The 136,677-nt window shown below is 41.8% G+C and overlaps 2 protein-coding genes across 11 annotated transcripts in view; one reads left to right on the top strand and one right to left on the bottom strand.

The window, feature by feature from the left end:
- The first annotated feature begins 24,349 nt into the window (after positions 1 to 24,349).
- Positions 24,350 to 107,672, top strand: TRIM71 (tripartite motif containing 71). The gene is given in 6 exon segments (XM_032784137.2): positions 24,350 to 25,559; positions 25,561 to 25,593; positions 25,595 to 25,823; positions 87,153 to 87,320; positions 102,638 to 102,772; positions 105,582 to 107,672. Coding segments are annotated over 6 exon segments (2,610 nt in total). The 5' UTR covers positions 24,350 to 24,966; the 3' UTR covers positions 107,034 to 107,672.
- A 14,060-nt stretch (positions 107,673 to 121,732) lies between these two features.
- Positions 121,733 to 136,677, bottom strand: part of CNOT10 (CCR4-NOT transcription complex subunit 10) — a 77,370-nt gene continuing 62,425 nt past the window's right edge. For 4 of the 10 annotated variants that reach the window (XM_032784145.2, XM_032784139.2, XM_032784141.2 and 1 more), the window contains 6 exons: positions 135,079 to 135,192; positions 132,815 to 132,945; positions 132,036 to 132,071; positions 131,804 to 131,931; positions 128,927 to 129,002; positions 124,798 to 125,819 (listed from right to left, as the gene is read on the bottom strand). In XM_032784145.2, coding sequence (XP_032640036.1) covers positions 125,632 to 125,819; positions 128,927 to 129,002; positions 131,804 to 131,931; positions 132,036 to 132,071; positions 132,815 to 132,945; positions 135,079 to 135,192 — 673 coding nt within the window. In that variant the 3' untranslated portion in view covers positions 124,798 to 125,631. Of the gene's footprint in view, positions 123,669 to 124,797; positions 125,820 to 128,266; positions 128,826 to 128,926; positions 129,003 to 131,803; positions 131,932 to 132,035; positions 132,072 to 132,814; positions 132,946 to 135,078; positions 135,193 to 136,677 lie in introns of those variants that run through there. The other 6 variants (XM_032784140.2, XM_075062485.1, XM_032784143.2 and 3 more) reach the window with 6 other exon arrangements.

Here is a 136,677-nt window from a genome sequence, read left to right as displayed (position 1 = left end):
GATAGTAGAATATTAGAAAGAAGATTGGAGTTAGCAGAAAAGCTGTTTCAATCCATAGCCGGGAGAAACAAAAGACCCCGAGTTCCTTTCCCTCCCAGACTTTAAAAAAAATCCAGTTCTCTGATTGGTCCTCTGGTCAGGTGCTTGATTCCCCCCTGTCCACCCCTTACAGGTAAAAGAAAATTAACCCTTACCTATCTACTTATGACAGCTTCAAGGTGGGGCAAGCTGGGAGGCCTCCGTGTGCTGCTGCCCCCAGGCACCATCCCCCTGCAGTGTCCCATTGGCCGTAGGGGCACTCAGGGTGGGGTCAGCACACGGAGGCACAGCCCCACCCGGCGGCCACAGGGAGGGGCCGGTAGCCACTGGCGCAAGCAGGAAGATGCTGCTCAGCTCCACTGTGCTGCCGGGGCCCCTGAGAGGGAGGCACCCAGGGGCAGCAGGTGGGGCCAAGTGAGAGACCTGGCCCGAAAACTGCTGGAGCCCCATAAGCTGGGAGTTTGAGACCCCTGCTTTAACTTATCAAGATAAAATTTGGCTACAGTTGCACCCATCCTTTTCTTGGAATTTAAATTAATCTTTCCCATTAGAAGTTAATGATTATTTCCACACTCAGCACTTCTATACTCTCCATCATCCAACAGTGATGGTCTATGCCTTTTACATATAATAATTTGACTAATATGGGTTTTGGTTTGACCATCTGATGAATTCCATATAAACCTTGTGTGTATCTTTGTGCGGAAACCAAGTACCACCAATAATCAAACTGTGCATCTCACTGCAAGTTCTTAACCTTTCCCCATTATTGTTTGCTGTCCCAATATCATTGGGTCAAACAGTATTCATTTGCTTATCATGTTCGCTACCAAGCTTTGCATTCATGTGATTTTGGTAATGGGAACTATCGTGAACAGGAACCTCATCTACAATGCTACCAATTGTTGATAAAATCTATCCTTCTCTTCCACTTCTGCTGGTAAGTAACAGCAGATCACAGTTAGCCATAGTGCATTGTAGACAGTAGTAAACATGGTTATAACAATCTTCTCAGACACTGGTTTCCAGCTGTTTATTTTCATCTTGTCTTCTGCTATAGCAACCCCATACGTATGCTTTGCCTGTCCATTTGAAAGTCTGGAATAAAGGAAAGTATAATTTCCAACAGTGAACTTTCTTGTAGCCAGCGAATGTGTCTCCTATATGGCAGCAAAAGAAACTTGTAACTTCTTTAACTCTTCCACTAATAACCCAGTCTGACAGACCTGGGTGGAAACCATATTAGTCAGTCTGGCTTACTGTACTGTATGCACAACAAGTAAATTTCAGATGTAATAGCTTGTTAAGCCAATTCTCCCTACGTAGCTCATGGGCATGCCATGTTGGCCTGGAAGAAACAGGTGTTAGTGGTTCCACTCTAATCCAGGGCCACCCAGAGGAGGGGGCAATTTGCCCCAGGCTCCGGGCCCCACAGGGGCCCCGCAAGCCACTTCGGGTTTTCGGCAGCACTTCGGCGGTGGGCCCTTCACTCACTCTGAGTCTTCAGCGGCGGGTCCTTCAGTGCAGCGGAAGACTCGGAGCAAGAGAAGGACCTGACACTGAAGTGCTGCTGAAGCCTTGGAGAGTCGCCTGGTGAGTACAAGAACCGCAGCAGCGGGGCGGAGGGGGAAGCCGCGATCGGCAGCACTTATGCTGCTCTACTGCCACCGCTTCATTCTTCTGTGGAAATTCAGCGGCGGGTCCTTCCCTCTGAGAGGGCCCCACACTTACAGTCTACTTGCTTACAAAATCAGACATAAAAATACAAAAGTGTCACAACACACTACTACTGAAAAATTGCATACTTTTATTTTATAATTATTTGATAAAAATGAAAATCAATAGGAATACATGTAAGTACAATATTTTTCAGTATAGAGAGCAGTGTAAACAAGTCATTATCTGTATGAAATTATACTTGGTACTGACTTCACTAATGCTTTTTATGTAGCTTGTTATAAAACTAGGCAAATATCTAAATGAGTTGATGTAGCTTCTGGAAGACCTCTGCATACCCCCAGGGGCACTTGTACCCTTGCTTGAGAACCACTGATCTACCATTGCCATGCTTTGGTGCCTTCATAAATCATCATTTCCCATTCCCCATCTCAAAAAGCTGTGTGAACTGTGAAATGTGTTGGCCTGTCCACAACAAGAAAGTTGCCCAAGTGTGTTTGAAATAGTATATTCCGAAAAAATCTGGGCAGCAATCCCATACTGCTTAAGATGTTGTTGTCAGGAGCAGAGAACTTTGGATGTTTTTCTGAGACACACGCTTTCCCATGGGTGAACAATATTCTGGGATTTTTGTTTTAGAAGTCCCAGACTGTATCACCCTCACTAGGCACACTTTCCATCAATATCCACAATAGCCTTAAAAGGAAAATGTGAACATCTAAAATGCATAGAATGTTTCCACTTCATAAGCAAAATGTTATTCCTGTGTTAGAGAGACGCTTTCATAGTTATGTATTAAGCTATACCAAAGTGAGATACAAACGTAACTCCAAGAATTAAGATTCAGTCTAATGGGGATTCCAAAAAACACTCAGGAAGGAGGAAGATGGGAGGGAGACTGGCTCCAGATTATCATCACAACTAACTATTAGAAAATATTGCCTGCATACCAGATGCATAGAACCTCAAAACCTCCAGAAGCATCAACATAATCTTCAGCCACTTTGACCGTCCATGTTGTTGTAGTGGGGAAGGCACCCTTCTTTACCTGTTTGAAGCATGCCCACATTTGGGGTTTTTTAGATCAGTGCTTCTCAAGGCGGTGGTCCGGGGACTGGCAAGTTTCCTCATAAGAGCATCGAATAGGATAATAATATGGCACCGGTCCCTGGCACACTGGAAAAAAAAAAACTGCTGGTCCCTCACATCAGATAGCTTGAGAAGCACTGTTTTAGATCACATCAATTAAAAAAAATTAATATCCTTCCAGATCCAAAGCTATGGATTTCTTGCCCTATATGGAATATGTGTGCACAAACAGGAAAAGGCAAGAGGAAGTTCATACACATCAGATCACCACCCACAACGAATAACATGTATGCTGTTATGTCCTTTGTGTCTACTGAAGGAATATCTGTGAGCAGTTGGCAGTTTCCTCAGATTTAGTTGTTTGAGAAATGTATTTAACTCTCTAAATTGACCATAGACTGTACTTGTCAAATTTTATGGTTTGAGTGGTGTTGTGTTCTGTTCTTTATAGTTCTTACAATGTGCTTGTCACTGTGGCATCTGAGTACCTTTAATAGTTAGTCAAGTTCCTTATTACACATTTGTCACTTGTAGTTTGGTCTTTCATCCTCTACCCTAGGGAAGAAGTGTACAGTGGAGTGCAGGATCATAGGCATGCGCAGCACATTTCATTAGGGTGTGCACCTAGGGATTTTTTTTTTTTAAAAGGCGAACATTATTGAATACTCAATCATAAAGGACATTATTTTTTTTTAAATTAACAACTAAACTTTAGTTAAAAAAATGAGACACAAAATACCAAATTTTTGCTGTAGTGATAACCAAGCATATACAAAGATACAGTCAATTTTCATGATCTTTATCTTTAACCAGATGAGCAAAACAGATTAAGGTTTCTTCATCTTTCTGTTCTAGAGAACGAGACGTCACTCACCAGGTGTTATGGACTTAAATTCCCCAATCACATCATTGTAATTGATTGACGAAGCCAATTTTTGTTCAATGTACAAAATTATGAGTGAGTTGAGACACTGTTGGGACATTGTACTTCTCAGTTTGTTTTTTACATGTGCTAGTTTCGAAAAGGCTCTTTCACATGAATAGCTTGTAACAGGTAAGACTGCAAAGCATTGAATAGATTTGTAAAAGGCCTGGGACGTGGAAGACCGATCCAATTCCTTTAGCCAATCAAGCCACTCTCTGGTGGTGTTCGTAGTGCTGCCTTTAGGAGCAGATCCATCATAACCCTGAAGCAATCCGACTTCAGCTTCCAACTCATCCAAGGACACTTTAAAGTTGTTGTCAATGATTCTCATATCGTCCTTGCCAATGTTTAAGCTGAGCAGTTTTCCCATTGCAGTCACAATTTTACAAGTCTCCTGCTGGTAATCATTGAGTCTAGGAGTGAGTAAAATGAAGTTATTCTCTCTTGCTCCTCTTTTGTATCAAAGTGATGCTGGGACTCATATGTGTCATCAATACGAGTGGACGTTTTTCTCTTCTTAACTGGGGGAATCGATATATACATATATATATTCTCTACACACATTTTCACACTGTCATTGAAAATAGACTGAAAATATTCTGGGCCACTTCTCATCGCAGCCAAAGAGTTATGCAAGCTTTTCACCCCTGTTATTGCAGTAAGTTGAGATCTGGAGCATGAAGAGCCTTACTCACATTTACCACCATCTGGAGAATAGGGTGCATCATGTGAAGGGAAAATATGAACTTGAATAAATTTAGTTCATGGATAAGGCCCCTGGCTTTTATTTTAGCGTCAGCAAGGCGAGTTGTTTCGATAATCTCTTGTAAAGCTTGTAAAATGATGGAGTAGTTTTGTTTTATAGCAGCCTCTGCTTCTGCTCTGCATGCCCATCTTGTATTTTATAGTGACTTCAAAGTCTTAAACTGGGATCCTACTTCCTGTGAAATCTTCTCCATTACTGCATGTCACACAGGACTCCCTTCCATGAAAGCATAAAGAGTCTGAATAACACCAAAAAAATCAAAGACAGTTCTGTTTTGTTTACTTGAAGTGCATGCATCTACTAGGACGAGATTCGAACAATGTGCATAGCAGTGTATACAGAGTATTTCACTGTTTCTTTCTTTCCATTTCATTTGAACTCTCACGGTACATCCAGACATAGTAGATGTGCCATCAAAACAGACAGACATCACTGATGACCAGTACATTTTAAGAATGCCAGGGACGTCATTTAACTGGGTCAAAAATAGACTGAGCACCAACTAAAGTGGCTCGGGGTGGAAGCAACATGCTCCTTATCTGAATGCCCTGGCCCCATGCCGTGCCACTCACCACGTCCCCGCACAGCCCCTGGTGTAGGGGGGACACAGGGCTCTGTGCGCTGCCCTTGCCATGCCTCCAGGTACCTCACCCGAAGCTCCCATTGGCCATGGTTCCCCGTTCCTGGCCAATGGGAGCTGTGGGGGGCGGTGCCTGGAGCAACACACAGAGCTCTCTGCCCCTCCCCGCCGCCCCAGGGCCCCAGGGACGTGGTGCCGGCCGCTTCTGAGAGTGGTGCGGAGCCTGCGGCACCATGGAGGGTAAGGTAAGATTTGTAATGGTCCTTGGTGCCTGTGGGAGTTCATGCCACAGTCTTGGACGTGCCCCTGAGAAAGTTCTGCCTCCCGCACAGATGAGCTTTATTCATATTGTAGAGAGTTCCATTGTGTCAGAGGAGCATAGCTGTCAACCATGGTCTTCATCCTGGAGACTTGGGTGGTCTTTTAAGATATCTTGGGACCAGGTTGTGGAAAGTTTTGAAGATCAGGAAACTTGATTCAGTATTCTATGGGAAGCCAGTGTAGAGAAAGGAAGACAGACTTCATGCACTCTCAGTAGCCTGTGTTGCTGAGTAGACATGCTGCAGTTCTGCACCAGTTGGAGCTTCCTAAAGGCTGATGGCTTCACGTCGATGTATATTGCATTGCTGTAGTCCCACTGAAAACTGACAAAAGTGTGAATAACTGAAGCAAGGGCATTGTCCGCTGAGTCTCCTAGGCAACAGAAGAGGATAGAGAGCACTAATCATGGATGCTGCTATGTGGGAGCAGCAAGGAATCCAAGAGTACTCCTAGATCAGACTGAATTGACCAATTGTGGATGTGTACCTTCCACCAGCGGAGGCTGCACCCTGGCTGCAAACTCTTCAAAATGCTTTCCTCTGACCACCAGCCACTTGTTGCGCACCCATGACCTGATCTCATCCAAGCACAGGGCCATCTTGTTGGTAGTGGTGTGGTCGTACCTGGTGAAGGATAGGTAGAGTTGAGTCATTTGCATATTACTAGCGCTTGAGTTCATGTTGTCTGACCAGTTCACTTAGTGGTCATATGTAGATGATGAAAAGGACCAGAGAGAGAATTGATCCTTGTGGGACTCTGCAAGTGAGGATTCTAATGGTAAAGGCCCAGTTTCCCATCACTGGCCATTGGTATCTACCTCTATTTTAGCTCAATACCATGGACCCCTGCTACCTCTCATGTGTAAGACAGCAGTAACTCAGTGTTGGTTAATTCTCATTGGTCTGTGTACCCTTTTTGGCCTGTGTGGTTAGCCAACATTTGGGGCCTTGCCAAGTTGTTTCTATTAGGAGCACAAATTGATAATACAAGCCAGGTATTTTTTGGTGCAATCCTATCTGATTACAAAGAATGTATACCATGTCATATTTCCCTGAATACAGTAGGCACTAGAAAAGAGAGGGTTTGGGTTTTTTTTAGAAATCCAACTGTGCCTTTCCAATGAGTACTGTTCCGAAAGATGTTCTGTCTTTTGGCTTGCTCCTACTGCCATATTCATCCCTGCTTCTCTTGCCATTTGCTGGCTCTCTCTCACTTTCTGGTTGCTTCTGGCCTCTCTAACACAGCTGCAACAAATCAGTACCCCACCCCCTGTATTTGCAATCAGTCTCCTGGGAAACCCCTTGGCCCACATGGCTCAGCTTCTGCTCAGGCCTTTCCACGCGGGCAATGCCTTGGATGGCAACTTCTATTTCAGTTGTCACTACTCAAAAGGGCATTTAATTCTCTTTCCATTTAGCCTGAATGAAGGGTGCTTAATATACCGACTGAATTTAACCAGGTCTGTGATTGATCCATGGAATAAAGACTCACTTAATGGCACCTATTAGGATCTTCCAGCATAGCAGTCTGGTTAGTTTGGATTGGTCAACAGGTAACATGGCATTGTTTCTTTTTTTCCTGATGTACAAGTTCATCCCTATCCCTGCCACCCCATGGTGGGGGGACAGTAAGGACAACCACAGCTTCACATACATGGACCCGTGAGAGCCACAGTTGCGGTATGTGCAGGTAAAATGGACATGTACGTTCTTTCCCCTTGTTAAGTTCTGTTCCACTAATTAAGTTTTTAATGTATTTGTTTTTAACTTGCACAACTTCTTCTTTGCCCTGGTTATAAAATTCTATAGTTTGGAAAATAAATTAATCTTTATTAGTTCCCACCGTATGCTGTAGAGTACCTAGTGGTACTGAAACCACCCACTTACTTGTTATTGTACAGTGTGACACAAGTCATCGGATCAGTGAGTGTAATAATCACAAATGTACAGCAAGCACCACAAAATTAATAGATGCACTGACAATGTTATATTCACAGATATATACCAAGCAGCACACAATTCCTAACAGGCCCCAAAACATCAGAGCCAGCTAGGTCACTGTGGTTCACTGTCTTCCAAGGCCTCTCTAATAGCCCTTGTGTCTGGCTGTTCAAACTTAGCAGACAGCTGCTCCACCTCCATCCTCCACCACCCAAGCAGCAATTTTTCCTCATTTGCTTCACAGTTATCATGCAGGATAGAGCAGACAGCTATAACTATTGGGATGCTTTTTCACTGAGATCCAATATTTTGAGTAAACAACGCTGGCATCCCTTCAGTCTACCAAAAGCACATTCAACTGTCATTCTGCACCTGCTGAGTGGGTTGTCAAATCCTTCCTTGGTCCCGTTGAAATGGCTCATGTGTGGCTTCTTGGGCCCAGGGAGGAAGAGGTATGGTGGGTTTCCAGGATCACTGTTGGCATTTCAACATCGCCAATGATAATCTGCCAGTCAGGAAAGAAAAAGCCCCTGCCTGTAGCTTTCTGAACAGTCCTGTGTTGTTTAAAGATGTGAGTGTCATGCACCTTCCCTCACCAGCCAACAGAGTTGACAGTGAAGCATCCTTAGTGATCCACCAATGCTTGCGTAACCCTAGGAAAAATAGCCCTTTCTGTTGAACTCTGGGGTAAGGTAGTCTGGTGCCAAAACAGGGCTGTGTGTGTGACAGGATCCCAGGGGTGCAACCTGAACTGTGGGACTGCTGAGCCCTCTGACTCACCAGCCTGGGATCCCTCTCACACTGTGATGCTGTATCAAGCTGCAAATCTCTGGCAGGTGTAGCTCATATGCAGATATCCACAAGAAGGGACACACACAACTGAGTTACATGAATGATCTCCCAGCCAATCAAGAACTAACAATAGGGAAGCTTCAGCCACTTCCTCCAAACTCCTCAACCTTATACCCATGCACTATACCATCTTGCCCTGGTCAGAAGCTTGGCCAGTGTAAGTTTATTATCCAGTCTGCCCCTCCCTCAATATGGAAAGGACATGCACTAACCTTGTAAACTGAGCTGAGATTTCCCAAGCACTTCAAGCAAGATATACTGTTTTAGGTAAAGCATTAAACAGATTTATTAACTACAAAAGGATAGGTTATAAAGGTTATAAGTGATACGCATAAAAGATCAGAGAAAGTTACCAAAGAAAGCAAAATCTTAAACCTTCTTACACTAAGCAGTATTTAGATTAGCAATTTTCTCACTCCACTGGATGTTACAGTTCTTAATGCACAGGCTTTTCCTTAAACTTGGACAACTCTCCTCAGATGACTTTTGTCATCTCGGTATTCCTGTTGCTTCCAGTGTAGGTGAGGGAGGAGAAAGGCAAAAGCATGCAGCAAATGTTCCCTGTTTTATATCCTTAGTCCATGTGCCTAGAAAACACCAACATGGTGTTGGGGGTGCTATCTTGAAGTGGATTCCATTATATACAGGGTTTACAGTTTAGTTCAATGGCTCTCAGTATCCCTGCTATACAAATTGGTCCAGCACCACTGCTTTGCTGAGTCACTCTGTTGAGCAATCTCTCTGGTGTGGTCTTGTGCAACTGAGTCATAGAGTTGAGCAGTCCACATTGTGTGGTGCTTGGGAAGCTATCATTGAATTGTAAATCTCTTGATTACAATTCCCCTGCTGATTAATGATCGTTGAACACCTCCTAGAAGGGGTCCTTTGTATGTCATTAGCAAATTTACAGCATATTTCAGTAACAACCATACAACAAAATCTCATAACTTTATACACACTAATGATATGCATATTTGGACAGAATAATGGGTTTCAGCAGATCACGACCATTCATGTACTATCTTATATGGCGTGCTTTGTATGAAATATCACAACAATATGTGAATAATGAATATGAGGGTTACTGGGTGCCATTCTGAGGTATAGCATGTCACAGTGTACCATCTATTGCACCACTGCAGTTCAGGAACCCCATTGCTGCAAATCCATCCATATGTCCTGCAAGAGTCACAATCCTGCATAGCAGGAGACTACTGATAGCCCTGCACACTTGTATGACAATGGCCCTGACAGTGGATTTTCCAACTCCAAAATGATTTCCCACTGACCAGTAGCGATCTGGCATTGCAAGTTTCCACAGTGTCATCGCCATTCACTTCTCCACTGTGTTATCCCAAAAAGAGTTTTAGGGCACTGATACACTAACCTACCTATTGCCTCTTTAATCTGTTCTTTCCAAAGTACAAGTTTTCAGGGTTGCTAAGGAAACACTGAAGGACACAGATATAACCTTTCGATAAAGTAATTGACACAGGCATTATTCTTCTCACAATAATGTATCTTTTTATTAAAATAACTAATAATCGCTAATACGGTATATCCTAATAATCCTAAATAAAGTACAAAATCCCTGAGACAAATCCCTTTTTGCAAGTTAAAGAGCATGTAAACTACAATAGCATGCAGTTTAAATGATTCTAAGTGAAGCAATTTGTTGCAAGGGGCCAGTTTGCAACAAATTGCTGATAGCAGATCTTAAATTGCTTTCAAGTTTACATAGATATGGTGCAATTAATAACAGAACTGTATTCATTCTTATCAACACACACACACAATCCTATATATTCTCCTAAACTATACTTATATTGAACTATAATTAGAATAATATTAAGGTGCGATGCATGACCAGAAAGGGTTAAACATCCTTCAGGATAAATGATCTAAATTCAACCCTTAAAGACATTTTGGTAGATAATGTTTGTGTTTTTGTGTATTTACATATATAGTGTTAAAGGTTAACAATGTAATCAAACAGTCCCTGTCTATGCTGTATTCTGTTAATTCAGAGATCAAAAGAATATATTAACATTTAGATGAACTGTAAACAGAGGATATCGCTTTATTCATCTTTGAAATGTATAGCAAATCACCTCAGAATGATGGAAAACGGGCAATTGCCTTATGTTAATCTGTGTAGATAATTACCAGTGATGCTTAGGAATTGGATCTACTTCAATTGTCTATTGTTTGCTGAAGGACTCCGAGCTGACACAAGAAGGCCTGAAACTATATAAAGATGTTTGGGTCCCAATCCTTTTTATCTCAGATCTGCTTGAAGCTTCAGGCAGGGGAAGCCTAAGCCATAAGGACTGAGATTCCAGTCCTGACTGGACCACCCCCTGAATATAAACATTGGACGATAACCTAAGAACTATTTCTGAAAGAACTCTTTGCAACTTCAAAGCTCACCATCTCTGCTATGAATCTGAATCTCAAGATTGTACTCATGTCTGTATGTACACTGATCTTTTAACCAAGACACTCTCTTTTCTTTGAAAATAAATTTTAGTTTAGTTAATAAGAATTGGCTATAAGCCTGTATTTGGATAAGATCTGAAATATTCATTAACCTGGGGGGTAATGTGTCTGATCCTTTGAGATTGGTATAACTTTTTTATATGATGAAAAAGATTTTCAGTAATCCTCTTCATATTTGACTTGGGTGTCTGGGTGGAGGCCTGAGGCTGGATTACTTTAAAAGAACTATGTTGTTGGCTTCTGGTAACCAGTGAAGTATTACAGAGGCTGTTTTGTGCTGGCTTGGTAGATCTAAGTACTGGAATATCTACCAGCTTTTTGGAGATTGCCTGCCTGTGGTCTTATTGGAAACCCAGAGGGTGCGCAGTGCCTGCCTGTGGTGGGGCAGCTGCCCCACTCCTGGAGAACAGGGGAAAAGCAGTCAAGCAAGGCTGATTGGAGAAGCAGCCACAGCTGGGACCACACCCAATCAGGGTCCAGCTGGCCCTGATAAGAGGGCTGGGGGCCAGGATCTGAGGATCCTCTCTCTAGCTGTGGAGAGAGAAGGACCTGGCTGCTTGGGAGCTCAGGGTACAGGGACTAGAGCAGTGCTAGGGAGCACCACCCTGGTAATTCCCCAGGTTGCAAGCCTTGGGAAAGGCCAAACCAGGTACTGGGGTTGCAGAAGTGCAGCCCAGGATTAGGCAGAAGCAGCTGGTCTGACCCCCTTGCCAATCATGAGTGGCCTTTACAGACTGCAGTTTGCCCCAGTGAGTGGGGGTTAGAGGATGACTGGTGGTAGCTACTGATGCAAGGTGGGGGAGAGGGTTCCCCTGGGAGGGGAGACCCAGAGCCAGGTGGGGTACTTCTGGGGCAGAACCCTGAGGTATAGGGCACTGGGGTCTGGGAGAGACATGAGGCCAGCGGTAGGTGAGACACTGGCCTGCAGAGGGCGCTCTGCAGGCTGGAAAAGAGCTAATTCCCAGACAGACAGCAGGAGGCTCCGCACCGGGTGAGTCTCAACCTTGCTACACTGCCCAATTCTTTGCAGTTCACTCTAACTGAGTGGGCTCCCCTGGAACCCAATCACATAAGCTTCCTCTATAAATCCATTGCTGCTTTCTTCTAAAAATCACATCACTGCTGCTGTTCAGCTCCTAGTCCATCAGCTCTGCCCTGCTCCTGCTTTCTTTTCTCTCTTTGCTGCAGCTTTTCTTGCTGTCTCTCCGGCTCTTCCTGCATGCCTATCTCCTTTTCGGATGCAGCCTCTGCACTCCAAAACTGTTGCTGACAATGGGCCTTTTAGGCTCTTTCTTTATCTAGCTTCCTATTCTTAGAAATAGTTACTAACTTGCACATGCACAGTCTTGACCATTATCTCAGAATTCTGATTGACAGCTCTGACCTTTACAACAAGCTGTGACTGGTATGAGTGGGTTCTGACCAGCTAGCTGCTTCTCTGACTGACCTGTCACCCCTTACTGCACATGCTCAATACTTGCCATGATTGCATATGCTCACTGTTGGCCTTTACCTCAGAGCTGTGATTCTGCCAAGCCACACCTATACCCACTTGGCTCTGTGCCAGGGCACTTTTTTATTAATTTTTTTTAAAGAAATCCTATGTTCTCACTGAGCATTCTCAGGGTCAGCAGTGTCCATCTCACAGTGGAGTGATTTTTGTTTATTCAGAATAGGGATCAAAAATACAAAGTAAAGACTGGAGCATTTTCTCTGGTAATAAGTGCCGCTCTCGTTCTGGTGTTCATCCACTGCAGGGCTGGGGACAGTTCAGTACGCACATCCAGAAATGTGGCCTTGCTCATCCAAAAGTTCTGCAGCCCCAGCCTGCGTTATGATAGGATCCCACCAGTCAGTGCCCTTTTCTCAGGCCCAGAAGTGATGCTACACCATCTGTAGCTGCCCTTTGAATACTACCAACAACCTTGAATTGGGTCTGGCTATGTCCCACAGCCATCTGTCCTCCATGAAACTGTCATTTTCTCCACTGATTCGGTGGTTCTTGCAGCTCTGCAGATACCAGATGATTGTGTGTCCTGTGCTTACAACGCTCATGACAATCAATAGTGCAGAGCTGTGCAGGCTCCATACTTCTGACAGAGATGGAAGACAGAAAGGAGGGCCATGGAGGTTCATAGGGAATTTTAGGAAAGGTGTGAGAATTATGGGATATACAGGACATTATGGAACGGAGAAAGTTGCATGCTGGGAAGTTGATCCCTTGTTCCCTGTGAGTCTTGTTTCTGCCCCTACCCCCATCCATTGCCACAACTTATAATAAGACAGTGCACTGCACGGTGGCAAATTGCATGCTAGGTTACCTACTCATGGCGCACCACACACTGTACATCAACACAAGGTCTCCTGGTGAGTACACGCAGTGCCAATGCAAGGAGCCAAAGCATGTTCACAAGTAATATACCAACTGTGGTGCCTTTATGCCAACATATGTTGTGGGAACAAAAGTTTGTAATGTAGAGCTGGCCTTGATCTAGTTACCAAGCACAGCTCCTCATGGCCTATGTCTCAGATGGAAGCTGCATTTTGCATTCCTTACACCCCTCAGATTGCACGAGTGATGATGCCATTGTCATCACCAAACTGTGATGTGCGAGTTGCAAAATTAACCTAGAGAACCAGGAATTCAAAGGAACTGCTCTTTTCCCTCAGTCTGCTGCGGGATACTGTATCTAAACACTTTCACCTGACTCAGTTCTTCTTAAAGCCCGTCAGGAACCATAGTAACAAACTGCATCATCTATTGACTAAGGGCTAAATTATCCCTTAGGAAAGGAAAAGCCATAAATGGCCTAGAAGGGATTTAGGATGGAAAGACAGGGAAAACAGTACAACAGCATGGCTAGCAATTATCTGACATTCTGAGGTGTCGGCTAGATTTTGGTTCTATTGAAATCAATGCCAAACTCCCATTGATTCCATTAGGGTCAGACTTTGGCCGTTAGTAAAGGCAATGCAAACAAAAACTGCTTCGACTAAGTTATTAAAAAAGCAGCCTGTCTAGTGAAGAAGAGCGGAGCCAGAGGGAAAGGATGGAATATGAGATTATTTCCAATGGCTCACACAGAAGTATTTACGTAAGACTTCATTTAAATTAATGTTGGCAGAAATTACTTCAACAGGGTTTAATGCGCAACCGATTATCTGCCACATACTTCAGTGAGGTAATATCTTTTATTGGACCAACTTCTCTCTCTCTCACCAACAGAAGTTGGTCCAATAAAAGATATTACCTCACCCACCTTGTCTCCCTAATATCCTGGGACTTACATGGCTGGAGCACTGTAAGATACTTCTGCAATCCTTAATGCCTTGAAATGCTACTATTCCTTCAAGTGGTGCTGAGGTGGAATTTGGATATATAGCTTTGTCATCACAGTTGCAAGTGTGGGGGACCCCTACCTCCAAACAGTCGATTTATTGGGCTTCAGTAATTTCTACTACTGCTCTTGGGCTTTTTGCAATATATCTTAGGGGTTTTTGATAAATTTCACTCTTCAAACAATGGGGTCAAGACCACAGATTTTTCTTCCACCAACTTTAGTCCCCTAGTGAGACTTTTCCATCCAATAGAATCTGGGCCTATATAATATAACCTAGCATAATGTACAACTTGTGGGAATTACTGTATAACCATTTATTTTAATGCAAAAGAAGTTGCCTGCATATTCCTGTTAAATTATTGTCACGCTTCTTGCAGAGGGCTCTACAAGGCCAGAGCTGCTACTTTCCTGATGATAAAAATAATCACTGCAAATTAATCTTTAATGATTTTTCAGCTCACTAAATAGAGCAAAAAAAAAAATTTACCTTGAATATATCCAGTTCTACAATATACTCTCTTATTTTGCTATACAGGAAAAGAATGTGGGTGCCTACGGCACAACTTCCCAGTGAATTCCCCATGTGTCTTCTCTCTGGTTAATGGCAGAGATTGGCATCTAATCTATATATAGTGTAGCATAGCACAATAAAAACAATACCTGCATTCAGCACATATAGTTGATGTCAGCAGTTGATATTTCATGGCATCATGGGAATTGAGAAGAGAAAGAAATGGAGAAGAAAGAGAGAAGAGGCCCCTTGCCCCCTCACTTCACATAACTTCCTTTGCTGCCAGATGGGAAAGCATGGGAATCCTTCCCCTGAATCTTGAGATCGCCATTCTCAGATCCTGGCATAGTCACATCTGTTTCCCTGATTTCCTACTTTTCTGCTTTCCTTCACCTGCACTATACCCACTGTCTCTGTAAAGCTTCCTGAGATGCAGCTTCTGCCATTTGATTTTCCTTTGTGATTCAAAGCTCTCTCCTTCCTCATGATTACTACTGATTTGCAATACCACCCAAAAGATGCTAGGCACTTTTAAAACACAGAGGAAGACAGTCTCTCTCCTGTAAAGCCCTCACAAGCTACTTAGCTGTTTTTATTTCAAAAACAACCCCCCCCCCCCCACACACACCCCATCCTTAAAGTTACTGGATAATAGAAGGGTCTGTCAGATTTTACATAACCCCAGCTCTCTCTTTTAAATAAAATAGATACAAATAATCTATAGCAGGCTAGCAGATAAATTTATTTTTCCTTTGAAAGGAAAGGCTATGTTCTTCTTTGTAAATGATGTAATCAATCAGTTATAGTTTCCCAAGACTGAAACTTGCAGCTGTGACCAGACAGCTGATGTCCTGGATCAGTAGCTGTAAAGTTTGCTTGAATGGGGAAGCACTGTCTTTCTTTAATGTTCTTGCACCTGAAATCTATACCTACAGCCCCTTACATTTTCAGAAAGTTTCCCTTTGTTTTTTCAAATAGCCTAGTTATATCTCCCATGCCAGGCCCAATCAAGGTGTTTCAGAATAGGATTATGGAATGATTTTATACCACTATTCCTGTTTGCATTTCTGTACACAGAAATTAAAAACACAAGAAACAGATGTTTAATATCTTCCCTAAGAACAAGTGTATACATATGTGCTTAAAACCTGGGCCAAATCATTCACTTCAAGGGAGCTACACCAATTTACACCCATTGAGGATCTGGCCCTTATGTTTTGGAAATCATACATGCCATCCTCTAGGGCATGCAAAAAGAGTTTTGTACTGTACATGAGTAATATGATTCCTTTTGAAATCTCTGTCATAAAGGGAAACCATGCTGCCCACTCAGGAAAAGTAGTATTGAGGGGACACTGCCTGAGCAGGATTGCCTTGCAACATGGCTCCTTTGGAACCAAACTGTCAGGGAACTGAATCAGGGGCCAGGAGGACTGACAGCCAGGGCCTCTACACAGATCACCCTTTATCTCCAGAAAACCTCTGGAGATCCCTGGGACTCAAGGGTGGAACCCCTTGCATCTTGCATGGGTGTAAATACCTCAACCCGTTCCCTCCCCAAACAGGAATCTGGAGGAAACTCTATAAGACCAACCTTGCAAAAACTTCTTGCAGTCCCCTTTTTCTACAGGAGTCTGATATTATAAGATTACACCGGAAGATTTCTGAGAAACTTCAGCTAACGCAATATGTGGCTCTCTGTTTATTAAGCAGTATTTCACTTAATGAGCACATTACATTTACGTGCACTAGACTGCACTGGCTTCCAGTTAGTTTCCAGTTGAAGATTAAGGTGTTTTTGACCTATAAATCTTTAAATGCTTTTGGACATGATTATCTCAGAGACTATACCTCTAAGAGTATATCTTTGCTGCAGAGTTAATTTAGCTCACTCTACATTCAAGTTACTCCCCTCAAGTTGGCCTACCTCAAACGTAAGCAGCCAGACTGTGAAATAATTAGGTGTGGAAGGATAATTGAAATTTAGAACTTATTAAAATTTGATTTAAGGACATTTACTTTGTATATTTTGATATGTGATGCTGACAACTTGTGTTTTAATGGCTATAAAGCTTTCCCTCTTTGAATCAACATCTATCATTAAATAATTATTGTCTAACTCTCCCCTCATGATTTTCTGCAACTGTGAAAATTTAAATAGATAAAATAAAAATTACTTATAATCCAATTTTGTGCAACTGAAAATCTAAATTGATAAAAATTGAAACAAATACTTGAAAATAAATATAGATATCTGTCAAAATTATTTTTAAAAAATCAAATTCTGTCAAGCCTAGAAATAACACTCAGGTTGCTACATCCACACTCACCTCCGTGTGGCACTAAGACTTCTGGAGGCACATCCCATGATTATTAGCACAGCAGTAACCTGATCTGCACTGAATTCTTTCACAGTGCATTATGGGGGAATTAGTTTGGGCACAGGGGGGTGGGAGGGAACAGTGGGAAGGCTTTGGAGGAGTAGCAGCACTTCATAGAACTAGTCTGGATTCACACTGTGGTGTGTTGTATGTTGGCAGCTGATAAATTGTATTAACTCACTGCTTTAGCCCATAGCCCCTGATTGGACAGCCAACTTGAGTTTAAAGCACCACCACACTCAAGTTAAGGATTTGTGTGCATGAATAGGAGATGAGTTAGTGGCACATTTGAGTTATAACTTGAGTTAACTGTGCAATGAAAGCAATCCCTAAGTGGGATACCATAGCAGTTGCAATCTCCTGGAGTACTTCAGTTGTTAGCCACCTCTGCTCCCCTCCCCCTACCCCATGCACTTTAAACAGCAGGGGACTGGCAGCAATACATTTTCAATTATAAGCCCTCAGTGCTGGAACCTGCTCTCACCTGCTGCCTGCCAAAAGCCTGGATTTCTTGACTTTCATGGTATGTTACAAGGCCTATCTGTTCTCCCAGCCTTTTCTTGAAGTGAACTGAAATGTGGGTTGATTGACATAGAGGGAGAGATCTTATTTGGGGTGACTGTGATGTTTGTTGAGTGAGGGGGGAGTGACATGAAGGGGGCAAAGTTTATTTGGGGATGGGCTTGGAAGCTTTTAAATATTAATCTAGTGGCATTTTTGTATCCATTTTATAAATTGTGAATGGCATCTAGTCAGTGGGACTGTGCACAGTTGGTATCTGAAAACCAGGCCACTTATTTAGGAATCTAGATCTTAATTTAGCCATACTTACCTTTAGGCACCCAAATTTGAAAAGTGTGGTGGATTAAGGGATTTTCCCAAGGCAAATCACTGGTAGTCCAGGATTAGAATTTAAGGAGTTCCCCAGCTCCTAGCTTTGAGCATAATTTGGAGAGGTAATGGCTATAGTGCAGTCACCTGGGATTAAAGCCAGTGCAGGTGTTCAATTTAACAGGATGCTCAGTTTGATCACAGGTACATAGTAAGTATTAGAAAGGTTGTATAAGAGGAAATTGAGACAACAGAAATGCACTCAGTGTTAGAGATATTTGGGAACAGAGGGGATAGAAGTCCTTGTGAAATTAAATCACAATACATTCTCAGCACTGGATGGCACTCATTTGACAGTTCTGAGGGACTTTCTGAAGCATTAAAAAAAAATTGTATTTTCTCTCTCTCTCCCAGATTGTGTGTATCTCTCCCCACCACACACACAGTAGTAGCAGAGCTGGAGGGTGACCAATGTTGTTTTCATGTTTGAAAAAGGTGCTCTAGCTGACTCAGAAATTACAGCCCAGTGAGTCCTTTAGAAAACACACACAAATGCAGGCTGTTCACTTGCAGGAGACAGGAAACTGAGATTCTTCTCATTAAATTCCCTACTTGTTCTTAAGGGGAGCAAAGTTTTACTCTCCATGGAAGTGAGGAGAGGGAAGATTAATCACTAAAGCCAGTTGATTTTAAGGGACAAAAACATCAGCCACCTGGATGAAGGCCCTGTGTCTCTGGACTGGCCCCTCTCTGCCTAGTCAGTATGACTTGTACAGGGGCCATTCTGAAACAGGCTCCCTGATGGCCCCTGAAGGGTGCAGAGGGGGAAGGCGGATGTGCTAACTTACCCTCCACAAAAGTTCCATAGACTCAGTGTGGGGGGAAGGCTCTGGCTCTCCAGCCATTGCTCTTTCCCACAAACTGATCCTAAAGCCCACTAAATCCACCATAAAGTCTTGGGGACTTGGATAAATCATGATGAGTAGACAGTTCCTGCAGATTCAGGAGAATTATGTTATGTAGGCAGGACTTGCCATTTATGTGTCCCTTAAGTCAGGATCCACTGAAGCTTATAAAGGTAACTGGAACGTCACTTAGGGAAGTATCGCAGAGAAATATAGAGAAAGTTGGGGTTATTACTGTACTTGCTCATGGATGGATATGTAGCTGAGCAAGAATCAGTGTACAGATGGGGAAATCTTGTACTTTCTTAGTATATTTGGAATCTGGAGTCACTTTATCAGTTATGAGGATCAAGCCAGAAAGAGCTCAAACCAGAATTGGTTTGGCTGGATTTAGATGGTGCAGCTAGGACTATCAGTTGTTCAAATGGTATGCAAGCCAAGCAGAGACTAGATACTTTTCATGATATTATACACTGTATCCGCCACAACCATACGCCTGCTATTTTGGATCTCAAAAATATTATCCCTGTTTAGAGTTAATTTTGAAATATGGTGTAAAATTTTATTATTTAAATCCCAAAAGATGATGCCAACTTTGAGTTCTTGCTGAGGCCTTTGGAAACAGATATTTTGGATTTAACCACTAAATATATTTGGTTGTTATAGCATTGAAGGAAATGATAAAAAGCTATGAGTTGTCTGTCACTTATTTGTAATACAGTGAGTCAGGGGCTTTCTTAAGGGGATCAAGACAGGCAGGTTTGTGGGCATATTATGTTTCATGATGGACTTATTCTCCAGGACAGGATCTCCTAGAAGCTAGAAACTATTATACTAGAACTCAAAGCAGTGAAAGGCAAGCCTGCCTTTTATGTCTACAATCTTATCTCCAGGGATAGATAATATGAAGGGGTAAACATTGCTGGGTCTTTGGAGATAGAGAAGCAAAAAAACAAAAACAAAACCAATCAAAACCAAAAAAATCAGTATGCTTGTAGATGTATAGAGATCAGATTCTCCAGGCTACAGCAATTACCATTCACATGGTTTCAGTGCTTTGACTCTATATACTGTCTTGTTGCTAAAATAAGAATTGGTCCAGTATGGCAGTGTACAAATTAACAATCAGCTGGACTGCTTTACATAGGTGTTGAAGGAGGAGGAAAAGGAGACCTCCCTATATCAGTGGTTGCCTCTAAAATTACAGTTAAATGCCACCAAATCCATAACAAATTACAGTGCACATTCATGTTTACAAAAGCTTTTAACCAGCAGGTAATCTGCCTTTCAGGATGTATTAGAATACAATAATAATTGTCCTGTAACATTGCAGTGTTAGAACACAGGCTTTCCATGACGACATTAATCAAAACAAGCCTCCGCATATATTGGCAAAAGCATACTCCAAGATGTTATGCAGATTCTAGTGAATAGCTCAAGTGCAGTTGCTTCCAGCCCCATCATGCTATTCTCCACCGGTTTGAAGAGGGAACGGAAGGAAACATTCATAGACACAGTTATGATGAGCACGGGGAGACAGCACGAATGGAGGACTAGACAAGTGCTATTGTCCATTCAGTTGGAAATCTATATCTGACATTAACTCTAATATTGTTTGGGTATTAGAATTTGTACTTTAATTCAAAATAAATTATTACATAGTTTCAATTCTAACTCATGGTCTCAAACGAGCATTGGTAATAATGTTTTAATTTATATTTAAGTCAGGACAAAATATAATTTAAGACCAAGTGTGAGTCAAACACATTAAAAAGAAAAAAAAGAGGGGCGGGACACTGGCACAATAGTCTAAAAGAGAATTAGCAGAATGCAGAGAAACATGTTTAGACAAACACAGAAGCATCAATATTTCATTTTAGCTTACAGAACAGAATGAGACCGTGGCCTGAAAATTAGGACAATTTTCATAAGCAAATTTTAATTACCTGCTCATGAAAAAATTAATAGAAAAATGTTTCCAATCCTGTTTTCTACCTGTGAAAGTGGAGGTTCTTAAGCAGCAGCCATCACCTTTAGACTATTACATCCCCTTTTGCAAGATGAAGGTTTTAGTGAACAGTAGATGATTTAACACATTAGGGGGAGGAAATGTTTTTTAACGTAACAAAATGTTGCTGATTCAAAATGTAGGGGCAAGCATGTTCAGCAGAAAAATCCATTAAGCTATTAACTGTGCAGTTAAAGATAGATGAGGTGTATATGAATGATCAGTTAGCTAATACTGGAGTGTGGATCTCACCACTTTTTAGAACTAAATGCAAAACTAAGTTTAACTTTACTTCAATATTTTTTTTTGTACTCAAAATAAAAACCCACCCTTAATCAAAACAAGCAACTTGCTCTGATCTTTGAAGGGTGAGGGGGAGATACAATTTCAATTTCAAAAAAATTGTAGATGTTCAGTTCTGAAGGTGATGATTGTAGCATAAGAAACACTGTAGATAGCTAATTGTTTACAGCAGTTTAACAGCTCTGTTGCTGAAACAGGAAGAAACTGTGCTGTAAGGCTTAGAAGGTTTAGCACGAATGCAGTGGACCTTGTAAGTGTTGAGGAGTTTACAGAATGTATGTGTAACACTGGGACCCTATTAGAGGGAGCATGGAGGGGGCAAAATTCTTTGTTCAAGTTTCTTAGCTGAAAAAGCTAAATAGTGTCAACGTGCAAAGCATGGGTCTAAGCTGAACACGGAAATAGTCCACCTTGGAAATTCTGTCTGATTAGATGACTATTTCTGAATGAAGACGCTGACAAGATCCACTGAGGAAGCTGGTGGAAGCTCTTATTTGAGCAACCAAGTGACCATGTTAGCAAGTGTTAGCTGTTTGGTGAGCCAGTGCACCTTGCAGTATGAATCAGTCAACTAGCTCTACATTAAACAGAACAAGCTCCCCAGTAGTAGAGTCCTCTGGTGGTCCAGTAGACCTAAGCTTGTTCAAATTTTGGGGGAGACAACTGACTTTCAGATATCTGAAGTCTGGTTGACCAGAATTCTGTTAACAGAGGTTTGACTGTAGCACAATGATTTTGTAATTTCTCCTGGTCAAGCCTGTAGTGTGTTTAACCTGTACACAATTGATAGCTCAACATTTTTCCTTTTATTCCTTTGGGTGAAACAAAACAAACAACAACAACAAAATGGATGTCTTCTGCAGAATTAACTCAACCACATTGGACATTTGTATATGTAGTATAAATGTATATAGTATCAGGAAGTGTGCTAGGTCCTTTATAAATATGACAAATCCCTGCTCTGAAGATATTACAATCTAGGGCCATGATCCTGTACTGCAGTGTAAACATTCGTGCCTAAACATAGATTAATGCATATGAGCAGTCCCACTGACTTTACAGCCCATTCCCATAGTCTGATCTGTATGTGTGGACTTTTATGTTCTCAGGGAGTCCCACTCTTGTCAATGCAACTGTGCAAGAGAAAGGGTCCTCATTTTGCAAATCTCTTTGCAGCATCCAAGACCATACAGAGTAAAGCCCCTGTTCTCCAAATACTTAAACATGTGCTTACTTCTTGGCACAAAAGGAAAGCATGTACATAAATATTTGCAGGACAGAGCTAAAAGAGGAGGGGGAATGATCTACAATCTGTTTACCCTGTTTTTCTTTTTCCTATTTTGCTCATTTATTTTATTAGCTTTTGCCTTTTAGCTGTTTGTTTCATACCCTGTTTATGTCATGATTTGACAGTTTCAGCACTTTCCTAATATTTTCATTTATATATTTGTACCCTTTTTGGCTTTGTAGCTCATTTCTAACTCTAATCCTTCCTCTCTTTCATTTTGTTAAATCTCGTCAGTATTTTGTTTCCCTTATTATTTGTAAAACATCGTGTATCTTTTCATGTATGGGGCACTAAGCACACCATATATATAGAGGACAAGCAATCTAGCTGAGTTAAGTGAAGCAGCAGCTTTAACTCTTGGAATTTCCTGCCTTTTGAGAGCTTGGTTAAAAAACTAAACCTTTATTTAATTTTTTTGGGGTGCAATCTTCATATTATATTAAGGCTAGTTTTGTGTATTTACTTATCTTCTTAAAGAGCTCTTAAATACTAATCCTAGAATCCTTTCACCCACCCCTTACATTTTGATACAGGATTCCTTGTTTTAATTTTAAACTGGACCACAGGTATGGGGTTTAGTCAATAAATAGTTGTCCAGGACATAACAAAAGGGGTTATTTAAACTGAGTGATTTAAGGCTTTGAACTATATTTTAATTAGATGTTTTCAAAATATAATCAAAGTTGTATAATTGTCCTCTCCATAGCTTTTAATATCAAGTCGCTCCTTCTTTACAATTGAGAATCACATGATTACACGTATAAAAGACAAAAAGTAAAATCATCACAATACATATTAACATATCTCGCAGTTATAGGACTAATTAATATAAAGACGGACAGACAAAGCATTAGAAGACTTAAAATACTATAAGCAGCCCTCGTAGTCTTAAAAAGCTGAATTACTAGAAGATTCAGGAATCCACGGCTGCTAGGGAAAGAGGCAGTACAGAAAAGCCAGCACTAGTAAGAGGGTTAATGTTTCCTGTTTGCCTTTAAACCCCCCTCCCCCTAGCCACCCCCTCAGAGCTCAGGCGGAAGTGAGTTCGCTCCTTTGGAGATTAAAAGGATTCCGAACTCTGATCAGTTTCAATAACAGGCGTCCAGAGAGAGGGAAAAGGAGAAGGCGCGTACCCAGAGCCCGAGCTGCCCAGAGCCCCTGCAAAAGCCATGCTCTCAAACTCAACCTGAGAAGAAAGCAACCACCCCAAGCCCCACCGCGACAAAGAGGGGAAGGGGAGAAGCCACCCATTTCCCCCCCTCCTCCCCCGTGCGATGGCTCTGCTGGAATCCAACATTATCTGTATCATTTGGGATTCTGCTGCTGCTGAGTGAGTAATTGGTATTGCTGCCGCTGTTGCTAATTCAAACCCGGTGCTAATTGCTAGTGGATTTGGTTGTGCAAATTGCGGGGGAAGCGTTTGTTTTTTTTTTACTTTTTTTTTCTTAATAAAACACTACACGAAGAGGCGAGATGACAAAGGAAATGTGATCCCAGTCGTTGCAGAGGCTCAGGCGAGCGAGCACCGGAGAGGACGAGGGGGGTGAGCGTGGGACTCTCAGATAGCATTGCACAGCGGCTCCAATTTGTGCAAGCGAATATAATACACCCTCCATGAATAATTCAGGGCGGCCGGCGGGGACCTGCCGCTGCTACTGTACCCGGCGGCTACGGCTGCTGCTACAGCGTGTGCGAGCCACCCCGAGCCTGCCCGGGCTGCGAGTCTAGAGGGGAGACCGCGTGCTGGAGCGAGCCGGTCTGGGGCTGACCCGGAGCGGGAGCGGGAGCGGGAGCGGAGCCAGCCCAGGAGGGCGTGCGGGCAGCAGCTCAGAGCGATCTAGGGCTGGGGAGAACGTGCCCGCCAGGACCGGGGAGCACCGAAGCGACCCCCTGCTCGCTGCAGTGCTGGGTGTCTCTTTTTATTGCATCCCGCCAGCCTGAGTGTCTCCCGGGGGGGTCCGGCACCAACACCGCCCTCCATCCCCATCCCCCAGTCATGCGGCGGTGGAGCAGGCGTCGGCGGGGGAGGACTGGAGCCGGAGGAGTCTGCTTGGCCACTGTGTTTCAGTGTCTCTGCTTTTCCTAGAGCTGGACTGAGCCGCCAAAGGGGGAAAACAACAAATTTTTTTTTTCTCCCCACCCCCACGAGAAGCGCTAATTTGGAAGCCCTTTGCCTCGCCGCCCAGCAGCCCCTCGGGGTCGAGGGGGGCTTGCCGCGCAGACCCCCCGGTGCTATTCTCCTGCTGCTGAGGAAATCGGAGCCGAACCTCCCGCAGCGCTAGGTCCAGTTCACACTGGATTGGGGGGGGGGGAAGGTTACAGGAGTGGCGCCCATGCACTTGAAGAGGAGTATAGTCACCAACCACGTTGTAGAAGTGCCGACCCCAGGGGGGACCAAGCAGACTCTGTGTCAGCCAGTGACTAGTTTGGAGGAATCGATACAATTTGTCCAATGCTGACCGGGATCGGAAGCTAAGTACGGGTAGGGAAAGCAGACTCCATTGGCCAGCAGCGAACGGGACAACCGCACCCAGCGCTCCCCACCTCTCCTCGGGGGCGAGGCGCTCCGAGGATCTGGCTGCCTGCAGCCACCGACTAATAATCGATGCCAAGCGGTTTGCAACCCGGCTTCTCCATGAGTCCCTGCTGCTGAGGCGCTTGCACCCCGCGGCTCGTGCCCCCCTCCCCCCGGCAGCCAGGCCGCTTGCAAATGGCTTCGTTTGCTGAGGCGGACTTCCAGCTATGCCCGCTGTGCAAGGAGATGTGCGGCTCGCCGGCTCCCATCTCCTCCAACTCCTCCACCTCCTCCTCCTCCTCGCAGACCTCCAACTCCTCCTCGGCCGGGGGTTCGTCCTGCGCCCCGTCCCGCCGCCTGCACGTCCTGCCCTGCCTGCACGCCTTCTGCCGCCAGTGCCTGGAGGCGCAGCGCCAGCACCCGGGCGCGGGGGACGCACTCAAGCTGCGCTGCCCCATCTGCGACCAGAAGGTGGTGATCTCGGAGCCCTCGGGCATGGACGCGCTGCCCTCCTCCAACTTCCTCCTCAGCAACCTGCTGGACGTGGTGGTGGTGGCGGCCGCCGCCGCCGAGGAGCAAAAGAACAACGGCCGGGGAGGCGGCAGCGGCAGCAACAACCGGCACCACCAGCCCCGCCCGCCGCAGCAGCAGCAGCACCGCGCGGCCGGCAGCGGCTCGTCCCCGCCGCCAGCCTCTGCTGCCTCCTCGTCCCCTCCCTCCCTACGCGGGGCGGCCTGCGGCTCGCTGCTCCCTCCGGCGCCGCACAGACCGCAGGGCGACCGCTGCAGCCTGCGACGAGGGCAACGCGCAACGTTTGCGCTGCGGACTGCCAGGAGCACCTGGTGCGACAACGCGTGCGGCGCACCAGCGCGTCCCGCCTCACCAAGGACCACTTCACGAGCGCTCGGAGGGGCGCCCGCCAGCGCCGCCGCGCCGCCCCCGGGCCGGCCGCCCAGCTCGCCCTCGGCCAGTCCTACCCCGCCGCGCCCTACAGCATCCTCGCCTCCGTCTTCCCGGACCGGACCAGCTACTGCCAGCACCACGACGACGAGGTGAGCCCCGCCCGCGCCCCCTTGCCGGTCCCCCACCCCCGCCACCTCTGGGCGGCTCCGGCGCCTGTGGCAGCGCTGGGCTGGAGCCCGCGGGATTTCACTCTCTCGGGGCTGCCCCTTCCCGCTGTCCCCCTCCCACGTCCCTGCACTCGTGGAGCTGTCCGCGCTCACCCGACTGAGCCGCCTTAGAAACCTTCCCCCGGGGAACGCCGGGCTCAAGTGTGCGCCGGCCGCCTGCGCCGAGCTGCCTGCTCACCCTTCTGCCTCGGGCCCCTTCCCCCAGCTCTCCCCGTTGGGTGCCATGGAGTCCCACCATGAGCCCTTCTGAGGCTCCAGGTTCCCGCCGGCTGCTACTTTGCCTGGACTCTCTTCGCCGCGGCCAGCGGGTCCCCTTGATTCCTTTCCCTTCGGCTGGCTAGCCCTGTTAACCCGTGGAAACCTAGTCGGGACTGTTCAAGGGGGTTGAGGGGGAGCTGATTAGAGGGGCTTCATTTTCCCATCAGAAACATAAGTGTCGCAACAAAGCGTCTCTCGTGTAACGCTGGCTACGGTAAACTGGGAGAGGATATTTGCGTTCAGAACAAGCACTTCCGAATGGGCCTGAAAGCCAGCTGAGCCTTAAGTTCTTCCTCAGAAACGTGTTTACTGGTGGGCAGGGGGAATGTGCTGATTTGCTTTAGACTGTCCTGCATGGGAGGCTTCCCATCTCAATTGCACCCTCCTGCCTTAATGAAAGACCGAGGAAGAGAGGAATTCTAAACCTTCTTCCACTTCCATTTGGTTTCACTTGGAGATGGGCTCATTGTTTCTAGTCCCCATGAGTGTGGTTTCACTTTTTTTGTTCAATTTGTTTAAGAGCACTATCTATGAACTTTTATCGTTTCATTGGCTCCGAATTGCTAGAAGACCCACCAATGTTTTTAACAGTTCACTTGGTATTGTAAATATAAATATTTCAGAGGAAGAAGTATTGACTTTAGGGATCTAACATCTATTTTTGCTAACCTAAAAGTAGATGAAAGTTGTCATTGGGTCCCATTGTTTGTTTCAAAAGATGGTGGTGCATTTTTTAAATTTTTGGTTTTGTGGTGGGGAAATTAGTACACATAGGCAAGGAGTGTGATTGTGAATCTGCCTTCTGGTCAGACCTGTGAGATGGGGAATGTGTATAGCGTTTTTTTTTTTTTGTTTTTTTTTTTAAATATGTAGTGTTGTAGCCCTGTGGGTCCCAAGATATTAGAGACACAAGGTGAGTGAGAGAGTTTTATTGGGCCAACTTCTGTTGGTCTCTCTCACCCACCTTGTCTCATTTACTTATTTGTGGAGGAAGGGGTTGGTTGGGGATGGAGAGTGTGGAGAATGTATCCTTTCCACAGCACAAACTGTTTTTATAGGCTTAAATGGTTTGGGTAATGGATTTCCCCTAAAACTTGAAAGTGCATATAGTGAAATTAGAAACAGAGTCTTAGAGTCTCTGAATCTCATGTTTATAGCTGATCAAAATTTTAGAATACATGGTAAACTGGCTTGAAGGGATGGGGAATCATACATTTGGTTTTCCAAAAGTTTAAAAACCAAATAGCATCTAGAACTGCATTTTTAAAGATCTGGACAGATTTGTTGGAATGTAGAGAATATTTAGATAGTAAAATTTACTGTATTTAACTCCAGGAGTAAGATTCCTTACTGTCAAGACTTAACACCTTCAGAATGGATACTTAACAGTAAAGACGACAGACTTGTCTACAAGATGTTGATGTTGCATTAGCAAGACTATGAATACTCCACTGCAGAAGCAGAAAACCATTAAAAGGTATTGGGAGAAGAGAATGTGATGCAGCAGGAAAAACAAGCTTTCAAAGGAAGTAATCAGTTTTGGCAAATATATTCATACTTCTCTACATACTCCTGATTAAGATTATAGCCATATCTTTATAATAGGAGATAGTTTGATATTACCAAACTCTTGCTTAATCTAGTCTAATCTTTTTTTAAATAATCTCCTTGTATTATAATTAATTTTGGTGGTTATATTTTCTTTCTTAAAGGTGTTGAAGGCAAACATTTTCAACATACAACTGAAATATCTATGCCTGTTCTAAAAGAGTAGCAATGTGTCAGCTTGGATTGACTTAATTTAAAAATGGAAAATGGCACTCCTCTCTTTTCCTTCCCTCTTTGGAGCTTAGCATGATGCCTCAGTGGAATTTTCCATTAACTTCATTGTTCAGGATGATTTACTCCCTTCTAGTTATTTTTTTGTTGATTCTGTACTACTTTTGGAGATAAGATCCCTGCCTGAAGACTGAATGAGTGCAGAAAAATTCCACGGACGCTGCTGAATAAATATCTTTTCAGTTGGTTAAAAAACTGGATGCGTTAGGAAGTGTTAGTTCTATTTAGTAGAGACAGCTAGGCTACTAGAGTTTATGCCAAATCAATTCTAACTGATTTATTCTCTAGATCCAGTTCTTTGCTCCTCTGACAACCTTATTTTAAAAAAGAACAGAGCATTTAAATTTAATAGAATGAGTGTTTTAAAAAGGCATGTTTTGGAGAAGGGGGAGGGCCAATGAGAGGAAATGCAAAAATCTCCTCATTAGCACTTGGACCTCCTGTAGTGCTTGCAAAATTCCTCTCTGCCTACTAGTGGATGTCCTAAATAACTATCAGTGTAAAATCCAGAAGGAGTAGCTGATGATTGCTCTTTGAAACAATACTTGTTCAGTGTTAAGGGCCAGATAATTTCCTTCCTTTTAAAAATTGGCCCATAGTGCTGTAGTTTAGACCAGACTTATTGGAAGTGTGATAATAACTGTAGTGAAATTCATTCACTCTTTTAAGTGTTCTTAAAGTTCTTTGTCACAATTTCCTACCAAAGAACAACCACATGCAGTAAGACTATGAAAAGAGTGGTTTTACAGCTTCCAAAGTGATTGCTCCATACTCTCCAGGAACAAGCTAAGGGCAGTTCAGGAGCTCGAGCTCCCACTTGGTTAAATTCCAAGGGAGGAGTAAGCCATCTTGCATTTGTCTTATTTTTATTTTAGATGTATATCTTTTCTACATAAAAACATTTTCTGGGGTACTTTTAGAAGCTTATTACATGAGCAATGGAACTCCTCCTCCTGTGATGGTCATCCTCTTCTATAAAACTTCACTCTGACTTTTTGGTAAAATTTCAAATATTTCATTTACTTTACAGCTTCGAATGTAGGAATATGGATTTATGAAATTAGTAATATTTTTGTAGCATTTCATTATTGAACAACTAATTGATTAGCTAGATGGTGTGGTGGTGGTATATTAACTAGCGTACATGTGGTGTCTGAGAGATGAATAATTTAGAATTTTGAAAATACTAAGGCCATCCTATGGAAGAAACCTCGTAATCATTCTACAGAAACATAACTGACCAAGAACTAAAAATATATGGTAGCAGAACTATACTGCATGGTGAAGAGTGGCCGAGAAATGGTGAGAATTGTCATGTTAACAAAATACATTGTTAAATGAGGGTTTTTCTTTTGGTAGCCTCTAATGGCAAAACAGCCTTCGGAGGCCACTATTTAAACAATCCACTTGAAAGAAAATATTCAGATAGCTAATGACGTAACTAACAAAAGTCAGGAAACTCCAAAGGAAGACTAGAGTGGCAGCCTCATCTTGGAATCTTCTTGGTCTAACAGTGGTTTTAAAACATATAATACACATGCATTAGAGTTAGGATAGAGGTGAGTATTATGGATAGTTACATGTTCAGTTTCAGAATTGAAGTACCCAGGTTCCTTTTGACTGGAAGTTAAAGTTACAAGATCAACATAGTCATTCAGCCTTTTACTGTAGATAGCTGAAGTTTCTTGTGGTCTGTTTGGGAGGGTCTCCTTAGATAAGCTGGGTTTTGTTCTGCTCTGTGCTGTTGATGCACAGAAGACTACACGGCTGTGTTGTGTACTATGACTATTCTATACAGTTATTGATAGGGCCCTACCAAACATATGGCCATGGAAAATGCTTCATGGACTCTGAAATCTGGTCTTGTGTGTTTTTTACCTTATACTATACATATTTCACGGGGGAGATCAGTGTTTCTCAAATTGGGGGACCTTACCCAAAAGGGCATTGCAGGGGGATTACAAGGCTTTTTTTGGGGGGGAGGGGGAGAGGAGATTGTGCTATTGCCACCTGTACTTCTGTGCTGCCTTCAGAGCTGGGCAGCTAGAGGGTGGTAGCTGCTGACTGAGGTCCCAGCACTGCAGGCAGCAGCACAGAAGTAAGGGTGGCAATATCATACCATGTCATTCTCATTTCTGGGCTGCTGCGCTCTGCTCTGAAGGCAGCGTCGCCGCTAGCAGCAGCACACAAGTAAGGGTAGCAGTACCGCAAACTCCCCCCCCCCCCCCACGCTTGTGACCACCACACCATTCCCTTTTGCATCAGGACCCCTACAATTACAACACTGAAATTTCAGATTTAAATAGCTGAAATTATTAAATTTACTATTTTAAAAATCCTGTAATCGTGAAATTGCCCAAAATGGACTGTGATTTTGGTAGGGCTCTAGTTATTGACAATTCAATGAGACTTTATGGCAACACTGAAAATTGCTTAGAGCCCCATTTTCTTTAATGTTTTAATGTGATGTACTTAAGAAAAATGAAGCAAACTGGGCTTTAATCTCATTTACATAGACTGTTTATGTTCAGGACTAAGGGTGTGTCTAACATGAAGTTAAGCCAAATCAAATTAACTACAGGTGTGAATTTAAAGTGCATCAAATCCCTGTGTGGATGCCCTCATTGAAAGTAAAATGGCCTTTGTTTAGCTTAATTCACAGGTGAACTAAAACCACTTTCTTTCAGAACTAAGTGTTCACGTAGGGGCTTAATGTGCTTTGCTTTGAAAAATGCCTTGAGATTTGTGGCTGAAAGGTGCTATGTAAAAACCCAATATTAAGCAAAATTTATTGTCTGGGTTTGTTGACTATCAAATTTTGAAGAATTTCTTAGCTATAGTAGTTTTGGGCGTTATAATTTTAAGCGCTGCACAGAGATGCATCCTTATTAAACATGGCTCTACTTCAAGAAGTAACTTTAACAATGCATTGTGGGGTTCAGTGTTTGGGTCCCAATGATAACAGTATCAAGTGAGCTCAGCTGATATTCTTTAGTTGGCCTGCTATTTAGGAGACCTTTTAAATTTTTTTCCCCCACATAATTGACAGTTGTTAAAGTTCTTCACCTCAGATCAGAATCTTGGCTATACTTCAGCTCTCCATTGTCTCCTAGGGTTTGCAAAGGGCTAACTAAGGGTATGGCTACACTTGAAATTTGGCAGCGCTTTGAAGTGTGAGTGTGGTCGGAGAGCTTTCCCAGCGCTGCACGTAAACCACATCCTCTATGGGTGTAGCGTGCAGCGCTGGGAGCACTGCACTGATTACACTGAGGCTTTACAGCACTGCATCTTGCAGCGCTCAGGGGGTGTTTTTTCACACCCCTGAGCGCGAAAGTTGCAGCGCTGTAAAGTGCCAGTGTAGCCATACCTTGATTGTCACTTAAACCATTCTCATGAAGCACAAAATTGAAGTGGTAACCACACCTCACCCTTAAAGGGTATTTACACCAGGGTTGTTTTTGTTTCATGCACAAAATTTTTAATCACTACTACCATGAGTTCAATGGTGTTGCTGGTAAGGATAGGCGGGTTAGTGTAGAGACAATACCATCAATTGCCAGGAGCCATCTACATTAATGTCCTCATTATTACTGGCTTTGTTGCTCTCACTGGCCCAGCTCCATCTGAAAATGGGTCTGGGGGAGAGAGGGGGAAGCCCAGTTTGGTCAAGGTCTTTGCAATGTTGGCTCTTTGATGATCACGGGTGCCTTAAATAGTGTAAAAAACAAACAAAAAATAGCAATATGATTATTAAAAGAAAAATGGATTTTTTTGAGTATCAGAAGATCCTATTTTAAATTTGCAATGGAACCCCAACACCTTACTTTCTGTAGTCTTATCATGTTTTTCCATATTTTAAGACTTTTTTTCCCCCAATGTTTCACGTGGGAAGTTATTCCAAATTAACTAAAGATGTGACCTTTAAGCACATTTAAACCCTTGTGTGAACAATTACTTTCAGAAGAAAGTATGTTTGTGGGGTTTTTTTGTTTGTTTTTTTGTTCACTTCATCTCAGTTCACAAAGGCCACCTTCATTTTGAATCAGGGCATCCACACAAGTGTGGTGGTGGTTTTTTTTTTAAATTCACCCCTGGAGTTCATTTGGCTTGTCTTCCTGTGTAGACATGCCCTTAGTCCTGAACAGAAATATTTTACGTAACACGATTGTAATCCACTAGGGGCAAATTTTTGTTTGTTGCTCAGTATGTACTTTAATATAGAAGAATACTAAACCAGGACACTGTAGCCTATTCTCTCTCCTCCCAGTGCACATGTTTAGAGCAGTGCTACCCTCTTCATTTTACAAGTCTAGAAGTAAATATCTTTGGCTGCCCACTTTTGTAACATACTGCAGAATAGTGCTCTGATATTACCGTGAAAGAATCCTCTGTTTCTGAGGATTAGATGGATATGTATTGGACTGCTGTGTTGCTTGCTGATTCTTCCAGAAGTTTCTCTGCTCTCAAACTTTTTTCATATCTAACATACAGTGACTTCAAATGAATCTTATGTTTTAAACATCAGAGTGGTAGCTGTGTTAGTCTGTATCCACAAAAACAACGAGGAGTCCGGTGGCATCTTAAAGACTAACAGATTTATTTGGGCATAAGCTTTTTGTGGGTAAAAATCCCACTTGTTCAGATGCATGCTCCTTATTGTTTTTGTTTGAAATGTAATTTTTCCTCTTTTATGCTTCGTCACACTGAGATTCTTACTTTTTACTAGTAAAATGTGGTTTTTTGGGTTTTGTTTTTAACATGACCAGTTTGCTTTCCTTGTTATGGTAGCAAGCACCATACAGTCTTTGTCCAAACATTCCTACAGTAATTCTCAGCATTTTTGGCTAAACAAACTGGAAATCTTATTATTCTGGTGTCAGTAAATTCTGATATCACTACTTTATTTGCCTAATTAAGCATGACTTCAGACAGTTTCCACTGAAACAAACCTTGAAGAAACTGTCCCTGAAACTGTTTAGATAAGTGATTTTTTTTATATGTGGGTGGCTGTGTGTTTTGTGTGGGTTTTTTTGTTTGTTTGTTTGTGTGGTTTTTTTAAAACTGAGTCTGTCTCTTTTAGAAGCTGGCAACACTGGCTAGAAATTGTATGCAGACTAAACTACAAATTACTGAGTATGTAATAGATTACACAAACACAGTGAAGATATGCATATTGTGTGCATGTACAAGTTGCTCATTGGTGTATTGAAATTTTTGCTGCTCTGGCAATGCTTAAATTCTGTACATCTCGAGATCAAAAATCATGCGTCAGCCCCCCTCTTCTCCCCCACTGCCAATCATGCTTTATTTTGTTAAAGAAAATTGAGTTTTTTAGTCTCTTGAATTTTTTAAAAATTCTGTTGGGTGTATGCAAGAGAGTTAGTGTTGCTCTTTTCTCAAGTGTATTGGAAAGGTGGGTTGTGTGTAGTTTGTTTTTGTTTTCTGGGGCCCTGCTGCAGGAGCTCTCATCCCCACATCTGCCCATTCCCTGACGATTCATCATGTCCACCATTCTCTCTCAGTTCAGCCCCCAGCCTCATCGCTCCTCCTCTTAAGGTTCTTTGGATGCAGAAGAGGAGGAGGAGAGGCACTGTTCTGAGGCACTGTCCTGTCCATGTTTCTCGAAGTAGGGGAAGAGGAAGTGGAGCTGTGCTGAGCTGCTGGTTTGTTCTCCCAAGAGTGAGCAATGGGGAGAGACTGCCCGCTTCCAGTGGCTGAATTTTGTGGGGAGATCATCTCCTGCACCCTCTGAAATTCTGTTGCTTGCAAGAGTTGGCAACGCTACATATTTACCACACTCATCAAAACCGATGGCTTGCAGTACAAATCCTACGCTAGATGAACAATGCATGGTGACATCAAGACTGATGCGTACATGTGTAAGATGTAAGGGACCATCTACTATCTGGGCCTCAGTATGGCATGAGTATGCACGCTGTTTTTAATACAATGTTAATTATTTAGAATCTTTGTTTTTAAAAAAATCTCAATGTATTAATGTTTTTTTAAATATTCTACTTTTTACAGATTTGATCAGTTATGCAATGACAAATAAAATGTTTAAAATAAAATTAATGTAATCATAACTGCAAGTAGCTAGGTGTAATTTTATTATTCTTGTTGCCCTGGGCCCTCTCACAGCTTCCTTTCTCCTGCTGCCATGACCCTCTGCTCCCTACATAGGGATGAAGGCAGGGCAGTGGCAAGGACAGGTCTGGTCCTCCACGAGGTCTCTTGCCCCACAGCTGTGCACCCCTGTTTTCAAACTAACTCTGAAAATCACAGGAGCAAAGGAGCTCCTGCTGGAGGCTCCAAAACTGTGTGACTCATAATTAATTTGCAACAGTTGGCAACATTAATATCAACACTGAACTCCTGTCTGATTCAGTACTGTTTAACGTTAAAACGTGTGAGTTCAGATGCCTTTCTTACAATTTTTTCTTGTCTTCAAAAGAGAAATGAAGAGATGTCAGAACTGTGGATTTTGTGGGGGTTAGGTTTCTTTTGCTGTAGCAGTTAATCTTATATTGCATTACAGCAGGGGTAGGCAACCTATGACACATGTGCCGAATCCGGCACGCAAGCTGATTTTCAGTGGCACTCACACTGCCCGGGTCCTGGCCACCAGTCTGGGGGGTTCTGCATTTTAATTTAATTGAAGTTTCTTAAAAATTTTAAAAAACTTATTTTACATACAACAATAGTTTAGTTATATATTATAGACTTATAGAAAGAGATCTTCTAAAAATGTTAAAATGTATTACTGGCACGCGAAACCTTAAATTAGAGTGAATAAATGAAGACTCGGCATACCACTTCTGAAAGGTTGCCAACCCCTGCATTACTGTTTACCTTTTTAAAGGTTGTTTTCATACATTACTAGAAAACTCAAATGTAGCTGCATCTGCTACATGAACAGCTTAACATCTTTTAAAATTGTGCCAGCTGGTTGTGTGGCATAACTTGGGCTCCCCCTAGGACATACTACAACCAGATAGCTTATGTTAAACTATGCCTACACTAGGTGCTAAGTTGTTTCAAATTTAACTTGAGTTAAATAAATTTTAAAAACACTTTTTTTTTTTTTTGTAGTCTACATAATGTCAAGAGTGTGTGATCTTCAAATGGCTTGCTATGTTGCTGTTATGTAGGCTTGGCAGTAATCAATTTTTTTTATTTTTGATGGATAATAGAGACTTATTCTTAAGCAATTAAAAAAATCTCAAATTCACAGTTGCAGGAAACTATGGAGGGGCAGACAATTTAATGACAGACATTGAGATTCAAAAAGTTAAAGCTTCATACATCCATTATAGTGCAAATTGTCAACATCGCATGACAAAATTTACAAAGTAAATATCCTAAACTCAACAAATCATACCTGTTCTGCTATTATTCATTGGTCCATTTCGAACCAGCCTAATTCAAAAGTCTACATCCCTGGATTTTGACTAAGTTCTGAAGTAGACAAAAAAAAATGCTGCATTTCTGTTTGTGTGTGTGTGTGTGTACAGTGAAATTGATGAGTACCAATTAAAAATATATAATTCTTCCAAGCCTACTGTTAGTGCTTTTCTACCAGATCCATTGCTTATCTCTTTTCAAAAACAATGCGCACATATGCTGATGAACTGTTGCAGGTTGGTTGGTTGGTTTGTTTTTTCCACCCCTGCTCTTGAATATGCAGAGAAACTGTGTCTTGGGATTTTTGCCTAGGGTGGCAGGCTGATGCAGGTAGACTTTTTTTTTTCTTTTTTTTCTTTTTTTCTTTTTACCCCTTCTATTTAGTTTAGTTTTCTACTATCTAACGCTATTTGAGTTAATATAGCTACAAAGATTAACATTTCCCCCCAGAAAGTAGCGTTAAAAATATATATTTAACACCCCATCACCAAAGCAATCTTTAGAATATGCTGCACTAGAGAACCACTTATTTGTCTCTGAAACATAAATTATGACTACGTAGTAGGTTGTATTATCATGCCAAGGGACCTGGTAACATTGTTTTCTTACAGTATGTTTCATTTAGTAGTATAGATAGATTATGAGTAGCCATTGGACTAGTCAATATTGGTCTCTGTCATGGGACAAGCTTAATATTAATCTTTTGTGATCTTGATCCATGTCATGTCAGGTAACCTAGCACTTCTGTGTTGCAATTTTTACATGATACTGGAAGTAAACTATATGCTTACAAATAATAGAGCAAATGAAGCCACGTGAATCTCTCACTGTGGAAGGGAACTTGTTAGAGCTAATCTAAATCGAATTTTAATATGCCCATTGCTAGGGCCCTACCAAATTCACAGCCATGAAAAACGTGTCACGGACCGTGAAATCTGTATAGTATAAAGCACACACAAAGACTAGATTTCACAGGGGAGACCACAGTTTTTTCAAATTGGTGGTCCTGACACACAAGGGAGTTGCAGGGGCGTCACAAAATTATTTTAGAGGGATTGCGGTATTGCCACCCTTCCTTCTGCACTGCCGTCAAAGCTGGGGGGAGGCGGGGTGGAGAGTGTTGGCTGAGTGACCAGCTATGAAGGCAGTGCCATGCCAACAGCAACTCAGAGCTGGGCTCCCGGCCAGCAGCTGCTGCTCTCCGGCTCCCCAGCTCTGAAGGCAGCGCTGCTTCCAGCAGCAGTGCAGAAGTAAGGGTAGCATTACCACAACTCTATTCTTGCCCCCTCCCCCCCAAATAACCTTGTGAACCCCACCACAACTCCTTTTTGGTCAGGATCTCTACAACTACAGCACCATGAAATTTCAGATTTAGATATCTGAAATAATGAAATTTATGAATTTTAAAATCCTATGACCATGAAATTGACAAACAGAGCCATGAATTTGGTGGGGCCCCTAGTCATCACATGGATGTTGCCTCTGATAGTAAAGAATCAGTCTGAAAACAGCAGTAACTACAGGAAACAATGCAAAATAATTACTGAAACCATGGGAGCCTTGAAACTGCTAAAGTTGGCACCAATCTAATTTTAAATAGGAATGATTACAAGTGTCCTAATACTTGACTATTTTTGCTTTCCTTTGTAGTAAGTGTGACCTTCAGTGGCTTTGCCACATGGGCAAAAAGGTGGTGGCTATTGACAAACCTTCAATAAGAAGCAGCAGAACGTATCTATTTCATTAGAAATTCAGGTCGTCTATCCTGATGTCCGTCTTAGATGCTCCTATGCGCACTTGTATGAATTGTCCATATTTAGTTTGTGGTGGGTTTTCTTTCTCCTGACTTTAAAGCTACTGGTTTTCTTTTTAGGGACTGTACAGAGATTCTTAAGGTATTTCTACACTGCAGTTGGACACCTGCGGCAGGCCCTTGCCAGCTGACTCAGGCTCATGGAAGTTGGGCTGTGGGGCTCTTTAATTGCAGTGTAGACATCTGGATTCAGGCTGGAGCCCAGGTTCTCAGACAGGGGTTGGCAGCCTTTCAGAAGTGGTGTGCCTAGTCTTCATTTATTCACTCTAATTTAAGGTTTCGCGCGCTGATCGTACATTTTAATATTTTTTAGAAGGTGTCTCTCTACAAGTCTATATATTATATAACTAAACTAATGTTTTATTGTAAAATAAACAAGGTTTTCAAAATGTTTAGGAAGCTTAATTTAATTTTAAATTGTTGATCTTACGTCACTGGCGCGCTCAGTCCGCTGCTGGTCTGGGGTTCTGTTCACCTAGGCTGACAGTGGGCTGAATGAGGCCTGTGGCCGGGACCCCAGCTGGGAAGGGTCTGGCAGCTAGAACCCCAGACCCGCAGCAGGCTGTGCGGGGCTAGCAGCTGGAACCCCAGACTGGCAGTGGGCTGAGCGGCTCAGCCTACTGCCACTCAGGGGTTCCATCGTCCAGCACCTGCCAGCCAGGATCCCACCTGCCAGACCCGCTCAGCCCGGTGCCGATCTGGGATTCCAGTCCTGCCCACATACAGTGGGTACCTACCTTCTCCCTGGTTCTGGCCCATTCTCTTCCTCTGTCTGCACTGAGCTGAGAGTGGGAGTGGACTGAGCACAGGGCTGGGGGTGAAGGGTCTGACCAAGAGCTAGAATGAAGGAGGGGGCTCAGGGTTGGGGCAGGAGGTTTGGGTGTGGGGGCACTTACTTGGGCAGCTCCCATTTGGTGTGAGGGGTGCAGGTGGGAATGTGAGTGGGGGTGCAGGGGCTCCCGTTTGGTGCTCAAGGTGGGGATGGGGATGTGTGAGGTGCATGGGATGTGGGGGGTGCAAGAGTCAGGGCAGAGGGCTAGGGGCATGTGAGGAGGGTGCAGGTGTCAGGGTAGGGAGGCTAGGTATGTGTGGGGGTGCCAGTCAGGGCTGGGGTCGTGTGTGTGTGAGAAGGAGTCAACAGAGGGCTGGGTGGTACAGGGCTCAGGGCAGGGGCCTGGGTGACTGCCCACCCCCCAGAACCCCCAACCTCCCCACTCCTTGTCCCGACTACCCCCTCCTAGGATCCTACCCTCTACCTGTCCATTGACTGCCCCAACCCTTATCCGCACTTCAGCACCCAGATAGGCATGGGAGTCCAGGGGGTCTATCTAACCACTCCCCATTCCCTGACAGGACCCATACAACCCCTCTCCACATCCCTACCTCCTGACAGTCCCCCCAGAACTCCCAACTCATCCACACCCCCCCCCCAGCTCGCGGGTGTCTCCTACCCACCCCCTAAACCAGAGACCCTCCCCAGCACCACACACAGCCCTAAACTGCTCCCCCAGGACCCTCTTTGCCCTGACCCTGTCCGAGCTTGCACCCGAACCACATTCCCACCTGCACCCCTCACACCAAATGGGAGCTGCCCAAGTAAGTGCCCCCACCCCTTACCCACCCCCCCGCCGGGCCTGGCTCCGGCCCTCTTACCATGAGGCTCCCCGCTTATCCAGAGCCCTGCTGCCGCTGCCCTCGCATGTGTAGCCCTGCCCCGCCCCGCCCCGCCCCACCCCTCAGAGTGCTGTGCGTGTGGCAGCAGGGCTCCGGATGAGCGGGGAGCATCTTTCGCTCCCCACAGAGCCAAACGCTGCCCTGCGGGAGCACCTAGCCCCAGAGCGCTGTGTGTGCATGGCAGGACTGTAGGGGAAGGCGGGGGAGGGGGTGCTGGGACCACGGATCCTGCAGCTTGCCGCATCGGCAGAATTCTTAATGGCACACGGAGTTCCATCAGGCAGCCACGTGCCATTAAAAATTGGCTCATGTGCCATCTTTGGCATGTGTGCCATTGGTTGCTGACCCCTGTTCTAGGACCTTGCAAAGTGGGAGGGCTGCTGAGCTTGGGCTGCAGTCTGAGACCAGAAGCCTACACTGCAAACAGACAGCCCTGCAGTCTTGAGTCATCTGGCATGGGCCAGCCACAGGTTTGTGTTTTTTTTTGTTTGTTTGTTTTTTTGTTTTTTTTTATTGCAGTGTAGACATAACCTCAGTAGAGAGAGGTGCTGATGATTGGCTGCAGGCAAGCTCATTTGCTTGGCGAAGGCTTCACTCAGGTCTCTTAGGTGTTGTCATTATCTGTTACAATGAGTAATATTTCATCGTCAAACTGTATCCATTACAGGGCTTACTTTAGGAGTGATGAAGTTGGTCTTCTCTCTCCATGCATGCCAAACAGCAGGGTGTAGTGACTTTGAGTCAGATTTTTCAAAGATATTTAGGTGACTATAAAGATATGGATACGTGCCTAGTGGGACTTTGGTGTTAGGCACTTCTTAAATCTGAGTTACACTTGTAGGTGCTTCTGAAAATCCCATCTTCCTCTTCAGGCACCTAAAATGCCTTTGAAAATCTGGCCATTTGTCCCTAAAATGGTAAGTAGTCTGAAATGAAATAGACTGCTTGAGAGAAAGTTCAGTCAGCAGAATGTAAAAAAGATGAGTGAAAAATTCTTGAGAATCTTTAGATGAGGCTTAACCAGGAAAAACTATTAATCTCACTGGAGAAGGAATTCATCTACCTTCCTTCCTGGTGGGCAGAGGTGACTTGAGATCCTTTGGAGGTTGAACTCCTAGTTCCCTGTTTTAGCAACCATTGGCAACAATCAGCCACCCACTGCTGCCCCTCACAGATTATCTATCAGTCTGAAAAAAGTTAAAGAATATTGGCTGTATATCTGATAAAATGCTTAGCAGTCAGATAATTACTGGTGCTGACATTTTATATTGCATCATTTGACTTCAGAGTTAAAATGAATGGGAGTAGACCAGGACTAAAACAATATTCCAAGAGGTAATTTGTAGATGTGAGCAGATGGGATAGCAGCAGTCACAGTCTGAAAGTTTATGTTCTTGGGCTTGAAAGCTTAATTTTGTAAATGAGAGCTTCCGATGAGACATTCTGCTTACTATTCTGTGGCAGGATAATTACAATGAATGTAGGCCCATTGCCCATCTTGGTATGGGCCTTATGGCATTGGCTGCATATTAGTGAGTTCAACATGTGCAACCTAAATAATGCTTTGTGGTTGGCCACTTAAATTTATAGCAACATGCTGTACACGAAGGACTTTTTTCTTACACTTATCCGTTCTTTCGTCATTGTGTCATGTCCATGATGGCCAGTGATGTGAGATGTGTCAGAGATTGTTCACAATATATACTGGTATTCTGACTTTATGGTTCCTTGAAAAAGCCACACTGAGAGTTGTAGATCTTTTTGGTGTAAGAAAGGGGGAAGTGTGTGTGTGTGTGTGTGTGTGTGTGTGTGTATATATATATATATAATAAGCTTAATGTTGCATCAAAATGAAAAATGTATTACACTTTGAAAACTAGGCCTAAACAATTAGACTAATGAATATTCTAGTTTTCTTATCACAATTCTGTTCATTAATCATGCATGTGGCAGGGTAATTGCATACTGCATTGTGTTAAATGGAGCCTTCTGTTTGTTATAGTCTGTTTGATTTGGAGGTCATTCAGGGTGTCAAAACTGCTGCTTTCTAGCTTTATTTCATTACAAATGTGATTCCAGCTGTTTCTTCAAGCCCATACTTATACAGAGCAACACAGCTAGAACCAAGACCTAAGATAATAGTAAACAATAAATTTCTTGAGAACCTACGTTTAATTCTGGCGTCTCCAAATCAAATATAGTTACTCACGAAAAGCTTCATTTTGTAAAAACTAGTGTCCATGCTTAAAATCTATAGTGTAACCCTTTGATTGGGTCTTTTCCAAACTGAAAAGTCCTAGAAAAGAGGAGAGTAGGTGGGATAAGATAAAGGTATTTAAAATCACGAGTGGTGTAGAGAAAGTGAATAAAGAAGTTATTTACTTGTTTCCATAATATAAGAACTAGGGGTCACCAAATGAAATTAATGGGCAGCAGGTTTAAAACAAATAAAAGGAAGTTCTTTGCACAATCAACCTGTGGAACTCCTTGCCTGAGGAGGTTGTGAAGGCTAGGACTATAACATGGTTTAAAAGAGAACTAGATAAATTCATGGAGATTAAGTCCATTAATGGCTGTTAGCCAGAAAGGGTAAGGAATGGTGTCCCTAGCCTCTGTTTGTCAGAGGGTGGAGATGGATGGCAGGAGAGAGATCACTTGATCATTACCTGTTAGGTTCACTCCCTATGGGACACCTGGCATTGGTCACTGTCGGTAGATAGGATATTGGGCTGGATGGACCTTTGGTCTGACCCAGTATGGCCATTCTTATGTTCTTCTTGTCTGGCCTGATTTTCCTAGCCAGTTCTCTACTGTTACATTTACCCCATGGGGAGCAAAGGGAGCAACTGCAGAACTAAGGCTGAGGGAATCCCAGCTGGAAGACTAGGTGAGGAAAAAAGATAAAGTGCAGGATTCAGACAGGAAGCTGAAATTAACTGACACATGTCTCTGAGCAAGAAAACATTTTGGTTGCTTTGATTGCTATATAAAATAAAAGGTAACGGTACCAAACTATAGTTTCCTTCCTCTCGTTCACCTCTTCTCCCCATCCCCCAAATTGAAACCTAGTCCTGAAGGCCAGGAGAAGGGAGTAAATGACTCCACTATTCTGAAATAATTTTTGGACAAAGGAACCATAGCTTCCATTTTTCTGTCATCCTTTTCTTTTCTTTTTTTTTAGTGGGGAGGCATATTACTTTATGGGATCAGAAATCAGCAGAAAGTCTACTTGATCTTCACTGAGTATTTTGTTACTTCTGTGTCTTCCTTGCTTGAGCAAATGACTGGAAAGATTTGCTTAGTATATTAGAAGCTTCAGTCATGGACCAGGTCTTCATTGCACTAGGCTGTGTCTACACAAACCGTGCATGTTCCCTCTCTGCCTTTAACCCCAGCTATCTTTCCTTCCCAGCTATCCCCCCTCCCCGCAGCCCAAACACAAGACGTCAGCTCAGACAGAGGCCTCCAGGAGGCTCTGGAAGTCCTACTATGACCCATATTATGGGGTTAGGGATCAATGGTACCCTGCTGGGACCTGTATCTGTTCTCTTATATACCTACCCCCTGGCCATATGTGGGCCCATGGAATCTATACATTTGGGATCCAGACTGTGAGAATCCTGGGCACTGTCGTCCAAAGGTCACCTCCAAGGGAGGAGTCTCAGCCCTGTGTTGCTTAACAACAACAGTTGGTATTGTCAGATTCACTGACAGCATCTTCATTTTCATGTGAGGTGGTGGCATCAGTCTCTCCTCTCCCCCAGATGATTATAGACATGCCAGGAGCTCTTGAGGAAGATTATAGAAACCTTCCAGATCCCATTGGAAAATGTTCAGGCTCCTTCCACCCGTAAACTTCTAGACATTCTCCCAGGGCCGCCCAGAGGATTCAGGGGGCCTAGGGTAAAGCGGGGGAGCTGTGGTGCTTGTACTCGCCCAACGGCTGTCTGGGTCTAGGTCTTTGGCAGCACTGAAGGGCCCCCTGCTGCCAAAGACCCAGACTGCCGCTGGTCCAGGGCTCGCGGGACCCCCGTGGGGCCCAGGGGAAATTGCCCCACTTGCGCTCCCTCCTCCCCCTGGGCAGCCCTGCATTCTCCGCTCTATGGCTTCTTCTGAAGTGGTGCTCACAGTCAATGAGTCCATATGGGAGCTTGCTAAAGCTGTTTAGCACACACCAGTCACCTGTGCCCTGTTGCTAAAGAGGGCTGAGAAGAAGTACTTTGTGCCCTCTAAAGGGACTGAATTCTTGTTCTCTCACTCTGTCCTGAGTACGTTGTGGTCCAGGCTGTAATGGAGCGACAGCGGCTGTACCAGTCCAGTCCCGCTCCCTTGGTCTATGTGACAGCTGAAGATCTCCCCTTTGAGGGTAACAGCCTGTTTCGTGAAAAGACTGTGTTGCTTCACTCTCTCAAGGTGATCTCTCGTGCCATGCCCTGCTCCTTGGGAACATACACCCTGGCACCTTGCAGGAAAAATTCTAAGTTGCCACCTCATAGCTACTGACCAGCCCCCAAGGACGTGCCAGACATCTCACACTGTCACAATCCCCTCTTCAGATCCCAGCCCCGCCTATCAGAAGGCATTTTGACAGGGCATTTGAGCCATCAACCAGTCCTTGCACAACCAGTCTCCTATGTCCCCTTTGGTGTCTCCCTGATCTGTTTTCTTCTAATGTGGCAGCATATAACTTCATGCAGAGCAGTCTTGTACATTTATTTTAATCAGCTACACAATCAAATTCCTGTCTCCCCTTTCTCTAAAACTCTCTTGCCTGTCTTTCTTCAGGGACCTCACTCATGAGACGATTCCCAAACAGGATGTGGGCTCCTTAATCCAGCTGTGAGCAATAGAGCCTGTATCGTCTCAACACAGGCAGAAGGGCCCTTAATTCAAATACTTCCTAATCCCGAAAAGGAAGGGGATCAGGAGATCTAACCTGGACCTAAGCAGCTGGATATCTTAATCCATCATTCAAGATTCAGGATGATTACCCTGGCTCCTATAATCCCTTTCCTGAATGAACACAGTTGGTATGCAATCCTTGGTATGGAGGATACTCGCCCAGTGCACAGGAGATTCTTCTGCTTTATGGTGGACCTGGAACCCTTCAGCCTATGGACTGCCCCAAGAGTCTTTCCAAAGGGTCCAGCTGTGGTCGTGAAGCACTAGCTCTGACAATGCAAACCAATATTTCCTTGCCCAGATGACTGGCTCTTCAGGGGATGGTTGTATCAGAAGTCTCCTCCTTACTTGACCTGTTTCACTCCTTGAGACTCCAGATAAATCCAGAAACGTCCACTTTAACCCCTACAAGAGTTTTTTATAGACTTTATTTGGCATGAATCTGTTCTCAATTGAGCTAGGGCATACCAGCCTCAACCGATTCCTCTCCATGAGTGACCTCATTACTCAGCTTGAAATCAGTCTTCAATGAGAGTTTGGTCCTACTGAGCCATGTGGCCTGGTGCACTGACCCCCTTTGCAAGGCACTGCCTCCCGTGCCTCTAGGCATGGGAAAGGTCTAGGCCCCAAGCAGAGACCCCTCTGGATAAGTGGGTCTTGCAACATCTGTCATCACTAACCTGCAGGGAAATAAAGAACAATGTCTGCATAGGGGTTCCTTTTGTTACTGTTCCACCCATAAAGACTGTTATGACAGATGCTTCCTTATTGGGTTGGGGAGTGCACCTGGACAACCATACACCTCAGGGTTCCTGGCTGCACAGGAGTCTGCACAGCCAGATTTCTGCCCTTCATCAGGTCCTTTCATGTCCAGGTACTGTCAGACATTGTGACCACTGTTTTGTTATAAACAGGTTGGGTAGGGATGCAAAACCATGTTCTGAAGTGTCCCTAGCCTCTGTTTGCTGAAAGCTGGGAATGGGTAATAGGGGATGGATCATTTGATGATTACCTGTTCTGTTCATTCCCTCTGAAGTACCTGGCATTGGCTACTGTCGGAAGACAGGATATTGGGCTAGATGGACCTTTTGGTCTGACCCCCAGTGTGGCTGTTCTTATTATATAAACAAATAAGGGGCAGAACCCCTCTCTGTAGAGAAACAATGAAGTTCTGTAATTCTGTGTCCAGCATCAGAGCTCCTTTTCTGCAGTGAATGCTGTGACAGACAACCTCTGCAGATACTTTCATGAAGATCGCAAGTGGGAGCTCTGTTCTTTTTGTGGTCCAATAGAATTTTTGGGCAGTGGGCATTCCCATTATGGGACCTCTTTGCAACCCAGGGAAACAGGAAATGCCTGGTCTATTGCTCTTGGAACACCTGGAGCACAATTCCAGAGGGGATGCCTTCCTAGTGCAGTGGCTGGACTTGTTGACGTACATCTTCCCTCCCACTCCCCTGCTACCTCGCGTCCTTCAGAAGATCAAGCAGGACATGGTGCTATCAGGATTACTGCTGCCACAGTGGCAGAAGCTGTTCTGGTTCTTCACTATCCTGCAGATATCTTCTTACCCGTGCACACACCTACAGCCCTTCCTGAGTCTACTGTCCCAGAACAGAGGCAGAACAAACCACCCCAACCTGGTTGCCCATCCAAAAAACTAGGCCTACCAGATGGAGGGACAAGGCCTTGCCTTGCCTTGCTCGAAGGAGGTTCAATCCATCTTCTCAATAGGGGGAAATCCTCTACAAGGAAGTGCTATGTTGCCAGGTAGAAGAGGTTCTCCCTGTGGCCTCAGCAGCATCACGTCCCTCCTATTCTGGACTATCTTCTCTCCTTGAAGTCACAGGGCCTATCCATCAGTTCACTGCAGGTACATTTATCAGCAATTAATATTAATTCCTTCTATCTGCCAGTGGGAAAACTGCTCGGTTTTCACCCATTCCGCAGTGGTGGTTGTAGTCTTAAAAGGCATCATCAGAACATTCCTGCTAGCATTGAAACCTACACCTGTCTGAACCTGAACCTGGTGCGTGACCCCTCCATTTAAGCCCTTAGCCTCCTGGTCTGTCTTACACTTATCATTGTTTTGTTTTAAGGTAGCCTTCCTAACCCCTATCACCTTGGCCAGCTGAGTTTGGGGCCCTTGTGACAGACCTGCCTTACGTTTTCTTTCACAGAGCTCCCTGAGATTATACCCCAAGGCTTAAAAAGACTCCTTTTGATGTTTTTTCACTAGAACCAAACAGATGACGTCCTAGTATTTGACCCAAAACCTCAAAGTAGTAAAGACAGGAGCCTCCATTCCTTGGATATGTGCAGAGCTCTGGCCTTCTATCTGACCGAGACAAAGACCTTTCAAAGATCTGAGGCTATTTATCTCTCTCTGAGAGAATGAAAGAGGAAGCAGTCTCTTCCCAAAGACTTCCTTAAATTCATTGCAGAGGAGGTTGCAGTTGGAAATTCACTTTGGAAGTCATTCTTCCCCACTGCCTCTCATGCCGCTGGTTGGGACCATAAGGATGCAAAGAGTGCAGGCACGGACCAACAACTGACGCCGCTGTTGAAGAGTTTCCAGTCTCAAGTGTGTGCACACCCACAGTGAGTACCCAGCGGGATCATACATCTCAAAAGAACTCCAGTTAGTATGATGTAAGTAACCTTCTCTTTTTGGAAACTGACTTAGCAATTTTCCAGTTAATTGTGTAGCAGGCTGTGCTGTGGGTGTTAATGATCTAATAGCAGCGCCTATGCTAGTTCTCGTTGAAGGATGTAGAAGAAATGTCCATGGTTACTTCTAAGGTATGAGTCCAAAAACCAATTTTTAAAGTTTTTTTTAATTTAAATTATTACATATAAGTCCTTTAAGCAAAAAATGGATTCATGGCCCTGCGGGGGTGGGTGTAGGGAAAGAAGAATACTACTTGTTTGTTTTTGTTTTTAAACAAATTGAGAACTAGGAAAAGCAAGTGATCAATATCTAATGCTCTTAGCACTTGCTTGACAGTGCTGCCTGCTGCCATGTGGCTAGACAACAGGAAGGCTGGTTTTTGCCTACAAAAGTACTGCACAGCTTTCAGTTGTGTGCTCTCTCATGTTCCCGGGGACTGGGGATGGGAGAGAGAAGGGAGTTGTAAGTTCTTGCTGAACATGAGCAGTGTAGTTCTGAGTTACTATAGCAAGCTTTTGTGGTTCTCTTTCCTTTTTCTGAGCAAGTAAGGTAGAACTTTTTGAATGGAAGCTTGCCCATTTTAAACACTCTTTTAAAGCTCCCTCCCAGTCCAAGAAACTGCTTTTCAGAGTAAGCTGTCCTGCCTGTCATGTTCTTTTTCGCACATGGTGTTCTAGAGGGACCCCATTCCTTGAGGTCTGGGGTTCTTCTTTGTTAAAGATCCCTCTTGCCATGAATTAATGCTTCCCTGAAATGTTTCTAATTGTGGTGTGGCAGGGCTTGTGACCTTGAAACCTATGGCTGAACATGTGAATTGAAGCTGCATCTTCCAATATATGGTAGCCACAAAAAATGTAATGGTAAGGCAGCCTTGGGCTTTCCCTAGACTAGCTGTTAAAGCTTGGGTTTTTAATACCTGTTTATACTACTGCCCTTTCCTTCCGTTTGCCATCCCAACCCTCAGCCACAAGGAAGAGAATTAAGGGAAGATTAACTTGAGAGAAATGTTTTTCATAAAGTTAATTGAGAATTTTTCTTATCTGAATGTCAGTCTGACGGACATCATGTGACATTCATATTTACTAGACACTCTAAGGAACAGCAAATTGCTGTCTTTATATTAATATCTGTACTCGTGTGTTACTGTTGTTGTATATACTTCTTTAGAAACCAGGAAGTTGAAGTTATGAAAAATACTCATGTTCATATTGTGGTAATGCTGTTGTACTGATGCATCATCTAAAAGTGCTGCAATCTTTTCTAGCTGTAGCATAATCTAGGTTTAGAAGGGACAAAAGAGAGTTGAAAACTGTCTCATCTCATGATGCATCCAGCTACATTAGATTAGATAGTGGTATTAATTCTTGTCTCATCTACTATAAAACATGCAGAATTCAGTAACACTGTGGCAGGGCTAGTGAAGAATTTAGCTCCTTGCTGTTTACAGGCTAGCAACTATGACCCCTTTAGTTTTTTTAATCTACTGTGGCTCCTAAATGTACTTCTGTGACTACATTTCATGCCATGAAATGGGACCTTTCAGAGTCTTGATACCAAATCTTGTTCGATCTTGGGTAAAATTTTCAAATGAGCCTAAGCCCTGTTACCCAGAATAAGATTAAGTTAAATGTTAACGGGGTGGGACAGGAAGTGCATTGCCTGTTTTTGGTGCATCTGGTAGACTGAGTGATGGAAAAAGTTCCATGTGTACTCTGAGAGGATCAAAGATATAGGCTGCGATAAACTTCTACAGTGGCTAGATTAGAGAACCAAGCGGGGCTGTGTGGTCAACTGACCATGATCCTGGTACCATGAAGTAATAAGGGATGTCTGGAATGAGCTAGCTTGTTCTCTGACCACTAACAAAGGAGTATTGGCAGCAACTGGCTACAGTCCTGGCCACCCCAAAACCCATTGTCAAAAGACCCTGCACGTTGAGTGATTGAAGGCTGATAATTGCCTGTTTCATTTTTCCGCACTTCAAATGTTCCCCTCACATAATTCAGGATGGGGGCTTTGGGTCAAATTGGATGCCTTTACTGAAAGGATTGAATCCATCACAGGGAATCTGGGACACTGAAGTATCAGAATTGAGCCATGTGATTTTTAACCTGTCTTAACTTTATGCTGTTAACAAACGCTGCTTCCACTATCACATGTGTGGGGAAGTATGACCACTGTCATTCAGTAAGGGTTGGTGGTTGGGCCGGAAAAATACTATTAACACTGACAGTGATGATCTGATCCTGTCAGGAACATCTGGGTAGGTTGACTCCATCTCCATTCCTATCCCTAGTGCCATCCATGCCTCAGACTATGCACTTCAACAGCTATAGCTTCAGATACCTGAACTGAGGGTTTCCTTCCACCTGTTGCTATATGGATTCCTCAGCCTACTGTTCCCATCTCCCTCCTGAGACCTTGGGTTTAGGTTTCCCACTATCCACAAACTGTGTGGTCTGAGCAACTGATAAATCCCCTTAAAAGGACAAGTTGCTTAGAGACCTTTATTTTTGGAGTTTTTCTCCATATCATAGGGAATTTGTTGTAATTTATCTTGCACATCTGTTCACTGGTTCCCATTCCCATTCCCAGGAAGGTGATTTTAGGGATTTGCTGATAGTTTTGTCCATTGACTGAATTCAGATTTGTCTGGCTACGTGGAGCAAGGAGCAAACTATCTCCTCCTTGGGCCAGATATATTTTCTCCTCTTCTCCAAGCGGAGGGATGGTTCATCAGCTGGTCACCACTGTTGCAAAGTGGTGTGTATCCAGACAGTGGTGTGAGCAATATGTTCAGCAAGACAACTAATGTTCCTCTTTTAAATGTACCTGTGGTTTTTAGGTGATGTAGCTATTTAAGCTCCATGGAATACTTTGGGTGCAGGAGATAGGCATCCCATAGCACCTTTTCCCACACGCAGTGAATTACACTTTATAATCCTGACCTCTGGGGACTAACCATATATTGTAGTCTCTAAGGTGCCCCAAGTACTGCTCATTGCTTTTGCTAATACAGACTAACGTGGCTACCACTCTGAAAGTTGATTAAAAAAAATTTATTCCTGATTAATCTCAGTTTTAATAGTACTGTTAAACAATAAGTTACCAATTAAATTTATTGTAAATATTTTGGATGTTTTTCTATTTTAAAATATATTGATTTCAGTTAACACAATAGAAAGTGTATGCTGCTCACTTTATATTTTATTACAAATATTTTCACGGCTTAAAAGATAAACAAAATATGTAGTACTTTTCAGTTCAGCTCATGCCAGTACTGTAGTGCATCTCTTTATCGTGAAAGTGCAATTTACAAATGTAGGTTTTTGGTTTTTTGTTTGGTTACATAACTGCATTCAAAAACAAAACCATCTAAACTTTTAGAGCCTACCAGTCCACTCAGTCCTACTTCTTGTTGAGCGACTCGCTAAGACAAACAAGTTGTTTATGCTTACGGGAGATAATGCTGCCTGCTTCTGATTTACAATGTCACCTGAAAGTGAGAACAGGCATTCACATCACCCTTTTGTAGCTGGCTTTGCAAGGTTTTACATCTTTTATTTTTGAGTGTAGTTATGAAAAAAAGTCTACATTTGTAAGTTGCACTTTATTATGAAGGAGATTACACTACAGTACTTGTATGAGGTGAATTGAAAAATACTATTTCTTTTTTACAGTGAAAATATTTGTTAAAAATACTATAAAGTGAGCAGTGTAAACTTTGTATACTGTGGTGTAATTGAAATCAGTATATTTAAAAATATGGAAAATATCCAAAAATACCTCTACCTCGATATAACGCAACCCGATAAAAGACTAATTCGGATATAACGCGGTAAAGCAGCACTCCGGGGCGGGGGGGAGGAGGGGTTGCATGCTCTAATGGATCAAATCAACTTGGATATAACGCAGTTTCACCTATAACGCGGTAAGACTTTTTTGGCTTCCGAGGACAGCATTATATCGAGGTAGAGGCATATTTTTAAATAAATGGGTTTTCTGTTAGTTTTAATAGCACTGTTAAACCATATGATTTAATCATGATTTGTTTTTTTTAATGGTTTGACAGTCCTAATTTTACAGTAGGAAGAACAGGATAGAGTGGGATGGTTCAGGATGTCCACACAGCAAATGGAGTTGTGTGTATAGCCACTTAGAGGAACTAAACACTGTGCTACGAGAGGCCTCTAGCAACGACAGCACACAATTAGAATCCACCAGTTATTAGCTTTGGAGCTGCAGACAGCTAGGGGAGAGTGGTGTAAGATTCTCCATGCCTGTGAATCAAAAATCCTTAGCATGGATACCAGCAGTAGAATTCTAGGCCCTGTTCCTATCTCTTTCACTGATCCACTGCTTTGGGGAGGGGGAAAGGCTTTTTACCATAGAGTGAGTAACACACACGAGCTGTCCTGAGATGATAAACCCAGAAAAGGCACTTTAGTTTTACTCTTGAGGTCAACCCCAGGCTGGTGTATAGCACTGACTTTTTGCCTATTTTTATTTCATTAGTAAAACCCCGAAGTGCTTTGTCTTCACTGTGGTTTTTACCTTGGGATAGCTTATGCGCCTCAGTTACACTGAGGTAAACAAAATAAAAATATGCCCCCTCCTTTTTTTTTTTTTTTTTAAATTGCAGTGAAGGCAAGATGTTGTGTGAACCTGGGAAAGTTGCTTAACATCCCTGTATCTTTGCTTAGCATCCTTACACCTCTCTTCTTACAGATGGAGATTCGGCAGGGGGAATAGAGCAGTGGAGATGATACTGTTTTAAAACAAACACATAAAAACTTCTGCTATACTTTTCCCTCAGTTTTGACAGATTTCTGACCAGCTCAAACACTTATCCACCTTTTTGAAGCACTTTTAATCTCAACATGCTGTGAGAGTGCAAAGTATTTAAAACAGAGACGTAAGCAAGTAGCCATATTCGTGATCTTAACAATCCCAATTTTCTTCAACCAACAGTGCACAAGTATTCAAGTGTTACATGTTTTCTTCCACAAAACCAAGAGAAAATAGTAGTGTTCTTTTAAGAATCTGTTTTTTAAAAAATGAGTGGTGTATTGGAGTTCTGTATTTGTCTTTCTTTAACAATATCACTTCTTCCTAATGTCTGCATTAATATTAAACTAATGTTGCTGAGGCTTTCACATAATACACGCATTATAAACTTCACTTTCAAAACGGGGTTTGGTGGGGGATGAAGGATTTTAAGGCTGATGTTTAAATCCCAAGCAAATCACTCAAAAAAAAATAAAATAAAAAATAAAATAAAATCCATATTCTCCTAAAAGATGTTTCCATAATGGAACATTTGTTCAGTAGCTGTGTACATGGATTATCTTCTCAAATGCTCTGAAGTATCTATCTGTGGTGGATTTAAAAATGCAAAATGTTCTTAAATCTGTTTAAAGCAACTGAAAGCAGCTTTAAAACTATTTTGAAGGGGGGGGGGGGGAACTAACTTCTTGACAAATAGAAGGACAGGAGTTTAACTCTTCAAACATGTCTGACCTCCCACCCCAAAGCCATTTTGACATACATTCCCTACTGAATTTGAAAGAGAGCTCCTTTTTAGTAGCCAAATGGCTTCCTCCTCTCTCCCCTCCCCCAGTCCCTGCTCAGTGTATTTGCAATGCTCAGCTTTCCGTTATTGCTGCCTGGTTGCATCTCTTACGTTGATGCTTAAATGGTCCTAAGGAAAACTTAACTGTATGGAATGTGGCTGAAAGAATTGTCGCAAATGCTTCATGTAGTCCAAAACATAGTTCTCTTGCCTCTCCTACTCTTCACCTTTTCCTCCCCCCTTTCAAATTGTGAGAAGTCCTAAACCTAGTAGTCATGCATAGAGCTGGTTGGGAAACATTTTCCCATTTGTTACTGCAAAAAATTCAAAACCTTTTTGTTGTTCAGAAAAACCTCAATGCAAAGGTTTTATTGGGAAGCCAAAAATTTTATAAACTGAAAAGCTTTTCTTTTTGACAAAAATGCAGTTGAACTTTTCTACAGAAACTTCTGTTTTGATGAAAAAGCAGTTCATTGCGGGAGGGGAAAAAAGCTTCAAACAAAATTTGTTCAGGTCTTTGTTACATATGGCTTTTCTCTACTGCTGGTGGTGGTGATTTTTATTTAGGATATGGCTACATTAGAAATTTCAAAGCACTGCCCCGGCAGCGCTGCGAAGTGTGAGTGTAGTCAGAGCCGCAGCGCTGGGAGAGAGCTTTCCCAGCGCTGCTTGTAAACCACATCCCTTATGGGTGTAGCGTGCAGCGCTGGGAGCTGCCGCCCTGATTACACTGACACTTTACAGCGCTGCATCTTGCAATGCTCAGGGGGGTGTTTTTTCACACCCCTGAGCGCAAAAGTTGCAGTGCTGTAAAGTGCCAGTGTAGCCAAGCCCTTAGTTGCACTTGCATTTATGAAAGCAAGCTAGGTCTTTTTAATGCCACCATTCAGGGGGCTGAGATTAAAATTTGTTTTTCCATAAATTTGGTATGTTCTGATTGGGTGAGGAGACGTTTGCCTGGCAGCCATCTACTACAGAGAGGGAAAGAGTGTGACAGGATATTGGGGAATGAGTCTCAGGCCCTGATACTTCTGCAGATTGATTTCCTGTTTAAAGTATGGGGATGAGAGGTTATTGGGATTCCATTTCTGACTGCTGCAGACTTGCTGTGTGACCTTGGAGAATTAAGTTACTCAGTTAACCTGCCTGAGTTTGCACCGTCTGTAAAATTACAGGAGTGAGGACTGGTTTGCTGTTTTAGAAGAGTTTTTGGCACTCCCTAGAAATGCAAAGCGTGGTGTCCTATGACCTGGCACTTGTGGCTGCTTGCTCATGCTCTCCTTACCTTTTAATGAGCAGCCACTGTTGTGAGCCCAAAGTACTTCGCATATCTCATGAAGTGTGTGAGCGACAGTGGACTTTGGCCTGTTGTGAACCCCAGTCACAAGACAGGGCAGCAGAGCTACTAGCACTTGCCAGTTAAACCAGAGTACTGTTCCTCCAACAAATGTTAAGACTGATAGGTGAGCTACAGGGAACAAATTGGAGAATATCAAAAGGTAATGAGAGAAGATCGTTTACTTTGTACAAGGAAATCACGTGTTGTCCTGCCACCTCACTTTTTAAGTCACCTTTGTCCGGCTTGTCGCGGTCCCTCCACAGTTGATGCCCCATCATTCTGTTTTGTTGCGAACACGTTCTTTCCATTTCTGGCCAAAGAGTTTTTTGTCATTTTAAAGTGGTCACTTGGAAAGTACAGCTTAGATCTTTCACAATGCATCTTTGAACCTGTAAAGTTAACACTATAACCTATTCAAAGCAAGATAAGACCTCCATAACTATTACAAATACACTGACACAGTTGGAAGTTAATTTTTTTTTTTTTTTTTTTTTTTTTTTTTTTTTTTTTTGAAAAGCTTGATGGAATGAACATGAATTATTGAGTATGTGGGGCCCGTGGGTTAAGCCTCCGTTGTGGTGACTCAGCTGTCTGGAAATTTCAGTGCTGTGTCTCTAGTCTAAGGACTTGCTAGCTTGGATCATTTAAAAAAAAACCATGGTATTTAAAAGTCAGATGTTGATTCTCCTCAATAGCAGTGCTGCTTATTCTTGGCTGAAATCTGCTTCCTTTACGATGGGGAGGGAGGCAGAGCAAAATGAGTTTTATGTACTTGAGCATGTGTGTTGGAGTCAAGGGTTTCTAATGTCCCCTGTATTTGGCATGCCAGGTCACAATGCCATACCAGTCCTGTGCATCAGTACACTGAGACACAGGAAGGGGTAGGGAATTCTGGTTATCTGGTCAGTTTACAGATGCTTTAGCTTTCATTAACCCCCTGCTGCTGGAAACTCTTCTTGATACTGCAGAGATGGAGAACTAGCTCCAAGAAGTGTCACAAGAATAAAAAAAAATATATCTGAATACACCATAGATACTGGGACTTGGTATGCAAGAGATCTGTGTTGCATTTACTAAGGCTGTCTACACTATAGCCTATGTTGGCAAACCATATGTCACTTAGGGGTGTGAGTATTCCACTTCCAAGTGACGTAAGTTACACCAATGTAAGAGTTCCCATGCACAGCACTATGTCAGCGAGAGCTTCTCCTGCCAATATAGCTTATGCCACTTGCAGAGAGTTTGTGGTGTGTGGTTTTTTTAAATGCTGACGGGAGCTTCCGTTGGCACAGAGCATCTTCACCAGACACACTACAGTGGCACAACTGCGCCGCTGCATCATTGTAGATATAGAAATACCCTTAAACTGCCTATATTCCTTTACACAGTTTCTATCTTGAATTGGTCACTTGTGTATGTGACTTGAGTTAGGCCTGAACAGCTCTTTCACAGCGAAGACTTAAAAAGGAGGTGTTTGTTTTTGTTTGTCACTAGCAAAACCAATGCTCTTCCCTGCCTTAAGTTTTAAAGGTAACAATGAAAACTAGAGGGAATAATTTTTGTTATAAAATTACTGATTATTAATTCTTAAACGTTTTATCAAGTAACTTGGAGTTAAATTGATTTATAATGAATTAAACATCAGTGCCTTGACTACTTTTTTTTTTTTTTTTAGGTATGCTGAGCCCCCATAGAAGTCCCAAATTAGAATGTTATACTAGTATAACTATGCCCACCTTAGGTGTTTTTTGTTTTTTGTTTTGTTTTAACTGCTTTAGTAATGCTGACATCAGAGTTTTTCCATTTTAACCTAACTGTAAACAAGCCATAAGTTTCCCTTCAGAACCATAAAAGCTGTTGACCCTTCCAAACGTAAATAGGATGCAGTGTTGTCGTCTTCAACCAGGAAATCTGCAGACTGTTCCAGAGGTGTGAACTTCCCCAACTCCAATATTAATTCTGAAGCACCCCCATACCCATCTGCTAAAGCCTCCAGCTTTGCCTTGCCCTCTGACAACTGCTCCAGTGAGCTTGTATTGGGAATGCAAAAATCTGGAATGCTGAAAATGTTGGGGCACCATAAAATGAATGCACATCACAATAAATAACTGGAGGATTACTCTACTGTTAATTAAACAGGAAAATGAATAAGGTTAAAACTTGGGTGCTCTGAAGGTGCCACAGTCTTCTCTCTAACATTGCACAACCCCCCACCTCCCAAATACAAAAATCAAGACTTTCCTGTGAATTTTAGGTCCAGCTTTCCAAGGTCGTCGTCATGTTTTAGGTAGCTAAAAGCAGTGTTGACTCCTGTTACTTGGAGTGGTATGATACAATATTCAGGCTGGGGAAGGAGTGGAACAAAAAAAGATGTAAGCATTCCTAGGGCTTGTGAAAACAGAATTTTCTGAAATTCTCACCTTCGCTCTAAGCACAATTAAACCCTACCAGCATGCACTTTTGTGTGGGACCATTAAATGGACCAAGCCTATAAGTTTCCAGTGACACCTACGAAGACCAGACTTGTCATTTTCTGAGGTTTAAGGTGTGTGGTTTTTTAAAGCGCACACCTTTTTGGCAAGTCATCTTTTAAATATTGTCTGCGTTGAATGTTCTTTAAATTGTTTGTTAGACACCACATATATTTATGTAAATAGGGAAGAGTTTCTATTTTCCTAGTTTGCAGTCACTTGTTACTCTTCAATATGTAGAAACAACAGTTGCTTGGAACTGAAAGTCCAGATGAGTTATTTTAGCTACTTCCTTCTCTCCTGATATTTCTGCCTGATTTCAAAGCTTTAAAAAAAAAATAAAAAAAAATGCAGCAGTTAATGTACTTTAAGATCAATAATGATACAGTGCTGACAAAGTTATTGCAAACATACCTTAACTCTTCTAACTTGCTGGTTGCATTTGACACCAAGTTAAATTTTGCCTTTTGAAAATACCTATCTTCTGATGATAGCTGGATTCAAATAAAACAAGTGTCTTTTATTCACTACTTCCAATCATGTAACTGTTGGGGATGAGAAGAATATTAGTGTACAGTGTAACCAAGGCTTCTGTTCATTATAAGGGTCTTTTGACCTACGTATTAGTGAGGGCATTGTTTGGTAAGCTAGTCCAGGACCCATCCCGCCAGGCTTCTGCACACGAGTAATCATTTCCTCTTGACCTTCTGCTCTTTTATAGCAAGCTGCATTGATCAGAATCCTTCACTCTCAAGCTTGCTGCCTTTTTTTTTTTTTTTAAGCAGAATGCCAAGAAATCATCTAATAAAAGTTTCCTGCTATTAACATTCTTAGTAACGTTCCTTTAGCTACTCCGTTCTCTCCCCCTTCCGTGTCTGTATCAGCTTTTGCTCAAGAAGCATTTGGGAGCTGTTGTCTCACTGGATGGCTCCTTTTAAATAAGTTCAGTTTGAAGGAATCCTGTATGCTCAAAGTAGCAGCATTTTAAGGCCTTGTATACACTGGGGTTTTTATTCACCTGTGTAGTTGTATAGGGACTGTCTTCATATTGCATCTTACACATACTGCCAACACTAATAGTAATAACTGTGTATACCAAAAATTACTCCATTGTCTGGAGTTCTTTCCTTCTGTATAGGTGCAAAGAGCTACCAGGATCGAAGGATGGATAGTGCCTTCAACTGCAAAAGATTTGCAAGTTGTTCTCGCTAGTAACCTCCTTGCTATTTCTTTATCATGGTATAAGGCCCAAGGAAGCTAGGGGCAATAACCAAGTCTATTTGTCACCAGCACACCTCTAGTTTTATCTGTCTCTCTAGTGGCTGACAGCTCTGCTGCTGAGCTCTTCTGAGGGCAATTCCAAGCCTTGCATCAGATTCCAGAACATTTTTGGCTCAATAATTTGTCTAAATCCCAGCTGTGTTGTAGGTCTGCATTTGCCTTTGGGGGAGATTTGTTTTTTCAGCTCTGTTCCCTGTCTGAGACATTTGCCCCCTGCAGGATTTAGGGGAGGTGAGGCAAAAGGAGGGTCTGTGTCTCCTGTTTCATTCCTCTCTTTGGGGAGCTTAGCTGGCACTGGGCAGGGGTAGTCCCAACCCCTTCCTCTATCAGACCATGCCCGATTAGGTTGGCTTGGGTCCCTTGCCCCAGGCCGATAAAGAGCCAGACAAAATTGGGAATAGGCTGGCTTCAGGAGCTAGCAGCTTCCCTTTCCCCATCTCCATGAGAGGAACTAGGACAAAGGGCATGCCAAATGGAAGATGGTGCCTATCTCCATAAAGCCAGCATCAGCAGCCATGTTCGGGGCTAGGGAGCTAGACACTGATGCTAGAGTGTGTGGCTAAGGGGCTTCAGTCTCAGCTCACTCCCACTTCTGTAACAAGCCTCCTGGGGACCTTCTGATCCCAGGCTAGGGCCTCCAGGGGGGAGCATACCATCTCGCCCATGTAGATCCCAAGAAGTACAGAGAGGTGGAGCTTCTGTGGAGTCCATCCTTGAGGCCCAGAAGGGACCCCCGTGGGTGTGAGGGACACAAGTGCAGCCTTAATAGGGAAATTGTTAGTTGCTTGAAATATACACGGAGGAATCTGTGCCCCATTTCACACTCTCACTCCCCAAAGCAGAATTATCAGAACAAACTCCCAAAAGGGAAAGAAAGAAAATAGCATTGTTTCACCTACAGATTGGAACAAGGCAGATCAGTTTAAAAAAGACAAAGCCATGAACTTGCTGATAGTTCTGGGCATGGGCATAGCTGCATACTTCCCGGGGGAGCAAAGCTAGCTATCTGAATCAATTAAGACCTAACTGATTGGGGGGTCAGATAATAAATACCTATTTAAAAACAACTCCCATCAGAGGATAGACACTTTCAGGCAGAGTGCTCAGTACTGTGGAGAACAGCTTGGGAGATCTGCATTTGCCTTAGACAAGCTAGGTAGCTATAGATCCCTTCCCATACGCCCTGGGAAAATGTAATAGCAGGATGGGAATTTCCTCCCACATGTAAGACTGTGAAAACATTGGGCTTTTGTTCCCAGCTTCTGCTGTGGGTCACCGTGCCTGAATATTTAGGGTATTGTTCCAGCTTCTGCTGCAGGTTGCCATTCATTGACACCACCTCCCCTCAATAGCTAGCGAGTGAGGGAGGAAAGGAGCAATACTCAGTGGTGGAAGAACAAGTAAGCAGTAAGGCACCATTTATTTGTTGCCCGTCAGCTTGCATTTTAGAAGGCCGTAGGTTTCCCTATGCTATTAATTGGCATTAGAGCAACCCCCCCTTTCCATCGCCAAAAATGAACTGTCCTCTGACACCCTAAGTGTCTTAATGATGCTTGTGAAAGCATGCAGCCATGGGTGGACAGCACTGAAAGTATGGTCTCTCACAACCTAAATAGCACATGGCCTATAGGCTTCTCCTGGGAACAGATAGTGGGATACAAATCTTTTATGTGCATGCACAGCGGGGCCTGTGAGATAAATGCTCAGGCAAATCCATTCCCAGATCTTAATGATTCAGTGAGCAGCTTTGTGGACTGAGGCTATTCACAGTTACCTGGAAAATCAACTTGAAATCCTGGCTCCTACCAGATAGAAAGGAGTAACGGTTATATGGCACATTAAAGCAGACATGAAGTACAACAGGAGAAGATACCAGTCTGCAACTGGTAGCCACAACAAGGGTGATGTCACTACTGCCTCAGGACTGGTTGGGAGTCCTATCTGAAGTTAGACCCCTGATTGGTGCCAGACTGTCATTTTGTGAGATCTGGACAAAATGAGGCGACTGCACATCACCTGGCTGGTGGTGCGAGATAAGAGTACTCTGTGTGGAACTGCGTAAGAGTCAGAGACAGATTTGTCCTATTCCTAACTCAACCAACTCATGGGAATGCTGGGTCATGAAACTATCCATCTCCTTCAGCTTGGAGCAATACAACCTCATTCCAGATCCTGTTTGTAGCCTCAGACAGTCTAACAAAAAGAACAGGGATCTGTCTAAAACATCTGAATAAATGCCTGTAGTGGAGGATATTCCATTCCCATTTTACCATTCTACAGACAGTTCTTCCATTTTGAACATGGGGGGCTGCTTTTTGTTTTTCCAGTTGTAATTGTCACTTGATCCGACAGGTTATCTCAGAGTCTCTTCCAAGATTATGGTAGAATTAATATTGACTCTAAGAAATTCACTTCTCTCTTCCTGGACCGTTTTTCTAATAAGGGTTTTGAAAACCCTTAAGGAAAGGCACAGTTGTATTGTTCCTGGAGTACCTTGGATCCATAATAAACAGACGAATGGCACTAAGGTAGTCAGTCATAGGCCTGGGCTGAGGGTGAATGCTGTCAGGATACAAGGTTTCATCTCAGAAGACTGTTAATGGATAATGAAAATGGCCTCAGGAAAAATAAGTGTCAGGCCTGGTCTACACTACGCGTTTAAATCGATTTAAAGAGCGTTAAATCGATTTAACTCTGTACCCGTCCACACTACAATGCCCTTTATATCGATATAAAGGGCTCTTTAAATCGATTTCTGTACTCCACCCCGACGAGAGGAGTAGCGCTAAATTCGATATTAACATTATCGGTTAACGGTTAGTGTGGACGGAAAATCACGTTATTGGCCTCCGCGGCGATATCCCACAGTGCACCACTGAACTTGCTCAGCGACAGCATTCTGAAACTCGATGCGCGGGCAGGTAAACAGGAAAAGCCGCTGAACTTTTTGAATTACATTTCCTGTTTGCCCAGCCGTGGAGCTTCTGATCAGCCACGCGGGTGGCGATGCCAGTCTCAAATTCCAAAAAGAGCTCCACATGAACCTTACGGGGGATACTGGATCTGATCGCTTTAGGGAGACAATCTGTTGTATCAGAGCTCCGTTACAGAAGACGAAATGCCAAAGCGTTGAAAAAAAATCTCCAGGCTACACAGCGCTGCATGACAAGTGTAACGGGAAAGCCAAGAATTCAATATGGACGCTCATGAGAGGGAGGGAGGGAGGGGTACTGAGGACTCCACTATCCCACAGTCCACAGACAGTCTCTGAAAGTATTTGATTCTTTAGCTTGACGCTCCCAATGTCTTGTAGGTTCAAGCACAGTGTCTGACGTGGTTCAGGGAATTAGCTCCTCAGTTTCTCTCCCCCCCCCCCCCCCCCTCCCCCCCCCCCCACCATGGTGAAAGAAAAGAGAAATTAAATCATTTCTTGGATTTCTTTCAGTGTCACCCGATGCTGCAGGCAGTGAAGAGGCCAGTATCCGCTTCCTCTCCCCTCCCTGTGGTATACGTACAATATGACTGATATCCGATCGTCGCCATCAGCCCATGAGTACTCCTGGCGGCCTTTAGGTGAGGCTGGGCCAGGGGGCGCCTGGGTAAAAATGGGAATGACTCCCAGTTATTTTCCCAGTAGTGGTACAGAACGGCGGTAACCGTCCTTCCTCATAGCAACTGGGGGCTTTGAGCTTCAATTCAACCCCCTCCCTTTCCTGTGTAAAGAAAAGATTCTTACTGCCTGGACTGTCATCAGCAGCAGCATGCTGGGTCCTCCCCCCGCACCGTTATTTGTCCTGTCTGGGACTGTCATAGCCCCGCGAGGCTGCCTCCCCCTATTTTATGTCACTAATCAATGTTTTCTTATTCCTGCATTCTTTATTACTTCATACACAAAAATTGGGCAGGACACTGCCACGGTAGCCCAGGAGGTTGGGGAGAGGGAAGCAACGGGTGGGGTTCGTTGCAGTGGCAACCCCCTGTGATACTGACCACGGAGCAGCTTGTGCCTCTCCTGATACCATGGTCCTCTAATTACCACTTGCCCCTTTATTCTAGGCAGGACTTACTCTATTTTTCGAAACCATTAAGGGAGGGATTGGCTTGGGGAGTCAATCCCAATTTTGCTTTTGGTGCGCCCCCGCCGATTTCAGCCAGGGCACTCATGATAGCAGCGGACAGTAAACAGACCGAGGGGAGAGATTAACCGTGCATTTCATTGCAGTTTACTCCGAGCAGTAACGAGTACAGAACGACTGGTAACATCTCTGCTATCATGACAAAAGCAAGTGAATCTGCTGTGTAGCGCTGGAGTATTCCACCTCCCTCATCCCGCACGGCATCCAGTACACATAAGGTGCCGGAAAAAAAAAAAGCTGAACGGGAACTCCCAAGGTTGCCGAGTGCTATGGCATCTGCCAGGGCAATCCAAGGGAAAAAACGCGCGAAAGGATTGTCAGCTGAGTTTTCCCGGAGGAAGAATGACTGACGACATTTAACCCAGAACCACCCGCGACAATAATGATTCAACCCAGAATTTACCAAGGGCGGGGGAGACTGTGGAGAACTAGGATAGCTACGGAAGAGCCACCCCAAATGCATACGCTTCAAGAAATCGATGGTTAGCCTCGATGACCATGACCACAACGCGAATTACTGTGCCTAGTGTGGCCGCATGAAATCGAATTTATAATATCAGTTTTATAAAACCGATTTTAGCTAATTCGATATTATCCCGTAGTGTAGATGTGGCCTCAGAGAAACAAAAATCTAGTTCCTACTGGAGCCTGTTGGGAATGCTGATCTTGTACACAGACATACTTCACTGAATCAGATGGCTCATAAGCTACCTACCCAGTAATTTATGTTGTCCCTACCTATAGGGCCAACAGCATGAAATGTGATTGGAAACAAAGTCCCATTGTATATTCTCTGCTCTCTCAACTGTGTGCACACAGTCATACTCTGAAGAAATTCACTCATTGGTGAACCAGGCAGTGATTCTTCTGTCAGATGCCATCTAGGAATATTGGAGGTGGGTTATTCAATTCCCACTCGTATTAGGGAATAGGTACCAGAAAGAGAGAACACAGTGTCCATGGGCTGGAACACAGTGATTCGTTAAGGTCTCATAGCACTGTTCCTATCATGGATATAATAGACTTGTTTTGGTTGTAACAGTTGTCTTTGAGGTTTTTAATAAATAAAATAAGAGAGAACATGATCAGCCTGATTCCAGAATGAAAATCAACTTCTCCTGCCCTTGGGGGAGCAGAGTTTCCTATCTTGCTGAACTGCCCATACCCGGGATGATAAATACTCAGATTTACATGGTAGATGTTAGATTAAGCAGAGTAGAACCTGCACCCAGAAATATCTTCCATCGTAAGTCAGTTTGGGCTGATGATTGATTTAGCTGCGTCTGGAAACAGCAATAAAGTGTGGCCTCTTCTTGTGCCAGGATATGGAACATGAGGTGGTGAATGTCCCTCTAAAGCTGGGCCATGTCTCTGCTGTATGCCGTCCCACCTTTTCCACTGCACCCCAGGACCATTCAAAAGATAAGAAAGCGATGACTTCTGGCCTGAAGACGCTGTGGCTTTCAGGTCTGATTAACCTAGCATTGGATCTTCTTATGTTCTCTGTCTCTGAGGAAGTCTTCTATTGCAAAACCAATCCTCCATCCAGGACTGAACCGATCTGAAAGGATAGTTGGATGAAGTGATTATCCTCAGAGAGATGTCAAATAGAACTTATTCTACCATAGTGAACCGTTGCCTTGTGCTCTTCTGGAAGGGCCTCAGTGCGGCTGTCTGAGTGCCCAAGAGAAAAGCTCAAGTCGCTGTAGAATAAGGTTTATGTCCAAGCAAATGAAGCTTGTATACACCAACGTAAATGTTTCCTTAGAGAAACAATCCTTATTCCATCTCCACAAGGCCATAGAACACCACCTCATTAGGTGCCCTTATGTTACTTATTCATTAAAGTAGACCTCCCTACTCTCTCCAATCAGATGAATTTTTAGAAGTTGGGAATTTCTTAGATGAGACACAGCATTTTACTTTTAATTCAGATAAGTAGCCCTTACACTGTCCTCACTTTGATTCCCAAAGAAAATTCAATAAATATCAATTCTTCTGTTAAGCATCAAAAGTCCAGTGTTTGGGAGCGTGGATAATTTAATTCCAGGGCAGAGAAATCATGTCTCCTGTATTGAGATGTATTAGGTGGCTTCTGGGTCAATACATAAATTCACCAAGATTCTCTAGATTGTACTCTTGGGCGGGGTGAGGTGGGGTGGAATTCTGCATCACTGTGCAAGCATAGAATTAATGCCCCCAGCGATTTTACTATTTCCCTGCAGACTAATTGATTCACATGCCCCTGCCAGGCAGTGGCCTTGAGCAGATGTGTCTGGTCTGGGCTTCGGGAACAGCCAGGGGGAGCTATAAACCATTGCTTTGGGGAGCAGGGCTGTGTGTGCATGCAAGACTCTGTCCCTCTTGCCCATTATCATGGTGTGCCTGGGGATGGATAGGGCTGGTGTTTCCTACAATGCTGGCTCCAGCTGCTAGTGCGAGGGGGTGGAGTGGGGAGGAATGGGACTTCCTCTTTCGTTGCACAGGCTGCTCACGGAGACTGTTCAGATCCACCCCAGGGAACCTCCCCGCAGCTGTAGGAAGGCTCTACATCCTACCCAACACCGTTCCCTGTCCCTCTCACTCCCAAGTGGTACAGGGAAGGGTCAGTGTACATGGAGCTTCCCCACCACCACCCCGCATCTGCCCAACTTTGTGTATCCCAATCCCACCAAGCCCCACCCCTGCGTCTGGACCCCCTGCCAGGCCCCCCTCTGAGTCTCCCATACTTGAACTCCCACCCTGCTGACCCCAGACCCCTCTACCAAGCCCCACACACCTGCATCCCCACCCCATTGAGCTCCAATCAGCTGAACCCAGAGCCCCATCCCCCTGCATCTGGATCTGCACCCAGACCACCATCTGCTGAGCTGTGACCACCTTCACCTGGACTCCTCTCAGAGGCCTATTTGCCCTGTACCCAGAATCCCCAATGAGCCCTTGTGCATCCAAATCCCCCCGAACCTGGACCCCCACCCATCCAGATTGCCTCACACAGAACCCTCTCACCCCAGACGTGGATCCCCTCCCCACTGAGCCCCTCCACACTTGGATCCTACTGGTCTGACCCTGCCTGCCTACACCTGGATTTGGGGTAAGGACTGGGCATGCAAGCAAGACTCCTGGAGGGGCAGGGCCCTGGAGTGTTCCTGGGGCTGACCCGGTCCTTGCGCTGTGCCTTACTGCTGAGTCTCTGTCCTGGGAGGATGGGGGAGATAGGACTTCAGGGTGACCTGCAGTCCCCATTGCTATGCTAGAGCCTCCACTCCCATTGCCTTTTTAATTTATTGTCTGTAACAATTTCAGTTCTAGTCCAGTGACTGTACAGTGGCATGCTAAGTACTACTAAGGGTACGTCTATACTACGTGTTCAGTGTATCGGGGATCGATTTATCATGTCTCATCTGGACGCGATAAATCGATCCGCTAACTAATGCCCGTACTCCACCTTGGCAGGAGGAGTAAGCGTAGTCGACAGGGGCGCCGTGGCAGTTGACTCGCCGCCGTGAGGACGGCCAGGTAAGTCAAACTAAGATACTTCGCCTTCAGCTATGCAAATAGCATAGCTGAAGTTGCATATCTTAGTTCGACACACACACACACACCCCCTCCAGTGTAGACCAGCCCTTTGTCATACCGTTCACTAAGGCCCCAATCTGACAAAGCGGTAGTTTCAATGTGGATACTCAGGTGCTGAACTTTATGCACATATTTAAGTGCTGTTCCTGATCATAGCCTAACTTCATTCCTACGGATATGCTTCCCTTTAGAGTAGGTGACCATATTTTGAAAACCAAATCCAGGGAGACACAGGGTGGGAGCACAGCAAAGTTGCCAACACTGAACGTGTAAGTTGTGGAGCATAGTGAGGAGAAAATTTTTTAGCAGTTACTATTTTAACAATTGCACATATACACTATAAATACAAAACAAATATGCATATAATCACCCACAGATGTGACATCACACTAAAGATATGCTTTCAGACACTGGTTACAAATAATACGCACTATTCAGGAAAAAAAATACTTCATCCCATCTGCCACATGCTGTGATCTTTGTAGTTATGTCATTGCATTCATGTGGGTTCCCTGTCACAAACTCATTTAACAGATTTTCTTCATCAAACAGTGCATCCTCATTAATTGTCACATTCGGGCATTTCTTCTGCAGTAACTCGTCTACTGTTCAAATCTCTGATCTTAAAGGACATTTATTTAAAAGCAGACGCTTCAAATCGCCAGTATGCTTTCCCCATGCACACATGTATTCTATGGATGTATCGAAGAAAGATTTTGATGCATTAAGATAGCACTGATGTGTCACGACCCCCACTCCTTTTAGGTCTCTCAAGTAGTTTTCTGACTAAAACAGGCACAAAGTATTCATACCTTGCAACCAACTTCTTTTTGAGATTAAGATATCGGCTAACCCTACAGCATAGCAATCATCTCCTTCAGCCGATTTGATTGTGTCATGAAAAAGTGTCATGTTTGCATGGATAAAAAGCAGGCCAGAGTTTGGTACATGGTTCTTCAAATATTTTGTGAAGAACTGCTTGGCACTTTTCCTCTGACAAGAAAAATGACTTCAATGACTCAAAGTTGAAGGATTCTCTCTAAAGCAGGTAACATCATCAGCAATCTGGCATTAAGGTATCCTAGTATATTCCAATATTCTTGTCCCATGTACTCTCAGAAACTTTTCTGTCTTTCCAAACAGTGAAGAAATATGAAAATATCCAAAAATCATAATTAGAATCCTCTCAATGTCCACTAGGATTGTATCCTTTGCATTTTGGGCATAGTTGTGCATGACGTGAGCAGGGAATCCAAGGACAATTACTTCCCTTTTTAAACTTGTCTTAGAAGAGAAAATTTGCACACCAATGTCTGCATAGGCCGCCAAAGTTTGTGTTCATATTATCTGCTGAGAACGCCACAAACTTATTTTCGGTTCCTTATTGATAACATATAATTTATTGTTCTGATGTGTCTCCTTCAAGTTTGGTAAAATCCACAGTTTAATTTGCACACATACACTGCCATCATAAGCCTTGAAATAGTGAAGCAAGACAGAAAGCAACTTTACATGTCTGTGAATTGATGCATCAGCAGTATCTTTCCAGTCATCAATTTGTTCATCATTTGTCCATGGAGCAAAAACATTTACAACAGTTTCTTTACACTTTGTCCACATAGTCCACAGAATTTTGGGTTGCTGAATTTTATTTAAATTGGAAGTAAAGTCCATTGATCTGTGAACTGTGATTTTTGTCTAATGGTATGATATATATAAATTTCTTCTTGCAGAGCAAGGTCATACTCTGTCGGGTCAACCTTGCAAAAAAAATCAGTAACAGAACTTGAATTACCATGTGCTGTACAAGCAACTTTATGCTTCATGGTACCTTCATGTTCTTTTGTAGATATCCTCCCTACACTCAAAAGGGAATATACTAACTGGCGTATTGAACATAATACAGATGTTTCTTTTCTGGTTCGTTGTAAATATGGAAAATCTTTTTGAAGCTGGTTGTTAAAGCAATATTTACACTTCTTTGGCAATACCATGTTCACTTTGCACTCAAAGACTGCTTCAGTGCCTCCGGTGCAGCCCTTAGCTCTTGTCAAGCAGCAGTATTATAAAACTTGACTGCAGTGAAACTGCCCACTACCTAGAACCAGGTGGGTGGTAGTGGAACTGACAGCCATCCAGCACAAAAATAAAAAGTGGAACCAACTACAACAACTCCACAACCCACAGAGCACCACATCTGGGAGAAACCGTGACACAGGGACCCACCACATGGATGCCACATGACAGCCCAACATCATCATTTTATCAAGACTACCTCTAACCAGAGGTGAATTATCTGTACTCCCCAGATTTCTGCCCCACCACAGAATCTGATACCATATGAACATTTGGAGAACTAAAAGAATTTTCACCAACTCTGCCTCAAAGAATTCTTTCACAGCAATGAGGACATCACCTACAATTACCGCATCCCTGCGACAGTCATTATTAACACTTGGAGTTGCAGTTAGCAAGAGATGTTAAGAGTAACAAGAAGGGTTTCTTCAGGTATGTTAGCAACAAGAAGAAAGTCAAAGTGTGGGTCTCTTACTGAATGAGGCAACCTAGTGACAGAGGATGTGGAAAAAACTAATGTACTCAATGCTTTTTTGGCCTCTTGTCTTCACGAACAAGGTCAGCTCCCAGACTTCTGCACTGGGCCTCACAGCATGGGGAGAGGTGACCAGCCCTCTGTAGAGAAAGTAGTAGTTTGGGACTGTTTAGAAAAGCTGGATGAGCACAAGTCCATGGGGCTGGATGCGCTGCATCTGAGGGTGCTAAAGAAGTTAGTGGATGTGATTGCAGAGCCATTAGCCGTTATCTTTGAAAACTCCTGGCGATCGGAGGAGGTCACGGATGACTGGAAAAAGGCTAATGTAGTGCCCATCTTTTAAAAAGGGAAGAAGGAGGATCCGGTGAACTACAGGTCAGTCAGCCTCACCTCAGTCCCTGGAAAAATCATGGAGCTGGTTCTCAAGGAATCAATTTTGATGCACTTAAAGGAGAGGAAAGTGATTAAGAACAGTCAGCATGGATTCACCAAGGGCAAGTCATGCCTGACTAACCTAATTGCCTTCTATGATGAGATAACTGGCTCTGTGGATGAGGGGAAAGCAGTGGATATGTTTGTTATTCCTTGACTTTAGCAAAGTATTTAGCACAGTATTCTTGCCGGCAAGTTAAAGACGTATGGGCTGGATGAATGGACTACAAAGTGGATAGAAAGCAGGCTAGATCATCAGGCTCAACAGACTGTGATCCAATGGCTCCATGTCTAGTTGGCAGCGAGTATCAAGCAGAGTGCCCCAAGGGTCAGTCCTGGGCCAGTTTTGTTCAGTATCTTCATTAATGATCTGGAGGATAGTGTGGACTGCACCCTCAGCAAGTTTGCAGATGACACTAACCTGGTGGGAGTGGTAGATATGCCAGAAGGTAGGGATAGGATACAGAGAGGCCTAGACAAATTAGAAGATTGGGCCAAAAGAAATCTGATGAGGTTCAACAAGGACAAGTGCAGAGTCCTGCCCTTAGGACGGAAGAATCTCATGCACTGCTTCAGATTTGGGACCAAGTGGCTAGGCAAGCAGTTCTGCAGAAAAGGACCTAGGGGTTACGGTAAATGGGAAGCTGGACATGAGTCAACAGTGTGCCCTTGTTGCCAAGAAGGCTATTGGCATTTTGGGCTGCTAGCAGATTGAGGGATGTGATCATTTCCCCCTCTATTTGACATTGGTGAGGCCTCATCTGGAGTACTGTGTCCAGTTTTGGGCCCCACACTACAAGAAGGATGTGGAAAAATTCGAAAGGGTCCAGTGGAGGGCAACAAAAATGATTAGGGGGCTGGAGCACATGACTTATGAGGAGAGGCTGAGGGAACTGGGCTTGTTTAGTCTGCGGAAGAGAAGAATGAGGGGGGATTTGATAGCTACTTTCAACTGCCTGAAAGGGGGTTCCAAAGAGGGTGTATCTAGACTGTTCTCAGTGGTAGCAGATGACAGAACAAGGAGAAATGGTCTCAAGTTGCAATGGGGGAGATTTAGGTTGGATATTAAGAGAAACTTTTTCACTAGGAGGGTGGTGAAGCGCTGGAATGAGTTACCTAGGGAAGTGGTGGAATCTCTTTCCTTAGAGGTTTTTAAGGTCAGGCTTGATGAAATCTGGCTGGGATGATTTAGTTGGTGTTGGTCCTGCTTTGAGCAGGGGGTTGGACTAGATGACCTCCTGAGGTCCCTTCCAACCCTGATATTCTATGACAGTCAAAAGAAAAAAGACTCATCTGACTGGACGCTCCGCAGTGGACAAAGCCCCACACTTGATCATTCCTTTGCCTAAGGATTTCACAGATATTTGTCCTGATCAAACATTACGTCCACCACAGTTTCTCCTCCACCGAGAAGACCGCTGTACAGTCTCTGAAACCCAATCATCAGATAGTGATCAAACTAGCAGACAAAGGAGAGCCAATGTAGTTCTCAACCTTGATGACTACTACATCAATGAGGCCAACCAACAACTCTGACTCCACCTACTATGAAGAACTCGAAGACCCCATAGCATAGCTCACACAGAAATGTAAGGATATCAAATCTTCCCCAGACAACTCCAAGAGAAACTCTACTACCTCATCCCCAATGAACTCACCTCAGGGACCTTCTGCAGGCTTCCCAAGATGCATGAACAAGGGAATCTAGGTAGACCCATCAAATCTGGCCAGGGCACTCTTACTTAAGGAATATCAGCATTCATAGAAACCATCCTCAAACCACTGACCACACAAAGGGCCAGTTTCCTTCAGGACACAGTGGATTTCTTCCTGAAACTCCAACATTAACAACCTGCCTCTGAGCACCATCGTTGTCACCTCCCTATAAGACGACATCCCTCGTGATGATGGCATCACTGCCTGCCTGAAATATCTACAAGACAATGGACACCCTCAGATATCCATCCCAGACATGCTGCCCAACTCATCCATTTCATCCTTGCTATAACAGTTTTACATTCCTCAACAAATGCTTTGTCAGTACCATGGAAACAGCCATAGGTACTGGGATTGGGTCCCCAATGTGCCAACTCTTCATTAGCTACCTCGAGGAAGAATTTCTGGACAATTGCACTATGAAACCAGTGATATACTGAGATACATCAATAATATTTCCGTTCTCGAACAGGTGATGTAAACTCCCTCATAGGTTTCCACCACACTTTCAATCACCACCACCCATCCAGGAAACACTCTCTAGTATACTCCCACACCAGCATCAATTTCCTGGTCACTGCAGTCAACCTCAGCAAGAAAACCCTGCAGACAGTGATGTGCAGGAAATGCATGGATCACCTCCCTTACCTCCACAGATGCAGTAACCATGCCAGATGCCCCAAGAAATCTGTTATCTACAGCTGAATACACAGATACTACAGAATATTCTCTGAGGAGAAAGTCTGGGATATGCATTATAACACACTTAAAACAGCCTTCAGTACACAAGGACACTACACCAGAGAAGTAGACTGCATCATGGAATGAGCCTCCCAAATACACTTAAAGAACCTGCTTCAATACAGGAGTTAAAAAAAAAATAAATCCTCACTGCCCACACTAGAACCCGTACAGGGCCTCATTTAAACAATTACAACCCGTACTCAATAGGTCTTGAAAGAAATCTTTCCGAGACTCCTCTTCTGGCCTTCAAACAACTCCCCAGCTCATCATCCGAAGCAGTCTCTTTGTAGACCAGAACCTACCAACTCAAAGCATCATCAGACCCTGACAAAACAGATGCAAAACCTGCAGACATATCTCCACTGCTACAATGATCAATGCTCTTCACAACACACCTTTCAAGATCCACGGGTCCCCCCTCTCTCGCATGCGCGCATATATATAATATGCATGCCTATTACAACATGTGGTATACCTCATCCAGTGCACTAAAAGCCCCAATAACAACTATGTGTGTGAAACTAGACAATCGTTATGCTCTCAAATGGACGTTCACCTAAAAAATAAGACAAAAACACCATATAACCTCTGGGGAACACTTTTCACAAAATGATCACTCCATATCAGATCTCTCAAGATATGCCTTAGACAGCCACAGTTGGCTGATAGCTCAAGTCTCCTGCAAAGGGGCTGTTTAATTGGACTGCAGTCAGAGCCCAAATGTCTCTGTTGCCCAAGCCCTGTGAGCCTGAGTTACCTGACACAGGCCAGGCATGGATTTTTACTTGCAGTGTTGACATACCTTCAGTCTTTATCCTGAAGAAAATCTGCACAACACCTTCAAAAGAGCCTGAGAGCTTAGTCATAACTTTGTTAGAAACTAAAAATCATGATTTTAATAAAGGCACTGGATTTGGGGCTTATTACAGCAGCCTGAAACCCACTAACCCTCCTTTTTTGTCCTATAACTTTGTCCTATGTTAAGGAGACATTTCACCTTGAATGGTCTCTTAAATACGTTAACTACTTATGCTAAATAATCTATTCCAGCTTGTATTTAGCTGTGGCACTCTGAGGACTTGTCTACACTTAAAATGCCGCAGCAGTGCTGCTGTAGTGCATCAGCGTAGACACTACCTACACCGACCGACAGGAGTGCCATTGGTGTAGGTAATCCACTTCACCAAGAGGCAGTAGCTAGATCAACAGAAGAATTCTTCCAGCCACCTAGTGCTGGTCTACACCAGGGGTGTGGATTTTTCACACTGCTAAGAGACACAGCTACTTTGAAATAAATTTCTAGCATAGACTAGGCTTGAATACCTTTTCCAGACCTGAAGAAGTCTCGGTGTAGCTCAAAAGCATTTCTCTTCCACCAACAGAAGTTGGTCCAATAAAAGATATTTCCTCCTCCACCCTGTCTGTAATATCCTGGGACTGACACAACTACAACACCTGAACAACTATGTCAGTGTGTCTCTGCTGATGGTTGACAGAACTGTGAACAGCAGCAAAGACAACCATTGTTGCTGTTCCCAGGAGAGGGGACCCAAAACAATAGAAACTAGGAGAAGGGTAGAATAATACACTACCCTTCCTTTTCTTGACTTCAGTGTGTCCCAAGTACATCTCTGCCTCGATATAACGCTACCCGATATAACACGAATTTGGATATAATGCAGTAAAACAGTGCTGTGGGGGTTGGGGGGCTGAGCACTCCGGTGGATCAAAGCTAGTTAAATATAATACGGTTTCACCTCTAATGTGGTAAGATTTTTTGGCTCCCAAGGACAGCGTTATATTGAGGTAGAGGTGTATATGAAAAACTGCCTGTACAGAGGGACTAGATGCAATGTGCTGGTTTTCCACTTAATTTTTTGCACTTACATTAGAATTAGGTGATACTTGAAACAATAGTAGGTTTAAAAAAAAAAAAAAAAAACAGAAGAGACTGTTAACTGTCATTTTATACTCTTTTTGACAGATTAAGAAAAATCCCCACCACAAAAAATTGACTGCACATAAAATCTAAAAAAGCATAGTTACTAAATTTACATTCTGTCCCGTGTTTCAACTATGCTGGAAAAAAGACAATCCCACCAGAGTGGTGACTTATTTTTACATGTAACTTACCCCATGAATATAAAGATAGTAACACACCTTAATATGAGGTACATGAAAGATTGGTGCCTATGTGTTTGAATGGAAAGGTTATAGTTTAATTTGTGCCTTTAAGGCTTTTCATTCCTCCCCGCACTCTGCCAGATTGTCCATACTGCCATCAGAAAATTGCTTGGGCCACTTCTTACAAAATCAAAGGTCATCTCTATGCCTTGGTGGCAGCTGGGAAACTAATGATTTAATGCTGCTTTGACCTTTTGGCTTTCTAGTTCATTTGAATCTGACCCAGTGTTTTAATTTTCCAAAACGGCTGGGCATTTGGCTTTTGTCTGTTTCCAGATGTAACTTGCATTTTGACTTTGTAACAGATGTAACTTTGCCTTTCTGAATTGAAGGCAAAACAACAAAATCCTCTTAGTTAAAAAAGAGAGGAGCAATACAGAACTTTGACTCATTTTTGTAGCTACAGATTGCATCTTTCCAGTGAGACTATAGATTATTCTACCACCTAACTGTAATTCCTGGTATATGATGGTAGGATTTGAACACTTGCCCTGCATTAAAATCCAGACTCAATAATGCATCTTAATGATAATATCTCTTTAAAGTGCCATTTCTTTTACATCTGTTTAAAAACAAAACATAACTGAATGTAAAAACCTACCTTCCATTCTCTTGTTTTTAAATAAAATGTAGTAAAAACTATCTGTAGCTTTAAACTCTTCTGTGTTTAAACTTGTGGATGAAAGATTATCTTGTTGGGTGTAAAGGGTATGTCTGCACAACATTTTAAAACCCAGGGCAGCAATTCTCAGAGCCCAGGGCTACAGGCTGGAATATGGACTCTGAAGCCTGGGAAGGGCGGTTGGGTTTCAGAGCCTGAGCCTGAATGTCTACACAGGTGGTTTTAGGTCTGTAGCATGAGCCCTATGAGCCAGAGTCTGTAGCCGTGGGCTCTGAGACTCACTACTGCGGGTTTTAAAATGCAGTGTAGACTTACCCAAAGAGAGTTGATCTCTCATCGTGGAGAGTGCAATCTTGTGTGAGTCTGTGGAGGGTAAAGGAAGTGTGAGGTGGCAAAAAACTGTGTCTGAGAACTTGCAAGGTGAGCCGGCAGTTCATGTTGTAAACGTTTTTCTATTGCTATGTTTAGTAAAGGACCAGAGTTATGCATAATGGTTTTTCCTTTTAGGATTAGAATGATATACACTCTGCATATTCTAAATGTGAGGTGAAAGTTTCATCAAGTTGATCCCTAATGATCATAAAATCTATAACTTGACCCTGCTATTAAAGGGGTGATAATGGAGGAGGGAAAGCAGCCTAACATGACCAGCCCTTATACTTGCTGTGAAAAGACCACTGAGGGGTTAGATAGACAACCCGTCTCCCCGAGCGCTATATTCACGTGAAATCTTTTTCTTGTTTTCTTAGTAACATAACTAAGTAAATTTGCCAGAATAAATTGGCAGACTGTGCTTGGTCAAGGGACCCAGGTTACATGGCTCCTTGAAGACCCACAGTGTGACTCTGAAAGCTGGGTTCAAACTTGATCCTTTAAATAAGCATAGGACGCTAATCTTGCAGAACAGATGGGCTTCTAAAATTTTTATTGGGCTTTTTTATGGCCTGTGGCTATATCACCTCAAGCTGTGATCTTGTTAAGTTGTAAGTGAATCAGGATTGGGTCTGATTATTACTGGGAAAGAGGAGTACCAGAAAACCATGTTGCTGATTCTGTAGCTGTTCTTTCTGATGAAATAATAACAAACTAGTGCCCTAGGATGGTTTTAGAGAGCAGTGAGCCACAGGAGCCTGAGGGTCCGGGTGTTTTGTTTTTTTTTGGTTTGCATTGGTTGCTTTTTAAGTGAGATGTAGTTACTTTAAAACTCAAAATCCTCTTCCTCCCCTTGGTCACTTATTTTTTTCTTTAAAGGTATTAAATTTGGCTAGAATGCCTGCCTTGGTAAACTGTTGGCAGGATTTAGATGAACTTAATGTAGTTTGGATTTAATAACTTTCCTTACCTCAACTATGTACTGTTTTTGCACTGTAGAGTGAGGCAAAATGATGCTGGTGTTTAAATATATATGACTGTAATACTCAGTTTTTAAACCTTTTGTTGTTGTTAAAACAACAAATCTTAATTAAGAACTAGGCGGCTAAAGGGACTGCAGGATAAGAACTGTCAAGATGTGGGGAAGAGGATAGCTGCTGTTTGCAAATCCTATTCAGAGACTCTTATGCCAGATGCAAGAATGGTTTGAAGAGAGTTTGAGACAAGGCAGGTTGCATACTTAAAGGGCCTTCAATGAGGGGACTTGACTCAGTAGCTTAATTCTACCATGCTGGGGAGCCTGGTTTATATGTGTGGCTATCCCCTGTCCACACCACAAAAACCATTTGTTTTTCCTTTTCCTTTGAATGTAAACTGCTAACAAAGCATTTTATATTTACACATTTAAGCCCATAAAGCTTACAGCTAGTGTTCTCATTAATTTACACAAACTGTGTCCATTCACAGTAAAATACACTTAAAGTATCTAAAGTAGTAAATGCAAATATGTGCAATGTGGGAGAAATAATGTTGCTGTGGAAGCATTTAGCATTTCCTGATAACATCTCCCTCTGAGGTGTGGAAGTTAAATAGATAATATCAACATTGTACTAATAGTATTATTTTTAATTAAAACATTATTAGGATTGGTTTTCTGGCCCACCTTATATCGTATGCAAATATAGATGTTTGACAAAATAGCTGGACCTGTAAACCTCTTTTAATACTGAAAGGTGTATGCTGTTTTCTTGTTAAAAATGTTAATATGTTTGAATACTATAACAATAGAACCACTTTAAACAAGTTAACGCTTCATTGTTGAAACTGCTTACAGTAACAGATTGACATTAAACCCACATTTGCATTTTCTTTGTACTGATCAGAGGCCATGATAAAACTCCTAAATGTAAATGATTCCAGTTAAGTTGACTACTGCCTCTTCCCCTTTTCTAAACAAATAAAACAAACTAACTCCTGGCTCCCTCAGATGAGTCTCCAACTGTTTCTAGGGTGGAATTGTTCTACAACCTTATCTGTGCCTCTGAAGAAGATACCTGTTGATGACAAGGGTGTCAGCAGTGGGTGTGCTTGAACTGTGCTGAGCACACATCTGATGCAGGAATTACTGAGTGAAATTCTCTAGCCTGGCTAGATATAATTGTCCTTCTAGCCTTTAAAAGCGATGACTAAATTGTCCTTGCCTACTGTTGCAGATGAGCTCAGCACCATTTTAGCTGCACTTATTGCTGATCCTGTTGTAAGCAAAAGGTATTTTGTACACTAGACAAGGCTTAAGATCAACAAAAAATCTATCATAAGATCTGGGGTGCTCTAAAGGCCATGGGGGCGGGGAGGGAAACACTGTTAAAATCAAGAGAGCCAAAGAAGATATTTCCGAATCCTGCATTATTAGTTTCTAAAAACATTGTTCAGCAGGGATTTTCTTTTCCTTGCTGATTCAAAATACATGTAGGAATTCCATTCCCCCTCGCCCCCACAGCCAACTTCTTGATTGGTCTATGTGTGTGGGATATATTTTAGGAACACTTTTAAAAAATCTATTGAATGGGTTTTTCAATTTATTGCCTGTGAATGACAGAGGGAAGGCACTAGAGCTATCTGTAGAATGACTAGTTTCAACATGCACTAAATTTTTATGGTGGTATATTGAAAGGGGGGGGGGGGGAATCTGTAGTCCATCCACCCTTCCCCACCCCAGTCCAAAACCAAAACTGCCTTCACAGTAGCATTATGAACAAAGTGCCAAAATCCAGGCACAGCAGTATTGCTAGCTTATTCTCCTTGACAGGGAATGCTTGCAATAAATGTCTAACTTAAAAAGTTTGGGGAGGGAGGAGATGTGTAAGATTACATGACTGTACTAGAGGAAAGTAGCAAAACTGTTACTCACTCAAAGAAATATTTTTGTTCTGAGAAACTTTGACCTCACCTTCTTTAAATCTAACTGCCTACTATTTGGCCAAGGGAGGGTAAATTATTGCTGCTAGTGTATATTTTACAGTTCCTCTTATCAGAATATCTCCAAAGTACTTTTAAGATTGATTAATTAAGATTTACAACTCCACCCTGTGGAGTAGATGTGTTAATTTGTATAGATTCAGGCCAGAAAAGTCTACCTAGATGATCAGAATACAAACCATAGAATGAGGAGTCCTTGTGGCACCTTGGAGACTAACAAATTTATTTAGGCATAAGCTTTTGTGGGCTAGAACCCACTTCATCAGATGCATGAAGTGAAAAATACAGGAGTAGGTATAAATACATGAAAGGATGGAGGTTGCTTTACCAAGTGTGAAGTCAGTCTAACTAGGTAAATCAATTAACACCAGGATACCAAGGGAGGAAAAATAACTTTTGAAGTGGTAGGAGAGTAGCCCATTACAGACAGTTGACAAGAAGGTGTGAGTAACAGTAGGGAGAAATTAGTATTGGGGAAATTAAGTTTAGGTTTTGTAATGACCCAACCATTCCCAATCTTTATGGTATCCATAATTTGCAAACTTCAAAAGTTATTTTTCCTCCCTTAGTATTCTGGTGTTAATTGATTTATCTTGTTTCACTGACCTCACACTTGGTAAAGCAACCCCCATCCTTTCATGTATTTATACCTACTCCTGTATTTTTCACTATGCATCTGATGAAGTGGGTTCTAGCCCACGAAAGCTTATGCCCAAATAAATTTGTTAGTCTCTAAGGTGCCACAAGGACTCCTTGTTTTTGCTGATACAGACTAACAGGGCTACCACTCTGAAACCTGAAACCATAGAATTTCACTTGGTAATACCTGAATTTTACACATTTGGAAGCAGTCACAACAAAAGGATAAAGTGACTTGTTTGGTTTTGACATTTCTGAAACTGACACCTCCAGACTCCCAGCCTGTGATTTTTATTATCTATTGTTGGATTGTTCAGGAAATTGAGCTCTTCAGCATGTACCAATTCATCTTTTAATATTTGTCTTTTTTAGAAGCTATTAGTGTTTTTTCCACCAAAGACCTGTTGATCCGGTATTTTTAGTCAAACAACGCCAATATTTATTCAGTATAATTGCTACATGGTGATGGTGATGAAGATGTTTGAATAAACAATTGGTGATTTCTGTGATTAGATCTTTTTATTCTTAGATCTGTTTTTCCTTTGTTTTACAGTACCTTCTTGGCAATAACCGTATGTTGTGCCATAAAATGATAGATGGACAAGAATTCACTCATTTAGTCATACACGGGGGATTAAAGAATAAACTGCAGTAATGCTTGTTGTATGATTATTGAAATGCCCTTCTGGCTGCTGAGACAGCTACGTCTACCAAAACAAACATTAAGTGTAAGAGCTCGCTTAGAGGGAGTTGAGCACAGTTGCTTATCACCAGAAAATGCTTTTGTGAATCATCCTTCATACAACACACAAGTATAATCCTCCTAAAAATGAAGAGTAACAAGCATATTAATCAGAATAGATAAGCGTGGTCTTGGGTCTCTTTTACAAAAACTTGTTCTCAAAGAATATCATCTTATTTTGTCTTCCGGGAATAAGATGCTCTGCGATAAGTTAAAACCCAATATTTATTTTACATGGATAGTATAATTCAGCATTGATCTAAGCAAGCAACTGTGATGTAATACCTTTATACTGTATGCTTTTGTATTAACTGCTGCTTTTCTCTGGTCATCAGATATTTTGTTTAAGTGATACCCAAACTATACCATCGAAGCCTGTTGAGTACAGGCCTGGCCTGAGAGATCTAAAGAGCTCAATTTGTTAACTTATCAAAAAAGAGTGAGAGGTGATTTAATAACCATGTAGAAGTATTTTCATGGGGAGGAAATACCTGGGTACTAATATGCTCTTTAGTGTAGCAAAGAGAGACAACCAACTGCTGGAAGCCGGACGCAGATTTTTAACAGTGAGGTGACTAACCACTGGAACAAACTACCAAAAGAAGTGGTGGATTCTCCATCTTTTGATCTTTAAATCAAGATTAGACGTTTTTCTGAAAGATCTTCATTAGCCAAACACTGGCGGTTGGATTCAATACAAGAGTAATTAGATGAAATTCTATGGCTTCTGATAGACAGAAGTTCAGACTAGGAGATCTGATCACCCCTTCTGTCCTTAAACTCTATGGATCTTTAAAGAGCATTATTTTGCTCTCAAGTTGCTAAATCATTAGCTGGTATCCCTCCTGATGCTTAACTTCTCTGCATGTTGGCGTGTCTGGTTTAAGAGTTTTAGCATTTCCTAAGATGATGCCAGTATTCTTGTAAAAATCCTATTGGACAAAGATTAACCCTAATTTTGGAGTGAATGCTCTATAGATCTGGTATTTAATTTTTAAAAGCAGACTTGAGCTCAGCAGTTATTGAGGAACAGCTCACCTCAATGACTGTTTTTTAAATTTTCAGGTGTCCTGCCATGGATTTCATGATATAGTTTTCTGTGGAGTTGTTCTGTATTCACACTAAGGAATTCCAAGGTTCTTAGTTTTTGGTTTGTGATGTATGGTTCTTATAATGATGGTATATAAAATACTATCTTAACATCAGAGTTTTATTGTCAAACTAAATATTTACATTTCAAAACTTTCAGACATACAAGCTAATAGACAGGTGACTAATAAAATTATGTACTTGAACATAGAGTTCTGGATATGTGTTTTTTAACAGCTTTAAATTCTGCTAAACTGTATTTAAAGAAGATTGGAATGTAGCTTGCAATTGGACACTTCCTTCGATAATGCCAATAAGGTTAACTAATCACCCACCAACAAGCTCAGCACCTACTCATATTATACATGCATATAATTTATTTTAAAAATATAGTTTGAAGGTTGCTCCATTGAAAAAGTTAAGGACCTACAAAACCAGCTTTACCACTTTTTAATGACTTAACAGTGTCACTAACTGCCAAATATACCCGAAGCGTAAACTTTGAGGGCCATGTTCTCTCTCTAACCCTCCCCGGGTGTATAGAATAATCAGATCTAGGGCCAGAATGGACTTCAACAGACCATCAAGTCTGGCCCCTGTGCAGAGAGAGGACCAAGTAAATCTAGACCATTCCTGACAAATGTTTGTCCAACTGGTTTTTAAAAACCTCCCGTGATGGAGGTTCCACAGCTTCCCTTTGTAAGCCTGTTCCAGAGCCCAAGTTAAAAGTTTTTTTCCCTAATATCTAACCTAAATCTCCTTTGTTGCAGATTAAGCCCATTATTCTCATCCTACCTTCAGTGGACATGGAGAACAATTGATCATCATCCCCTTTGTAACAGCCCTTCCTTACCATATTTAAAGACTGGTAGCAGATTCCCTCTGTCATCTTTTCTCAAGACTAAACATGCCTAGTTTTTTAACCTTTCCTCATAGGCCAGGTTTTCTAAACTTTTCATAATTTTTGTTGCTCTCCTCTGGATGCTCCAGTTTGTCCACATCTTTCCTAAAGTGTGGCACCCAGAACTGGATGCAGTACTCCAGCTGAGGCCTCACCTGTGCTGAGTAGAATTAATAATTACCTCCCAAGTCTTGCATACAACATTTGTTGTTAGTACACTTTAAAGTTATATTTAGCCTGTTTTTCAGCTTTGTGGTGGTGTTGACTCATTCAGTTTGTGATCCACTGCACCCCCCAGATCCTTTTCAGCAGTACTACTGCCTAACCAATTATTTCCCATTTTGTAGTTGTACATTTGATTTTTGCCCCCTTCCTAAGTGTAGTACTTTGCACTTGTCTTTATTGACTGTCCTCTTATTAATTTCACACTAATTCTCTAATTTGCAACGGTTGTTTTGAATTCTAACTTTGTCCTCCAAAGTGCTTGCAACTTTTCTCAGCTTGGTGTCATTTGCAAATTTTAGACATGTACTTCCCAGTCCATTATCCAAGTCATTAATGAAAATATTGAAAAGTACCGGACCCAAGACTGACCTCGGAAGGAACCCACTGATACGTCCTCCCAGTTTGACAGTGAACCATTAATAACAACGTTTTGAGTAAAATGTCATAGCTCTATTGACTGTAGCTGAGCTATGACTGTTCACACAAATTTGAGTATTGGAACCCAAATCTTCATTTTTCACATAGCTTGATTTTTATTTTTTATGTATATAAATGCTTCTTTTTTCTCCCCCACCCCCAAGCAAGGGAGGATGGAAAAATATGCTTCTGAAGTCACACAGCCAAAAGGACTTTTCTCAAACTTGTCTAAAACATTGTTCTTAAACAGAAACCAAACATATTTTTAATTGGAAAATGTGTTTAAAATGTTGGTAGCATTTTAAAACTTTCATAGTCTGACAACCTTAACTACTGCACTTGCTACCGAGCAAGCAACAGCAGTAATAGATGCAGTAGTCAATACAGCTAAAAGAAGTGAAATGCGTTTTGCTCTGTGAACTTCCAGAGTTCTGGGCTGAATGGAATAGGTATGCTTTTTGCCTTTTTAAATTGATATTGAACTCTGTAAAAGTAGTGTTGAGCTTATTTCAAAAGTGTAAAACCTTAGGTGCTTCATTTTCCCCCCCATGCTGCTATTTTTCACCATATATCTTGTAGCTGTTCCTAGGGCAGAATGAGAAATAATGTGTAAACATTACAGTAAACTTTAGAGCCCTAATGTCTGGCTTTCTTTAACTTCCAAATATTTTGTTTCCATCAGTAGGTTCTTAATGTCGTAGGTTTAAAAACTATTCTTGTCCCTCACATTCAGTGTCAGTATTGTTTGTGTATATGATGCTGGGATAGCATAAGAACTTGAAGAAATCTATTTGTTCCCTCTTAGAGATATAGCTACATCCAAACACTTTTTTAAAATACACATTTTTTACACAGAGACAGATCAAAGTTTTCAGTGTGAGCTGTGGGGCGAAAAGGCACCCATTGGCTTCACCAAGAGGACACTTTTTAAACACAAGTTAAGAGAAGGCTCCTTAGCTGCTGTTTTCACTGAATTTTTCCTCGTGGCTACTACATTCCAGTGCTTTTGTCTGTGCCTGGTATTTCGGAAATTTTGGTGAGGGGAGGTAGGTGGTGGGGCATTCTGGAAGCTGGTCAACAGTAAGAAGGGGAGAGCTGGTGTGGGAATTGTAGAGTCGGGTCAGAGTTTAACTTTAGTAGCCATTCATCAGATGCTGATTGATTGCTGTGGAATCCCAGGGGACATTTAACAACATCTCCGCCCATCCCCCCATCCCCTTTGAAAATAGAGGGACCAAAAAAATGGGGAGGACGACACCCAGGAATCTGCTGTTGTAAAATGTTTTTTTACAGTGCACTGTACAGCCTTTCCTGAAGCAATCACGTTTATTGTCTTGCTGTCGTATTTCTTGGGCTCCTGTGGCAGTAAAAGATGAATAGCCCTCTGATAGGGTTCACTGACTGTTTAATTTGAAGTAGGCTGCCTTTATTGTTTTGTATTTAAAATTGTATGCCACCAATTTAAGGAAATATTTTCTATTTGGAAACAATCAATCCATGGTTAACTTCTTTTGGAATAACTCACTGTTAACCATCTTTAAAATCATGCCCATCAACACCTTCCTGCCTTTCTCCTTCTCAGGATGATGTATTTTTTTTTTGAGGGAGCTTCTTAAAATATTAATTGTGATAATTTGGAATTCTCAAAGTGATAAGAACATTTGTTACTCTTCCTTTTTACATATTTTATATCCATCTTTCCAGTAGTCTTACAGTTAACTGACTAAAATTGCCCAGAGTTTAACAAGTGGAGAATGGTATATTTAAAAAGAAAATCTCTTATTCCTTAACTGTCTTTTAAAGCAGAACAGCCTAGTAATAATTACAAAACCAAAAATAAATCCAGTAAACGTAGTTCATGTGATCTCTAATTTTTTTTAATTTAGGAGGAAAGGGGTATCTTTTATCTCCTATTTTCCTTCTCTACACTGCCTGCTCCACACAAGCTGGCTGTTTATTTCTGAGGCTATATTCACATAATATTTGTTCTTAAATTGGGGAACTGCGGATGAATGGGCAGCAGTTAATAACGCTATCATGGCTTAGAGGTCATTCCAAAATCCTGTTCGTTAAATTACAATGTGGCAATCTGCCCCTGCCCTTTCATTATCTGTGTATCTTCAAGTGGGACAAAAAATGAAGTTTCTCAAGGGAAAAAAACAATCGTATGTTTCCCACCCTTACGGCTTTTAAAAACAAGAAAATAACAGTTTAAGTGGAAGGCACCCCCAAATGTTAAATATACACCAAGAAAGAGAACTTTTTGCCGGGTAGCTATATATGTTTGGTTTTAGAGGATGTGGTTGAGAACTTGAAATCTTTTGACACTTGTCTGACGCAAACGTAAAACCTAATTCTGTTCTTAAAAATTAGATTAAATGAATACATTTTGTCATGATAGGATGCTCTTCTGTAATGGAAGATTAACTTTTTATCCTTATACAGATTGTGTTTTTATTAATCCAGGACTAGTCATAGTTTTTTAAAATGTATATGATGTCCAATAATCATGAGCCAAACCCTTCCGATTTCAGTCTGGTACTCCAGAAATGGGAATTGGGGGTGGGGGAGCAGCAGATTAGGAGGGTCTTTTATATGTGGTTCTCTACAAATTTAGTACATATTTGTCTGCTTGAAACAGAACACTTATATGTATCTTTCTTCTGCAAGAAAAAACTGGAATCTCTACTGTTTTGTTGTGAGATTTGGTTTGTTTAGATCTTAATCCTTCCCAATTAGAATCAATACAAAACTTTATTCTGAGCTACAGATATCACAGTCCATTAGATTTATTGGTCTCAGGTGGCCCTGTTTGGTGGTGAGGGAAGCAAAATAAACACCACCAAAAAACAAGCGAGGGACAGGAAACTCGGCTGCTGGCCCTGAACCTTGGGGCTGGGTTCAGAGAAGGAGACTGAATAATAAATGATGGCAGTCAGTTTTCTTACTAATTCATTGTGGAGTTGGCTGTCAGTGGGCATGATGCTGTGCTTCTGCCCACAGAGCCCTGCTGACACAACTCCCTTCCGTCATCCAGATAGATCTGAATTTCTTACAGTTACGGTAATGAAGGGGACAGTCTGGCCCTCTGATTCTTTGCTGGTACATTGGGGTATATACAGACTCTAACACTCAGATAAATAAAGAGACCAGTGCAGCTAAATTGCCTCTAATATGTTGCATTATGTTGTATGAAGGTATAAGAATTAAAACTGAAGTTGGCTCCCAAAAGCACTTTTTGCCTTTTCCTATTTGTGCTTAGAGCAGGGGTCCTCAAACTTCATTGCACCGTGACCTCCTTCTGACAACAAAAATTACTTCATGAACCCAGGAGGGGGGACCGAGCCTGAGCCCACCCATGCCTCACTGCCCTGGGGGTGCGGGGGGGGGAAACAAAGCCCAAGCCCCACTGTTCCGGGCAGGGGGGCCAAGCTGAAGCTCAAGACTTCAACCCCAGGCCAGAGGGCCTGCAACCTGAGTCCTGCTGCCAAGGGCTGAAGTAAGTTTAAGCCAGCCCTGGCGACCCCATTCAAAGGGGGTCACGACCCACTTTGCGATCCCAACTCACAATTTGAGAACTGCTGGTTTAGAAGATTCTAGCAGGTCATTTTGAAGTTGACTATCCTCCAGCTGCCTTTCACTGCCTGTCTAGTCATCTTCATATGTTGTTCTCTGGGAGGATATATAGATATAGATATAGATATATATAGATATATAGATATATATATATATATAATAATTTTTTTTTAAAAAAAAGAAAAGCTTACCTTTATTAAAGGGTGGTGGAGCTGGAGTAAGCATGGTCATGTTAAGTGGTGGTCCACCGTTGATTCTCTTTCTCTTGTAATTAAATCTAGAGTGCAAAGCCTCCTGATACGTCACCTTAGAACAGTGGTCCCCAAACTTTTTATCTCACGTACTGCACTCCACCCTATCCGCACTCCCTCCAAGCCGGGGCGAGAAGTGGGGTCACAGCTCTGGGGAGGGGGAGGAGGAGGACATGGACGGGGTAACAGCCTGAGGCTGGGGGTGGGAGCAGAGCTGAGGCTGGGGCCCCAGGCATCTGGGGCTTTGGCCCAGGCCAGGAGTGGGGTTGGGTGGCGCTTCCTGCCTGCCCTCCATGGGGCCTGGCCCAGGTCCCTGCTGCAGCCCCTGGAATCTTCTTCCTTGCCCCATTAGTGGGGCGTGCCTCACAGATTGGGGACCTTTGCCTTAGAAAATTGCCGACAGCTTTCTCACTCGAATGAGAAGGTTGGCTTTTCAATTCTGCCTTAAGACTTTACCATGTTCCCTATGTAATCTGCATATCTGAAATAAAATTGTCAGCTTTGTTAGTTGGTTTCATTAAAAATGTGATTATTTGCATCCATATTCTGTCAGGAGAGGGAGGGCGGGAGTGGGTTGATTGAGCAACTGCTTGATTAATTTCTCTGTCTGTGGCCTGAATGACTCCTACATTAGGCATTGTGTTCTGGGCAGCAGCAGCATCTGGATTTGTGTGACAGGACAGTTCCCTGGCCTTTGCCCTAGCTTTGCTTCTGGCATTAGCTGTTTGAGAGAGCTAATGACAGGTTTAACTTGCTGCTGGACTCTTGCTCATATGATCACCATTTTCTTTTCCACTGTTGTCCTTGATAGTGAGATACATAATCCATGTTGCATGTTTTTAAATAATATCAGATTCATTTGACTTGATACCTTGCATGGCTTTTCATTCCTCCCCCCCACCCATCCCAGTTGTTTAAAAGTTGGATGGCCCAGTGTTATTTCATGTATGTTCTTTGTAAACTTACATTGAAAATACAGCGCTGCAAGAGAAAACTATAATACAGTAAACTGACGTATCACATTATGCACAAAAGGAATTTTCTAGTACAGGAAGATGCACAGTTCCAAATTTAATATTTAGAACTTACAGTTGCTTGATATTTTTCAAAATATTTAGAATGTTTGAGGTATCAGTCTTGTTCAGATGCTAATAAAGATGCTTTAATTTCTCTAGCAGAACAGTCTGTGTCCAGAAATGTAATTAATTTTTGTAGCAGCCATGTTAGTCTGTATCCGCAAAGAGAACAGGGGTGCTTGTAGCACCTTTAGAGACTAACAAATTTATCTGAGCGTAAGTTTTCGTGGGCTACAGCCCACGTCATCGGATGCATAGCCCACGAAAGCTTATGTTCAAATAAATTTGTTAGTCTCTAAGGTGCCACAAGTACTCCTGTTCATTTTTAAAGGTTTTGTTGAAAACCTTCTTCAAAAACTTACACAGAAATAAAGATTAACTACACGCACGCAACCTTGTTTGCTGCTACAGATATGTTTCTACATAATATGAAATGTGTCCACGTGAAGTGGAGGAATGAGCCTGTTTGCCTGGCTTATTATGATCAATAAATGGAGTAAATTTTAGGAAAAGGGAATCAGGATGGTAATCTCCTTCCCCCGAGCTGCCACCTCCCAAAAAAAAAAAAAAAAATCGAGTTGGTACAGGAGAATGTTGGTTGCCATTAGATTTGGTTGCCTTGCCTCCCACCCCACCACCGCTCCATGCTCAGATGAACATTACCTGGTTCTTGTTTCTGTTTTGCTCTTGGTCATTCTTGTGGAGTAGATTTTCCATCATGCAATGGAAAACCTGACTTATGGTATAAGACTTTACTTGCATTATACAGTGGTTTTTTGACAGCATTTTGGATTTTCTAGGACTTTTTATGATCTACTACGTCAAGAATGCTTTGTGTAGGTATAAGTTAGTTTTCGATTTCACTCTGAACTTTCTTGTTCTGAGGTTGTTTGGTGGTTTTTACACTCCTCCGCAGATCTGTGTCTTTTTGTTTTTGTTTTTTGTTTTTTTAAAAGCCCAACTGATTTAATTTCTAACAAAACACAAATCTGTATAGGATGCTACATCTGTGTACCACTTCCCTCTGTTGGATGGAATGCAAACATCCAAGCAGTTACTGCTAGTGAATAAATACATTATATGGCGTACAGAGTTTCATTCTGAAGTGAATGTGGGTTTGGGATTTGGTTTAGTTTTATTAACCAGCATGGTTCCATTTGTCTTAAAAATGTGGACAGGCTAATCTTTAAATTCTGTAACTAATTTACAGGGTATAGTTTCTTCCTCCTAATTCCAGCTTCTTCCCAGAAGCTCCACTGACACTGAAAGTGCAGGCTGGCATAAGAGAATTGCCACAGTTCTTGGCTTTGACACCACCGTTGGTGATGATGGCAAGCTTTTGCATCCAGTTTGCCTTGTATGTTCTGTCTTGCAGATTAAACTGAAAGATTAGAGAGAGGATTGTCCTTGGTTTTTTTTGCTTGATGTGCCCAGTGCAACAATAGTACAGTAAATTTAAATGGCTTAGTAACTTTATGCAATGTTTGTATATGCGAGAAAAGTTATCCGAAATATGCAATAGGTGACATACCCAAATGGGTGAGTGTTGGCAGATGGTTTCCGTTCTTCAGAGAAGGGTGGGATGGACATCCTGGTATTGTATTGCAAAGAAAACAATAACACTTCTAGTTTATTTTTGTCCACGTATGAGTGGCTGCTTACAAGAGGGATCACTTTTCCTCTATGGAAGCTGCTGTGAACACTTCATAATATCTCCTCTTATGGTTAAGATACTTATTTTCTTCTGTGGGTGGCTTAGTGTGTCATACAATTTTTTTTCCTATGTTCTTTTCTAGGTGCTGCATTTCTACTGTGACACTTGTTCTGTCCCTATCTGCCGGGAATGCACCATGGGACGACATGTGGGTCATAGCTTTATCTACCTCCAAGATGCCCTCCAGGATTCCAGAACCCTCACCATTCAACTTCTAGCAGATGCTCAGCAAGGACGCCAGGCTATTCAGGTAAGTCGCTCAAGTGGTCAAGAGAATCTTCCCTTTTGTCTATCACCAGCTGTGCCTGCTGCTACAGTGTCCCCTGTGTAAAGGGCAAAAAGCCTCTCTTTTCAACATCCTCTATCTCACCCTCTCCCTTGTTGCACTAGTTGATGTCTTTTCATTATTCAGGAAGGAACTTCCTTGTCAGCAGCAAATCAAAGGAAATGCAAACACTATTCACATGCATCTTTGTTGCATCATCCTTTCATAAATAGGGACATCATGCTGTTTCCACGGGAGACTGTGCACAATTTGATATGTAATTTGTTCTGGGCTCAAAGTTCTAATCTTGTAAAGCTGTCTTGGTTTGGAAGTGACACATGCCTCATTGCTGCTATGTAACTGCCAACAACTATCTCCAGCTTTTCAGAACAGGGACTGTCTCTTAGTATGGCTCTGACCAGTGCCTAGCACAGTGGGTTCCCAAGTATGGTTGGGAGTTTTGGGCAGTGCCACGTGACAAGTGGTAAACATCAGCTACTTGGATTAGAATGATCAGAATTCCACTCTGCGGGTGAGTGGGGATCTGTTACAAATATAACCTTCTCAGAATAGGAACACAGATGAATTTAAGCAGAGTGTGGGTGAAGGCATTTCTGCATTCAAGGATCATAAAGCATTTTGTACAAAAAGTGTTACAGAATTAAATAGTGCCACTTCTATGGTGGAATGCAGCAGCTGTTCAACAGCGCACAAGTCTAAATACAGGACAAGGGTGGAAGAAAATTACCATACCCCTTCAAACTACAGGAAGACTTTTTTGGTTGACAGAAACGAATTTGACCAGATACACAGGTGAGGACCCAATTCAGCCATCCTTACTCTCCCTGAGTAGTACCTGACTCTGCAGGTAATCCTGCTGATGTCAGTAGAACTTCTTGCTAAGTTAAGTACTGGTCAGTGTGAGACACATGACAGAATCAGGCCCTAAACTACCATCTTCTCCAAAGTTGTAGTAGGTAACACATCACTTATACAGTACTGCCCAGTTTCAAAGTTCTTCAAATATTAATCTTCATAACACCCTTGTAGGCAGTTTAGCCAAACTCAAACATCTAAAAGTCATAAATCAGACCTTAAACCAGATCTTAAAAATGAGATTTAAACCATCCTCCCTAACTCCCCGAAAATTGAGTGCTTTTGATTTGCCTTCTGTTTGGTTTTAACCTTTAGAGTATATTCAGTTCATGTTTTCCTCTGGAACTCTGAAGGCTAGAGAATTTTTCTTTAAAATGAAGGTCAACACTCACATATAATCATTTGTCTTCTGTAGCTAGGACTTCAGGTACCACACCAAATATTGTGAAACTCTCAAAATCAAGAAATTCAGCAATTCATGGTAGTTGTATTTTGTTTGCCCTCATCTTACAGATGGTGATACTGAGGTTCTGAGGATAAGTTGCATTTTCAAAGATGGTCTCAGTTTGAGTGCTTAATTTTAGACGTATAGAACATGATTATCAGAGGTGCTGAAAACCTGCAATGTGTAAGTGAGACTTCAGTTGGAATTGTTGGTGCTCAGGACCCTCTGAAAATCAATGCCTGGATTCTTGCCATTGGGCATCTGAAATCCTCAAAGCACAAACTTATACGAATGCCATGAATTCGTAGCAGAGCTCGGATTATCATTTTATACTCTACTTCTGAGCCTCTTGGCCTGTGCAGTAAACCTGCTGCATTTCCTTCTGGAGATCACAGCTCTTGTCTAAGATACCAAGGGGAGAAAAGCTTAATGCTTTCACAATAAAAATACAAAAGGAGGATAACAGCTACTTAATTAGAAACATATTAAAACTCTTCAGTTTATTTTAAATATTAATGAATATAATTTAAAAGTAAGTTAAAAGTAAAAGCAGAAACTCTATCCTAAATGCAGCTGATGGCTGGGGTATAGGAAGGATCTTTGAAATCTGGGTGTGCAGAAAAGCCACATCTGGTTCAGTGCCTGAGTTTGGAGGGAACATTAGGAAATCGCCGCAGTAATACTATGAATAAATATATTCTGCATGTTCAACTCTCAGATGTTAACTCTGATCTTATACATTCCTTGTGTTATTAGGAACACAGGTTACAAATCAGAGGTTAAGTATCAGAGGGGTAGCCATGTTAGTCTGGATCTGTAAAAGCAGCAAAGAATCCTGTGGCACCTTATAGACTAACAGACATTTTGGAGCATGGCTTTCGTGGGTGAATACCCACTTCGTCAGATCAGAGGTTGTTTGTGTATCGAATTAACTCTTGATTTTTTTTTTCAACGTGGTTAGTACCTAAGATCCCTAGTCCAGCGACCCACTGCCCACTGCGTGCTAGATGCATGTACTAAATGCAAACAAAAATATCCAGTCTCAGGTCCAAGCCATAGATCTAACATCCCTCTGTTTGCTCAATCCTTCCTTAATCTCTAAAAATAAGCATGTGGACTTACCCGTCTTGCATCTAAGTGAACTAAGTACAACATGAAAAATATTAAACCAAAAAAATAAAATAAAACACAACGCCACACAAGCAAGAGCAAGAGCCAGAGTATATCAGTGAATCTTGATCATACAGTTAGAATTTTTTACAAAATTAAAAAAGGTTGATTTCTTGTATTCAATTAAAGTCATGTACAGAACCACACATGGAGATATTCTTTCAGTCCTTGTTTGGTGTAATGTGTGAGGTTTTTGTCTGAGAAACCGTCTTTGCTAATAAAACCCTATAGTGGAGCTGCGTTTGAAGTTTGGAGTGAATAAATCAGTAATTCTGATATAATGTCCTCTACCGAAGGCTTTAAATTGAGCATTCATGCGTAGATGGTATAGAGAGGGGAGGGATTCTATGTGTTGTGTGAGCAGAAAGATGGATGAGGAACTAGTTCCCTTCTTGTGCCCATAGGCTTCTTGGTGTAACTTTGAGCAAGTGCACCTTAGTTTCTCCTGTGCCTAGTTCCCCGATGTAAAATGGGCTAATGACAAACTTCCTACTTTTAGGGGTTGCATGAGGAAAACATGGTTAGATGTATGATGACTCTCAATATAGTATGGGGGCCAGATAAGTACCGTAAGCAGAGGAAATAAAGAACAAAACTGTTTATAATATGCGTAATTAAGCCTCTTGTGCAGCAAGTTTCACTTTTCCCCTTCATACTGTGGGAGCACAAGAAGTAACTCGCTACAATAAGATCTTAAAGTTGTAGGCTGTTTCTCCCTCCCCAGTTTCTGGAGGCTCATTCTTGGGGTTGTGCACGTAGTCCTCTAAAAAGACCATGAGACCAGAACAACAGAAATCATCTGGGGTTATTGAGCTCAGAGTGATGTACTAGACCCTCCATGAGCCACTCACAACTCCCTTCCAGGCCTGCTTAAGATGTCCGCTTGTTCTATGAGCCAAGAGTTGTCAGATGTCAGATCTGTTCATAGAAACCATGTAGAAATATTTAAATGTCCCCAAGTTTGGCAAAGAAGGAGAATATGGGTAGCTACAGAATCCCAGTAAGTACAGTAACGTTGATTTCTTCAAGCTGGCATGCCACAGGGTCTGTCTCAGTAATTAGATTTATTGTTTTTTACTTCCTTGATGCTTATATTGCACCATGTTGGATGACTGAGTTAGCAGACGTGCCTCTTGATTATTTTTTAAAGCAGAATTAGCCACATGGCTTACAGTGCCAACGCAAGAGTCATATCTAATTATCAAATCACACCTTTCCCTTCTAAACTTTGCCTCATTCTTTTCTCTGCTTCTTTTACTTTCTCTCACCATTCCTTTCTTATTTTTTTTACAACTTAAAACAGCTGGCGAAAACCCGTAATTTCATGGATAGAGGAACCGTTAAGTAGGTTCTGGACTGGGGATGCGCAAAAAGGTGTTGGATCGTCAAGTATCGGTAAACTGTGAAAGTTCCCCAGACCAGTAATTCCAGAGACTGGAGGAAAAAAAGGATACATAAGGTGAAATTCAATAGGGTGAGGTAAAGCCTGAAAGGTTAGCTTGACACTGCAGCACGGCGAGGAAAGCCAGTGAATGGAAAGAGAGAGTTCTTACTTCCAGACCAGTAAGGAGAATGAAGCTATGGATCAGCTCCATGGACACAGGGCAATGCTTCCCACATCTTTTAGCAAAATCCATTTGCACAGATACCAGAAGAAGCTAATCAGAACCCTTGTGAACCTAGCTTGGTTGAGTTTCTTCTCTAGACATGTGATTCACGACTGACTTAAGGGGTGATTTTGGCTTCTTTGAGACTAACCCAGTGTCTAGGTACGCACTTGCTTGATGCCCGATATATACGCTGTCCTTGGGAGCCAAAAAATCTTGCCTGTGTTCATAGGTGAAACAGCAATGTATGTTGAACTTGCTTGATCCACTGAGAGCGCAGCAGCGCCCTCCGTGGCCACCCCCCCCCCGGTACCACGTGATATCCGAATTCATGTTATATCGGGTCGCGTTATATCAGGGTAAAAGTGTATCTAAATAGCACAGGGAGGGTTGTGGACATACAGTGCTCAATCCTTGGAGAATCAGTTCATGCTCCCGTTTTAGCAATCCCACTGGTTGGCTGAAGGATTGATGTTGATAGGCTTTAAAAGGAATGTTGCCATGACATTGGAACTTAAGGATAGATAGAAGTGGTAGGTTTCTGCCATGCTGATGAACGTAGCAACTTCTTAGAAAAGAAAAGATAAACTCTGCTTAAGTGGGGATAGGAGTTAGGATATTGAGCCCCCTATGTTGAGATGTTTGGAAAGCATGCAAATAACCCCAGTTGGAAGTTTTGTAGAAAGGGAAATTTATTTAAAAACTCTCTGAGGTTTTGGAGGAAACTCAGTTAAAAATCCTGAAAAGGATGTTGTAAATGAGTTAATTCAGTCTGCCGCTCCTGCTGACCTGCATCTCAGGGTATGTCTAGACTAGGATAAAAGTGGTGTGGGTTTTAAAAAACGTGTTAGTGAATTTGTTTGTAAAACCCTATCTCAACAGGGCAAGTTGTATTTTTAATAGATATTTGAGGTGAGCATTAATCTGCCTTAGCATTGGCCTCCAATGTGTTAAATACAATTTACGCCATATACAGTGGTTTCAAAACATGTTGATTCAAATAAGTTGGATAACGAGATTTTAGGAAACACAATCCTGTTTAGCCTAGGCGATCCCTTAGTTGCCTTTGCTGTGGTGTTTGACAGTAAGTTGTTTACATCTGAAGACTGTAACAGGCCTCGGTCATTAGCAGAACACAGAGGAAGTGGTTCTGTTATCTTCCAACATCAAAGACTTCAGAGTTGGTGGTAGGCAGGGCCATTAGGGCAATGCCTTTTTGTCTTACTGAAATAAATTGAGAGGATTGCTGAGGGAATTGCCTGTTGGCAAGGTAATAAGTAGCACCCAGCTGGGGAACAGATGGGGTGGAGTCTGACCACCTAACACTTAAGAAATTGAAAGGAATCTAGAAAGACCAAAAGCAAAAAAAGATCAATCTCCCCCTTCCCCAACTCACCAGTGAGTCTGGAAGGCCACCCTAAATCTTTACAATGTTATCCTGCATTGGTAGGAATTTAATGTTTGAGAGTGTGGAACAATACACTAGTTGGTGAGGTTTGGGGGGAGAAAGGGATTTTTATTTATTATTTTAAAGCTGGAATTGATGTCTTAGGTCAGCAGACATAAATTTTAAATCTGAAAACTCTAAAATGCTGCTGCCAATCCCCTGATGGAATAAAATGAGACTGATTTATCAGGACAATATTGTCAAATACAGTTGCTAACTTTTTCAGTTTGTTATAACATACCCGTAATTATAATTTGATAGAGAATTGTCTGCACTGCCACTGCTGCTGCTGAACTGATTTGAGTGCTAACGCAGGCAAGACGACAACATTTGCTTACCAGCACTGTTCCCTAGACCTACTCTGAACTGTGTAAAATGGCAAAGGGGTGAAAATGCTGGTGCCCTGTCGCACCTAGTGCTCTCACCAGTGAAGCTGCATAGTTAAATATCCAAAAAAAGGTCCAGTATCCTCAAGGCCTGCTGGGTGTATCTTTTTTCACCACTGCTTTTACACTTCTCTTTTGCAAGGTCCTGCCTTGTGCAGGCTCTGCACTAGTACTAAGCTAGTCACTGTGTAAGAAACAGGCTTTTATTTCTAAGTTTTAAGATGCTAGGGGCTTGGGTGTGCTGTAAAAGGACACTGCAAACAATAGCGATAAACTTTTATTATAGGTCAGCCTGTATCTGGTCCAAAATATAACTTTTTGGCAAACTGGAGCTCCTTTTAAAGCCTAGGACAAATAGAAACATGTCAACGATTTACAAATAAATCCACTTGAACAACTTATTTTTTAACTACCATCCTCATGCACTGAGAACCTGAAACTGACACTGATTTTGCCAGTGAAACTGGTTTGATTTTTTTTATTGCTCAAGCTGAAAGAAATGTAAAACTGTAAACTTCATAAATAGTGTCAGGTCAAACAGATTTATTCAAATCACTCTTAGATTTAAGATTTTACTTATAAAAATGGTACACCTCTATCCTGATATAGTGAGACCCAATAATTTGGATATAACACGGTAAAGCAGGGCTCCGGGGGGGTGGGGGTAGGGAGTTTGCGCACTCTGATGGACCACAGCAAGTTCGATATAACGCTGTTTCACCTGTAACACGGTAAGATTGTTTTGGCTCCCGAGGACAGCATATTGAGGTAGAGGTGTAGAAATGTTTGTTTACCACATTAGGCTGATTGAATCCCTTCAAGTATTTAATGCTCCTTGTCCTGCTGTGTTTGCTAAATTCCTTGAATTAAAATTTTCGGGTGGGAGGAGCATCAGGAAAAATGAATGTTGCTAATGCTGCTGGCATGTCTGCAAATTGCTCGTGTCTAAAAGTTTTTTGGGAAAAGCTTATGTGAAAAATACCAACTAAAGTTGCGTCTGCTTTTTGCTCTAAAAATGGAGCTTTGTTCCTATTTCTAGTCTGCCAGTTTTCTTGCCTTTTTAGCCTTATTTCCATCAAAACTGCTCCCTGTTTTTGTTTTAGTCCCCTTTCCTTCAGCTCCCCTTCCAACTCAAAACAGTCCCCCCCCCCCCCCGAACCCATCCCGTCAGCATCCATTCCCCACCCCCCCCCCAATCTGGCTGGTCTCTGGTCACCAGCACTTTAATGTTGCTAGTGAAGACGTGTCCTAAGATGCTGACAGTATAGGGGAGCCACCATCTTAGTTGACGCCAGGTTGGCTTCACTTGTGTTGGGAACAATGGGAAGCAGTAGGCATCTTTGAAAGAGAGCACCTTTTGCAATGGTCCGCATTGGCTTCAGTCCCTCTGACCCCAGTATGAGATGGCAGCCATTTTGGAGAGGGCAGTTCTTAATATAATTATCTGTAGGATACCTTTAACTGTCAATAGAAGCTGAAGAATACACTTTCCATTATGAAGGATTACAAAAAAATGTTCATTAATCCTAAAACTTCTCAAACTACTTGTTGCACCAAATGCAGTGTATGCAGTGGAGTGGGTAGAAGGAAAAACTGTGGTGAGGTGGGTATGTGCATAAGGGGAAAGGGAAACTGGCTGCTTTCCACTGCTCCAGAGTGGGATAAAGCAACCATGTGGCACTGGTGAAATTAGCCCTTAAAGCTAAAGTAAAAAAGGCTTAAAGATGATGATGCAGATCTCCAAACCATTAGAAACACAACATGTAACATTCTCTGGCATTCTTCTTTAGGGTTCATTTCTGAACATTTAAATAATCTTTTACAAAAGGAAACTTCCCAGACAATACTTGCTTAAATTGGACCCAAGGTGGAGGGTACATATCTATAGTTCACAGAATAAACACATTACAGGGGATGTTGTTGTAATCATCACTAAAACAAGCATTACTAATTCAGGAAATTGAGAGTTAGGATCCCGGTGTAAATTTAAAATAAATGTAAACATATTAAAATTTGGAAATGCTGTAGTAAAGACACTTAGAAAACTTAACTCCATCTGTTGTGACCACATGAGTCAAAATTGAAAAATCAAATATGTTTTGTAGAAACCATTGGTTTTGAATTTAATCCAGACCAGCTAATACCATAATATACTAATTATAATTCTACATTTGTTTTGCATGGTGTCATTATAGGCTAGAATTAAAGTTACTTGCAAATGCATAGTTAAGACACCTATACCTTAACATGTTTGGATGCCTTCTAAGTTTCCTGGTCTGGTAATGCTTTTTGTGGTGATAGTTATGACAACCCTGTAAGGATTTTACTCTTGAGTTCCTGATACATACTTTCAATCTTAACTCTATTTTAATGTATTTTCTATATTCACAGATAACATCTACATTAGCCAGATCCTTGACTTACGTAAATTGGTATAGCTACATTAATTTCAGTGGAGCTATGCAGATTTACAAGAGCTGAACATCTGGCTCGTGAGTGTCACATGGTTCAAAAGGGACTGGAGCAAGTCCTTGTCTTTGAAAGATCTAAATTGTTTTCATGTCGCTTGTCAGTGGGATTATCAGGTAATCCTTTTATGTAGATTTTAAATAGCATATCTCTGTCAAATCTTGGAACAATAGGGAAAAAATGGTTCTAACAAGTCAGTCATTTTTATGCTATTGGTATAGATTAAATCAGTCTGATGGGAAATAATCAAGATGGAACTGTTTCTAGAAATTTATGCCAGCATTTGGCCCAGTTTCTAGCTTCTCGTATATTGATAGGAGAGAAGTAAAAACTTGATGCAACATAATGTTATAGCATTTTATAATTTTATAATGATTGGATATTGTTTTCTTCATATATTCATCTTGCCTCCTAAAGAGTGGAAGACAGATGTACTCTGAGCTACGTTTGAATAGTCCTCATTGTACACAACACACAGTTCATAAGCAGATCTCTAATGTTCCTTTTGTCTTTAAAGAAACGCACCTCTTTTACTGTGAGTGTCAATCAGTTTCTAGTTCTTCCAGCATCCAGCTGTGGTACCCATGCCTTTATATTGCAATGAATGTAACTGATACCGTTTAATATCGAGATATCTCTGAAGTCCTAGTCCCATGGTCTCTGGAGTGTCACAGTACTAGCCTGTCTCATATTAAATTGCAGAATGCACTTCCTCAGTGTATGTAGTCCAGCCAGAAGATGCACTTCTCTGCTAGAGCCTGAAGTGTCCTTGAATGCCTCTGATACCAGTTTACTGGTCCCCGTTTTTGTGGCAGCTCCACTGAGCTCCACTCTGGCTGTGGAGTATAGGAACTGGTTGAGCAGGTCTGGATCTGTTGTCTCACCTTGGAATGGAATGGTTGATTCAAGCATTACACATTGGGCTCCTGAGCCCAGATCCTGCCTCTCACAATGTTTATATATGCTGGGGTGTTTGTATAGCACAAGTGCTTTGAAAATGTAAAGTGTTGTCTGTGTAAGTACTAAGTAATTATGGCTATAAACTGAAAAATGACACATCCTCTTAAAAACTCCCAGGTACTTGGAGAACAAAGACTATCCAAATAGAAGCTATTGCAGTGTATATATCAGGAGTAGGCAACCTATAGCACCAGTGCCGAAGGCGGCACGCAAGCTGATTTTTTTCAGTGGCACTCACACTGCCTGGGTCCTGGCCATCGGTCTGGGGGGCTCTGCATTTTAATTTAATTTTAAATGAAGCTTCTTAAACGTTTTAAAACCCTTATTTACTTTACATACAACAAAAGTTTAGTGTTATATTATAGACTTATAGAAAGACCTTCTAAAAACATTAAAATGTATTACTAGCACACAAAACCTTAAATCAGAGTGAATAAATGAAGACTTGGCACACCACTTCTGAAAGGTTGCCGATCCCTGGTATATATAATATGTGCTTTGAAATCTGAAAGTATGAATAATACAATATGCCCGACATTTCCTCTGATACTAGAGTTCTGTACATTTTGCACAGTTGCTACTATACAAGTAGGTTTGTGGCAGAGAGCTGGCAGTATTGAAAGGTTGCTGGCAGCAATGGCTCAGTGATTGGCAGTGTTTCAGTGCTACAGCCATCCTTCATTGAGACTATTCTCATTTCCACAATCATCTGGGGTTTTGGAGTGACTGCTTTTTACACCCACATACGTTTTATTTGTATGTGGTGTATTTTAAGGTTTAGGCTATGAAAACAGAAATAAAAAGACAACAAAATCTGAGGCAGGTCAAATCGTGAAAGACCAGTCTTTGTCTTTTTGAGCACTACATTTTCATCATCTAGGTAGATCACTCCAAAATAACTAGAAATGATGAATAAATAGTACAACTCAGTAAACCACATTTTGGGACTCTCTGTAGGAGGCGATGTGTTCTATGGATCAATATTCAACCAAAAATGGAGCGTATTGTTTTGTGGCCTTAACAGTAGAGTATTCCTGAGGTACTTATTGAAAACCAGCTGAGAAAGAAACTAATACCTGAAACGAAGACAGATTTACAAATGGAGCTTTGTGGCTGCCTGAACTGTGATTTCTAGAGAAGATGGAAGTGTCAAAACAGTGGGTGGCAGAATTTTGAAGTCTATGGAGAGCTAGGAGAGTTTTATTCAGATAGAGTTAAAAAGATTTCTACTTGAACTGGATAACTAGACTACAAAATTAGCCTTGATTGTGTGGAGGATTCATTTTGTCTTGGATTTGTTCCTTGACTATCTTGAGGAAAGTAACCTGTTAGAGGAAAATACAAAGATCCACATTTATCTTAATTATACACCGTGTTTAAAAACAACAACAACAAAAAAACCCACTAGGCTCCTAGCAGTATTAAAGTGACAGTTTTTAAAATGAGATTACCTCTTGCTGTAGCTGGTGAAGCTCCAGTTTAATTTCAGAAACACTCACCTTTTCACTGCAGCAGAGAAAGCTGATAAATATTTAGATTACTTGGCCAGTCGCCGGTGAGGTAGAAGATGAGCAATTCATTTTTCACACCTCAAACTAGGACTGAATGAATCTAGGTCTGCCTCCATAGCTTCACAGGAGAGTTGTGTGCCTTCTGCTGAGCACTTGCTTTCAGATCCTCTTTAGTTTTATTGTTTGTTTGTTTGTTTGTTTGTTTAAATGCAAAACTGGAATCATCATCTTCTAAACTATTCAGTTGGCCAACACAGTTGGTTCTTAGAACAAATGAGCTAGTTCTTAGTTCTCAGAGGCCACTTGGAAGGCTGTCTAAAGCAGACTCCGAAGAGGAAGTAGAACTTGCTTCTCATCTAACCCACATATTCCAGCCCTTTCATTGAAGGGGAGCTCTGTCTTGTTTCTGTGGGAGAGCTCACAGACAAGCAGACTGTGATTACAGGAATAAAAATAGGCTGCTCTCAGCTCCATGCATCTTTCTTAGAATCCTCCTCATCGCTCCATTCTCTCTGAGGCTGCAGTTCCTTGACCTAATCTGCTGAGCCACAGAATCTCCGCTGTTCCTAAAACACAGACTATTTGTTAATTTGGTCTAAGTTATCCAGGCTTTGAGAGACTGAATTTAGATGCCTAGAACTTCAATATCCCTTTTTTTCTTTTTTTTCTTTTTTTTTTCCTGTTTCCTTTTTAAAGTAACTTCCTCTCTGCTCTTATCAAGGAGATCTTTTACCAGTCAGGAATATTGCTCCCCTTGTCTTAAATTTAGATGTTACCCACATTTATAATCAGATTATAGAATTCTAATATGACAGTCTTTTGCTGAAAGTGATGTTCTTAAAAGTTCATAACCCAAGTCAGATTTGATCCAGATGTCATAAGATTCTATAAACAACTTCCCTACCAGCCCATCCAGTGACTGTTACCCCAAGACTCTATACCTAGTTTGAAGCCCTTACTAGATAGACAGCTACTTACAACACTTTTTCTCTATTCTGTTTCTCAGGATTGCATTTCTGAGGATTATTAGCCTCAGCTGTCAAAACACGAGGCCCTACATACAACCCTGGTGTATTGCACTTTCCATGCTTCTGAAAATGGTGTTTAGAAAGAAGTTCACTCTTATTGTGAAATTGAACGGTCCTTCACGGATGGAAGGAAATTGCCTTGCCTGCTTTCTGACTATCTTTGTGTCCCTAAGGAAAAGTAATGATATCTAGATGTTCACATGGCCTTCAATCTGTACATATTTAGAAAAATAAACTCTTAATCTATCACACAGTGATTACATTTTTTTAAATGAAAGTGAGTGAAATCTTTGATTGTGAAGTTTCTATAGTGATGTATAGTGGAGGTCGGTAGGGCCACAAGTGCCAACTCTGACCGTATCTATGCAAAAACTTGGAGTAATCATAAAATACCAAAACTATAGTACAGGGTAACAGAAGGCAGATTCTTTTGATTAGGATAAACGAGGCACATTGTAGTTTCAGTTGGGTAAACTTAGAGCCATGATTGTCAGAAATTAATACATCTTCATTATTGCCTTATTGATTTGTTGTCTAAAAGCACTTACCATGTTAAAAGAACTTCCAATCTTGGGGGAAATATATGGGTTTTGCTTGTTAGTGTAAAATATAAGTGAAGAGGCACAAAATAAGTTTCTGAAAACTACTGTGGAACTGATATCTCCATGATTAGGTCCCTGCCAAAAGTTTGACCAAAAAATTGTCGTTTTGCTTTATGCAAGAATGAGAAAAAATGGTGGTGGTGAGTGGCAGAGTTAGGGAGAAAAGGGGAATAGTCATTTTAATCACACAGCTGAGAGTAGTGAACTTTTACTATTGTGATCTTTAGGTACATACAGGAATAGGCTTGGAGGAAAATAATAAACTGGAAGAACACTTCTGAGCATGCTCAGTGGGCATTAACTTTCTTAAAGCAAAGCCTAAGCTAGCCCTAGCCCTGTGACAGAACAATGCATGTTTCCCTGTGTAGTTCAGGGAACCCAGAGGCTTTCTGACATATGCCAGGATTTTTCTCTGTATGAAAGATTGTACAGTACTTTTACTCTGACCCAAAGCAAAAATTCCCCTATCTGCAACAGGGACAAATCGTTAGCGTCGGAGGATCTGATCATATTTTTTTTGCTTTATTTTGCAAATGCTAAGCTTTCATTTAGATTTTTTTTCTCCATTGCAAACCTCCAGCTATCACAGGGCAGAGATTTTGCTGTCTAGTAATCCAGCCTTGCAGAAAACTATCTCCAGCCAAATAATAGAAGCCCCAAGGTTCAGAACGTCCCAGCCCTACCACCACCACTATAGTAGTTCTCTTTTAAGGAGCCTGGATTTTAAAAATGCAGACTTGTAGTTCATGAACTTCTGGGTCTACTTCAGGCTTTGCCACCGCCCTTACCTATGTCACTTTAGATCGGGGTCCCCAACGCGGTGACCGCAGGGGCATCTAAATGTGCCTGCATCCTGGCCGGTGATGGAGCATCTGCCAAAATGCCGCCGAATTTCTGCGGCATTTCGGCGGCGCTGCCTCTCGATGACGCCGCTTGCTGCCGACAAGTGACGTCATCAAGAGGTGTCTCTGCTGAAATGCTGCAGAAATTCGGCGGCATTTTGGCGGATGCTCCACCGCCGCCACGGTCCTTCATCTGGCGTCCGCCAGACGAAAAGGTTGGGGACCACTGCTTTAGATGGCACAGCTTTATGGCTCCTGACTTTCCTATTGTAGATGCAGCCTCTCGGTCTGACTTCAAGCATATCTTTTAGCTACTGTGATTCACTACCTAGCTGTAAAATTGGTACTTAACTTCCTTGGGATGGGGTTGGGTGATATCTCTGTGAGTTAATTATGTGAGGCTTAATTTTTAATTTTATATAGTCAAATTAACTTGTCTGGGGATTTTGTTTTGTTTTTCTGGTACTACAGATGCCCTCAAGTTGCCCTGCCAATTTTTATTTTCGTATGTTTAAAGATACAAACCCTCTTGGTGTGTGAACAACAAATAGGGAGAAACAATTGACCTGCTATATTGGGGAGACATTGAAATGGACTTTACACAAAGTGCTGTCAAATGCACAGATAAAACACATTTTTTCTAAATTTTCAGTTATAGTAATTTTTAGGTGTCACTTGTCTGAATTTTTTTTCTATCTCCTGTGGGCTCCAAGTGTGCCTTCTAAGTTGACTCTCCTTTTTAATGTTTGCACAACACTTCCCTGACTGCACTGTATAAATGCTGATAGTTTCAGTTTATTAAATATAAAACAGGGAAGTTGACTACACTTGTGCCGAGAGGACTTGAAGTTTCAGTCTCTCTCTAAGATTTGCTCATGTCTCTCCAGTTTTAAAGTGTCAATAGACTTTATTTTATTTTCATGTACCACCACTCCTTTCTCCAAGTTATATATAACAAGTATTGCTGTCTACATACAATTGACTTGCATAGAAATGACGTACATTAGTACAGTGGTCCCCAAACTTCTGAGGGTCACAGCCCCCTTTACCCCTGTCCGTGCTCCCACCCTGTCCAGGGCCAGGAGAAGGGCTGCGGCTCAGGGTGGTGGTGGTGGAAACACGGACAAGGGTAAGGGGGCTGAGGCTGGGGTTGGATCTGGGGCTGTGGCCAGGTGCCGAGGTTGGGGGTGGGAGCGGAGCCAGAGCTGGGCTGCAGTGGGGGCCAGCAGTCTGGCCTGCGACAAGGTGCAGCTCTGCTCCCAGCCTTGCTCCTAGCCTCTGCTCCGGGCTGGGAGTAGGGCCGGGAGCCAGGGACAGCTAGGAGCAGGACCAGAGCAGAAGGGCAGGAGGAGGGCTGGGTGGTGCTCCCTCCCTATCCCTGTGGGGGCTGGCCCCGGGCCCACTGCACCCCTTCCCCCTGTACATTCCTTCATGCCCCCCATGGGGGTGTGCTGCACACTTCGGGGACCTCTGCATTAGTGGAAAACAGAAGTCTTACTAGAAGACTAGACTTGTATCCTGTAGCAAATGTATTGTTAGTCTAAAATACTTGGGGATAAGAAGGTCACTTTGGATTCTCAACACACGTGTCTAAAGAATGTAGGTTTGATGTCGGATTTAATCAACATTGTACATATTGGACCAAATTGTACATTAACTTGAATCCTGTACAACTCCACTGGTATCAGTGGGGTTTGCACAGGCTATGTTGGGGAATAATTTGGTCCTATGTAGTGAACTTCGTATAAATTCCAGCATCTAATCTGTGAAACTGACATGCACTCAGGAAAACTACATGAAAACAACTGCCTTGAACTTTGTCCTACAGCAACATTATGAGAGCACATTGACCTGTTTCTGTTCTAGTGCTGGAGGCATTGGGTTAAATGTAAGAGCCATCACCTAATGCAACTTAAATTGGTTTGACTAAGCAATATGTGTGTTCTGTCTGTTCTCCAGCTGAGTATTGAACAGGCCCAAGCTGTGGCAGAGCAGGTTGAGATGAAAGCAAAGGTGGTGCAGTCTGAAGTCAAAGCTATGACATCTCGACATAAGAAGGTCCTGGAAGAACGGGAGTGTGAGCTGCTGTGGAAGGTAAAAGGCTTTTTATATAAGTATATTTATCTGTTCTAGTTACTAACAATTAACCTTTAAGATGGAAATCTGACCTGTCTTTAAATTAGAATAGGGCCATGTTATGATGAGTTGTATTTTGAGTGGTATTTACAACACAGGTAGTCCCATTTTAAAATTGAGTTGAGGATTAAGTTATTTTCACCACCATTTCACTACCATGAATGAAGATGGTAGAATCTGGCTCATAATAAATTAGATAAATAATTTAGATTCGAAATGTGTACTCTTAAGAACAAAAATTTACTGTCACAGTGGAATAAATGGGAAATGCAGTAGCCCTGATTATTGCTGGATCCGCAAACAGAGCTGGCCAAAACACAGGATTTCTGGTTCACAATGAAATTTTGAAATTTGGTTTCTGTCAGACTTCTGCATGGCCCTGCAGCAACACTGCACAGCTCTGGGAACAGGAGTTGTTCAGTTATTAAACAGAGGAATTCTGACGACTTCTTTCAAGTGATGGTCCCTATTATATTCCACTGAGAATTTACGCATGTGCACCATGCATCTGCAGCTGGAGATTTTGAAATTAATAGTGTCCATTGATCCGCGCTGAGCCCTTGTCTTGCCTCGTGGTTTCATCCAAGGTGATAAACCGACTGCATTTCCAGTTCCTTCTCGCTGCTGCATTGTCTGGGTTGGATCTATTAGTGTCCTCTTTTATGTGTGATGTACTTAAAAAATATACAGTTGTACATAGCTAATTTGAGGGGTTTATTGTTTTAATAGTCGTGTTACAGTTTTAGGAGTAGAATTGGGTTTTTTGAGGGGGAGTTTTGCTCAGCATGAGTCATTTCTCTCTCCTCTCTCTCTTTCCCTGTCCCTGCCCCCCCAGTGCAGGTACGGGATTATGTGGAAACCTCAGGCTTTAAAATATGCACCTCCTGCCTGTGCTCCTTCTCAATTCAAGCCTCCAGGGTGGTTACAGACAATTTAGTGGAGGACTGTAAATGACACAGTGATAAAATTAAAAGATTTTGCTCAACTAACTATTTTATATGAAATAAACAGGCTTCACTATGTAACCATTCGCTGCTTTTATACTCCCGTTCTAAGGTGAAACCATCCATCCAGAGGTGATCAGTCCCTGAATGACAAGAATGGGTATAAACCTTTCTCTGCTGGATGGGTGTGCCTATCTAAAATCAGTGTAGTATTCTTTTTATAATCAATTATTACAACAGCTTAATTAGCATTACAGCCACCTTTTTTTTACCATAATTAAATATTTTCTATTTTCTCATCAGCTATTTAACATTAAACACATTAATTAGCATCTGAATAAATACATATCAATAACTATCAATGTAACATTTCCAAAATCTTAGCATTTTATCTAAAATACTCGTAAAAAAACAGGACCAAAACATGTTTACAACATGACCTGGGGTTATTTCCTAATTTATCTCCAACTTGCTTCTGAGCTGTCTCACTTATTTCACTCGGCATTACTCCTCACTGTTGTCAAGCCCCAAACTTAGGCCCAACAACATGTTCTTCACTTACATTTTAGCACATTTCTATTTCAGAAAAACAAACATCACTTCAATAGGCTACACGTCTCTAAATTTTGAAAGTTGCTATTGTGACATAAACTGAGATTTTGGTTTTCCTCATTTTAAAAAACTAAAAAAAAAAAAAAGGCAGAGAATATCTTTTTACCACTTCCCAGCACTCCTTTGTACAGGTGTGATTCCACATGTTCACAGACAGACACCAGATTTATTTTCAGACTTCATTTTAAAATAGCTTGCGTTTTTGAAATGTATCTGTAAAAGAGAAAATGACCAACTGCTGACAGCTTTGTCAAAGTTTTTTCTTTTAACTCAGTACATCCAGAAAAAAAAATGCAAGTAGCATTTTAGGCCTAACTTTTCAGAGGTGATTAGTGACTTTCTAGTCACTTTTGAATATTAGGCCTTAGGGAACTGTTCTAAAGAAGGGATGAACATCTTTTTAAAATGTCCATGTTGAAAACACACTTGGCAGAAACTGCATGCCTTGTAAGTTTAATAACACATGTCCACACTTCCATTGCAGAACTTCTTCCTTCATCTGTTAAACAGTCAAGCAAACATATAACTGCAGTCTTCAAACATGATGCACATTGACCAGAGGGGGACACTAGCTGAAATTTCTGAATGTTTGCTTGGCTGCATAACTGATGGTGGAGGTACATTCTGTAACAATGAAGTGATTACACATTTCATTAACTTTCCAAGGCATGTGTTTTTGCCATTAACATCTTGAATGGATTTCTAAAGTACTGGAGAAAACCACCCCACCCCACACCCCGACAAACTGGAAAAAAAAAATTGTCACTGTGCCTATAAATCCTCTTATGCTAGACACTTAGTGCTCCCTGTGATTGGACGATGGGACAATTGCAAAGCAAGGAGACTATTTTTAGTTAATAATGACCTTTCTTTTAAATAGCAAACTAATGCAGCAAAACTTCATAGCAAAAGTGTGTGTTGCTTTTAAGTAAGGCTATATTTGTTGGAGGAGGGACCAGTGATTCTCAGCAGGTTCATTTTGCAATAAGCATCCACATTTCCCCTAATTATTTTCCTCACATGGACCTCATCTTCACAGAGAGTTTGTCCTGTAGATCACTTCCCCTTTCATTCATGATCTCCTAGCATTCCTGTGACAACTACACTACAATTTTATGTAGGAATTAGGAAAGCAATACTAGAAAAATATTTCTGAACTGCTAGCTATCTTTTAATATAAATGTAATGGGTTTGTTTTGTTCGTTTTTAAGGTGGAAAAGATTCGTCAAGTCAAAGCCAAGTCCCTTTACCTGCAAGTTGAAAAGTTGCGTCAGAATCTAAATAAACTGGACAACACTATTAGTGCAGTTCAGCAGGTCCTAGAGGAGGGTCGTAGCATGGATATTCTCCTAGCTCGGGATCGCATGCTGGCTCAAGTGCAGGAGCTGAAGAATGTGAGAGGTCTTCTACAGCCGCAGGAGGATGACAGAGTCATGTTCACTCCTCCTGACCAGGCTCTGTATATGGCCGTTAAATCAATGGGGTTTGTCAGCAGTGGGGCTTTTGCTCCTCTGACCAAAGCCACTGGGGAAGGTCTCAAACGTGCACTACAGGGCAAAGTGGCCTCCTTCACAGTGATAGGCTACGACCATGATGGTGAACCACGCCTTTCGGGGGGCGATATGATCTCTTCAGTGGTGATGGGCCCTGATGGAAACCTATTTGGTGCAGATGTCAATGATCAGCAGAATGGAACCTACCTGGTCAGTTACAGACCACAGCTGGAGGGAGAGCATCTAGTCTCTGTCATGATGTGCAACCAGCACATAGAGAACAGTCCGTTCAAGGTCATGGTAAAATCTGGGCGCAGTTACATTGGCATTGGACTACCAGGGCTTTCATTTGGCAGCGAGGGAGACAACGATGGCAAGCTGTGTCGCCCCTGGGGAGTTTGCGTAGACAAAGAAGGATACATCATGGTTGCTGATCGCAGTAATAACCGTATTCAGGTGTTTAAGCCCTGTGGCACCTTTCACCACAAATTTGGCACTTTGGGTTCCAGGCCTGGTCAGTTCGATCGCCCTGCTGGTGTTGCCTGTGATATCTCGCGTAGGATTGTCGTGGCTGACAAGGATAATCATCGCATCCAGATCTTTACATTTGATGGGCAGTTCATTCTGAAATTCGGGGAAAAGGGAACCAAGAATGGGCAATTCAATTACCCATGGGATGTGGCAGTCAACACTGAGGGCAAAATCCTGGTCTCTGACACGAGGAACCATCGGATTCAACTGTTTGGACCTGATGGTGTGTTTCTGAATAAATATGGCTTTGAAGGGGCACTCTGGAAGCACTTTGATTCTCCAAGAGGTGTAACTTTCAATCATGAAGGTCATCTGGTAGTGACAGATTTCAACAACCATCGCCTCCTGGTCATCCATCCAGATTGCCAGTCAGCACGCTTCCTTGGGTCAGAAGGCACCAGCAACGGCCAGTTCCTGCGCCCACAAGGCGTGGCTGTGGATCAAGAGGGTCGCATCATTGTGGCTGATTCTAGGAACCACCGAGTGCAGATATTTGAGTCAAATGGTAGTTTTTTATGCAAATTTGGCACTCAGGGAAGTGGCTTTGGTCAGATGGACCGACCTTCAGGTATAGCTGTCACCCCTGATGGCATGATTGTTGTGGTTGACTTCGGAAACAATCGAATTCTCGTCTTCTAATCTGTGTTATCTGAATTAGGAAGAAACTGTCTCAGGGAAATTCTTTTTAAGAGAACGAAAAAATACAACGTTAATTCAAACCTACCTCATCTTTAATTTTTTACAGATGAATGTACTTATCTTTTCTGCAGGGAGTGATCCTGTAAAGTTAAATTCTATCTACCTCATTATCTTTGTGTTCTCCTCCTCCCCCCCGCCCTCCCCCAGCAGTAAGTTTTACCTCTTCCCCACATGGGGCATCATGCACAAACATGTGTTGCTGTGCACATTAGGTGGTTGCATGATGAATTCTGTAGACAAAGCCAAAAAGGCGCGCTCTAATTTTTTTTAATGGGGGGGGGGGTGGAATCAGTAGCATTAGATATTTGTAGAGGATTTGTGTTCTTGATCATACTGTGGTTTCGTGGGGGGGAGGGTTGTTAGGTTTTTTGTTTTTTTTTAAATGCTGCTGCAGCAGAGAACTTTTTCCTGTTCTCCTTTTTATACCTCAGTGTGTTTGATTTATCGTTCAACATAGTGTCTTGTTCCCAGAAGACTTTGATCTTTTTGTGGAAGTGGGTGGGGTTCACTAGTCAGGAAAAGCAAGTTTGCTTTTTTGCATATGTGTTTTGAAAAATGCAGTAATCCTACAGCACAAAGTGAAACCCCTGTGAAAATGCACAAATTGCTTGTGGGGTTGTGGGAGGGAATCATTTTTGGTGACTTAGTGTAGTTGTCATAAAAAGTTTAATGAAAAAAGCAGGACTTTCTGTAATGTGTTCTCTGTTCTATAATTTCTTGATAGCCTTTTGTCTGATTATTAGTCTCATTTTAAAATAAGGTTCCATTCTTCCTTCTGTCATATGTATGTCACTGTTATGTGTATCGATGCCTGTTAACAAGGAGCATCAAAACATGGAAGAATTGAACCCTGGAGTTAAAATTTGTTTCATGTGAAATGGCTGTGGTTTGGTTTGGTTTTGTTCCCATAAAGGCTTTAGTTAGGGGAGTAAAGATTAATAAGTTTGTCAGGACAAAGTAAATTTTCCCCAAAATAAACAAAGCACAACTTTGGAAATTCAGGGTGCATTTCAGAGAAGTCCACATTTTAAAAAAATCAGATCACAAAACCAGTCAGTGACATCAGCTGAACTTTTTGTTTTCTTTTTCCCTCATCCCTCCCCTTTAAAAAAAAAAAACAAAAAACAAAAAAACAAAAAAAAAAAGTTGGATTGAAAGGTTCGAAGAACATTTTTTAATGTACAGGCATTCTTCATGGCCCCTGGTGAAAGGTAGCCAGCATGAGGCAAAATGGAGCCATATAAAGCTCTGCATCATCATTCTATGGCATCACCAAAAAACTGCATTTAAAATGGGGACAGCATCTAAAAACTACACTAGACAGATTCTTTAAAATCTACAAACTGCAAAACTTGGCTCCAGTGCGGATAGGAATTTCTTGTTTTTCTGAGAAGCTGAGATAGTGAGATGGGGCTTTGGTTTCCAAGCCATGGGAAGTTGATTCCTTACTGTGGATTACCGTCCACATTTCAATAGCTTGCATCTTAATATGTCAGCTATTGATGTTGACATGGACTCTTGAGAAATTACCTTGCCTTCTGGATGGGACTGTTATTGGCAAACCATAAAGGCTAATATAGAGGATGGAGTTTTTGCCCTGTGCCGAAATTGAAGAGTTCATGCATCAATTAGGGTTTTTCTTCTGCAGTGGTATAAGATTAGTGTTATCAGTTCCAGCAAGAGAAGAGCCCTGACTGAGAAGCAAGGTTATTAACTAAAAGGCTGATGGAGAAAGGGTTCGTCTCTTCCCCCAGCCACCACATATGTAAGCAACCTGAAAAATTGAAGGCCTCTTTTCATATTAAGAAATTTCAAGGTGCACTTTCACTTGCTTCCACTGCTTTCCCTATTACCGTAACATCTCCAAGAAATTCATTTCCTCTTTTTAGAAATCCTAATCATTTGTCCAGGCTAAGACAGCAGCCACTTAGGAAGGTAAGGATTTTAAGAGGTGGACAATGAAGAGGGAGTCAGTGAGATCACAAGAACCCTTTTAAAACAGAAAAATCCCTAAATTATACAGGATAATGTAACCGTGCTACTTTCAGCTAACACCTCATGAAGCAAATGCTCAGCAATGGGTATCAGCTGGGCTTAATTTTAGGGATAGTGTTGTTTAAAAAAAAAATAAATCCAAGATAATCTTTTAGAGAGATCTTTCATTAAACTTGTATACGGCTCTTCAGGATTTGTGTGTAATAGAAAGCAAATTACTCCTTTTAGCTTTCACAGCTCACTTTCCTTCCTTTTGAGGTAGCCCGTGGAAGTTGATATTGTTTGTTTGTGTGTTTTTCTGTGTTTTTTCACTGAGAGAATTATTTGTAACTTGGCTGTGAAAAAAAATTAGACTCAGAGACCTAAATACCAAAGATAACCGGTTGAAAGCTTTAATTTGACAACTTGCAGAATCTTTTCATTTCACCTCTTTGTCTTATTAAAAATGCTTGGCCTTCTTTTTTACCTTGACCTTTGTGGTTGTCACTGCTGGATTATGCCAGAAAAGCTATTATGTTTAATGCTTGTTGATGTTGCCCTTTTGTATTTTCTGTTCTCTGTGTGTGCCCCCTGTCCCCAGGCATTTTTTTAAAAGTATTTAGCTGCTCCTGGCATGCTTTGAGCTGAATTGCAGCAAAATGCTTCTTGACTATCTCCATCCCTATATAGCATAGAGATGTGAAGGCTGGTGGAATTTCCATTGACTTTCACCATGTCATATTATGTTGCTGCACAAGACTGGAGAAGGCCACACGCCTGTCTTTATTTGGGGGAGGCACAATGTCTTCCTTTACAGTTGCATTTTACTTAATTCACTGGCTCTGCTTACAGCACAAACAAGACTATTTGACTTTGAAGTGCTTCACATCACGTTGGGAGGCTTTTGTTTTTTAAAAAAAAAAAGGCTGTGTGACTACCCAAATGATTTCCTATACTGTTACTGTAATAGATAGTGCTAAGCATGCTTGCTCTCATTGGAAAATATTAATGTAGCTTATAAAATGGAGTGCTTATAATGCAATGAGAGTAAGTAGTGTAATATTATAGGAAAAGTTTAATGCCAACATCATATACCCCATAGGGGCTTGTTTATTTGGTATGTAATTGGTAGGATTTCAAATCTGGCTCAATGTTTGTTCTATGTATGTTCATGGATAATCGTTGGATAATGCCTCCAGTGTCCTGATACATGTAGAAAATAGGTGAATTGACATACAGGACTGGAGTATAGGAAATGTAAGCAAAGGTCTGACACTGGGTTGCAAACACCTGAATTTTCTTAAACTGTTCAGTATAATCTCCTGAACTGGTAGAAGTGGATTAGGGGAAGGAGAACGTTGGTTTATCTCTTCATCCCCACCTCCAGGCTCTAGCTTTGGAGAAGAATAACAGATTTGGATCTATAGACTTGTGCACTGAATGCTCCCAAAGGAATTTAACTGTGCCAGGTTAAACCAATGTTGGCTGTCAGTAAATTTTTGCTTTGTCAAATGTTATCATCAGTTAACTCTCATCTCCTAATTCAGCCATATGAAGCAGTCCTGTTATTTCAAAACTGTTTTAGTGAGAGTTTCAATGATGTCCTGGCTGAGGGTTCTGAGGCAGCCATGGTGCTAGATGATGCAGTACCCTCTGGTAAGTCACTCCTTTAATTTGTACCCTTTAAGTATAACTTATATGGGGAAGCCCACAAGTGCATACCATAAAGAGGGAAAAACCTAAAATTTGGTGTATATGAGGGCCAAAAATAATCAAGTTGGAAACAGAAGAAGGCACTTCGTTGTGGCATTCCATTGGAATTGCTGGCGATCGACTCAGTCTGTTTAGTTATAGTTAAGCCAAATTAATTTATTTCAAAAGCAGTCTTTAGGCTTGATCCAGCCATGTTTTATTTCTTTTGAAGATCATAAAATTTCTATGTTCAGTTCTGGTTTTTAAAAAAATGTGCCAAAGTGTTTTTATTTTTATTTGTTAAAGGAGTGTATCCAAATGGTGCCAAAAGGTAATAGGGTATTAAATAAATAAATAAAAGAGAGATGTTTAGACAAACAGTTTGGAGCTGTCTAAAAAATTAAACACTGGTACCTTGCGTTAGACAAATATTGTACCTCAGGTCCTTGAGTCCTTTGGAGATCAGTGGAACCCATTTTGCTGTGGTACAGAATGCACGAATAGAGACCCAACTGTTTGTTTCTTAAAGTTCTACCTCACCATGGAGAAGTAAAGCATCTACCTCAATTTAGTATCAGACAGGTCTCAGAAGAAAGTGTTAGTCTGCATGCAGGAGAAAGGTACATCCTGCCTGTAGGATACGCATTTTTGCTTAAATGGAAATATTAGATGTGTACAAGTGGCTATTTTTTGTTGTTGTTGCCTCTCTGTGGAAATATTAGGCTGCCTTTGCTAAAGAACTGTAAATAAAACCAAATATTCATACACTCAGGCAAATTAATTCTAATTATCCTCCTGTAAGTTTGACTCATTTTCACTAGGAATTATGCAAACTGAAACTAATTTTTTTTTTTCAGTATTATGACACTACTGGTTGACATGACATACTTTGTGTCTTTATTGCAGAGTTCTTATGTCCTTAAGACCTTTAGGTCTTCTCTCTACAAGAGAAAAATATTTTATCTATTTTTGCATGCCTACAAATGTATCCTGTCACAAAAGACTCTAAGGGTATAATTTCTTTAAATGCAATGCTATACCAAATGCTTGAAGGGAATGAGATTGATTCTTTGACTTGGTGATTGTATATGTAGTTTTCTTGATGCAACAGGATGTTTTCCACCATGACAGTGCAACCAAGTTCCTATTCCTGGAAGGCAGTTCAGATTGAATGTTCTTACCAGAGGCAGTTGGGTTTTTATTTGACTTTAATAGTGGCATTCAACAGACCCATTATTTTACATGTGGAGTAAAGTTTAGAGAAGCACATTGTCGGGTTACTGTATTAAAATTCTTGTTCTCCCCATGTCATTGTTGAGTGACAGAAGTTAGAAGAGTGGGTACAGAAAACCACTAATGGTTATATGCTGTGTTGGGTTTGGTAAATGTTATGGTGGAAAATGTACCTTGATGTCTTCTTAAGTGATCTTACGGGTTAACAAGCCAATTTGGCATCTTTTTCCATCATGGTTTAACCAATAATGGTTCTAAAAAAGATTTGTGTACCTGCATGGTCTTAGACCTTCTCTTAATGATTGTATCAGCTTACAAACTCAGGTAGATATTTTTGTTTTAAAGCTCTTTTTACAGAGCCTTACTGACTGAATGTTGTGTGTCTATGTAGTGAAGTAGGGTAGATGCCTTTCTTTAAACTACCAGACCAATAAACTCCTTTATAAGTTTGTAGAATACTTCTCAGTCTATGTAGTAGTTTCCTTCAGAGAAAGATGTCTTGTCTTGTTTCTGAGTTTTGCTTTTTTTCCTCCTAAAATGACTAAAAAGTTTTTAACTAGTTTGTAAGGTGTGTTTAGTCACCCAAATTGGCAGGGGGAGGGGAGGGTTCTTACTGTATGTGACTATTGTTTGTATTGTGCATTACTTGTCATGCCTATCTTGGTTGGTGGTTGATACATTTTAAGGAAAAAGAGTGAGGGCCCATACATACCATTTAATTTGGTCCTTTGTTGAGGCACAGTTTCACAAAAATTGGAAACATCAAAAACAAATGGAAGCTCTGTCCAATTAAGACCCAGTGTAACAAATTCTGTAGACAGTTTAAGACCTTGCTTGATTTAATGTAGCTACAAGCCCATCTTATAAAATGTAATTACTAAATTAGAAGTACTGTCATCTTGATGTAGCTCAGCACAGTAATGCCATGAGCTTCGAGAATGATTCTGTCAGTTCTTGGAAGTTGTGCATCTTGAGTCAATTGCTGTTATAGTTTCCTGTTCTGCTGCACTCTACTTTTCTATTTTAGTGATTAATCATGCTGTGTTTCTAATAAGAAAAAATGCTCAGTGGGACAGACATTGTTCTGAGCAGCTCATTAAAAACAGAGCATTTATAACTGTTAATGGAACAGGTCATGTTAAAAAACCCCTTCCATTAACACAACTCCTACCATCCGAAAAAGGGTTCACTTGTCTTTTTAGACAAAAATTACTGGGCTTTGTAACTTAAAATGTTACATACTGCAAAGCATGACTGGTTATGGGCAAACTGTTATGTAGAACAAACTAACAATGTTAGAGAACTCTTGTGTTAATGGAGGCTTCTGAATGTATCTTTGTGGTCCATAGAGAAGGCTGAAGGATGTAGCAAGGAGATGATGTATCAGCTACTGGCAGCCTTAAAACAAAGTCAGTGTCTCTCTGGACTTTAAAATGTTCCTATGCAGTTTTATTTTATTTTTGTTTAATCAAATAAATGTGAGTTTTTCATGGCAAGCTTGGGTCTCTTGTGTGTGTATGTTATCCGTTTAAAAAAACTTTCTTTTGCATCCTGTAAGAAAGGACAAGGCGCATCTTGGAGAAAGTGAAACTGGTTCTCTGTAAACGATAAAGCTTCTAAAACAAAAATTGAGGAAGTGTATGTCGTTCTGAAAAACCAGCGCAATAAAGTATAGGAAACATGAGACCTTTGTTAAAAATACACCAAACTCTTTCCCAATAATATGCAGGTAATGGTAATTTGTTGCAAGGCCAAAATGTTTTCAATTTAATGAATAGTTGGTTTTGCACCTTGCCTTTGTAAATCAGTATCACTTTTGTGAATGAAGGATGGTCTTTGGTTAAGGCATGGGCCTTATGTCAAAATAGATCCTCAGTTCTTCCAGAGAGTTCCAGTGTAGCCTTGGACAAGTCGATTAATTTTGGTGCCTCCATTCATCAGTAAAATGTGGATGATATTTGGGTGCTTTACATCTCGGGGTGCTAAATTTGTTGTTTGTGAAGTATGTTGGGGCTCCTATGGCAGGCACAAGTGCCAAGCAGCACAATTTAGCTTAAAGATTTGCATAATAATTGGTCATGCAGGCAGCAATCCTTTTTAGCTCACACGGCTTTGGAGAAATCTTGAAAGAAAATATGGGACAGGAAGTCTTCAGTAGACTTAGAGATGAGAGAATTAAGTGAGTGAGAGGATGTGTGGTGTATGGGGGTGAATTCTAGAGCTTCCAGGGTGATGTAAACAGAAGTAACCAAAGTTCCCTCTAAGCTGCGTGTTTGTGCAGCAGGCTATCAAGGGCTGCACAGGTGGGGACAGATGTCTCTCCCCTGGCCAAGGAACTGCTGCAGCTGGGGAGCAGCACCTCTCCCCCAGCTACAGGCATGAGAGAGGTCTGAGGGAGTCCTCTCTCCCTGCCACAACCCCAGGGAAGCCTGCACTCCAAATCTGTCATCCCTGGTCCCCCGCCAGAGCCCTCACCCCCTGCATCCCAACCCTCTGCCCCAGCTCTGAGCCCCCTCCCACACTCCGAACCCCTCAGCCCCACCCCACATCACCTCCATATTGATGCACATAACAAAATTCATTTCACACATGGACCTAAAAAATTAAGAGGGAACATTGGAAGTTACCATGTAAGAACAGTCATACTGGGTCAGACCAAAAGTCCATTTAGCCCGGCATCCTGTCCTTCTGGCAGTGGCCAGTACCCAATGCTTCAGAGGGAATGAACTGAACGGGGCAATTACTGAGTGATCCAGGAGTGATCCTTTCATTCAGACCCAGCTTCCAGTAGGTTTAGGAACACCTAGAGCATGGGGTTGTGTCCCTGACCATCTTAGCAAATAGCCATTGATGGACCTATCCTTCTTAACTTAGCTAATTCTCTTTTGAACTCTGTTATACTTCTGGCCTTCATAAAATCCCCTGGTAATGAGTTCCACAGATTGACTGTGCATTATGGGAAGAAGTACTTCCATACATCTGTTTTTAAACTGCTGCAAATTAATTTCATTGGGTGACACCTAGTTCTTGTTATGTGAAGGAGTAAAGAACACTTCCTTATTCACTTTCTTCACATCATTCATGATTGTATAGCCCTCTATCATATCCCCTCTTCGGGATCTCTTTTCCAAGCTGTACAATCCCAGTCTTTTTAATCTCTCCTCAGATGGAAGCTGTTTCATACCCCTAATAATTTTTGTTGCCTTTCTCTTTACTTTTTCCAATACTAACATCCTTTTAGAGACAGGGTGACCAGATCTGCACACAGTATTCAAAAGGTGGGTGTGACATTCCCCTCTGCTGTTATCTGTACCAGTGATCTATTAGGTCCCTCCAATCCTCGGCTCTGGGAGCCAGCCATACCCTGCTCTGCTGTGAGAATCCCCACTCCTGGGCTGTTCACTTACAGCCTCTGGCATGTAAGCTTCTCCTTGGATTGTGCAACCGAATAACACTAGCCAGTATGTCCAGTACCACAACCTAGGAACCTCCATCTTGCAGTGTCCAGTTATGCCTGCTGGATCCTGCTGCAAGCTTATGAGTTCGTCAGTTTAACAAAGAAATTGATATGTACCAGGCTTGTTGTCCCAAGGGGAATCTCTGGCATGCTTCAAACCAAACTCACTGTTTCAGGTAGAATAAACAAATTTATTAACTACAAAGATAGATTTTAAGTGATTGTAAGTCAAAGCAAAACAAGTCAGATTTGGTCAAATAAAAAAGCAAAATTCATTTTAAGCTGATCTTAACACTTTCAGTGCCCTTACAAACTTAGATGCTTCTCACCACAGACTGGCTGGTTGTCCTTCAGCCAGGCTCTCCCCTTTAATCAGCGTGTGAGTCACTTGGTGTGTGGTCTGTAGATGGAGGTGGAAAAGAGGAAGAGTGTGACAAATGTCCCTCCCTTTTATCATGCTCTTTATTCCCTCTTGGCTCCCCTGCCCTTCCCCCCAAGTCAGGTGAGCATTACCTCATCGTAGTCTCAAACTGACCAAAGAAAGGAGGGTGACTCACTCAAGAGTCCAAAGATCCTTTGTTGCTGCCTAGGCCAGTGTCCTTTGTTCCTGTGACGCTGGGCTGGGTTTGTCTCATACCTGCCCTGATGAGGTGTGAACTGCCTCTCTGCTCTTGGAGATTTTTTTGCCTGGATTTGTTTTAAACTATGAGGACACATTTTCAGCCTCATAACTATATACATGAAATTACAACCTATAACATTACTATAATAACAAGGCTCAGTACATCATGAGCCTTCCGAAGACACCTGACATGACAAACTTTGCATTGGATACCACACAATCATAATATAAGGATGAACATGGGGAGGTGTAGCGTGTTTTCCCCAAGGTACAGAGCGTTACAGTGGGTGTATCGTGGATTTATATAGAGGCATTGTTATATTTTCTGTTTTTCCCCTTTGGCTTTCAGGTGGGACTGGTACTGAAGTAATTCAAGAACAATTCTGAAAATTCCCACCTTACCTCAAATATTCTGAAGTTGACTTTTCTTGACTTGGACCCCTCAGCGCAGCAATCCTTTCCTTGAACTCTCTTGCAACCCACAATGACTCAGACCACTGGTTTTGCAGTAAACTAGATATGGTGAGGGGCTGAGGCACTTAAGTGGATGCTAGTGGGCAGAGATGCACTAACCAGCAAGTGAGCCTCAAGCTCTTAGTGACTAGTCTGTTAGTGACCCTATATTAGTTAATGCTTTAAGGTCTTGTCTATTCTTGGCACTTTTGTCAAAAACTTCCCTCTGCTGCTACCACCAGTTTAGTTCCACCACTGTTCGCAACTGTGGAAGGACTAGTATAGAGTAGAATGCCAATGGCCACTGCAGTTTTAAGGACCTTGTGGCTTTGACTTCTCTGAGATCTGGTAGGTGACTGGGCAGTAAAAACACTGGTGGCCAACTGTAGCTCTGTCTACACCAGACATCGCTGGAGCTGAAATGCTGGAAGCCCTCTGTGCCATAATAGCACTGGAAGTACATGGATTTGAAACCATTGCCTGTTCCCCAAAACCCAAGCAGAGGCCCTTTGCCAGCAGAGGTCTGCAAGCAGAGGGCAAAGGTGCGATCATTTCAGAGTAGCTCTCTGGATGAGGCAAAAGACTTGCATCCTTTCTTTAGTCCATGTATTTACTGCTGTGATGGAAGTGATAAGATTGAATCCTGCACCGACTTGAATGGGAACAGGATCAAGCCCTTACTGAGTGACAACTTTGTTGGTTATAGGATCTGTGTGACTGATATCCTCACATCCCCTTCTTGGTCTTGAATCCCGGAGCATTTGCTACTGAATCTTACATATAACCATTGATTACATTGGTTAAATTAAATCCTCTTCCAAATTCTTTCCGAGCTTTAGCTGGACCGGGCAACTCAACAGCCGCCTTGTCTGCCTGCCTCTTGAAGCACTTTGGTAGAGAGACTAAAATAATGAGGGGAAAGTAGGTGTTGGGAAGCAAGCAATATCCCTCCTCTCTAGTCTTAGGAGATATGTCATGTGACTTAAGGAGGAACAGGACATCTTCAGCTTTCTGGAACTGACTGATCAGTCAGGATTATGGTAAGGCTAGGAAAAAATTATAAAATGTATATGTGTAAATATTAGAGCTGTCAAGCAATTAAAAAAATCACGATTAATCATGAATACTATTTAAATACTCTGGATGTTTTCTACATTTTCAAATATATTGATCTCAATTACAACACAATACAAAGGGTAGACTGCTCACTTTATTTTTAATTACAAGTGTTTGCACTGTAAAAAGAAATGTATTAGGTAAATTGAAAAATACTAAGTACTCTAGTGGAATCTCTTTATCATGAAAGTTGAATTTATAGGATTATGTACAAAAAAACTGCATTCAAAAATAAAACTATGTAAAACTTTCGACCCTACAAGTCCACTCAGTTCTACCTCTTGTTCAGCCAATTGCTCAAACAAACAAGTTTATTTACATTTGCAGGAGATAATGCTGCTCACTTCTACCTGAAAAGGGAGAACAGGCATTCTCATGGCCCTGTTGTAGCAGAGGTCTTAAGATATTTATGTGCCAGATGCACTAAAGAGTCATATGTCCCTTCATGCTTCAACCACCATTCCAGAGAACGTGTCCATGCTGACGGGTTCTGCTTGAAAGCCATCCAAAGCAGTGCAGACCGACACGTTCATTTTCATTATCAGAGTCAGATGTCACCAGCAAAAGGTTGATTTCTTTTTTCAGTGGTTCGGGTTCTGTAGTTTCCACATCGAGGTGTTGCTCTTTTAAGATTTCTGAAAGTCTTGTCCCTCTCAGATTTTGGAAGGCACTTCATATTCCTAAATCTTGAGTCGAGTGCTGTAGCTATCTTTAGACATCTCACATTGGTGCCTTCTTTGCATTTTGTTAGATCTGCAGTGAAAGTGTTCTTAAAATGAACAATACATGCTGGGTCATCAGCCAAGACTGCCATAACATGAAATGTATGGCAGAATGCAGGTAAAAGTGAGCAGGGGACGTATAATTCTCCCCTAAAGAGTTCAGTCGCAAATTTAACACTTTTTTTTTTTTTTTTAAACAAGTGCCATCAGCATGGAAGCATGTCCTCTGTAATGGTGGTTGAAGCACGAAGGGCATACAAATGTATCTGGCACATACATACTTTGCAATGCTGGTTACAAAAGTGCCATGCAAATGCCTGTTCTCACTTTCTGGTGAGATTGTAAATAAGAAGAGGGCAACATTATCTCCTGTAAATTAAACAAACTTGTTTGAGCAATTGGCTGAACAAGAAGTAGGACTGAGTGAACTTGTAGGCTCTGAAGTTTTACGTTTTTTTTTTAGTACAGTTACATAACAAATCTACATTTGTAAGTTGCACTTTCAGGACAAAGATTGCATAACAGTACTTTTATGAGGGGAATTGAAAAATAGTATTTGTTTTACAAATATTTGCACTGTAAAAGGAATAATCAATTTCAATTACAACACAATATTAAAATGTAGAAAAATCCAAAATATTTAATAAATTTCAATTTGTATTCTCTTAACAGTGTGATTAAAAGTGCCAGTAATCTTGATTTTTTTTGAACTAACTGATTAATTGACAGCCCTAGTAAATATTTCACAACTGCGATCAGATCATTAGTTCTTAAGGTTTTTTTTTTTTTTTTTTAACTATATAGCCATGGTTTCTGAAATAGTGTTTGTGCTGCAGGAAAATAAAGTGAAACTACAAGTCCACATCAGCATTCAGCCTCCCTTAGGCTAGAAGAGCACTCTTATTTGATGGAGAGTTAAGGATGAATAGTTCTGCTCAAGTGTGATTAGATATGTGGTATCTGGGGACCAAGAACTGCATGCTTTTTCAAACCAGTGAGTGTAATGTTGCATGCCTTCTAGCTGAGCTGAAAAATGCTGAAACAATACATTTCGCATTTCTGCATGTGAATACTCTACATTCCTAGGAGGGGGAGGGAAAAACCTTTATTCAGGATGAGACCACACAGAAAGCATCTTTAAACCTTTTTGTATTTAATCAGTCAATGTATGGTGATGTGACTGAACCCTTTTATAAAAATAATCAGCTGTCACCTTTAACTTCAGACCACAGCCTAAAGTATTCTGAAATAAAGTACACAGGATGGGGGAAATATACTTGCCAAACAATTGATCCTGAAACACAAATGCATCTTTCCATGTTGTCATATTGAATTATTACCTGGCCTGCTCCGACTTCAAACAAACACTAGTGTGAGAGGGCGTAGAAGCTAATTAGCTCTCCACTAAGCAAAAACAGAGTTGTGACTTTGGCACCAGCTCCTGGGTTCCACATTCCTGGCCCATCACTTCATTTGAAGGCTTCTGTATTAATCAAAATACTTCTCCAGGGCTTGGTATTGTAGCCTAAAAGTTTCCCACTTTCACCCTTTCAGTAAATGCTGTTAGCTGGTTTGCCCTAAGTTACTTTCGTTTGCCAACATTTTCCTACTGCTGGAGTTAAATACAAGCAGCAATGACCATTCATGCACTCGAGTACTTGCACTGTTGTGTTCACAGGTGGTCACATCACTGTATAAATTGGACTTGCAACAAGCAGGCAAGTCTCTGGAGCAAGGCAGCCTGCTACTGTTCCTCCTACAGGGGATGCTGGCCACTGCATAGGTAATTTCTTACACACTTTCCTGTGCTCAGAGCTTATTTGCATTGCTATGTTGACAACACTGGCCTGCCCCCCTCAGAGGCTGCATTCTTAGGCCATGTCTAGACTATGCGCTGTATCGGCATGTTAAAATCGATTGCCCGGGGATCGATATATTGCGTCTAATCTAGACAGGATATATCGATCCCTGAGCGTGCTTAAATCGATTCCGGAACTCCACCAACCCCAACGGAGTTCCGGAATCGACATGGCGAGCCGCGGACATCGATCCCATGCTGTGAGGACGGGTGAGTAAATCGATTTTAGATATTCGACTTCAGCTACGTTATTCACGTAGCTGAAATTGCGTATCTAAAATCGATTTTACCCCGTAGTGTAGACCAGCCCTCAGGAGCATACTTTCCAGTGGCTAAAAACAAATGCATAGGTATGGACAACTCCAAGGGGTACTGAAGAAATGTAGCTGAACTGACCCATAGCTCATTACTGCACAGGAATGGCCAAACTGCCTGAGACCAAATTTCTGGCTATGTCAGTCTGACAAGAGCCAGTAAGAGAAAGGTAAGGAATCCACAGTAAGCAAATGTGGGTGATCTATCCCCCTCATCCTAAGGAGAAGTAATGCTGACTATCCTAACCCTTCCAAAATGTTAGTATTGCAATTAGTATTGCAAACACCCAGAGGGAGGTGGTTGGTATGGAGGTGAGATATGCAATCCCTTTTGAATTCCGGTACATTCTTGGCCACAGTGACTACTATGTAAGCAAGCTAATGTCTTGATTAACTTAGTCACTAGAATGGGAGTGGGTAGTAGTTAAGGATGTAGGCTAGTAAATTCCAGGTGTACTGAGAAACTAATGACCCAGCTAGATTATGGCCTTTTAGAGTTAACTGTGCTCGTCAAGCTGAGCACCTGTTAAGTTTTGATGAGGTCATGCTGGCTTCACAGCAGCTTTTAAAGTGACTGCTTGGGGTTTGTTGACAGAGTTGAGTGATTGCTGTAAAACCTGGACTACTTTATTTTTAGAGCAATGCTTTTGCACATTATGTGCAGCGTTTTATTAGCACTAATGTTTGTAGAGAGTAAAATGCAAAATTACAGGTTTGAGTATTTGTAAAAAGCAAGGTTTAGCACTTTGAGTATTTGTACCACATGTACCTGCCAGATCCCATAAACAGTAACTCAGCCACTCACCTGGAAAGTGAAACTTGCAGCCTGCTCCTAACTAATCCAAGAATGAGTTCACACCCTAAGCACTTGACCCTCCAAAAAAGTTAGTTCAAGGACACAGAGTGCACTGCAGCCTCGTTGGCTCTTTGATTTAGCACTGAAGCTGCTCGGTCTGGTACACTGATGGTCTTATACCCACAAGGACAGCTGGAAAATGAGGTTTAGATTCCAATTCTACAGGCTGTTTTACTGGCTCTTAAATAAAAGAGGGGAGGAGGGCACCTATGCATAATTGAGAGGAACCAGAGCCCCTTAAGGACACTTACTGTTTACTAGAATGCCTGCGTTGTGAATGGGTGCATGCATTCTCCTACACAGTAAAGAGATTCTTGGAGAAGGCAGCACACAGCCCACACATGGCAGTAATAGGAATCCAGGGAGGCTGTGTTATGAAGGAAATTCAGGTGCATAGTTTGCATTGAGTACCTACCAACCACTCAGAACATTTCCTCTTCCATGTATTTATAGCCCTCTCTCAAGGCATTGAAGCACAGACATTTTCATACTGATTATTCGTATACGTTTAGGGCTAGTCTACACAGGCAGTGCTGAAGCACTGCAATGGCAGCGCTTTAAGGTAGCTTGTGTAGTGGCAACAGAGCACTGGGAGAGAGCTCGCTCAGCAAAAAAACCCCACACACACACCTCCAGAAGGGACATAGCTCCCAGCACTAGTGCACCCTCTACCCTGGTGCTTTACCGCACTGAAACTTGCCGCACTCAGGGTGTTTTTTCACACCCCATGAGCGAGAAAGTTGCAGCGCTCTAAAGTGCCAGTGTAGACAAACCCTTAGTCTGACCACCTGTCTATTCTCCTGGTTAGCATTTGTCCACCCTTCCTGTAAAAGTTCTGCTGAGAGGAGGTAAGAGACTTAGCCAGTCTGGGTTTCTGCTTTGTATGTGTAATGTAGCTTGTTGTGTCTCAGACATTTATCTACAGAAATGTATTAATAACTATTAATAGGTTTTTACTATTTAAAATATTCAGATCTAACTTTAAATATTAAAGAGAAAAACAAACTAATCAATCCTGAAATTGGCAGGTTAGCTCAGACTAGACTGGGGTCAGCCTGGGAGAGACACTGCTGTGTACAAGCAGGCTTTAGAAACATTGTGTGTAGCAAAATAGTATGTGCAAGGGAGCTTAGGTAGCCCAATGAACTAACCCATGGCTGCTCTCCTAGTCATAAGTAAAGAGGTGTTTTAGTCGCAATCTTCCATTCATCCCACCATATAGTTTAGTAGTGATGGGCTGTATTTACTGGGAAGACACAGAAGAAACCCAAGGCTCCTGCAGTTCACAGTTCTGATGCTCTGATAGGTACCATAATCAATCCACTCTAAGCCTGATTTATCATCATGAAAAGTATAAAAAAAAACCTATACAGAGAATAGATTTAAGGAAATAAAACCACATGCCCAGTTGTACAAGAGTTTTAAGATGGGAGACAGCTGAGGAAACACTTAATCTCTTATTGTAAAACAGAAACCTTCAGATAGTAGCTGTCTTCAGGTAGAGAATCCAGTAAGGGTCTCAGCAAAAACAGCAGAGAAAAGTTGTCACCGATATAGTAGCTACAATACTATTGTTTCTATGACCTCCTGGTTAGCACAGGCCAGGCTAGATGATCACAATAGTCTCTTCTGGTCTCAGGATTATCCGAAGAGAGAGGTTGGCAGAGGACTCTTACTTTTTGTACAGATCTGATGATGAAGGTTTATCCCTGTTCCATGAGAAGCATGAAAAGTAGAGCGCTTGTTCAGAGGCTCTCCTTTAACAAAAAGAGGCAGCTGCACTGTCTGTACTGAAAATTAATGGAAGTGAGAGTGGGTGCAAACAAACTGCTCTGTATGAAAAAACGCAGAATCAAAACTAATGACTACCGCAACCAGTGAGAGTTCAAATGATTAACAGCATATCCTAAATCTATGCGTGTTTGTCATTAAAATAGAAATGTTCCCCAACAAATCTTTTATAAATTTCTTCAGACATGATTTTTTCATTGAATTTTTAATTAAAAATGTACACAAGCCAGCCCATTCCAATATGCCTGGTATTCAGATGGCTGACAGAGAGTTGAAAAATATACAAACTCACAAGCCCTCCTCCATAGGGCCTGTCAGGTTATAGCAAGACTTCACTTCCTTTGAACAGTGGTGAAAGCTGGCATCTGAATAGGCTGGATAGGGTGGACTGGCTGAAATATTGGCTTCTTTCGCATATCAGTGTGTGTTTTCACTGAAGGGAGAAGCTGGTTTCTTTTGATTATCTGCAGTGCCAGCTGAGTGTTACCTACAGAACAAACAGTTTCTAGTTAATTCACTTCTACCCATGACAAACTTGAGTCACAGGAGACAGAAAAAAAAAAACTTGAAAAGTCATCTAGACAATCCCCTGCCAGTGGTAGCTCCTGCCCATGCAACTCAGGTAAACCTTATGCTGCAGCTGGCATATGCTATTTCATAATGATCAACATACTGATAAGCGGATGTCACCTACTACAGATGCACAAACAAAAGAAAGTTGAAGCACCAATACTACTCAATTCTAGCTGCTGTTCCTAGCTATTAACAGTTACACCTTCAGGACAGACACCTGACTTTAGAGTTGGCAGAGTACTTGACAGAGCCACCTCGCTCCTACACCCAGCTTGGACTTTTGTACAACCCTATTAGATCTGAAAACAAAGGTTCTTAGACAATTATACTCTTTTGCCATCACTGATCTCTCAATCATCCCCACAGACTACATAGTACATAAGAAATGGAAACACAAATGAGACATCAAGGATACACATCAGAAAACATTAAAGCTAAGATTCCAGCTTAAATCAGTCATGCTTAGAGCTAGTCCAAATTTTTCAAAACAAAAGGTTTCATTGAAAAAATGGCCTTAAAAAAAACACAAAAAAAAACCAACATGACCCTGAATTGTTTTCTGTTTAATGAATTCTGAAAAGATTGGGTTTTGAGTTCTCTCTCAAGTCCTTAACATGAAAAGAGGGGGAAAGAGTAATGAGAATTTCTGAACTGAAGTGATGTTTCTATAAACAACTCTAGTCACACTGAACATCTATACCACTTTGAGGAGGAGACCTGAAAAGGAAAAGAAAATGGGATTGTTCTCTTCTGCTTTGTAAATTCAGTTAGTAAAGCCAGAAGGGTTTCCCAAAGTTTGCTTTAAAAAACTAAACAAAAGAAAATAAAAAAAACTTCAGGTCTTGTCTAGAGCTGTCATTAACATAGTAGCTGTGCAGTCAAAGAAACCAGGTAAGCAAAATCTGGTTAATTGAAGGGACCTCTTTTATTCAGACTATTTAAAATTTTTTGGTGGCATCTATTTTTCCTCAAAAGATGTCTTTGTTAGGAATTCTATGTAAAAAATAAATCTCACTCAACACAAATTATCACAAAAAACAAGATGAGATTTCATACTTAGTTTTTCTTTTAAGATTTTTCAACGTATATTTTCAAAATATCAGGTTAAAACATATTCAGAGAGGAGTGAGACTTATGTACTATTTTTACTTGTAACACGATTGTAACAGATTAGAGTGGTGACAAATTGAGCACCAACAGCACTTTCTGTTCAGTTACTAATGCCCCAGTCCTGCAGGTGGTTCTGCTCTGGAGGTCCTGATGGCTTCAGCAGGGTTTCAAGTGGGTGCTTGGTTGTGTCCATGCAGAGCAGCTCAGAATGAGGGCCTTCATTCCTGTTCCATGTGGGTCCTTCACACACGAACAGGGGAAATAACATTTGCAGGAATGGGAAAAAGTGACTCATTTTACAATAACTGGAGTCCTTTGAGATGTGCTGTCCATATACACATTGCACTATAGGTGGACATGAGCAGTACTCTTAGAGTCTCTGTGCCCCACATAAAGGACATGTAAGGGCAGCATGCACCAGTGCTCCTCTGTTTCTTCTGAACTGCAGAATCTGAAGGGTAAGGACGCCAAAGCTGAGCGGATGGAGGGTGTGCGGAATGTGCATGTGAGTAACATCTCTCCAGTGAAGCTGATAATGATGCTTAAGCTCTAGTTGAATGAGCTCAAGGAACCAAGTGGCTCTATCATGCCTACTTCATAGCAGGTCTTGATGTAGTTGGAGATTCAGTTTGATGGTCTCTGTATTGATATGGCTGATCCCTTTATTCTTTTTGCAAAACAGACAAATAGCCTTGGAGAATATGAGAATGGTTGTGTCCTATGCAGATAGAAGGCTAATACCCTCCTGCCATTTAAGGAATGTAGCGTTACTTCTGCTCTTGAGGCAAGAGGCTTGGAAACGAATATTGGCAAGTGGAACTCAGTAACCACTTTTGGCAGGAACTTGGAATGTGTCCTTGAGATATCTTAATGGAATAGAAGATTGCGAAGGGAGGGTCAGCCATCAGTACTTGGATCTCACTTACCCATCTTGCTGATGTGATGGCCATCTTCGCTGAAATGTAAAAAGGAACAGGTAGCAAATGGTTCAAATGATCTGCTCATGAAGGATTGAAGTAACAAGTTGAGGCCCCATGGTGGAATGAGGTACTCGATCAGTGGGAATACGTCAATCAGCCCGTTTAAACATTTCATCATAGTCACGTGAGAAAATAGTGTGTTTTTCCAGTGGGGGTGGTGAGCTGAAAGTGAATCCTGACTGAACTCCAAATGACAAAATTATTTTTCTTTAGTTCTGGCAAATAATCTAAGATCTGAGGTATCAAAGAATTGTGAGCAACAATCAGCCTTCTACAGCACCAGTGGGAAAACCTTGTCCATTCTGGCAGGTAGGTTTTTCTTGGAAACCCCTTCCTGGTGTTCATAAGGATATTCCTCACTGGAGAGCATCAGGCATATTCTACCAACAACATGCACCCAGGAAGGATTGCAGTTCTGCAATAGGATCTCTGCCTTGTTCTGTGACATGAGGTCTGGGAGCAGAGGTGGGTTGGGAGGTTGACAGGTATAGCAGGTCTGTGAACCAAAATTGGCACGGCTATGCCAGGGCTATCACAATCAACTTGTATGAATCTTGCTGTTGATCCTTGCAGAGCACTCTCAATATCAGAGGATAGGCCTATATTAAGGTCCCTGACCCTGGAATCAGGAATGAATTTGCCAGGGAGCCCAGGCTGATGCCGCCTCTAAAACAAAATATTCAACACTTCCTGTGACCCCATGTGGCAAACAAGTCTATCGGAGGTGACCCGAGAACAGAGCTCTTGATCTCCCAGTAGTGATTCTGGAAGAAGTGCCTGCACGGTTTGCTTGCCAATGTATTTTAAATACCTGGTAAGTATATTGCTGATAGGACAATCTAATGTTAGATGCATCAGGTCCACAACCTGACAGCATCTTGGCTCTGCATTGTTTTTTTGATGCAGAACATGGTAATTGTATTGTCAGTCATTATCCATAGCAATTGTCCTCTGATAAGTCTGAGAAAAGTCTTTAATGTTTTGCATAAGCTCTGAGGCTGATGTGCATCCTTGCTTCCCATTCCATCCAGAGGCCTTGCACTTTGAGTAATTTCATATGGCACCCCCCCCCCCCCCTTAGGTGACAAGAATTCATGGCTACTAGAACATGTGACAGATCCTTGCTATGGTATTTGGGTTTTGTTCCAACTGACAGATGAGGGACAATTGGTTGTTGAATCGGTCCTGAGGAATGTAAACCACAGACTTGGTGGAATTTAAGACTGCTCCTATGAATTCAATGTTTTGGATAGGAATCGGGCTGGATTGCTGCAGACTGACTTTTGAGGCTAAGCTGCAGCAGAGGTATAGTGTAGAGGCAGATGGAGTCTGAGGCACGTTGAAGAGGAACTTGTATTCAATGTGTGTTGGGGGGTGTGCCCCTTGGCACAGGAAGGGCTGATAATTCCCCACTTAGTGCCACCACTATCTGCTGTGTTGTTGAAGGCTGTGGTTTAGATAGGGGGCAGTAAAGGCAGTTTGCATGACCATTGGTTATGGGCACAGGCCCTTTGCATGTGGGGCAATACTTAAACCCAGGAGACACAGATGAGACTGTCCTGGGTCTTGACAAGAAGTCAAACTAAGCTAAAACTTATCTAACCAGAATATACTGTAAAACTATTAAAAAACAGTCAACATTATTAATTGTGCGGTAGGAAGCTGCTGGCAGTTGTACAGGCAGTGAGCTCAGTCTGAAGCCAGATGTGATTAAGAGGAATGGAGGAGTGCAATGCGCTCTGCCCTCACATGCCCTCAACGTGGAGCATAAGGAGTCTCAGGGCACACATGTGAGGTCTAGGTACTGACGACTAAATACTCTGGGCTCAAGTGCATGATGCAAATGTGCATATGGACAAGCAATGAAGGAGAATACTACACTGAGGACGTCTCAGGGGTAGGTCTAGGACATAGCACTATTTAGCTCATTTCTGGAAGCTTAACAGGTTTCAAATTGGTGTCCCTTTAAAAACAAAAAACCAACAAACCTTTTAGTCCTTCTTTATACAAAGGTGCAAGAAAGTGCATAAAACTTTCATCATTCAATCTCCCATACCTCACTAACTGACAGGATTTTGGTCATACTTTCCAAGACAAATTGCTTTTGTAAGAGACAATGCATGGAAAATTTCAGCCCAGAAGATGACTGCTTTGGGAAGATATGAGTGTGTAGGAACAGGTTTATGCTAGACATTGTTTTTAAGTCTGCACTACAGAAGGCACTGCCAACCAGTGGTGTAATTTAGGCTAAGAGTCTTTAATTGATAAATACTTATTTTTACACAAAGGAAACATATAAAGCACAGGAGTACTTGTGGCATCTTAGGGACTAACAAATTTATGTGAGCATAAGCTTTCGTGGGCTAAAACCCACTTCATCAGATGCATGCAGTGGAAAATACAGTAGGAAGACATATGTGTGTGTATACACACACACACACACAGAGAACATGAAACAATGGGTGTTACCATACACACTATAAGGAGAGTGATCAGTTAAAGGTCAGCTATTACCAGCAGGAGAGAAGGGGGGGGAAACCCACACACTTTGTAGTGGTAATCAAAATGGCCCATTTCCAACAGCTGACAAGGTGTGAGGAACAGTAAAGGGGAAAAATAAACATGAGGAAATAGTTATACTTTGTGTAATGACCCATCCACTCCCAGTCTTTCAAATTAAATTAAAGTTAATTCCAATGCAGCAGACTCTCAGTCTGTTTTTGAAGTTTTTTTTGTGGTAATATGTGACTTAAAGAGATGGCAACCAATGGTGCCATGTAGAAGCATGTACATACACACACACAAAACATGGACAAAAAAAGCTTTGGACTTGAAATGTGGGGAACAATTAATTGCACAACTTGCTGAGCTGTAACATCTGAACTCAAAAATCTAAACAGACTGCATATTTCTGATGCTACTAATTGCTTTATTCTACTGCGTTGACTTCAAAGGTTCCTTGGTAAAGTTTGCAGTAAGGTCTAAAATAATAATTAAACACAAGCAACATGAGAGGCACAGGGAGCACCAATCAACATAAAAGGGGTTAAAATTGTTTAGAAAAGATGCCAAAATTACTTACCATTCTGTAGTTCAAGATACACAGCCAGTAGAATGGCCTCGGGGGGAATTTCTTTAGGATGGATCAGTGAAGCAGCCTTATCCCAAAATGAGATAGAAAAAGGTTACAACACAACAGATAATTCAACAAGAAGGAAAATACCAGCTGGCAGGATAGGATAAGGCAGGGCAAACAAACAAACCAAGGTACTATTTTTCAAATATAAATACCTGCCATCAGGTCCACGTATGCAGAGAGGATGACAGATGATCTGCCTTTTAAGAATATTTCACACCTCTACTCTGAGGCACCATCTGCTTTTTACATACATACATGACAAATAAATGAGTCATTCTAGAGCCAATCTGAAGGTTTTGTTTGTTTTTTCTTGGAGGCGTGATTTCCCAGATGAGCGATTCATTCAAAATCTCCCTACAGTCACATGACCAGATCCTCTGTTATGAAGCTAATGAACTTATTCAAATGTGCACCAGCTAGGGACCTCTCTATTCCCAACCTGCAGCAGTTTGAGAACACAGTGAAATGTCATTGTCTCAGCCAATCAGAGTGCAGGAATACCATACAGTTACTTAGTTCCCTGTGCTCAGCTTGGCTGCCAATGATTTGTACAGATGTTTATTTCTCAATAATCATATAGTATTTGATTCCCCACACTCAGATCAGCTGACAGAGGCAGCCTACAAGGATTTCATGATCACAATACAATTATTTCTCAAAATATGCAGCTCTCCCATCAGTTACTCTGATAGCTGTGCTCTGACTGGCTCCTATACTCAAAGCTCAAGCACAGTGTCATTCCTTTCAGTCAAAACAGAAAAATTCTCAATTGACATGCAAAGAAAAACAGCAAGGGCTGTCAAGCCTCTGAAAGGGAAAATGTTATTAAATATTTGACTAATTTCCCTCCTCTTCATCCTTCAACCTCAACTTCCTTCCCTCTACAGCTGAGCAAGCATCATTGTTGTATTTGTGTTCGTCTTGTTTACACTGGAAGAAAACAGCCCTTCTCCTAGTCAACTTTGAAACGTGTAAACAAATATATTGCAGCTATTCAAACAAACTTGCTAAGCTATGAGGAAAGGAAATAAGGATGAAAAGAATGATAAAAAGGAATGATGATGGGGGAGGAAACGCTATGATTTTAAAAAAATAATTTCCCTTCCTGAAGTTACTTTGAATTTCATTTTTAAGTGTGAACAATTAAATATTTCCAAAACAACAACAAAGATGTTTCTCACTAATCACCAACTGGTAGACTCAGGAGCCTCTAAGTTTATTTGCTGTAAACCCCTCAGCCTCACAGTTTGTTCAGCCCAAAATACAGCTATTACTTCACTAAAAAGGGAGAACACTTCAATTATATTAACTGAACCTGTAAAAGTGCATTTGGTTTAATACCCCCCCCACAACACACACACATTCTTGAAAAGTATGGGACCATATTTGTGAAAACTAAACACGGGACAAAATGATTCTGTATAAAAAGCTCTAGCCCAAGCAGTACAGTTAAAAGACTAAACAGCAACTTGAGTAACTTGGTAGCAAAGGTGCTATTTCACCATTTGATTTGCCCTATTTCTCTCTGCAAGATATAAAATCCAATGGTGTCCCTGCCCATTGTTTTTCTAGTTGGCTTCACTCAGTGTTGAAGACAGCCTGCTTAAATATGCACAGTGAAGTAATTCCGTGTGTCCTCTCTTTCACACATGGTGGTAGTTAACATGTAGCACCCAGTGACATGGATCTGCTCTATTGAAAGGAAGGAAATGAACAGCTTTGAATAGCTTCAACTTCAATTTCTTCAGCTTCAGAGTAGTATCCTGTTTTGGACAGTGATTAAATTATGACAGCCTAAGTTATTCTGCAGAGAACCCTTTTTAGTTTTACAGAGGAGAGCTGCTAAACCGAAGGAAGAAAGGAAGAGGGAGTAAAATCTAGAAAAACTGTAGGAAACTGAACTCCAAGGATAATTAACTCCCTCAACCTCAGGAAACCCCTAACCTTTCAGTACAAGTATTTGCACATTTTTTGTAAGTACTCCGCAAGTGAAATTCTTGCATTCAGGCAGCAGAAATGGGATGTTTGTCTTTAGATTTTGATGTGACAGAGAGCAGCTATAAAGCATCCTAACTTCCCACGAAGGCAGTTGAACTGCTTTACAGTCTTAAAAGTAAACTAAAATCAAGTTTTAGCAGTCCAGTGTTTGGATCCAAAGCACCACAAAAGTTCTACATTTAAGGGCAATAACTATCACCGGTTTTGGGAACAATTAAGTGTCAGATTAATTTTAAACCCACCCACAAACAATTTTAAGGCAAACGTGAAGAAAAAGCCTAAAATTACAGGCTTAACTGACTGCTTTAGAGAGTTTGATGCTTTTGGCTACCCTTTAGCCACCCCAATGTTTTTTTAAAACAATGAAGCTAAAAGGGGTGTTAGCGTGATGGTTAACATAATTGAGAACAATTTCATTAGAACTAATCCAGAACCGCTCATTTAAAATCGTTCCAGACCATCGTATCAACATGCATTTAGATAGAACACCCAAGAGAAATTCACCTAAGCAGACAAACAGCTTTGAAATCAGGTGAATACATAAAGACATGATTAACACAAACATTTTTTTAGGGTTATCTTCTGGTTGAAAAATATAACAAGCTTTAACTGAGCAAGTTTGAGAATCCTAGGAAGGATAACGGGGAAAGATGAAGGGGGGGAGGAAAGGCTATAATGTTTTCTTAAAAAAAATTTCCCTTCCTGAAGTTATTTTGAAGTTTCTTTTTAAAGTATGAACATAAATATTTCCAGCATAATGACAAAGATGGCTCCTATATAAGAGAACAGTACATAAAGCTGTCTTGAGGTTTGTTTTTTCACCTGGTGGAGACACTTGCGAGCTTTATCATATTCACTTCGCAAGCAGTAAGCACTGCCAAGGTTAAACAACATCATTGTTCGTGCAGAAGTGACTGAACTGGGATAACACTGGGGTGTCTGCTTGCCAGCTGAAAGAAAAAATAATCAAAATTATTTCACACTTTTGATTTCATTCCACACCGTGGCAAGACAAATGCCTGCATTACTTCTGGATTCTGGAGCTATTACTTACAAGATTCCATCACCTCATTTTCTCCTTTGTCTGACCCTGTAGAGACAAGAAAAGCCAGAATGTTCTGTGAGCCTTCTTAAGGCTTTCAAAAGAAAACCCTATCGTTTTATGACAGCAGATTCAAGCTGGACTTTCCCTTCATGGACTGACTATGGTAAACCAGAAAATCTATCAGCTTGTTAGACCATTGTGGATTATTGTGGACCATTTAGAAAGCTTTCAGTTTTCATTTAAAGGGGTTTGCTTATCTAAAAACATCTTTTAGATCTACAGTATAATGATGGGCAATAAAGTTTAAACTGCAAATGTGCCATTCAAATCAGAACTGCTACTGAAGGCTGAACTGTATTGATGGGATCTAAAAGTAGCTCTTATTACATTCCCCACCCCACTCACCAAAAGTGTTGGAAGATTTAAGATACAGATTTAACCATCTCCCCTCTCATATCACCACAGTGTACATAAATGTCATTTAAATTCTGAAAAAATGCACAGAGGGTGAAAAAGGGTGAAGTGTTAGTAGGTGAGAGGCCCAAGCATTAAGTGTAATTACATATTTAATAACAAATTTCCAACAAATGATGTTTAGACAAACTGATCAGCAATACATTAGTTGTGTGTATTTGTAATTTAGTTCAAAATACACACAAGGTAAACCAAAAACTAAAGAACAGACCATCCGTCTCACAAAAAATACTGCAAATTTATATATGTTGCAAGTTACAGAAGGAAGGCAGCTGAAAGCATGACCGGTTCTAATCAAGTGTAGACTCATTAACCTTGATCCTGCTCGTTTGAAGAGATCCCCAGGTAAACATCAGTGACGTTCTCAGGGTTCAAGTGAGTAATGGCATCAGAGATTCTGTCTAGAGAGATGAGAGCCTCTGCTGCATACAAATGGCCAAGAAACCTACAACAGCAAACATTCAGATACAAATTCCACTTTACCACATTACTGTTTCAGAAGAGAAACTGGAATGTATTTCTTTACCTGAGTGACAGTTAGCTGTATTGAAAATATTACAGACACACTTTTGTAAGTGACAGTCATTTGATTTTTTGTAACATTGGAGTCTAAAATGGCAAACACTTGTGCATGTAAGTAGTCCCAGTGAAATCAGTCGTGCACAAGAGTTTGCAGGATCAGGGCTATTCTCTATTTAATAATAAATAGCACTTCTGTAGCACTTTATACATTCAGATTGCTATTCAAAACACATTTAATTCTCACAACATCCTTGGGAGGTTGGTATTAGTTTCTCCATCTGCCAAACAGGAATAGAGACAATGGCTAAGTGATTTCACATTCAGAAGAAAAACCACCAACCTGCTACTAGAGTCGGTTACTAAAAACAAACAAAACTGCAAGCATAAATTTATACTCCAAAGAGGGAATATAAGCTGTCAATTCTTGCGCTGTCCTACAGGCATGTACAGCACCTAGCATAATGGGACACCCATTCCCAACTAGTGCTTCTGGAAGCTACTGCAATACAATTAAGAACACAGAGATGTTTATGATGTTTTCCATTTTTAGCTTAGCACAAGTAATCTGCATTTTTTTAAATTAAAATGTTCTAATTAAGATTGCATATCAGAAGTGACCACAATATGCACATTAACAAGCAAATATTAATTTTAAAACAAAAGTTGAACACACATTTTATATACATAAGACATGTGACAATATAGAATCCATTTCAAATTACAGCAAAGTTGCTTTGTTTTGAGTTAATGATTAGCACGCACAAGGAATTTGACAGTCTGTATTAAAAGGCAAAGCAATTATAATAGAAACTATCCATGAACTGAAGCATTTTAATCTGAAGCACATAATCTGAAAAGACAGTCACCACAACAGACTGCCAGCTCCCTCCATGTAAATTCCTCCGTGTAAATTACCCCATTCAGTAACATGAAGAAAACAAGCACAATTACCACAGAGAACAGTTAATTTTGCAAGGCAAGGAATGTAACTGGCTCTTTTGCTTCCAAACATTACTCTGATCTGTTATTTCTCCATTTGCGGCACAAATAGTAGCATACCCATTACAAAGCAGTTTGTAGTGGACTTCTAAATTTAATAATAATTTGGGTCATAAAAGGACTGTACAAAAGCTACAATGATGTAACAAAAACAAAATTAAGATCAGTTAATTTCTTGACATGGGTGAGTTTAGCATTTATATTGCCAGAAAAGTACTATAAGCATGACTGGATTAACTCATTCCATCATATGTATGTATGGCAACAAATTTGTGAAACCCAACATGAAATACCACTGATAGCCAAGGAGTAGAGGATAGGGTTCAAGATCATTTGTTTGTTTTTTTAAAACAAAAAGCCTTCAGAATTGTATGACAATAACATGACCAAGTCCAACAGGAATATTACACAAGTGCAATCTATTCTGTAAATGCAGTTGAATTTCGTTCAAAGTATCTTGCTTATCTTTTGGAAGTTAAAAGCCCCTTTGAAGCTAATTTGCACACATTGAATACCCAGAAAGTAGCAGTCTTTGTGGAGAGCAGTTATTATTGCTCATTCACAGCAGTTTAAACATTAAATACATATACAAATAAGTAACTAGCACTTCCACAGCACTTTTTACCTGCAGGGCTCAATAAATGTTATAGAAATAGTAAGCATTGTTATCCTCATTTTGCAAACAGAGACACTGAAGCTCTGTCTCACAAAGTCAGTCAGTCAATGGAAGAGCCAGGAATAGAACCTAGGCATAAAACATCCACTTTGGTGCTCTAGTCACTGGACCAAACTGCCTCTTCAGGATTAACAAGCAGCACCAAAAAGTAGTTACAGAATCTGACCACTCCAATTATACAGATTTCACATACAAAACATTAGGCCCCATTCCTGCTTGTCAGTGAGTATTTTGCCACAGACTTCAAGGGGAACAGGGGTCAGATCTAATATTTGCGTTCTTAGACTTAAAGGCAGAACTGGCAACAAGTTAAAAATGTTGGCACTTCAACTCAGATTCTTCCAGATACCAGGGGCAAAAGAATGGTCAGTCCAGACTTACTTAAGAGATCCTGACAGCTTTGGCTGCTGAAGAAGTTTATCTGCATGATTCAAAGCCATAAGGTTATCACCCAAAGCCAGAGCAACATAAGCACTGCAGGCAAGTATTGAACACCTGGAGGAGGAAAAGAAAAGGAAAATGTTGTAGTTTCAAATCCAAATGTAACTGTCCAATTCTTGTATTAATAAATACATATAGAAAATTCTCATAAAGACATGCTAGGTCCTTTTAAGAGGATTTTGGCACAAAACAGCTAAGCTGTTGGGATACCTGATTATTTGATATACATATAAGGAGGCCGTAATCCTTTTTTCAGATCACACCGTTTCAGATCTGACTTCTCCATGGCACACATTACAACAAACGTAATCTGTAACATCGTGCAAGAGATTGGTTTTCATAGTTTTAAGCAGTCCAAGAGGGCCTGTTGGCTGTCAACAGTGATTTGGGTGCCAAACTTCAAATCTGTGAAGAGGCAGAATGGCTGGAATAACCATGTATAAATTCAGGATTCCTATATAGCAACAGTACATGAACATTTAGCAGTCTATGGAAAGTCCTATTGTAATCTCCAGAAAACATGAGCTTTTAAAAGATGAGTTATACCATTTTCTCCAAAGCAACTGTACTATAATCCAGGAACCTGCAACAGGAAACATGTTAAAATGCTCTGCACATTTAGGCTCAAATATTTTGTCTACAAGTAGTCACTGGATGAAATAAAATTTGACCAGCAAAATAAAGTTCTAAATTCTCACTTTATCAACACCTTTATAATATTCAGAAAATCCAAACAAGTTATACTTTGATTTTATTACTTGTGTTCTGAATTCTTTTAGCCTTGAATTTCAGTTATGTTCCCATTTTATGAAGCAATAAAGTGATACTGCAAGTTTGCAGATTTCTGCATCATGTAACTTGATATGTAATCTCCTTGCAACACAGATTTATTGTAATAAGGCTTTTATTCGAAAATTGTTAACAACTACTCGGGTTGACCATATTGATACTTTCTAGTATTTGTACTGTATGAATGTGATCATAAAATCTTAAAGTATTAAAAGTAACAGTCTGACATTTTCTACACTGATTCCACTATTTTAAAACTGAAAACACTGATTTCAATACATAATTGTAGTGCTATATCAGAAGGTTCTATGAGATAAAAATACCACAGATATTTAACTTCAGTCTTTTAGATGTTACTTGTACAGTTTCATGCATCTCTAAAGCACAAGATTTCCTGAAATTCTTGTAACAAAATCTGAACCACACATTCCACATCTTCAAAACAATAGTCCCACATCAGGATGTCAGCATTAGGTCAATCTTTTATAGCTTGGTCATTTTTTTCCCTTCTCCACCCCTCAAACACAGCACTTTGGAATATTTTCCACTTCCTAAAATGTAGTTCAGTGTAGGCTCGCGTTGTCTTCAGGGCCTTGAGCCTTCACCTTCCTTGCCTTGGAACTCCCTGCTGCAAGAACAGAATCTATCCTTCTGCAGGGAGGAAGGATGGATCCTCAGACAGGTCTCATGTTGGGAGTTGACAGAAGAGTGCATTTGATTCTCCTGTCAGGAGGTAGGCTATTACAGCAA

The sequence above is a fragment of the Chelonoidis abingdonii genome, chromosome 2, assembly GCF_003597395.2.
Source record: "Chelonoidis abingdonii isolate Lonesome George chromosome 2, CheloAbing_2.0, whole genome shotgun sequence".
Classification (NCBI taxonomy): Eukaryota; Metazoa; Chordata; order Testudines; family Testudinidae; genus Chelonoidis; species Chelonoidis abingdonii.
The sequence above is the reverse complement of the archived record's forward strand: the minus strand, read 5'-3'. Positions and strand labels throughout refer to the sequence as shown.